This window comes from Rana temporaria, chromosome 7, assembly GCF_905171775.1.
Source record: "Rana temporaria chromosome 7, aRanTem1.1, whole genome shotgun sequence".
Classification (NCBI taxonomy): domain Eukaryota; kingdom Metazoa; phylum Chordata; class Amphibia; order Anura; family Ranidae; genus Rana; species Rana temporaria.
The window spans coordinates 65,884,736-66,028,914 of record NC_053495.1 but is presented as its reverse complement, the minus strand read 5'-3'; the positions used below and the strand labels follow the sequence as shown (position 1 = coordinate 66,028,914).

General features: G+C 43.8%; 1 protein-coding gene across 2 annotated transcripts; it reads right to left on the bottom strand.

Annotated features, from left to right (window-relative positions):
* Positions 1-32,751: 32,751 nt before the first annotated feature.
* CSNK1E (casein kinase 1 epsilon) lies at positions 32,752-132,526 on the bottom strand. 2 transcript variants are annotated; one of them, XM_040359526.1, is made up of 12 exons: positions 132,400-132,526; positions 90,490-90,573; positions 63,132-63,242; positions 59,132-59,280; positions 56,099-56,327; positions 50,141-50,311; positions 48,174-48,322; positions 40,140-40,148; positions 39,667-39,859; positions 39,162-39,301; positions 37,618-37,679; positions 32,752-34,063 (listed from the first exon to the last, which is right to left on the bottom strand). In XM_040359526.1, exons 2-11 carry the CDS (start codon positions 90,563-90,565, stop codon positions 37,647-37,649), a joined length of 1,260 nt encoding a protein of 419 aa, XP_040215460.1. In that variant the 5' UTR covers positions 90,566-90,573; positions 132,400-132,526; the 3' UTR covers positions 32,752-34,063; positions 37,618-37,646. The 2 variants fall into 2 exon arrangements, with proteins under 2 accessions (XP_040215460.1, XP_040215461.1); XM_040359527.1 differs by lacking the exon at positions 40,140-40,148 and having other exon boundaries at positions 132,400-132,522.
* Positions 132,527-144,179: the final 11,653 nt, after the last annotated feature.

Below are 144,179 nucleotides of genomic sequence, written 5' to 3'. Positions count from 1 at the left end.
TCCGCTGCGCATGCGCTGCTACAATCTGCGGTGCATTGCGAGGGGAATATCTTCTAAACCGTACAGGTTTAGGAGATATTCTTTATACCTACAGGTAAGCCTTATTATAGACTTTACTACCACTTTAATTTGCTTCTTCTTGTGCCACCCCTTTGTTGCCTTGGCGGTTTTGGGTCATTGTCATGCTGGAAGACCCATCCATGACCCATCTTCAATGTTCTGGCTGACAGAAGAAGGTTCTCATCTAAGATTTTACAATACATGGCCCCCATCCATTGGCCCCTCAATTCTCTGAATTATTAAGATGTTCATTAGCAAGCTGCAGACGGGCTTCTACACGTGTCTTCTTCAGGAGAGGGACCTTGCACTGCAAGTTTTTAATCCATGGGGGCGTATTGTGTTACCAATAGTTTGTTTGGTGACTGTGGTCCCAACAGCCTTGAGATCATTTACAAGCTCATTACTACTGATGTATTTTAAAAAAAATTGTGTATTCCCCATTTCTTTGATGTTACTTTCAATAAATTGAATCTTTTTTACTCCTACTATACTCTACTGTTTAACTTACTTATGTAGTACCGATATAGTCCACCGGCCCCTATTTACCTCCCTGGCTTTTTTGGGCCTCTGGGGTCCCAACAAACCCTACCTCTATTGAAACTTATGTCTAGGATGATGGTACTTTAATTTCATGTTATCTTTGTTACTGAGATGTCCTTATATAAATCACTTGTCCCTGACATCCTTTGACAGCTCTTCGTTCTTGTCCATGATAGTGAGGTTTGAATGGAAGAAAGAGATCCTGTGGACAGGTTTCTTTTATACACATAATGCGTTGTCGTTAGGAGCACCTTCTTAAATTGACAGGACTAATCTGTGTACCACACAAGCACATACCGTGTGTTTCTGTGGGAGCCAGAAATATTGTTGGTTGGTAGTGAATCAAATACTTATTTTACTCATTGAACTGCAACTCAATTTATAACATTTGTATCATGTGTTTTTTCTGGATTTTTGGTTGATATTCTGTCTCTGACTGTCATTTAAAATACACTTATGATAATTATAGACCCTTCATTTCTTTGTCAGTGAGCAAACTTACAAAAATGTATAATCAAACTTTATTACAATCAGCGCAGCCATCACAAATTTTGGGACCCCTTACACAGCTTTAGGCAGGGCCTCCTTGGAGCAGAGAACCGGGGGGGGGGGCCTCCTCTCTCCTGCCGCCAGATAAGCGGGGGTTGTGGTAACGAAAGTGTCACCTCTTCTCTCTTCTGCCGCGAGATGATAAGCAGGAGGGGGGGGGGGGGGCATGGTGCTGACAACAAACAAAACAAAGTCAAGTCAAGTCAAACGAAAAAAAAAAACAGCGAGTTGCTAAGGGGGGGTCAGACGGAAAAACCGACCGGGCCCCTGGGGACCATTGGGCCTCTTACAAGTGTAAAGCCTGCTGTACCCCCTGATGACGGCCCTGATTACAATGGACATGGGAGCCTGGACAGTCAGGGCTGGATCACACTGGTGCGATGCCAGACATTGCATGTGATTTGTACTGCACTGCTTTGCAGATCACATGCGATGTCTGAGCGATGTAAATTCAGCCATACAAACTATGGCTGAATTTGCATCGCATTCGGCCAAACTCATGCAGGAAACCTTTTTTTTGTCTGAGACAAAAGCGTGTCGTATGGGTGTTTACACCCATGCAATCCAATTCCTGTCCGAATTCACAGTTCGCACTGCGATCTGCGAACCGATCTTGGGGTGTCATTAACTTTGTATTGACACCTGCAGAGGTTTGCAGAGGGTTGTGTGAACCACCGACGCTTCACAGGGTTTTTCCGCATCACCAGTGTGAACCAAACCTCGATGTCCATGAACATACAAGCCCCTGGATCTTCCCTGTAGCACCTGAGGCAGGTGCACTGTGGGAACCAGCCTATTGCTATGCAGGTCTTTCCATAGACATTTTTTATGCACTGCCCCAAACTTAAAGACGTAAAAATGGAGCTAGCTGAATGAGCTTCTATCACTTCTGGAGACTCTTGCCTGGCTGCACGTTAAGTTTTCTGAATGACCGTGACACTCCAAGATGATAGGATTTTGCTGTAGTTTGCTCCTCTGAACTAGCCTGATTGAAAAACAAACAGCCACCTGGAGGTCTTTAACTAGGAAGAGGCTTGAAGGTAGGGATTTTAGACACTTGATATATCCAGCTTGTGTAGGTTAAGTACTGTCTCTGCTGGAAAGGATGGAAGTGCACCTTTGTAAGATGAAAACAAAAGTGGCCCCAACTTGTCTGGAAGGAATAAAATGTACGACTTTGTAGCTCCAGGTGCTTGCAGATCCGATACTCTGCCCCTTGTAGTTATTGCCTGAAGTTATCGAGGGACACTGCCTTTAGAGTGATGTCCCACAGAGGACTGCTTTCTGATGATGCAAACAGAGTCCTGGCAAGGTCTTAGAACTGACCTCCTGAAGCATTCCCCTTGCAGCTGACATGCCCATTTTCCTTGGTGAAAGGTGAAATGGTTGAAATTTAAACCCTCACAGAACTAGGCTGAGCCGCAAATCCAGATCCATGTGAAGAAATGATAGCAACTGGGCAAACTCTGGGTTGCGGGGATCTAATTCTGCTAAGCTGCGTAGAATATGAACCTGTTGCAGACAAGGGGGGAAATATCTTTTGTTGATGTCCTTTCTGGAACCTTGCCAGGATTAAACCACTTCCAGAGGACGGCCCAAGTCCTCCAAACCTTCCAATTTTAAGTCCATCCTAGGACAGGTGTTGTGGAGACATTGGTAGCTGGACACTGGACTAGGTTCCATAGCTAGGGTAAATCCAAGGCCTGTGGGCCAATCGGCATGCTTGCTATCACAGTGAGACCCTTGGATAATAGTCTCTCTAATAAATTCATAACAAAAGGCAGTAGAGGAAAGGCATCTGCTAGGGGTCTATTCCTTAAGTGAGTGAGAGCATCCACTTCCTCCACCAACAGGGGAGGGTAGCAGAAGAGGCACCTTGTGACAGAGTGTCTATTGACAAAGCCCCCATGCCAGAAGTGACCTCACGCTGGAAGTGACGTGTGGAACAACCGAAAGTGGCAGGTGGAACTCAAATCCACTCGCACTTCCTGGTTTGAGTGTGGCGTGTGTGTCACAACACCCGTGTGACGGCCACGCTGTGGAGTAAACATTGTGGAGTGATCATCGCCTCAGAAGACGTATTAACGAAACTAGTAAGGCGGAGCCTACATACTCACGTTGAAACCGGAACTACCGAGCTAACAGTGGAACATAGGTGGTGCGCACGCCGCTACCACTGCTGCTCGGATACTTACCAGTGTGGATCACTTCAACATTTGTTTACTACACCATGGGTGCCCTTGTAATTTTATTTTTTTAAGGATCTTCTAACATCCAGTCCCAGCTGCAGAGAAGCGGAAAAGATAATTTGGAGCAGGTAAAAAGGCAGGATGAGGTCGTAGTACAATTTTGTCTTTGTGACAAATTAAATAAGGCTCTTTGCAAGAAAGAGCTGCTAATTCACATACTCTTTTAGCCGAAGAGATAGCAATCAAAAGGGCCAATTTCCTGCTTAAAAGGATCAGCGGAATCTGGCGAATAGGTTCAAAAGGTTGCTTTTTTAATACTGACAATATCCAATTCAAATCCCATGGGAACAAGGGAGACTTCACTGGCCTATTTATCCGCATTACCCCTTGAATGAAAGCCCAAACTAGGGAATGAGATGCCAGCGGCCTTTGAAAAAAGACTGATAGTACCATTAAGGGTCAAATATCGGCTCTAAGGGCTAATTTCATATCCACTCCTAACTGGCAAAAGGCGAGAATCCTGCTTATGTCATACTTTTGAGGATTCCATTTCTTGGTTTCACACCAGGAAACATATGCCTTTCAGACTCTATAGTAGATAAGCCTGGAGGCTGGCTTTCTAGCATTAAGGAGTGTAGAAAGAACTGGACCTGAGATCCCTAGTTTCTTCAAAATGTGGGTCTCAGCAGCCAGACCGTCAAATTTAGTTTTTGTAAAGAAGGATGGAACACTGGACCCTGCGACAGCAGGTCATGACTTAGTAGAAGCTTCCAAGGTTTTCCTACCGCCATCTTTATGATTTCGGCGTACCAGGGCCTTCTGGGCCAATTTGGGGCCACTAGGATTACTGGAATTTCTTCCTTCTTGATCCTGCAAAGTAGCCTTTGTAAGAGAGCAATCGGCAGAAACACATAGATCAGTGAAAACTGATTCCACGGAATTATTAGAGCATCCGATCCGTAGGCCAGAAAATCGGATTCACCTCCTTCTGAGCCCCCTGGCTGCGGGTGCCTCTTTGGTGATTGATGTAAGCTACTGTAGTAGCATTGTCGGATTGAATTCGAACTGGTTGGCCCTGTAACCTGTGTGTCCAGGTTCTGAAGGCTAAGTATACTGCCCATATTTCCGGTATGTTGATGGGCAGGCTCCTTTCGGTTTTGGGTCAGGTTGCCTGGGCTGAAGCTTCTTCCAACACTGCTCCACAGCCCATTAGGCTGGCATCCGTAGACACCACCTTCCAGATGACTGGGAGAAAGTATCTTCCTTTCTGCAAGTTCTTATTTTTTAACCACCAACTGAAGCTTTGGCGCACCTGTGAAGACAGGCGCATGGGTAAATCCAGAGCTTGGATCTTCCTGTTCCAGGCAGCTAAAATACTGCCTTGAAGTAGTCTCGAATGAAACTGGGTGTAAGGGACAGCCTCGAAGGAGGCTACCATCTTCCCTAATAGCCTAATACAAAGGAGAATAGCCCAGGTTCTTTTCCTTGCTTTGAACTTGTGGATCAGGTCCTTTAGCGACTTGATCTTTGGCTCTGGTAGGAATACCTGGCTTTGGGCTTGTAGAGAGGATTTTTGTAAGTTCACAATCTATCCAAAATGCTCTAGGTATTTTATAGTAGTGAGCACAGCGTGTTCTAATCCTGCCTCTGACTGATCTATCACAAGTTGATCATCTAGATAGGCTGTTATCACTATGCCCTGTGTCCTCAGATTTGCCAAAAAGGGGGCTAGTACCTTTTTAAATACCCGGGGGGCGCGGTAGCCACACCAAAGGGCAGAGCCACAAACTGGAAGTGGCGATGTTCTACCGCAAACCTTAAGAACTTTTCGTGAGCGGGATGGATAGGTACATGTAAATATGCGTCATTGATGTCTATTGACGCCATGAATTCTCCGCCTTGTAGGCAGGTGACCACTGATCAAATAGTTTCCATTCGGAAATGGCGAATGTTAAGAAATTGATTTAGAGATCTTAGATCCAGGATGGGTTTGACGTCTCCGTTTGGTTTTGGGATCACAAAGAGGTTTGAATAAAAACCTGAACCTTGCTCCTTTAGGGGTACTTCTGAGATAACCCCTTGAGACAGCAAATGTTCCAATCCTTTGAAGGACGACACTCTTTTTAGTGGATCCTTGGAGAGCCTTGAGCTTCGGAACTGAGAAGATGGAATCTCTCGAAATTCCAGTTTGTACCCTAGGGATACTGTGGATACTACCCACTTGTCCTGGATTTCTGTCTGCCATGCCGCTGAAAACTGACGGAGCCGTCCCCCCACTCGGCCGAGCGGGGGCGCCTCTTCATAAAGAGGCTTTGGGGTTTTGCTTATTAGCTTTTGAACCCCACAGCTTCTTGTTCTTCTGGGCCAGGTCTTCTTTAGCCTTTGTGGCTGGCTAAAAATGCCGTCGCCACTGGCTGGAGGTAGATTAACCAGGAGCCTGGGAGAGAGAACGTTTAAAACAAGGTTGCTCGTTTTTCTTCTTCTCTGGTAATAGAGTGGTCTTTCCACTCGATATCTTTTGGATAAATTTTTCCAATTCTTCCCCAAAGAGGCGTTCGCCATGGAAGGAAAAACTGGCCAAAAGTTATTCGCATGGTGCTTCTGCTGACCAATGCTTTAGCCAAAGAATTCTGCGTGCATATGCACCAGCTGGAGTGTGAGACGAGATGCTTGCTGAATCGAATCTCCCATAGCATCTATTGTAAAACATAAGGCTTTAGGCAAATTCTCCCACAATTTGACTTGTTTTGGAGGCAGCTCCTTCAGCCCTTGTTTTACCTGGTCCTTGAGGACCTGACACATGCCTACTGCTGCTACAGCTGGTTGGGCAACTGAACCGGCCAGAAGGAAGGATGATTTTAGTAAAGATTTCAGCTGTGATCATGTGGAATAGACTCCCTGCAGAGGTGGTTCTGGCCAGCTCAGTAAAGTGCTTTAAAGGGGTGGTTCCCCCATAAACAAATTTCTAACAATACATTCGGAAGACTGCTTACACTGCGGGTAGGCTGGCTTTTTTTTTATTTTTTTCGTACATACCTCGATCATATCGCATATCGCCGTTTCATCTCTCGGCTTCCGGGTATGAGTCTTGCTGGACCTAGTTGATTGACGTTCCTCCGACCGGTGCATACTACGCGTCACGACTTTCCGACAGAAGCCGAACGTCATTGCGCACGCGCCGTATAGAGTCCGCTCTATACGGCGCCTGCGCAGCGACGTTCGGCTTCTTTCGGAAAGTCGTGACATCAAGTATGCGACGGTCGGAGGAACGTGAATCAACTAGGAATGCCCACCGCCACAAGACTCATACCCGGAAGTCGAGGGATGAAACGGCGATATCGAGGTATGTACGAAAAAAAAAAAAAAAAGCCAGCCTACCCGCAGTGTAAGCAGTCTTCCAAATGTATTGTTAGACATTTGTTTTAAGGGGGAACCACCGCTTTAAGAAAGGCCTGGATACTTTCCTAAATGTACATAATATAACTGGGTACTAACATTTATAGGTAAAGTTGATCCAGGGAATATCCGATTGCCTCATGGGGGATCAGGAAGGAATTTTTTCCCCTGCTGTAGCAAATTGGATTATGCTTTGCTAGGGTTTTTTGCCTCCCTCTGGATCAACTGTGGGTATAGAATTTGGTATATGTGATTGTATGATATTATTATTATTTTATTTCTTATGGTTGAACTTGATGGACTTGTGTCTTTTTTCAACCTGGCTATGTAACTTTTTCCTGAAGGATCTTTAAACACCTGTATGTTATCCACTGGAAAAAAACAGGTTCTTATTTATACAAGAAATGGCTGCATCTACAGAAGGCAGACTCCACTTCTTAGAAAACTCTTCCTCCATATGATAAAGAATGTCAAACTTCTTAGGAGGTGAGGAACGCTTATCTAGATGTAGACAGTCTGCGTAGATAAACCTTTTTAATAACGGATGAACCAGAAAAGAGCATGCACCCTGCAGGGATTTTAATGAACCCAAGGAGGAGACTGGTGATTCAGTTAACTCTGAAGAGGGCAACCTGAATGCAGTACGCACTGTTTCAGCATAATGCCGCATACAGACGGTCGTTTTTTGTGATGAAAAAAACCGACGTTTTAAAAAACGTCATTTAAAATGATAGTGTGTGGGCAAAACGTCGTTTTATGTCTTCAAAAAAACGACCAAACAAAATTTCGAACATGCTTGAATTTTTTGTGTCGTTTTTCAAAACGTTGTTTTTTACTTCACAGAAATTGACCGTGTGTAGCAAAAAACGACGTTTAAAACGACGTTTTTACAACCGCGCATGCCCAGAAGCTAGTTATGAAGCAAGCTTCAATGGAAAAAAGTGGTGAAACGTAACCTCGCTTTGCTAGAGCATTGTGAAAAAACGATGGTGTGTAGGCAACTTCGTCTTTGAAAATGATGTTTCAAAAACGTTGTTTTATTTCATGATTTAAAACGTCGTTTTTTTTTCATCACAAAAAACGACCGTCTGTACGCGGCATAACATTCTACCTGTGACCTTAGCATCTGGGAAGCAGAGACTGGTTCCTCTGATATCCTTGATCCATCCGACTTCTCATCTCTGTCCTCTGTAGGCATTACCTCATCCTTCTCCTCCTCAGATTTTTCTGAAAGGGGATCTAAAACCACCAAAGGAGATCGGCTTCGCCTTTTGCAAGGACCTTCAAATTTTTCCAGGGCTGCAGGGAAAGTGTCCTCAGTGACATATGCAGGCCCAGGTGCCACCAGAGAAATTATTACACCTGATAGTGGCAATGGCTCCTCCTGTATAGGTACGTTAAAATTTACAGGGGAGGAAGGTACCGAGCAGGCACGGCTAGAGCCCCCTGTCTCAGGCGGCGGTGCTTTCTTGTCTTTCTTAGTCCCCGAATTCCTTCTAAGGGAAGGCATATTACTAAGCAACAGGCCGAGGTACCACAATGCATATACTTCTGTGCTCAGTTTAGCAATCTACATAAAGTATGCAACTTAAGCACACAGTTTCATGCCATGGAGTAGGTGTCTCTCTTGGGAGTGCCCCACCACCTAGAGCTTACGTGCCCCCTGAATGCTGCTGTGTCCCAAAGGAAGAGCTGCCGGCCTTGAGATCCTGCTCCTCCGCTCCCCCGCCGTCGATAAAGCGCGCCCCGACCTAGGGCAAATGGCAGCTGTCCTGGGGCGAGGGGAAGCCTCCGCCTGCTTGATATTGACTGTGCTGTGGCGTACTTGCTCAGCGTCTGGAGGAGAGAATCGGTGGCCATTTTATGCAGAGCTCTGCAGCGAAGGAAGTGTGCTTGTCCTGTTGGATCTGACACTGTATAGAGCAGTGATGGCGAACCTTGGCCCCCCAGATGTTTAGGAACTACATTTCCCATGATGCTCGATTACACTGCAGAGTGCATGAGCATCATGGGAAATGTAGTTCCAAAACATCTGGGGTGCCAAGGTTCGCCATCACTGGTATAGAGCGTGGTGAGTAAAACTCAGCTCTTTACTCCCTCTAGTGGCGAAAAAAGAGAAGACACCTTACCCAAACTTGGAAAAAGGTCCTTAAGCTTGTTCTTAGGATTCCTTTTCCTCTTATCTTTATCCCCGCCGCAGGTTTTTTTGCTGAAAATTCAGACAGCACCAATCTTCACCCATCACGGCAGGTTTTGCGTGCCAACCTTCAGGGATATGGGTTCCTATTTAAAGGAGACCTCTCCCTTGGGCCTTGTAAAAGACTCTTACCAGGACTTTTAGCGTATGGAACGAAAGTGCTGGACCCTAGAGCCCAGTCCTCTGAAGAGAGACATTACAGGTGACGCCTCGTGCATGAGGCCCGGATCCCATTTAGTTTCAGCGTGGTTTATTTGGCGTCTTGGATGGATCCAAAAGCATAGCTCGTTTTAACCCCAGAGGGTCTTTTTGGCAGAGCTTACCTTAGCACATCCTACACGCGTCCAACCCCTTAGACACTGGCGAAAAAACGGAGGTACTTCCCTGATGGGAGGGGTTATATGGAGGGGAACTGTCTTCAATTGGTTGTGCCAGTGTCCAATCACCGCTGGTGAACATTAACCCGATTATGTAATGAATGGATCTGTGTCCCATGGTGTACGATAAAGAAAGTTGTGTTTTTTTTCCGGACTTCTCTCCACTAGTCCAAAAGCAGCAAAGTAGATTTCAAGATATTAAGAAGAGATTACAAAGATTACTCTTGCAATATTTAATGTTGTTTCATTCAAAGCACATTGGTTGCAAATGACTCTTATTAATAACTAATCTCACAAGGCACTTTTGAACTGTATATAGGAGGAAGGGGAAAGAGTTGTTATACTTGCCTTTGTCTCCTTCCCCCCCTTTTCTTTTGGGGGATGGCGAATTGTGCTGAGAAATGTTCACAAATATCGATAGGGCATAGATCACAAATAACCATTGTTTAAAAGCTAGGCTGGAGATGGGGGGAGATAAGAGTTTTTTTTTATTTTGTCTCTCCCCTCCTGTCCTCCTCATCTTTGGCCTTTATATTTATAGTACTATTTTGTGGATATGCAGACCCTCAAATTGTTAAACACCTCATCCCATAAAATGCAAAATAGAAGAAGGAGGGAAATGGGTACCTGAGGACCCTGGGATTATAAGACGGTGCTGATAAAGTGCAAAAGGACACAATTTTTAGAAAAGATTTTTAATTTGTTTATACATACAAAAAATAAATAAATATTTTAAAGAACAGAGACCAACTAAGGTTTTTCAACATAGACGAACTTCAATAATGTCGGACGACTTGTTGCAGTTATAGTTCGCTCAACATGTTTCGCTCGTTTGAGCTTCTTCAGGAGTGTTAGAACTAACTGCAATGTATCAGAAAAGGTAAGTGTAAAACAGATGGTCAACAAGACAGTTTAGTAAATACAAATATAGAGATAGATATGACACAGCATATTACTTGCTCTAGAAAAATGGAGTTAGTACTCACCGGTAACTCCTTTTCCGGTAGTCTTCCAGGACAGCCCTTGAGAGATGGAGTCTCCTCACATTGACACAGGAAACATATTACCAGCAGTTCAAAAGGCGGTCCCTCAGGTCCCTGGCCAGTCTTCCCCAAGAACCGAAGGATGGAACTGCAAAATATAACTACAACAGGTTAATACGTTTAATGCATTACCTATAAATATAAAAGGGTGGGATCGTGCTGTCCTGGAAGACTACCGGAAAAGGAGTTACCGGTGAGTACCAACTCCATTTTTCCCTAGTCGTCTTCCAGGACAGCCCTTGAGAGGATCCCCAAGTACTCACCAGATTTAGGGTGGGACCACAGCTTGGAGGACTTTCCTCCCAAAGGCTTGATCCTGGCTGGACAGTAGATCCAGTCTGTAGTGATTTGTAAAGGTGGAAAAACTTGACCAGGTTGCCGCCTTACAAATCTGCTCCGGAGTGGCACCAGCTTTCTCTGCCCAGGATGTTGCAAGTGCCCTCGTGGAGTGAGCTTTAATACCCCCTGGAGTATCTAATCCCACTATTCTATAACTGTCTAGAATAGCTAATCTAATCCACCTAGCTATCGTGGATTTTGAGGCTTTCTGACCTTTATGCTTACCAGAAAAAAGAACAAAAAGGGAATCTGTTAACCTGAAGGGGTTTGTTGATTCTAAGTATTCTAGAATGCATCTTCTTACATCAAGGAGATGAAATCGTCTCTCCCTGCTATTAGAAGCGTTTTGGTAAAAAGAAAGTAAAATAATATCTTGGGACCTGTGAAAATTTGATGTCATTTTTGGCAGGAACCCAGGGTCTGTTTTCAGAACAATTCTGTCTTCCAAAATTTGAAGGAAAGGTTCCCTTACTGAAAGTGCCTGAATTTCACTCACTCTACGTGCTGTGGTAATTGCTACCAGGAGCACTGTTTTCAAGGTTAGTAGTTTAATAGAGGTCTCCGAGATGGGCTCAAATGGAGCACCCAAAAAAGCTTTAAGAACGACTGCCAGGTCCCATGTTGGAGTTGTTTTTGTTTTAGCCGGTTTCTGCCTGGAAACGGCTTTGCAAAACCTAGAGATAAGCTGATCCTCCTGCAACCGTTTTTCAAGAAAAACGCTTAGAGCTGCAATTTGCACCTTAATAGTGCTGATGGACAACCCTTTGTCTATACCATCCTGCAAGAATTGTAGTATGTTTTTAATACTCTTCTCAGATTCACCCTGCTCTGACAACCAGGAATTAAATCTTTTCCAGGTTTTTCCATAAATTGCCCTGGTGACTGGTTTTCTACTTTGTAGCAGAGTTTTGATTACTTTTTCTGATAGGCCTTTTTGCCTCAGAATTTCTTCCTCAGTAACCACGCTGATAGCTTTAGCATGGCTATCTGAGGATGTAGGAGAGGTCCTTGTGACAGAAGGTCTTGTCTGTAAGAAAGTCTCAGCGGTGGTTGGTCTGTTAAATTTTGTATTGTCGTAAACCAAGGCCTCTTCGGCCAGAAAGGGGCCACCAAAATTAGAGATGCTTCCTCCACTAGAAATTTTGACAACACTCTTGGAATGAGATGTAATGGTGGAAACGCATAAACTAGATTGAAAGTCCACGGAACTTGTAGTGCATCTACCCCCCAAGGATGGTCTCCTGGGTACAGAGAGCAGAAATTTTGAACCTTGGTATTCATCTTGGTTGCGAATAGGTCTATGTCTGGGTACCCCCACTGACTCGTTATGAGTCTGAAGGCTTCCTTGTGAAGAGACCATTCCTGATTCGACACTAAATGTCGGCTCAAAAAATCTGCAGTATTGTTCTGTTCGCCCCTCAGATGAATTGCAGAGATGGACTTTAGATGAATTTCTGCCCATTCGAAAAGTTGTCTTGCGACTGTCATTGAGCGAGGGCTCCTGGTACCTCCCTGCTTGTTCACGTAGGCTACTGCCGTCACATTGTCCGAACGGACTTGGAGATGGTGACCTTGTAATTTGTCCTGAAAGGCAAGTAAAGCTTTCAAGATTGCCACTAGTTCTTTCCAATTGGAAGACTTCCTTTCTTCTGGTGTCCACTTGCCTTCCACCCAAAGAGCATTGAGGGGAGCTCCCCAGCCCCAGCTGCTTGCATCTGTGGTCAGAATGTACTTGATAGGAGGGACCCAGAGAACCCCCTTGTTTAGGTTCTCTTTGTCCTTCCACCACCAAAGTGAACGTTTCACCCTGTTGGGGACTGTCACCCAGTCCTCCAAATCCTTTGTCTTTATCTGTTCCAATAGAAAGATTTGTAGGTTTCTTTGGTGGAACCTGGCCCATTGTACAGCTGGGATGGCTGATGTCATAAGCTCTAAGGCTGACATGACCTCTCTTACTGTACAATTGTGATTTGTTTGAAGAAGGGACATCCGATGATGTATCTTGGAGATCTTTTCTTCTGGCAGGATGATTTTTTGTTCTACTGACAGGATCCTGTAACCCAGGTACAAAATATCCTGTGTTGGAGTCGTCTTGGATTTCTCCAGACTGATTATCCAACCTAGATTTCTCAGGCTTTGCTGTGTTAGCTCTATGTCTTGACAGAGTTGTCTCTCTGAGGTGGCTGTGAGTAGCAAGTCGTCCAGGTATGGTATAATTGATACCGCCTGAAGTCTCAGAGGGACTAGTGCTTCTCCCAGGACCTTTGAAAATATCCTTGGGGAGGACGACAGCCCGAAGGGCAGAGCTCTGCATTGAAAATGATAAATCTTTGATTCTATCTGAATCGCCATACGAAGAAATTTCTGACATTCCTTCTTTATTGGGATATGAAGGTAAGCGTCCCTTAGATCCAGGGTTGCCATGAATACTTCTTTCTGTAGAAGATTCTTTACCGAAAAAATAGACTCCATCCAAAACTTTTTGTAACGGATGGAGAGATTTAGGGGTCGCAGGTTCATGATTAGTCTGAACCTCCCTGAGGGTTTTTTGACTACAAAGATATGAGAGTAAAAACCCTCCCCCTGTTCGTGAATAGGGACTGGTGTCAATACCACACCATGTCTCCTATTAGTAAAGGTAAGGCCTTGGCCTTTTCTGAATGACTGGGTAGTTTTGTCACTAGGAATTTGGACGGTGGCTCGCTGTGGAATTCCAGAGCATAAACTCTCCTGATGATATTGAGGACAAACTCGTTTGAGGTTACTTTTTTCCACTGGGGAAGAAAGTTTCCTAGCCTCCCCCCCACCGGGACTTTGACGTCACTGTGGCTTGGGGTCTGGACCGGGGCGATTAAAAAGAATGCTCCCCCTCCCCCTGCCTTTTTGGCCTGCCCAATGTTTTTTGGGTTTGAAATCCTTCCCTGTTTTTTCAGGCTCCTTGGGGGAACAAAAAAACTTTTTCTGAAAGAAATTTTTCTTTTTAGGGGGAAAAGACTTTTTCTTGTCAGCAGTCCTTTCTAAGGCGGTATCCAATTCTGGACCAAAAATAAGATCTCCATTGAATGGAACACTGCATAACCTGGTTTTTGATGCTGTATCTCCAGCCCAAGTTTTTAACCATAAGGATCTTCTTGCTGACACAGAGAGAGCTGCAGATTTGGCTGAAAATGTAACCGCATCTATAGCTGCATCCGAAATAAAACCTGTTGCTTTAAAAAGCATAGGAAAGGTTTTAAGAAGGTCCTCCCTAGGGGTACCAGCTTTAAGATGTTCTTCTAATTGGGATAGCCAAAACTCCAGATTTTTGGCTACACAAGAAGTAGCCATTGCAGGTTTTAATCCTGCCATGGAGGCATCCCAGGCCCTTTTTAGGACAATGTCAGTCTTCCTGTCCATTGGGTCCTTCAAATGCCCCATATCCTCGAAGGCCAGATCTGACTGTTTGGATACTTTAGATAGTGGGGCATCCAGCTTAGGAACCTTGTTCCAGACTGCCTCTGGGTTCTCGTCAAAGGGGAACCTCCTTTTAAGGGAAGATGGAAAAATTTTTTTTATCTGGCTCCGCCCACTCTTTGTGGACCATGTCAGATAGGACCTCATGGATGGGAAACACCCTGGCTTTTTTCCTCCCTAAGGCAGCATACATAGTGTCATGTCTAGATAACAGATTCTTCTTCCTCAATATCTAGAGTACCATAAATGGCACCCAACAAATCATCTACCTCTTCAACAGATAGCTTGTATTTTGACACTCTTTTAGCTGCGACCTGCTCTTCCTCCTGATCTGAATCTGCATCGGAGGTTTCAGGTCTAGCTAACTCGGGGCTATGCTCCCTCTCCCTTCGGGGCTCCCCGGAACTAGGCATAGTGGGGCTTGGAGAAGGGGAAACAGTATTGTAACCACTGGTGGTAGCAGCTGTACTAACATTTGCAATTAAATCTCTAAGAGATTGAAAAGTAGATGCCATTTCTTCTTTAAATGACCCCAGAAACTTAACTACTGGAGAGTCTGCCTCAGACTTTAACAGTTTAGCTATGCATTGCTTACACAAGTACACATAGCCAGAGGACAACTTGCTACCACAGTTTGGACACTTTTTACGCCCAGACTTGTCTTCCCTTGTGGCATCTTTAACCTAAAAGAAAAGAAAGAGACCGTCTAAGGACTTACCCTCACTGAGGGATACACCTGTGCTACCACCACCAGAAAACAGTTCCCCCTGGGATGTGACCCCCCCATGGAGCAACACCCAGCCACCAACATGCCTAGTAATTCCCCCTGAGTACATGCTTGGCAGCCTACCTGGGGAATGCTGGTGCCTGCGTCCTCCGGAGTGAATAGGGAATGCGCCTCCATGGTCGGTCCCTTCTCCGATCCCGCCGCTCGTCCGATATAGCTGGAGGCAGGCCGGGATTGCAGGATCAGCCTGGGCTTTTTCTTCTCCCCCTGCGCCTCGTGGAGACCCGGAACAGGAAGTCTCGGCGCTCAGCTATGACGCGGTTCCACCGGAAGTGACGCAACGGCGTCTCCGGCCCCATTGAACGACGCGAATTTTCGAATCCTGTCGTTCAGGGGGAAACCGCGCCATTCTGCCACAGACCTGCATCGGCACCGGGAAGGGGAGAGAAAACGGGTCGGCTCCTGACAGCTGGACGGTACCCGTGCCCCACACCAAAAAAGGTGAGACTTCCCGGAGCACACACAGAAAGGACCCAGTCCCCTGTGTGCCCCATTTTCCCTACAGGAGAGCCCCTGAGAGAAGAAGTCAAAAATTTTTCCTTAAGACCCCATTCACACCTTCGCGTTTTGTCGCATGTAGCGCGACGCGAACAAACGCCAGAGGGACGAAAAGCAATGAAAGTCAATGGGGATGGTTCACATCTGAACGCTGATGCGCCTGACGCGCATCGCCTGTAGTCAAAAGAAGTTCTGGACCCTTTTCTGTCGCGCAATACGCGCGATATGCGCGTATTTGAGCGTTTTTGGTTTTCCATTGAAATCAATGTAAAACGCCAGATACGCGCGTATTGCGCGACAACAAGCGTTTGCTACAGGCGTTTTGTCAATAGAACTTGTCGCCCATGCAGAAGATTTAAAAAATCTACCAACATAGCAACAAGTGATGAAAAGATGATAGTTTTTCCTATTGGCTAAAAAAAAAACGTCTAAGTACAAAAACGTCGGACAACGCTGTATGCAAACGCGCATATTAGCATGAATACGCGCGAAAAAAACGCCTAAAAAAAACGCCGGAAAACGACGCTATTGCCTACGCCTAGGTGTGAATGCAGCCTAAGGTAACATGTTCCTCCGACGGAGGAAACAAAAAGACTGGCCAGGGACCTGAGGGACCGCCTTTTGAACTGCTGGTAATATGTTTCCTGTGTCGATGGGAGGAGACTCCATCTCTCAAGGGCTGTCCTGGAAGACGACTAGGGAAAATGTTATAAATGATTAAACAAGGAATAATGTAGACAATGTAACAATTCCAGATTCGAAGATATTATGGCCGAGGGATGGCGCAAACAACTTACCCCAACGTGTATATTTATAAAATCAATTTCATCTCTCATCAATTCATCAGCAAATCCTAATTAGAAATGAGCCTGGGAGAACACTTTCACAAGGCGATGTGACTGTCTGTCCCTAAACCATAATCAATAAAAAAGCCAAAAAATAAATAAATATTGGACAACAATAAATAGTTTAGAGAGTATATCAAACACATCTCTAAAATTCCAAATCTATATGGCCGGATCATATAACAAAAGAGAAAAAGTCATCCATTGTAACAATGGAACTTTAATGAAGAAAGGCAACCACTGAAAAACCTTTGCTGCATAGGAAGATATTGCTAGAGATAAAGAGGTCCAAAATTCATGATGGTTTGGAAATAATGCAATCTGGTAAGAAGAAAGACAGAGATAGGAATTAATGTTTCCCTTACTCTGACATTCAAAAAAATGTTTTTAAAAAAAGAAAAACAATCAATTCAGTGGGAGCAATCCACTCCTAAGAATGAGGGTACAAACATACCTTAATGAATTAACAAGGTCGATTGATCCAGGGTCAGCAGCGGTGTGCTGCTTGCTGCCTATTTGCACAAATAGTGCCCTGACACTGCGGCTTAACCAGCTGCGCTTTATATATCACACTGGAGCGCACGCCAGCCAATGCGTGCGCTCCAGCGGGGACACATGACCTCCCAGGTGATCCTAACATCGAACCTCCCATCTGAGCCGACCACCAATCGGATGTCAGACCTTTGGCGCATGCGCGTATTCCACGCCATACATCGAATGGCGCGCCGCCATATTGGATTTGGGAAATTATCCCTTACTTGTACCACACAATTCGGAGCTGTCAAAGAAAAAATAAGCAACTCAGCAATGTCGGCACCGGCTCGAACTAGGGCCCGGTGAAGGCGCAACTTTAGGGGGGTAAATAATAGGACCGCTGGCGTGGAGGGATCCAGCCCTACCCCTCCAAAGCAGGCGGCCCTGGGTGTCCCTATGGTTTAATGGGGACAGAGAATGATGTCTTTATAACGCATCAGCCTGTGAAAGAGGAGGCCCGTGACCAAATTATTATGAATGGGTTAAACACATTACATGATGCTGCGAGAGAAGAAGAAAACAACATAAATAAATTAAATTGTGATTGAGTTATTAAAGATACTACATTTATATAATTAATACGTCAGAACACGCTGAGGGTAGAAATTGCGCCACCTACTGCCAAATAAAGGGAATTGTTGGCTCCATATACGAATGACAATATTGATTGGTACATTGTGCATAACATTAATATTGAAGAGAACAATAGAACCCACAATTTGGAGGGGTAGGGCTGGATCCCTCCACGCCAGCGGTCCTATTATTTACCCCCCTAAAGTTGCGCCTTCACCGGGCCCTAGTTCGAGGCCGGTGCCGACATTGCTGAGTTGCTTATTTTTTCTTTGACAGCTCCGAATTGTGTGGTACAAGTAAGGGATCATTTCCCAAATCCAATATGGCGGCGCGCCATTCGATGTATGGCGTGGAATACGCGCATGCACAGAAGGTCTGACATCCGATTGGTGGTCGGCTCGGATGGGAGGTTCGATATTAGGATCACCTGGGAGGTCATGTGTCCCCGCTTGGAGCGCACACATTGGCTAGCGTGCGCACCAGTGTGATATATAAAGCGCGGCTGGTAAAGCCGCAGTGTCAGGGCACTATTTGTGCAAATAGGCAGCAGGCAGCACACCGCTGCTGACCCTGGATCAATCGACCTTGTTAATTCATTAAAGTATGTTTGTACCCTCATTCTTAGGAGTGGATTGCTCCCACTGAATTGATTGTTTTTCTTTTTTTGAATTTTTTTTTGAATGTCAGAGTAAGGGAAACATTAATTCCTATCTTTCTGTCTTTCTTCTTACCAGATTGCATTATTTCCAAACCATCATGAATTTTGGACCTCTTTATCTCTAGGAATATCTTCCTATGCAGCAAAGGTTTTTCAGTGGTTGCCTTTCTTCATTAAAGTTCCATTGTTACAATGGAGGACTTTTTCTCTTTTGTTATATGATCTGGCCATATAGATTAACCCTTGAAGGTATTATCTCATTTTGGAATTTTAGAGATGTGTTTGATATACTCTCTAAACTATTTATTGTTGTCCAATATTTTTTTTTTTTTTGGCTTTTTTATTGATTATGGTTTAGGGACAGACAGTCACATCGCCTTGTGAAAGTGTTCTCCCAGGCTCATTTCTAATTAGGATTTCTATATTTGCTGATGAATTGATGAGATGAAATTGATTTTATAATTATACACGTTGGGGTAAGTTGTTTGCGCCATCCCTCGGCCATAATATCTTCGAATCTGGAATTGTTACATTGTCTACATTATTCCTTGTTTAATCATTATAAAATTTTCTAGAGCAAGTAATATGCTGTGTCATATCTATCTCTATATTTGTATTTACTAAACTGTCTTGTTGACCATCTGTTTTACACTGACCTTTTCTGATACATTGCAGTTAGTTCTAACACTCCTGAAGAAGCTCAAACGAGCAAAACATGTTGAGCGAACTATAACTGCAACAAGTCGTCCGACGTTATTGAAGTTTGTCTATGTTGAAAAACTTCAGTTGGTCTCTGTTCTTTAAAATATTTATTTATTTTTTGTATGTATAAACAAATTAAAAATCTTTTCTATTTTTCAAAAAATTGTGTCCTTTTGCACTTTATCAGCACCGTCTTATAATCCCAGGGTCCTCAGGTACCCATTTCCCTCCTTCTTCTATTTTGCTTTATATTTATAGATTTTCTGCACAGATAGTTTTAAAAACATTTGCTTTTTTTCATACAGAGCCTAAGGAGCGAGTCCAGCTGAGTTAAGAATGGGCTCTCTCCATCTTGTCCCTGAGGAGACTGTACCCAATCCCCCCCCCTTTTCTCTTTTTGGTATTTTTTTCTATTTTTGGAGGTATTAACGGTTATGCTACTTGGGTCTAAATGCATTGAGGTCAGCTTGTAAATTGGAGACATCCTGTAAGGACATTATTCCACTGCATAGCTTGGTGTCATCTGCAAAGACAGAAATTTTACTTTTGATCCCAGACCACCCAATATAATTTATAAAGATATTAAAAAGTAAGGGTCCCAACGCTAAACCTTGGGGTACACCACTGATAACCTTAGACCATTCAGGGGCTCCTTGCTGAGATCTGGTGTGGAATTTCTGATCAGAAGTGGAATTTTTTGAATACAAGTGGAAGAGTTAAAAACCAGGATTTGCTTTTAGCTGCTTTTAACTGTTTCTGCTGCAAGTGTTCAATTGTTTGTCTTTTTTTCTCTGACACTTTTTAAACAGCTTTTTTTTTCTTTTTTTTCTTTCTGCTAATTAAGGGGAGTGTTTAATTGTTAACAGGTGAGTATATAAGTGTCTGTAAAAACTCCATAAGAGCTGGCTCCTTGCTGAGATCTGGTGTGGAATTTCTGATCAGAAGTGGAATTTTTTGAATACAAGTGGAAGAGTTAAAAACCAGGAGTTTAAAACAAGAGTTAAGACAGGAGTCTTCTAAAACTGTAAGTATCATCTTAATCTTCATACAAGTAATTATATTGTAACTGGGAAATGAGTGCTAGCAGGGTTGAAGGTTTTGCTCAGTGCACAGCGTGTCACATGTATGCAAAATTGGTGCAACAGCTCCAAGATGGATACCGCTGTGACAGATGTGAGCAGGTTGCCCTTCTGGAAGCTCGTATTAGAGATCTGGAGGAGCAAGTTGCAACACTGGGTAGAAATGACAACCTGAGCAAGTGGTCAGTAAGGTTGATGTGGAGGGTAGAGGGGCAAGTCAGGATTATCAGATAGGGAGATGGGTTAATGCAGTTAGAGGGAGTGGAAGGGGCGTGAAGAAAGGGAAGGCCAGTCCTGTATTTGTGCATCAAAACAAATTTGCCAAGTTGGGTGATGATGTGGAGGTGGCAAACACAGAGGTGGCAGCCCTAGATGTTACTGCTACCCCTAACAGGCGGGAGAGCAACCCATCTAGTAGAGGTGGGGAGGGGAGTGCAGGTAGGCCTAGACAGTTGGTGGTAATAGGGGATTCTATAATCAGAAGGACTGATAGAATAATTTGTCGCCAGGATCGCTTCAACCGAATGGTTTGCTGTCTCCCTGGTGCCAGGGTTCGGCATGTGGTGGACCGGGTGGATAAATTACTGGGAGGGGCTGGGCATGACCCAGCTGTCTTGGTCCACGTTGGAACCAATGACAGTATACATGGAAGGTGGAGGCTCCTTAAGAATCAATTTAAAGAACTAGGCTGCAAGATGAAGGGAAGGACCTCCAAGGTGATATTCTCTGAAATATTGCCTGTGCCATGCGCAACACAGGAAAGGCAGGGGGAGATTAGAGAGCTGAATGCATGGCTAAAGACCTGGTGTAGGAAGGAGGGATTTGGGTTTCTAGAGCACTGGGCTGACTTTTCATTGGGGTGCAACCTATATGCTAAAGACGGTTTGCACTTGAATGGAAGGGGGTCTGCTGTGCTGGGGGAGAGGTTTATGGGAATGCTGGAGGAGTATTTAAACTAGGATTGAGGGGGAGGGTGAATTAGAATTACATCGAGCAGACAGGTCAGTTAGTGGTCAGACATTAATGGAGAGTGGAATGGGGATAGATGGGGGAAGGGTTATGGCAGGTGACAAGAAAGTTCCCATGTTGCAAACAGCCATTGGAAATAATAGTGCCATTTGTACTACTATAAATTATATGAAAAACACCAGAGAAAAATGTAACAATACATTTAAGTGTTTGTTCACCAATGCCAGAAGTCTGCCAAGCAAAACAGGTGAGCTGGAAGCTCTGGTGCATGAGGAGAGCTATGATGTAATCGGTATTGCTGAAACTTGGCTTCAATCCTCACATGACTGGGCTATTAATATTCCTGGCTATGCTCTCTTTCGGAAAGACAGGGTAAATAGGAAAGGTGGAGGAGTCTGTCTCTATGTGAGAAGTGACCTCAAAGCAAGCGTGAAAGAGAACCTGGTTGATGGAGAGTGTGATGAGGCTGAAGCATTATGGGTGGAACTGCATACAGATGTGCGTAGTTCAAAATTAATCATTGGAGTTTGTTATAAACCACCCAATGTTAATAAGGAGGTGGAGACTCAGCTCCTTGCACAAATGGAAAGGGCTGCAAGGTCTGGGACGGTGATAATGGGGGATTTTAACTACCCAGAAATTGACTGGATTAATGGCACTTCTGGGACAGTTAAAGGACAAAAATGTAAAAACCTATTGCAGGACAATTTTATGGTGCAGTTTATTGAGGCCCCAACTAGGAATGATGCCCTGTTGGACCTGATAATCTCAAACCATGCAGAGCTTATTACTAATGTTCAGATAAAGGAACACCTGGGTAGCAGTGATCATAACATGATTTCATTTAATGTTAACTATAAGCAAGAAATACATACAGGAAATATTAAAACACTAAATTTTAAGAGAGCAAATTTTCCAAGGATGAGGGCTGCTCTCCAGGACTTGGACTGGGAGGGACTATTGGCACAGCTGGACACAGAACATAAATGGGAATTCTTCAAAAAGACTGTGTGGAACCTCACTGCAAAGTATGTTCCCATGGGCAATAAGTTTAAAAGGCTAAAAATAAAACCTATGTGGCTCACGGTCAAAGTTAAAAAAGCTATAAACAATAAGAAAGTAGCTTTTAAAAAATATAAAAATGAAGGAACACTAGTGTTGTTTAAATGTTACAAAGAATATAACAGGATATGCAAAAAGGAAATCAAGGATGCAAAAATTCAAAATGAACGACAGATTGCAAAAGATAGTAGGACAAACCCCAAAAAATTCTTTAAATATATTAATAGTAAAAAGGTGAAGTCTGAGCATGTAGGCCCCTTACAAAATAATCTAGAGTGGGTGACTGGGGACAAAGAGAAGGCAAATTTATTAAATGTTTTCTTCAGCTCTGTGTATACAATGGAGCATGGGGGAGCTCATGTCCAAAATGGGGGTGGGAGTGACACAGCCTCAAATCCACAATGGCTCAAAAGTGATATGGTCCAGAAATATTTAGACAGAATAAAGGTGGATAAAGCACCTGGACCTGATGGCATCCATCCACGGATCCTAGGTGAGTTGAGCTCTGTCATTTCAAAGCCACTGTATCTAATATTTAGGGACTCATTAAAGACAGGAATAGTACCACTGGATTGGCGCAGGGCCAATGTGGTGCCCATATTTAAAAAGGGAACAAAGTCTTTACCAAGTAACTATAGACCTGTTAGTTTAACTTCTATAGTTAGGAAGATACTGGAACGTTTAATAAAAGACCACATGGATGAGTTCTTGATGGAAAAAAACTATTTAAGCAGCAGACAGCATGGATTCATGAAAGACAGAAGTTGTCAGACAAACCTGATTTCCTTTTATGAAGAGGTAAGTAAAACCCTGGACAGAGGCGTGGCTGTGGACGTGATATATTTGGATTTTGCAAAAGCGTTCGATACAGTTCCGCACACACGGCTCATGTGTAAGGTAAGGTCTACAGGATTGGATATATCAGTTTGTAAATGGATAGAAAACTGGCTGAAAGACAGAATTCAGAGAGTCGTGGTTAATGATTCTTACTCTGAATGGTCCAAGGTTATCAGTGGTGTACCCCAAGGTTCAGTGCTGGGACCCTTACTTTTCAATATATTTATAAATGATATTGGGTCTGAGATCAAAAGTAACATTTCTGTCTTTGCAGATGACACCAAGCTATGCAGTGGAATAACGTCCTTGCAGGATGTCTCCAATTTACAAGCCGACCTCAATGCTCTGTCTAATTGGGCGACTAAGTGGCAGATGAGGTTTAATGTAGATAAATGTAAAGTTATGCACTTGGGGGCTAAGAATATGCATGCATCATACATACTAGGGGGAGTACAACTGGGGGGATCTGTAGTGGAGAAGGATCTGGGGGTTTTAGTTGATCATAAGCTCAATAATGGCATGCAATGCCAAGCTGCGGTTTCCAAAGCGAGCAAAGTCCTTTCTTGTATTGAGAGGTATGGACTCCAGAGACAGAGATAGAATTTTGCCCCTGTACAAATCATTAGTAAGACCTCATCTGGAATATGCAGTTCAGTTTTGGGCACCAGTTCTCAAAAAGGACATCGGAGAACTGGAGAAAGTGCAGAGAAGGGCAACCAAACTGATAAGAGGCATGGAGGAGCTCAGCTATGAGGAAAGATTAGAGGAACTGAATTTATTCACTCTTGAGAAGAGGAGAATAAGGGGGGATATGATCAACATGTACAAATATATAAGAGGTCCATACAGTGTACTTGGTGTTGAGTTATTCACTTTACGGTCAACACTGAGGACAAGGGGGCACTCTTTACGTCTAGAGGAAAAGAGATTTCACCTCCAAATAAGGAAAGGTTTTTTCACAGTAAGTAAAACAGACTCCCTCCAGAGGTGGTTCTGGCCAGCTCAGTAGATTGCTTTAAGAAAGGCCTGGATTCTTTCCTAAATGTACAGAATATAACTGAGTACTAAGATTTGTAGGTAAAGTTGATCCAGGGTAAATCCGATTGCCTCTCGGGGGATCAGGAAGGAATTTTTTCCCCTGCTGTAGCAAATTGGATCATGCTCTGCTGGGGTTTTTTGCCTTCCTCTGGATCAACTGTGGGTATGGAGTTGGGTGTATAGGATTTTACTGTGTTTTTTATTTTGTTTTTTTATTTTTTGTGGTTGAACTGTATGGACTTGTGTCTTTTTTCAACCTAACTATGTAAGAGTAAGAATCATTAACCACTACTCTCTGGAATTCTGTCTTTTAGCCAGTTTTCTATTCATTTACAAACTGATATTTCCAAGCCTGAAGACTTTACCTTACACACGAGCCATGTGTGCAGAACTGTATCGAATGCTTTTGCAAAAATCCAAGTATACCACGTCCACAGCCACGCCTCTGTCCAACGTTTTACTTACCTCCTCATAAAAAAAAAAAAATATCAGGATTGTCTGACAACTTCTGTCTTTCACGAATCCATGCTGTCTGTTGCTTAAATCGTTTCTTTCCAGCAAGAACTCATCGATGTGGTCTTTTATTAATCTCTCCAGTATCTTCCCCAACGGCGGATCCAGGGGGGGGGGGGCAACAGGGCAATTGCCCCCCCAAGACAATCATGTAACATTGGCTTAAAAAAAAAAAATTTAATTAATTATTTTTTTTTTAAACTGCTTTGCGGTGCCTGCAGCTGCCGCTGCCAAGTCTCTGACTCTCTCTCACCACCAGGGCCGGACTGGCCCAGCCCGGTAGGCTGCCTGTCCTGAGGATGCTTTGAGCTGTATCTGACTGCAGCGCTCCCCCTCTCTCCTGTGTGTATGACACCGGGCATCTCTTGCTGTGTGTGAGAGCTGGGTCTGTGTTCGGCTATGCTGCCTGTGCCAAACCTGCTTGTGTGATAGTAGATGGAACACTTATTGAATCAGTGTTTTGTCTATCACACAAGCCCGTCTAGGGGGGGGCCTTGCTAGAGCACACTGCCCTGCCAAACACAGATCTACAGCTCCTGTTTGTTCCATGACACACGTCGGGAGAGGAGATACCTGCTGTGTGTGATCAAGGCAATGCCATGGTGAGTGCCATGCACAGTGGGGCTTCATTCATATACAAACGTGGGGCTGCATTAATATACAAAAGTGGGGCTGCATTAATATACAAAAGTGGGGCTGCATTCATATACAAAAGTGCGGCTGCATTCATATACAAAAGTGGGGCCGCATTCATATACAAAAGTGGGGCTGCATTCTTATACAAAAGTGGCGATCGGTCCCCGGAGCTGAAGAACGGGGAGAGCCGTGTGTAAACACGGCTTCCCCGTTCTTCACTGTGGCGGCTGCATCGATCGTGTGATCCCTTTTATAGGGAGACACGATCGATGACGTCACACCTACAGCCACACCCCCCTACAGTTGTAAACACACACTAGGTGAAACAAAACTCCTTCAGCGCCCCCTATGGTTAACTCCCAAACTGCAACTGTCATTTTCACAATAAACAATGCAATTTAAATGCATTTTTTGCTGTGAAAATGACAATGGTCCCAAAAATGTGTCAAAAGTGTCCGCCATAATGTCGCAGTCACGAAAAAAATAAATCGCTGATCGCCGCCATAAGTAGTAAACATTTTTTTTTTTTTATAAAAATGCAATAAAACTATCCCCTATTTTGTAAACGCTATAAATTTTGCGCAAACCAACCTATAAATGCTTATTGCGATTGTTTTTACCAAAAATAGGTAGAATACGTATCGGCCTAAACTGAGGAAAACATTTTTTTTTATATATTTTTGGGGGATATTTATTATAGCAAAAAGTAAAAAATATTGCATTTTTGTTTATAAGGCAAAAAATAAAAACCGCAGAGGTGATCAAATACCACCAAAAGAAAGCTCTATTTGTGGGAAAAAAAGGACGCCAATTTTGTTTGGGAGCCACATCGCACGACTGCGCAATTGTCTGATAAAGCGACGCAGTGCCGAATTGTAAAAACCCCTTGGGTCATTTAGCAGCATTTTGGTCCGGTCCTTAAGTGGTTAAGGGAAAGTTGTCCCTCTCAGTCTATGACAGAGGCTATAATCATGGTTATATCTAAGGGAAAGACATGTTGTTATCTCCTGACTCTTACAGGCCAAAATTGTATAGTATTGCTCCCATTGGATCCGCTCCAGGACCCTCTCCCCCCTATAGTATCACAACTTAGGCTGAATACAGAGATTAAATATGTAGGGATGACTATCTCTGCCCAACCTAAGGAATATATTTCCCAAAATTTACAACCACCACTTCAGAAATGTAGATCTCAAAATGAAGTGTAAATTGACACTTACCGTAGCTGATTGTGCCAATCTCTTGAAAATCATATGCATGCCACAACTACTGTATTTACATAACTCGCCCTGTTGGATATCGCAGAAATATTTAGAGAGATATGGCACGATCTTTCGAAACTTGATATGGTGGAATAAGCCAGCTAGATTTAAATAATATTTACAATATCCTAATGCTTAAGGTGGGTTTTCAGTTCCAAATCCTTGGATTTACTTCCTGGCGGCTCAACTTCAACATCTTGGAAACTCTGGGCTCTAATAATACCTCTTCTTTGGATATACTTGGCACTTTATTTGAAAAACTGTAATCCATTATTTTTTGATTCTTCCATTTCACCCTTTAATCAATATACCTACCCCACATTTGATATACAAGGTCTGGCAGTCTATTAAAATAATATTGGGTATTCAGGGATAGACATAGACATAGATAGATATACTCTGAATTTTGCTGATGTCTACCATTAGGAAGGATTTTCTAGATACTGAATGGAGTGCTGAAAACTTAGCAGCTCTGTAGTGACTATGACTGGGATAAAAGTTTTTTTTTACCAATACTTAGCTCTTATAAAAAAAAAAAAAAAAAAAAGTGTGGCCCTGACCGTCCCTTACTACAAAGTCCCCGTTTTGGACAGTAGTCCAAGCAAATAATACCAAGGGACTTATTTCTAAAGTAAAGACGAAATTATTATCTGAAATGCTTCCTAAATGTGACAAAAATCGGAAATGGATATTGATGTGGATTTAGAAGAAATATGTGACCAAATAACGAGAAATGTTCATCTTGTCTCTATCTCCAAACACATAGAATGACCCAACTTTTTATCTTGTACAGAGCGTACCGTACCCCGGAACTGCTGCATAGAGTAGGTAGAAGCAGAGGTGTATCTAGTCAAAATAGCACCTAGAGCAAGCAGTGAAACTGCGTCCCTGTTAAAACTTCTTTACCCCCAATACCATCAGAGCCCCATTACCATTAGAGCCCTTTACCATCAGAGCCCTCCATTATCATCAGAGCCCTCCTTTACATTCAGAGCCCCCCATTACATTCAGAGCCCCCCCCATTATCGTCAGAGCCCTTCTTTACCATCAAAGCCCCCTTTACATTGAGCCCCCATTACCATCAGAGCCCCCATTACATTCAGAACACCCATTACCATCAGAGCCCCCCCATTACCATCAGAGCCCCCCATTATCATCAGAGCCCCCTTTACATTCAGAGCCCCCATCATCAGAGCCCCCATCATCAGAGCCCCCATCATCAGAGCCCCTTTACATTCAGAACCCCCATTACCATCAGAGCCCCCCATTATCCTCAAAACCCCCTTTACATTCAGAGCCCCATTACCATCAGAGCCCCCCTTTACATTCAGAGCCCCCCATTACCATCAGAGCCCCCCATTACCATCAGAGCCCTTCTTTACATTTAGATCCCTCACAGTGCTGGAACTGTGCATAGTGGGTAAGGAGGTCCTTCTTACAACTTGAGACGAGGAGAGCACTGCAGTGGAGAGCAGAACAGTCTGTGCTGGGACTCCGGGCCACCATACTGCTGTCATGTGCCAAGCATGGTACACGGACTGACAGGACCGACCGCGGACTGACGTCACTGGGGCGTTGGAGCCTGCATATCACATAGCCATAGGCAGTAAGGAGAAGACGGGATCCTCCTACCGAGGGGATGTTTTATCAAAACAGTGACCTCCACCACAGGATGATGGCTAATGAAAGTGACTGCTAGGGGAGGGGGAGGAAATTCATCCCAATCTCTGTCTGCAGACCTCAGAGCCCTAATGCTGCAAGCTGGCGGTGGCGCCCCGGGACGCCCCCTCATCCCAGTGCCAGCTAGTTATCTTGTCTCTATCTCCAAACACATAGAATGACCCAACTTTTTATCTTGTACAGAGCGTACCGTACCCCGGAACTGCTGCATAGAGTAGGTAGAAGCAGAGGTGTATCTAGTCAAAATAGCACCTAGAGCAAGCAGTGAAACTGCGTCCCTGTTAAAACTTCTTTACCCCCAATACCATCAGAGCCCCATTACCATTAGAGCCCTTTACCATCAGAGCCCTCCATTATCATCAGAGCCCTCCTTTACATTCAGAGCCCCCCATTACATTCAGAGCCCCCCCCATTATCGTCAGAGCCCTTCTTTACCATCAAAGCCCCCTTTACATTGAGCCCCCATTACCATCAGAGCCCCCATTACATTCAGAACCCCCCCTTTACATTCAGAACACCCATTACCATCAGAGCCCCCCATTACCATCAGAGCCCCCCATTATCATCAGAGCCCCCTTTACATTCAGAGCCCCCATCATCAGAGCCCCCATCATCAGAGCCCCTTTACATTCAGAACCCCCATTACCATCAGAGCCCCCCATTATCCTCAAAACCCCCTTTACATTCAGAGCCCCATTACCATCAGAGCCCCCCTTTACATTCAGAGCCCCCCATTACCATCAGAGCCCCCCATTACCATCAGAGCCCTTCTTTACATTTAGATCCCTCACAGTGCTGGAACTGTGCATAGTGGGTAAGGAGGTCCTTCTTACAACTTGAGACGAGGAGAGCACTGCAGTGGAGAGCAGAACAGTCTGTGCTGGGACTCCGGGCCACCATACTGCTGTCATGTGCCAAGCATGGTACACGGACTGACAGGACCGACCGCGGACTGACGTCACTGGGGCGTTGGAGCCTGCATATCACATAGCCATAGGCAGTAAGGAGAAGACGGGATCCTCCTACCGAGGGGATGTTTTATCAAAACAGTGACCTCCACCACAGGATGATGGCTAATGAAAGTGACTGCTAGGGGAGGGGGAGGAAATTCATCCCAATCTCTGTCTGCAGACCTCAGAGCCCTAATGCTGCAAGCTGGCGGTGGCGCCCCGGGACGCCCCCTCATCCCAGTGCCAGTTAGTCACCTGGACTCGGGTGGGAAGAAGTGCTGCCCAGCCACTCACAAGCGCCCCCTTCCTATGGCGCCCATGGCACTTTCCCTATCTGCCATACCTTAAATACGCCACTGGGTAGAAGGGAGAATTCTGAATGTCCAAGATGTGTGAAATCTTCTGGTTCTTTTATACACTTGTTTTGGAGATGCCCAAAATTGCATTGGTATTGGCAGGATGTGATAAATTATCTACATGACATCTCACTCACCTGCGGTGCCAATCACATGCAATGTCTAGGAGTTGCGAGTTCAGACATTCAGTTGTATGGTTAAACTCGCATTAGATTCACAGCAAAAAAGTGCAGGGACTTTTTTCCCCCGCACTCAAATCAGATCGCATGGGTGTTCTCACCTATGCGATTCCTGTGCGAGTTCACAGCTTGCATGGCGATCTGTGAACTGATCTAGGGTGTCATTAACAATGTAATGACACAGTGGTTCGCAGAAGGCAGCGTGAACCGCCTGCGGGAGAGGAGCAATGCAGGAACCAGCGCTGTTATCATGCTGGTTCCCGCATCACATTAGTGTTAATCTAGGCTTAGGCATGTCAAAACGTTGCTGTTCAACACTTCGGGGCATTTAGAGGAAGAAAAAAAAAAAAGTAAAATTCTCCTAAAAGTGGCATTTTTAACACCCAGTGTACATGAGAACACAAGATTGTGGACTTGCTGTTAATGCAGGGAATCAGGGTCCGCTTGAGAATTTGACTATTCAAAACTATTTTAGAAGTACAGGGCCCTCTAATTGGTTTATTTTTATATTTAGTGGAAATGAAAGTGTACTTAAAGCAGAGTTCCACCCAAAAATGGAAGTTCTGCTTATCCGGTTTCTCCCCCCCTCCGGTGTCACATTTGGCACCTTTCAGGGGGGAGCAGATACCTGTCAAATACAGGTATTTGCTCCCACTTCCTGCGATAGATCGCCGCAGAATCTACGCCATGTGCGGCTTCATTTCCTGATTCCCTTACTGAAGATGCCGGCGCATCCACCCGGGAGCCGAGGCACAGGTCAGCTTCAAGTGAGGACATCGCGGGTGCCCTGGCCAGGCAAGTGTCCTTATTTTAAAAGACAGCAGCTGCAGTATTTGGAGCTACTGACTTAATTGTTTTTTTTTTGGTGGAACTCCGCTTTAAGTTGCTCATGTCATCTTTGGTGGCTATAGTTCAAAGGGTTTTTGCTCCTCCCCAAAGACTCTTTAAAATTGCCAGTGACGAGTATAGATCTAAGTTCACACAATATTGGATTCAATCAACAGAACCACTATGAAGTTCTATTGTACTAAACAAAAGTTATAACACTATATGTGCTGAAGTAGCTGCAGCTTTGCAGCACCCTGGCAGCAGTAGACTATATGTCTAAACTAACAGACCACTATGTAGATGCAGGGGTGTATTTAGGTTTCATGCTGCCCTAGGCCTGACTAAATTTATGCACCCCCTAATTTAAATATGACCCACCACCTTTCCTGTCAAGACTACAGCCCTTTCTGTTTAAGACACACCCCATCGCCTGTAAACCTTACCCCTTCCTCTTTAGGCCCCACCTTTTGTCCTCTTGGAGCTACACCTATTCGTTTCTATACATTAGCACTCACTATCACACACACATCAGTTTCAAAATATCACAGCTTATTAGTGTATATGAATTATGTATTGATTCTAGCACGGATCACTTTGCCGTACATGAATTTTCACTGAATGTGGACGGTTTATTGAGTTTGCATTGAATTCAGCATGGAGCATTTTGCACATGCAAAAATCAATGCAAACTCATTTACCACTTAGAGACCACCCACGGCATACGGGTGGTCGATGTTTCGTGCACGAGATACTGTGGGCACTCGCACATGCCCGCTGCACAGCAGGGGAGCTAATCTGTAGTTCCAGCGGACACAATATCCGCCGGTCACCTGCGATCGCTCCACAGAGAGTAAACAAGGCAAATCCCTGTTCTGATGGTGCAGTACACAGAGATAGTCTGTTCCTAGTAATCAGGAACAGCGATCTTTGTGTTCTTACTGTTAGTCCATCCCCCACTCAGTTAGTAAGCACAATTAGCAACGATCACTGTATTGGTGTCACTGGTCCCCAGAATGTTTCACTTAGTGTCAGATTTGTCCACCACAATCTCACTAAAAATCGCAGATCGCCGCCATTACCAGTAAAAAGTCTCTAGATCTAACCCCATAGTTTGCAGTTGCTATAACTTAATTGGCGCAAACCAATTTATATACGCCAATTGGGATTTATTTTACCAAAAATATGTAGAAGCATACATATTGGCCTAAATTGAAGAAATTTGCTTTATTTTTGGATATGTTTTATTGCAAAAAGTAAAAAAAAAAAAAAAAAAAGTCGGTCTCTTTGGTTTTATAGCACAAAAAATAAAATGCAAAAGGTGATCAAATACCTCCAAAAGAAAGCTCTATTTGTGGGAAAAAAGGACATAAATTTGGGTACAGTGTCGCACAATTGTCAGTTAAAGTAAAGGAATGCCGTATCACAAAAAATGGCCTAGTCAAGGAGGAAGGGAGCAAATCTTCTGGGGCTAAAGTGGTTAAACAGTCCACATTCAGTGAAAATTCATGTACTGCAGTTTGCAGTACACAAACTTTTACTGAATGTGGACTGTTTAATTAGTTTATAGCACGGATCACTTTATTGCAAGAAGATCTGTATATTTATATATTTGATTGGTAGCTTGCCACACGCACATGATTACAAAAGTAATAGAAATTGATTTATTTTTACCTGCTGATGTTCTGGTTGTCTGGGGGGGGTTCCTGTTTTCGTTCTCCCTCTCTCTCTCCTCCTAGCTTCACAGACAGAAAACGCCCCCCCCCCCCCCCTGGGACGGGGAGAAGATGCAAAGAAAGGATGCTGCACGGAGGAGGGTAGGCGGAGCTCAGTCTGCCCAGTCACCGGTCGTTTTATGGGGGCGCTCCCCCACCCAGCAAAGTACGCTACACTAATGCCGGGTATGACATTAGGAAGTGCCACGCTATAGCAAGCTAGCGGCTGGGCGCTGTACCCGTGCGGGAGGTGGGTAGGCGGGAAGATCGCCGGTTTTATGGGGGCGGCTGTCATTTCGGGAGCGGCTCTCCCCGGCCAAGTATGCGCCCAATACATACAGCAAGGCAAGCCGGCTGCGAGAGGTGGCCACGGGAAGCAGCATTCAAGTCGGGAGGATGGGTGGGGAGGCTTTCGTGCGGGGGGCGGCTATTTTGCCGCCCCCTGCAAAGTGCCGCCCTAGGCCAAGATACAGCACTGTGTAGGTGAACAGTGAAGGGCTAGGTTCTTTTTAGTAATAAAAACTTTCCACATTTTCAGGAAGCAAGGATTGGTAGTCTCTAAATGGCCAAAATAAAATAACACACTGGGGTTGAGCTGCCTACCCAACACTAAACAGAAGACAAAAGGTAACTCATACCAAATATTTGCAGGAACCGGATTTGTGATATTTTAGCCGTCATGCGGATATGAAAAAAAGATATACAAGTACAACAAAATTCTTTAGATTTCTTTCCAATTTTTTTCCCCCATACAGGTAGTTTTAGATCAGTTTTTGATAAAAGCACCAATATTTATTTTCTAGCATATGTTCTTTCTAGATAATGGGTTGGCATACATCAAGACATATTAATCTGTGACTTCAGTACATGATTCACATCTAAAATTACTTTAGCAATAAAACAGACACTGTTTTAACCACTTTATCATTTTCTACTTTATTACCTCAAATTAACAAACACATTAAAGCTGAAAAAAGTCTATATTTACACAGAAGTACAAAACCCCCCCAAAAAAGTTGCGTATTTCCCCCCCAAATTAATTTTTTTGCATTTTTTATTTTAAATTATAAAGTAATAAAAGTTACCACAAATAAAAAAAGAGAAAGTAAATATATTGTAAATAAATTAAGAAACCAAACATTGTTAAATATGAAACAGTTTGGAGGGTAAGATCTAGTTCCATGGCACCATCTAGTGGTGCAGGATGGGCACTGTCCAGGACATGGAGGGAGACAGGAGCTTCAACATTCAGTATCCCACCAGCCAGGACTTTCCCAACTAACTGGTACAACCCTCATTAAAATATCTTGTGCACCTTCACAGTCTTCATCGAAAGTCAGTAAGCAGCCATCTCAGTCTTTAGTCACTGCAGAAGGGCAGAGAGTAAGTTGCAAAACTGTGTGCATTTTTTTTTTGTTTCAAATGAGTTAAACATCAAATCACTAGCAGCCACAGTGGGGGATACCCAACAATATACCTACCACTAAAATACATTATAACCTACAACTAAAACTGCTGCAACAGCTAGTGCTGTTTGGGCAAACTCTGCCTGTTCTGTTAAAAGAAAAAAAAAAAAAAAACTTTTCCTATATTGGTGCTCTGAAGCAGGCATGTACTAAAATCAAGATAGGCCTCCACTGTGGATCTGTGTGGAAAAAAATAAAACAAGATCCCAGCACTTCTCTAGCCCTGAAAGTTCAGTGACCTACAAATCAAAGTAAACTATGCATTGCTCCATTGTCAGTGCAGACAGGAGAGACAGGTGCAATGGGGCATCCAAGCCTGGGAAAGGCAGCAGAGCAGTGCTGGAGATGCCTCTCCTGGTAACGCGCTTATTCTGTCCATCTCTTATAGAATAGAAAAAATAAAGTACAGCTAAAATCTTACATTTTGGAAAGAATGTGAAGTTGGAGTTCTTTTTTTGGGGGGTGGGGGGGGGGGGGGATGTGGGGAGGTAAGCTAAAAAATAAAAAGGAAAAATATATACAGTATATATCTATATGTAGTGTTCAGTTTAGAGAAAGCAGGAAGAACATCCGCTGTCCTGGACTGCCAACATTTCTGAAAGGGAAGTGGAGCCGCGAGCCTTCTCCTGACGCATAAGTTCTTCTATATCTGCGCCAGAACCAGCATCTTCTGTGTGGCTCTCTTCAGTGGCAGAAAATAAAAGTTTAAAAAATGTAATTCTCATCTTTAAAAGAAAATGAAATACAGTGAAGACACTGGGGAGAGAAGAGAAAAAAAAACAAATAAAACAGTGTTAACGTGCAATAAAGGAATTTACCTTTAAGGCAGTACACAAACCCTTTTTTTGAATGGTCTTTGCTCAAATGTTTTTTCAGCCTAGCTATATAGTAATGGAAAAAATAAAACCCTGTAAATTCTTAGTTTTGCAGAAGTGCCCATTTGGTGAGTGTATGAGCTGATGCACAGATCTATGAGGTATAAGTGCAAAATAAAATGTTGGCAGAATGGAGAGTACACGATAAAAAGTAATATTTAGTGAACACCAAATAACACGTTTCATGACTAACCAACATTTACTCAGATTATAGGTGTAACAAACTTCGGAAGCTGTGTGTGTCATGAAATCAGTGGCTTGATTCCATGCAGTTTGTTTAATTATGGCTAGCCACAATTAAGAAGAAAAGAAAATGTACCTATAAGAAGGACTTAAAAATGTGAGCTCCCCTTACCAACTACGATATGCCTTAATTCATATAAAATGTCTAATGTAATACTGGTAAAGATTAGCAGTTTTTAGGCAGCTACAAGTCAGATCAGTGACTCTCAAGCTCCCAAGAAGACCCAAACTATGGAGTGCTCCAGAATGCATATTTCTACCAGCTCTCACAAGTGGGGGTTTGCCCACCTTTCCACACTTACCGGTCAGTGAAGCCACCACTCAATGATGTGCCAGTATTGAGGTGAAGAACTGTAAGCTTGCGCGCACATCTGCGTTTAGCATTTGTGGGTGTGATGATCATAGGAGCTGGTCCAAAATTTGCACACCAGAATTCCCCAGAACTCAGAGTCCTTGAAGCCCCAATAGTAATGCTCAAGTGCCTGCTGTATCAAACCGGTGATGCTTCGGAAACTTCCATGACATTTAGGTTGCTATATCTTTGCTAATATGTGCAAAGCAATATTGCGCTATGTTTATATAAAATAAATAAAATGACAGATGATCCGTGACAGACAGCAGCACTCACAAATTGTACACCTCATACCAAAAATACAAAATCAACATGTAGTGCTGTCGAACATAACTTTATTTGAATAAAGTGCATAAAGTCCATCTATTATATGAAAAAAAAAAAAATGGGGAAAAAAAAAAAAATGGGAAAAAAAAAAAAAAAGGGTGAAAAATAATAGTCCAACTAGACATCCATAGAGTGAACTGGAAAGTGTGTTTATCCAATATTCAAATCAGTGAAGACACCCGGTGCTCCCCACAGCATAAGGCAAATATATCTGCTAGCCAGATATTAGGACCTCCCAAGGCAGGGGTCAAGTCCTGGGGAAAAAGTGTGGGAACTCCCACCCAAGATCCACTGTACCTTAGTAATCCTTTATGTTACTGGCCGCTTCCTGTATATGGATTCATCGGGTAGTGTGCGTGTATTCCGTCACTTCCTCGATGCCGCAATGTCTCCTGGGAGCTTTTGTCATTGTTCCCAGGAGACATTGCGGCGGTCTGCCGCGAGTCATCGCGGGAATTAGAAAGACGCAAGCTCTTTCAAAATCCCGCGATAACTTGCGGCAGACCTCCGTAATGTCTCCTGGGAACAATGACAAAAGCTCCCATGAGACATTGCGGCATCGAGGAAGTGACGGAATACCCGCACACTACCCGATGAATCCATACACAGGAAGGGGCCAGTAACAAAAGGTTTATAAGGTTTGCCTGCCCCTGACAGTGACTCCACCTGGGCATCGCTGCTTAGTGAAGGATTGGCTCGGACGGCTCGGCTGCTCTAATCCTGCAATGGGAACTGCTGTGAAAAAAGTGCAGGAACTCCGTTCCCACACGTTCCCACAGGACTTGAGCCTTGTCCCAAGGTCTATATGGGGCATCAGTGAGCTGTCACCCCTCACTACGGGTATAACCGCATCAGCTGTCCAGCCTACTTGGTTGGATTCCACAGGTGTATCCCCCACAGCCATCAACAATCAAGGGAACGCCAAAGTCCGGTCACACAGTGTGCATATGGAAGATAAACTCATTGCGCAACATTCTGCAGGAGACTGAGCCAGTTTTCCCTTTTTATTTTTATACAATAGACAGACTTTATGCACTTTATTCAAATAAGGTTATGTTTGACAGCACTATGTTGATTTTGATCTTTAATAATAGCTTGATCCAAAATAGTTATTTCTGAAGCTTCTCATGAAGCCTATAGATTGTGAGTCCAATTCATGCTGACACTTACATCTGGAAGCCAACTTTTCAGGAATTATACCGCACTGGAACAATCTATACAGCACATAGAAAAACAACTTCAACATGCATTAAAGCGGTTGTAAACCCTGCTTTGTCATTTTTACCTACAGGTAAGCCTATAATGAGGCTTACCTACAGGTAAAATGAATTATCTAAAAGTGCAATCACATCACTGGCACATGCAGCTCTGAAGATCTGGCATACTTTGCCAGAACTTCAAAGCTTCGTGCCGGAACCAAGGGCTCCTGCATGCATGCGCGAGAGTGACATCATCGTGGCTCTGACCATGGAGGGCTTTGTTCCAAGGTGAGCATTTCATAATGTGCTAGTAGTGCTAGCATACTAGCACTTTATGCTATTGCCTTTTTTTTTTAACATCTGCAGTGTTCAACCGCTTTAAAAAACAAATGAAACTTAAGCTTTATATAATGAGTTATTTCACAGCTGCAGCCCCAATGGGAAACTCTTTCAGCAATAATATCCTTACCATCTATATACCCTGTATACCCAGCAAAGAGGAGGTGTCAGGGATCTGTTGCCCGACAATAGCACGCGCACTGATGCTGCTGCACAAATTAGGCAGCAGCTATCCTTGTCTGCACGCCGGCGCGCGCCAAATGCATTTGCGCATGCTCCAATGACGCGTGTGCACGCCAATACAGGTTTGGCGCCATTTCCCCTTTAAAAACCCACGAGCAGCACTGATGCAGTGCTGTCTGATCTGCAGCTGTATACCTGTATCCTGCATTCCCGTTTACCTGTTTACCCTATACCGACCCGGCTCTGCCCGACTACCCAAACCTCTCCAACCCTTGACCTTTGGCGTGTTTGACCTTGCTGACTCCGCTTCTGCATGTTGTTCTTAACCCGGTTTGCTTCACCAGTTCCTGTTGCCGCTGTACCAGTATCCCCAGCTTCTGGTTGCTGATCCGCTGCTCCTGCTCCAACCCACCTCGGTTCCAGCCATTCCTGGAGGATCACCATCCAGCGCCTGACTTCCACCATCACTCCGACCTCGCTGCGCTCCTGAGCTTGCTGTCCCCACATCAGTAACTCGCGAGCCAGGGCTGTAAGAGAGGCCTTCTCCTGCAACTAGGCTCTGATTACCAGGTACGTTTGTACATAACAGGAGGAAATCTAACACACATCTAGAAATGTTAAATGTAGCTTTTTTTGGAGTGATGCATTCTCCTCTACTATGCTTGTTTCAGCTTTGCTCATCAAGCAATCGGACTTTCCTTTTCCTAAACAAAACCCTAATCTGGGGTATATTGATGAAACGAATACCATTTAAACAATAAAAAAAACAAAAAAAAACAAAAAAAAACTCACCTAAGCAAATATTGGTCCAATGGCAGCCCTCATTTTCCAAGATGGTCAAATGGTACGCTGGCCTGAACAGAAGAGAACAAAAGGTCAAAAGGACTACAAGCACTAATCAAAATGTTTATTGTGGATTATCTAAATAGGTTAAAGATTAACATTTAGCCCTGGTTCCCACTAATGCGATTTTAGACATGCTTCAGAACCCATGGTATCACATGACAAGTGAAATAATGGTTCATATATAAAATGTGATTTGAAAAAGGATCCGGTGTGTGTTTAATGCAGTGCGATGCAATGCTCCATAGTCTTGAACGGAAACTGCGGGCAGATCATTTCTGTCCTAAAGTAACACGGATCCAGCAAGATTTTTAGTACGCCGAGTACGCTTTAGTTTGCTGAGAGAGACAGGACAGAAATTGCAGTTGTATCCAAATCGCATTAAAAAGGATCAGAATTATATCCGAACCACATCAACTCGCATTGCAGCTGTTCCTTGAAATTGCACTACTAAACAGCCTCAAACTCGCACTAGTGTGAACCTAGGCTTACATGTGTGGGAACATGTAGTTATCAAATGACTATCTCCTGACACAAGAATACATTAAACCTGGAGTGTGTGTAACTACAAAAGTAAGGGCTCACAGTCTATCACATATACAGTACATTTAAACCGAATAATTAAGGGTTAATAAAAAGGTCTCTATACCTAAAACTCTTTCACAGTTTTGGATAGAATGGGAACAGTTTATAAGCCCTGCAAGGTTTTACTGTTATCCAGGGCTCTGAAGCTCCAACAACCATAAAATATGACAGGGGTCTGGGGCTTGTAAGGTCTTTCCCTTGCAACCTCTGCAGCAGGACTGGGAATTTAGAAGCTCATTTTTAAATTGCCTTAGAAGAGCCATAGAAGTGTGGGCCAGTGGGCTGATCGAAAAAATGAAGGGATTCCTCATCCACACAATTGAGGTAGATGGAGGAATCCTCCCCACTGTTCTATGGTATTCTGACAGTGGGTCTCCAAGAAGAGTTGTTCAACAAGCCTGTTCATGTGGATGTTAATCTAATGATTGACTTCTGTCGGATTTAAAATTCGTCCAGTAACTGCTGAACCACTTGATTTTCGATACAATTATGGCCAGTATAACCTTGGTGCCAGAGGTCAGATACATAGTCAGATTGTCATGCAGAGATATAGTTGTATAGGGTGGGCAATAAGAACACACTTTGGCATATAACCATTTGAAAGTCTCAGAAGCTCCAGGTGGGTGTCAGTAGGCGAATCACCCACCGACATCTTGTATCTCTTGGGTTGTTACATGGTTTACATTTCTGAACCCATATTTCCATAAGTGCTCACTGGCTGTAGCCCTTATGATGGGTGGAGGCTGGTCCAAGTCCTCCAAGGCTGGCTCTAGACTGGTCTGAGCACCCAAGAAATTTGATGTACATTGAAACCCGCCCCCAAAAAAAAAACAAAAAAAAAACACAGTATATGTTTAACATCAAACGTAAAAAAGAAAATTTGTCTCACAATTACTGTATGGCCTCACCTGTGACGCTGAAATTCGTGAAACTTCTTGTCGCCCTGTGAGATCAGAGGAAGAGACATTTGCTGGAGCTCCTCGATGTAACCTCATGCTGACCTTGCGCTCTCTGTCAACCCGTGAGATTGCCCGAGGAGAAGTGTTACCTAGAACAATAATACAAAATCAGTTGCAGCAGTATCCCGTGACAAGCTCCCGCAGAATGCCCTTTACAGCATGTACACTGTACAATAATATATGTCAATAACAATTACAAAAGCTATTAGTAATCTGAAAATTCAATAGGAAGTGTACATTGTTTCAATACGCTATATGAAAAAAACTACAAATATGAGTCCATCTTGCAGGTCTTGAGACAAAAAAATGATGACTCCATGAACCTTCTGCAGATATAGAAATTCTCAGCTTTTTCACTGCATAAAAGCACCCGTAAATGTACAGCTCAAAGAAAAGGGGCATTAAAATAAGAAAAATAAATTAGAGGAAAAGCACTTTGCAAAGTCTTGCTTACCACTCTGCTGAATTCGGGAAGCTGGAGTAGAGGCTACTGGTTCTGCACCATTTCTGAGCCGGTTAGGAGCTGCACCAGTGGGAGGACCAGGGGGTAACACTCTAGTTGTAGAGCCTCTGAGCTGGCCCATCCGTTCTTCTCTATCATGTTCTCTTCTTTCCCTGTCCATATCTTCTGGATTCCGGGCTGCACCCTACATAGAACATAATTTAGAATTTTGTTCTTTAAAAAAATGAAAAGCATGAAAACAGGAAATCAGAATGCATTCTTAAAATGTAGGTTAAAATGATACTAGTCACAAGCATGGTGAATTCAAATGAAGTATGTGATGAGAACTAATGCATGGGCAGATGTCACCTTCAGAAAAAGTCACAATAAGTCATATGTTAAAATGATCAATAGATCCTGATGCATATGCTGTTCTATATACAGTTAGGTCCATATATATTTGGACACAGGCACAATTTTCATACCTTTTGGCTCTGTATGCCACCAGAATAAAACGAAAAAGAAACAATTAAAATTATTATTATAATACACGATTTATATAGCGCCAACAGTTTACGCAGCACTTTACAATGTATAGGGGGACAACACAATTTCAGTACAGTTCAATACAAAAAGGTACAGGAGGGCCCTGCTCGTAGAGCTTACATTCTAAAAGGGAGGGGGTGGTGGTACAAAAGGTAATAGCTGCAGAGAATGATTTGATGGGGGAGGCTCAAGGACAGTTGTTTGGTGGATGTGGTGTTTGGTGGGTGTGGGATAGGCTTCCCTGAATAAATGAGTTTTCAGGAATCTCCTAAAGGTGGACAGGGTAGGGGCTGACTGGACGTACTGGGTCAGGGAGTTCCAGAGGATGGGAGAGGCTCTGGAGAAGTCCTGAAGGTGAGCATAAGAGGAGGTAACAAGGGAGCTAGAAAGCAGGTGGTCCTGGGAGGAGCGGAGGGGACAATATCTGCAGATGAGGGCGATGTTGTGAATGGCCTTGTATGTTATGGTTAGCATTTTGAATTTTACACGGTGGGGTAGGGAAAGCCAGTGAAGGGATTGGCACAGAGGAGCATATCAAGTACAAATTTTAGGAACTGCAACCATTTTTATACACAGTCGCCCATTTTCAGGGGCTCAAATGTAATTGGACAAATTAATATAATCATTAAAAAAAAAAAAAAAATTATATTTTGTCGAGAATCCTTTAGCCGACAATGACTGCCTGAAGTCTGGAGCCTATGGACATTACCAAAGTCTGGGTTTCCTCCTTTCTGATGCTTTGCCAGGCTCTAACTGCAACTGTCTTCATGTGTTCTTTGTTTGTGGGTCTTTCTGACTTTAGTTTTGCATTCAGCAAGTGAAATGCATGCTTAATTGAATTGAGATCAGGTGACTGACTCGGCCATTGCAGAATATTCCACTTATTTTTCTTCAAAAGCTCCTAGGTTGCCTTTGCAGTGTGTTTAGGATCATTGTCCATCTGTACTGTGAAGCGCCGTCCAATCAACTTTGCTGCATTGTTAACTGTATCTGGACTAACAGTATCTCTCTAAACACTGCCGAATTCATCCGGCTGCTTCTGCCTTATCCTCAATAAACACCAATGACCCAGTGCTACTGAAAGCCATGCATGCCCATGCCATCACACTGCCTCCACCATGTTTTACAGAGGACGTTGTGTGCTTTGGATCATGAGCTATTCCAAGCCTTCTCCACACTTTTTTCTTCCAGTCATTGTGGTACAGATTAATCTCCGTTTCAGCTGTCCAAAGAATGCTTTTCCAGAACTGGTCTGGCTTTTTTTTTTAGCAAAGTCCAATCAGGCTTTTCTATTCTTCAGGCTTATGAATGGTTTGCACCTTTTGGTGAACCCTCCATTTGCTCGTATGAGGTCTTCTCTTGATTGTAGACTTTGACAAGCATACGCCTCCTCCTGGAGTGTGTCTTTCTTTACCGCAGAGAGGATCCTTGCGATCATGCACCACTGTCATCCGTGGACGTCCAGGCCTTTTTATGTTGCTGAGCACATCAGTGCATTTTTATTTCATCAGAATGTACCAAACTGTTGATTTTGGCCACTCCTAATGTTGCTGCTATTGCTCTTACTGATTTATTTCGTTTTTTGAAGCCTTACAATGGCCTGTTGCACTTGTATGAACAGCTCCTTTGAAAGCATGATGTAGGTTTACAGCAATAGATTCCAAATGATAGATTCCACACTTAGAATCAATTCCAGACATTTTACCTGCTTAATTGATAAAGACATAATAAAGGAGTAGCCCACACCTGGCCATTAAACAGCTTTTGATTCAATTGTCCAATTACTTTTGGTCCCTTGAAAAAGGGGAATGGCTATTAAGAGCTGCATTTCCTAAACCCTTCCTCCGATTTGGAATTACATAACCTCAAAATTAAACCTGAGAGCGTGCACTTTTAGCCCATATTCATTATATAACTATAGCTTTAATATGTTTTGGTAAATACCTGGATTTTTTTTTTTAAATTGTGCCGTGTCCAAATATACATGGACTGTATATAGAGTATCTCACAAAAGTGAGTACACCCCTCACATTTTTGTAAATATTTTACATCTTTTCATGTGACAACACACAGCCATTAAATGTCTAAACTTCTGGCAACAGAAGTGAGTACACTCCTAAGTGAAAATTGGACCCAAAGTGTCAATATTTTGTGTGTCCACCATTATTATCCAGCACTGCCTTAACCCTCTTGGGCATGGAGTTCACCAGAGCTTCACAGGTTACCACTGGAGTCCTCTTCCACTACTCCATGATGATATCACAGAGCTGGTGGATGTTAGAGACCTTGCGCTCCCCCACCTTCCGTTTGAGGATGCCCCACAGATGCTTAATTGGGTTTAGGTCTGTAGACATGCTTAGCCAGTGCATCACCTTTACCCTCAGCTTATTTAGCAAGGCAGTGGCTGTCTTGGGGGTGTGTTTGGGGTCGTTATGTTAAAATACTGCCCTGCGGCTAAGTCTCCAAAGGGAGAGGATCATATTCTGCTACAGTATGTCACAGTACATGTTGGCATTCATGGTTCTCTCAATGAAATGTAGCTCCCCAGTAGCACTCATGCAGCCCCAAACCATGACCCTCCCCACCACCATGCTTGACTGTAGGCAAGACATACTTCTCTTTGTACTCCTCACCTGGTTGCCGCCACACACGCTTGAAACCATCTGAACCAAATAAGTTTATGTTGGTCTCATCAGACCACAGGACATGTTTCCAGTATTCCATGTCCTTAGTCTGCTTGTCTTCAGCAAACTGTTTGCGGGCTTTGTGCAAGCTTTGTGCAAGCTTCCGTCTGGGATGACAGCCGTGCAGACAAATCTGATGCAGTGTGCGGTGTATGGTCTGAGCACTGACAGGCTGACCCCCCAACCCTTCAACCTCTGCAGCAATGCTGGCAGCACTCAAACGTCTATTTCCCAAAGACAACCTCTGGAGCATGTGCACACAACTCCTTTGGTCAACCATAGCAAGGCCTGTTCTGAGTGGAACCTGTCCTGTTAAACCACTGTATGGCCTAGGCCAGTGTTTCTCAACTCCAGTCCTCAAGGCGCACCAACAGGTCATGTTTTCAGGATTTCCCTCAGTTGAAACAGCTGTGGTAATTACGAAGGCAGTGAAACTGATCAAATCACTGATGCAAAATAATAGGAAGCCTGAAAACATGACCTGTTGGGGCGCCTTGAGGACTGGAGTTGAGAAACCCTGGCCTAGGCCACTGTGCTTCAGCTTAGTTTCAGGGTATTGGCAATCATCTTATAGCCTAGGCCATTTATGTAGAGCAACAATTCTTTTTTTTTCAGATCCTCAGAATTCTTTGCCTTAGGTGCCATGTTGAATTTCCAGTGACCAGTATGAGAGAGAGCGATAACACCAAATTTAACACACCTTCTCCCCTTCATCCCGAGACCTCGTAATACGAATGAGTCACATGACACCAGTGAGGAAAATTGGCTAATCGGCCCCAATTTGGGCATTTTCACTTAGGGGTGTACTCACTTTTGTTGCCAGCGGTTTAGACATTAATGGCTGTATGTTGATTTTGAGGGGACAGCGAATTTACAATGTTATACAAGCTGTACACTCACTACTTTACATTGTAGCAAAGTATTATTTCTTCAGTGTTGTCACATGAAAAGAGATAATAAAATATTTACAAAAATATGAGGGGTGTACTCACTTTGAGATACTGTATGTTTTATATGTACATTTTGAATTTTCCAGTAGACATCAATCCTATCGGATTGTGCTGCCAGTGGCATGAAGAAGTGGACAGAGCAAAGCAACTTTTCCAAACATCTTCAGCACCTTGTGCCTCTGGATCTACCGATCATTCTGACATATGGCTTTTATGGGAAGTTTTCTTGGCCAGGTGTGTTTATTTTAAGGTACAACTATAACGTATTTTTTTTGGTTGATTTGTTCCAGGTTGCTAAAGTAGGTGAATTAGCACTGCTAATTAAGCTTATAGTCACATTATGGGGACTTTGCAGAGTGAGATTCATGGGTATCCGGAATTACCATTGAACATTTACATTGCTAAACTTCTTACAATAAATGTTGGCTGACTGTGCAGGCAAGATCCTGTTCCTAAACGATCATAAAAAAAAAAAAATTATACAAAAATATTCAAGTTTAGATTGAGTAAACAGGCATTGAACAGAGAAGAAGGAAACATTTTTTGCAGAAGACAATAGCGATAGGCTTAAAGAAAAAAAAAAAATCATCGATGACAGACACTCATTTTGCCCTGACAGCGCTTAGCCAAGTTCAGTCGGGGGGGTTTGGGGTTGACTTACATGGCTCATTTATTCTTGTCTGCAAGAACCTTTAACACACCATTTTGTAGACCTGTTTCAATTTGTCTACTATTCTATCAGCCTACTGAGCAGTGAGATTAGTGCACATTTTTTAACCAAGGGGCTTTGAAAGCAAGCTAGTTCTGCCTTTGATTTACTCCTCCCTTAACTCAAGCGGGACTCCAACCTCCTTATCTTATGTCCTCAAATGGGAGCGGGCCATATCCCACATCCATTCGGCGGATTGGAGCAAAGCCTGGTCTAATGCTGCGAAATGCTCCTTTAACACGGCTACCCTAGAGGTAGCCTATAAGGTACTCCTCCGTTGGTACAGGGTTCCATCCCATATTGCCAAATCAAACCCATCCTACAGTAATCGATGCTTCAGGGGCTGTGGTCAACGTGGAGATGAACTTCATATCTGGTGGTCCTGCCCCCGCCTAGTGGGATTCAGGTCAAGGGTATTTGGTCTTCCATCTACTCGCTTCCATACAACCCCCCGCAAGGATGCCAAGTTGGCCTTACCCCACTGCCCGATCTCTTTTCCTATCATTAGAAATTGGCGAAGCGTGCAATAGCAAGGGCCTGGAAAAGGCCAGCTGTCTTGTTTACAGAGATAAAGGGCATCTTAACGACTATCATGATTAATGAGAAGATGTCTAGTGTTCTCCATGACTCCCACGCTAAATTCCTCAAGGTATGGGGCCGTGGTGGTCCTACGCTCTTCCCACTTTGCATCCGACCAGCCTAGGCCTTGCTAACTATTGGTTGTGAATGTCACCGGCGCAAAAGAAAATAAATAAATAAATAAATGTGAACCGTGATCTGCTGCAGTACTGTGTGCCCTTAGTGGGGGTCAATAGTGCATGAGGAAGAAAAGTGTTACTGCGCTGATCTAATTATCCAGAGGTATTAAATCTCTGGGAGTATGGACATAAGTGAAATATCAGGGCCACAATGTACCCAATCTTAAATGTGAATAACCTGGATACAAACAATATATAAAAAAATATGAGAAATATATGAGTCATACAAATGTGACACAGTGATTTCAAACTTGAATCGTATATCTAGATCAGTGTGTCAGCATACAATCCATATGCCACAGTGCTTCTATGAGAAAAATGGCTGTTGCTACTACTGACCAACCAAATAGTGAAAACAATACGAAAGATATTACAAAAAATATTGTGTATATATGTGTATAAAACTACAATATGCAGTATGCCAACTGCACCGTGAGTTGTCCAATAACCGATATTGGAACAAAATAAATATCAAAAAAGTGAAATAATTATCAAACAACCATACAAATGTGCAATGTGCTGACTGCACTTAAAAATAGTCCAAATGGCAGGCAATCTTGCGCTTATACAATAGGTTCCAGCAAACACAAGGTTCAATGTTGGTAGTACTGTGTAGAGGAAAGTGCCGCTATCTCTTCCACCCGACAAAGATGTGCCACCATCACCAATGGTTAAAATAAACACTCACCAGACCCCAGATATTATTAGGCTCCAAAGTGGTGTCTTTTCTTTGTCAGTCAGTGGGTGTTGCCTCCTTTTCCCTTTTACAAGGTGTCATCAATTCCTCAAAAACAAGGGGCTCATCATGGTGTAGTATATTAAAATATGTATTTATTTAAAAAAGGTAAAAAAATAACACTTACAATATAAAGTGCCTCTGACCGGCACTGAGTGTCTTTGGCAGTGTCAACCGTTAAAAGCCGCTGACCAGCATTTAAATGGCGTCCTAAGAGGTGTGCTTGCCCCGCTGTGCTCCGCATGTATTGCTACAAGGGGTCCGGGCGCGCTGGTGTGCTGCACCCTCTAGAGGCTTAGGCGTAGAGGCTGTTTGGACACGCACATAGAGGGTGCAGCACACCAGCGCGCCCGGACCCCTTGTAGCAATACATGCGGAGCACAGCGGGGCAAGCACACCTCTTAGGACGCCATTTAAATGCTGGTCAGCGGCTTTTAACGGTTGACACTGCCAAAGACACTCAGTGCCGGTCAGAGGCACTTTATATTGTAAGTGTTATTTTTTTACCTTTTTTAAATAAATACATATTTTAATATACTACACCATGATGAGCCCCTTGTTTGAGGAATTGATGACACCTTGTAAAAGGGAAAAGGAGGCAACACCCACTGACGGACAAAGAAAAGACACCACTTTGGAGCCTAATAATATCTGGGGTCTGGTGAGTGTTGATTTTAACCATTGGTGATGGTGGCACATCTTTGTCGGGTGGAAGAGATAGCGGCACTTTCCTCTACACAGTACTACCAACATTGAACCTTGTGTTTGCTGGAACCTATTGTATAAGCGCAAGATTGCCTGCCATTTGGACTATTTTTAAGTGCAGTCAGCACATTGCACATTTGTATGGTTGTTTGATAATTATTTCACTTTTTTGATATTTATTTTGTTCCAATATCGGTTATTGGACAACTCACGGTGCAGTTGGCATACTGCATATTGTAGTTTTATACACATATATACACAATATTTTTTGTAATATCTTTCGTATTGTTTTCACTATTTGGTTGGTCAGTAGTAGCAACAGCCATTTTTCTCATAGAAGCACTGTGGCATATGGATTGTATGCTGACACACTGATCTAGATATACGATTCAAGTTTGAAATCACTGTGTCACATTTGTATGACTCATATATTTCTCATATTTTTATATATTGTTTGTATCCAGGTTATTCACATTTAAGATTGGGTACATTGTGGCCCTGATATTTCACTTATGTCCATACTCCCAGAGATTTAATACCTCTGGATAATTAGATCAGCGCAGTAACACTTTTCTTCCTCTAGGCCTTGCTAACTGACTACCTCTACCCTCCCGACCTGGGGGAACCTTTTTCCTACCTATTCTTCCTGCTCTGCACCTCTTTTTCCTTCATCTTTCCTTCTTATCTCTTGTGTCCCTCCTTTTCAATCTGCCCCACTTCCCCCTTTTTTTTTCTCTTTTGTGTTCTCATTTTTTCCATATTTTTTTCCATATGACCCCGATCCCAGTTTTACTTTCCAAAATTTTTGTGGACTAGTCCACACCTTAACTCCTGAGCAATTAAGCTCAGTCACCCTATGTTGACCCCCGGACTTGCCCGGAGGGTTGTTGATGTTTGTCAATTCTTACTAGCAAATATGTTTCCAGTGTGCATTATTAAGCTGTACCATGTTATGATTACTGCTTATATCCCCTGCGTGGGATCATTACAGTTGTTCTCACTTCTCGTATATTTCAATAAAAAAATTGCACCAGAAAGAGGAGTGCTGCATATCGTAGCTTCTGGCTTTTTTGATTAGGACACTTACCTGTCCTGGGTTCCTGTGATGTCGGCACCCTAGCTGATTTTCGGATTGACTCTCAGGTGCTGCCGCCATTATTGATAAAGGGAAACGCAGTAAAGCCTTTCGGCTTCTCATCCGTTTCCTTACTGCGCATGCATGAAGCACACTGCACTTTCTAACTGGCCCGGCGGCGGAGGAAGGGGGCCTGTCAAAAATAGGTACAAGTTCCCCCTTAAAAAGGTGTCAATTGTGGCACCGGAGGGGGAGAAAGCAGATAATCAGAGGTTCCACTTTTGGGTGTAACCCCGCTTTAACTTTTAGAGAAATTACCCCCAAAACGAATCCTACAGATAAAATCCCATACTTACAAATTTCAGCATGTTCCAGTCAAAAACATAGTCATATGAGAAGCCTTGCCGATGGAAGAGGTTACGAAAGAGCTGTCTCAGGTAGGAATAGTCTGGTTTATCATCAAACCGTAGGGAGCGACAAAAATTCAGATATGTTGAAAACTCAGCTGGAAGAAAAAAAAGTTAAGATGGTGTGAAAAAAATCTTGGGGTCCATTTACACTTTTTCACTTATAAAAACACATGCATCTTTAAATGGGGGTGCCATTCTGAGCTCCTATGAAAGCTAGCTACCTGACCTAGAACAAACCTGCAGATTAGGAGTGCAGGCAGTGTACCGGGTCAATGACTCAAAGTAATGAACCCATTAAAGGCACACGAAAAGCCATAATTTTCAAAGGGAGAGGTCTGCCTGCCTCCATATTCTCTCACTCCATTTTCTTTTAAGTGCAGTTTCTATATAGTATTATAATATTAATATATATATATATATGTATTATAATATTAATATATTATATATATATATATATATATATATATATATATATATATATATATATATATATATATATATATATATATATATATATATTATAAAAAATAAAATCAACTGAAAGGCCTCATTAACACAGGACTCGCGTCTGGGTGCCTGTTACCTATTGACCAGAATATTCAATTTATTATGGCCTTTGGAACAAATGCCCGAGTGCTAAATCTCATTTATATTTTTATTTCGGCAAAATGCTCCTCTTCTGAATGCGCTGGCCCTGTTTTTTTTTCAGCCTCTAAATGCCTGTAGACACCTATGTGTCGTATGGAGGGGAGTTTAGATGCAGAAAAAAAAAAAAAAAAAAAAAACACACCACAAAAAAAACCCCATAAAACTCCTCTAAAATTTTGGGAGGCCTTAGATGTGCAAAACTGCACAAATATGAATAGGGTTATAAAATGTAGTACTGTATAGAATAGGGAACAGTAAGAACTGCTCTTGGAATTGTGATACTTTTGGTATTATAATTGTGGAAATCTCTCCCCATGTCCAAGAGGGAAAAAAAAAGTTAGAACCTCTGTTAAAACGCTACGCTGGTCTGAAACAGGGACAAATCCAGAGTTTAGTCTCGGGAGGGGCACTGCCAGAAAATAAGGTGTTGCTTACAGAACTGAAATGAATGTATAATACAGTGTACAGAGGTCAGTAAGAAGGTAGGGTAGTGTACAGAGGTCAGTAAGAAGGTAGGGTAGTGTACAGAGGTCAGTAAGAAGGTAGGGTAGTGTACAGAGGTCAGTAAGAAGGTAGGGTAGTGTACAGAGGTCAGTAAGAAGGTAGGGTAGTGTACAGAGGTCAGTAGTAGGTAGGGTACAGAGGTCAGCAGTAGGTAGGGAAGTGTACAGAGGTCAGTAAGAAGGTAGGGTAGTGTACAGAGGTCAGTAGGAGGTAGGGTAGTGTACAGAGGTCAGTAGTAGGTAGGGCAGTGTACAGAGGTCAGTAAGAAGGTAGGGTAGTGTACAGCGGTCAGTAAGAAGGTAGGGTAGTGTACAGCGGTCAGTAGTAGGTAGGGTAGTGTACAGAGGTCAGTAGTAGGTAGGGTAGTGTACAGAGGTCAGTAGTAGGTAGGGCAGTGTACAGAGGTCAGTAAGAAGGTAGGGTAGTGTACAGCGGTCAGTAAGAAGGTAGGGTAGTGTGGAGAGGTCAGTAGGATGTAGGGCAGTGTGCAGGGAACAGTAGGGCAGAGAACAGGGTTCAGTAGGATGAAGAGCAGTGTACAGAGGTCATTAGCATGTAGGACAGTGTACAGGGATCAGAAGAGCAAAAAGGAAAACTAAAGTGCTGCAGATTTAAAAGAAAAAAGGTAATTTTTAATAACATTCAATTACAATATGAATTGTGTTGCAATTGTACATGATCGTTATTATTTCCCCCCCCCCCCCCAAATAAGTGGAGTTACCTTTTAAGTTCGTCAACATATACAACTAGGAGGTACTTACAGGGGTATCCTTTGCAGAGGACCTCAATAGGCGTAGACATTTTCTTCTCACTAATTCGTTCATATTTCTGCCGCTTGGTTGCTGCCTTCAGTCCTTGCCAAGGCAGCGACCCCAGGTTAAAATACATAAGCACATAGCCCAAGCTCTCCAAGTCATCCCTACGACTTTGCTCTGCGTAGAAACAAAAAAAAAAAAAAAAATTGAAATAGTGGCCTTTTTCCAATTCAACATTTTACAAACCTCTTAAAAAGGTGTTTAAAAAAATAAAAAATTCCGCTTCTTTGAACCAGCCAAAATGTTAAGATTTTTTCCCCCCACTATTTTGCACAAAAAAAAAATGGCAACTGAAATGTAATTGGTTGCAACAGGAGGCAGACAATGATCTTTTCTTAAAAAAAAAAAAAAAATTAAAAATCAGCCCAGCAAGCCATGAGCACACACTGCAAATATCCAATACAACCTTCATGAAATAAATATATATACTTTTTTTTTTTTTTGTATATATATTAACCACTTAAATCGGTGGTTCACCCTAAAATACAACTTTGTACCATGCCATTCAGCATACTAGCGTGAGCTACAGTATGCCTTTATTTATTTTTTTGTGCTATACTCACAGTTTAATCGATTAGTTTTGTTTCAGACTCCCTGCGGGGAGTAGGCATTCCTATGAAGAGGGGAACATGATTGACAGCCGGCTATGGCGTGACAAGCTTCCCGAAAATAGCCGGAGTAGGACTCGGCTCTTCGCGGCGCTATATGGCGCCTGCGCACAGACTAGGAGCTGACTGACTGCGCAGGCGCCGTGAAGAGCCAAGTCCTATTTTGGCTATTTTCGAGAAGCGTGACGCGCCATAGCTGACCGGCAATCATGTTCCCCTCTTCATAGGAACGCCTACTCCCCGCGGGGAGTCTGAAACTTAACTAACGGATTAAACTGAGTACAGCTTAAAAAAAAAAAAAAAAAAAAAAAAAAAAACGGCATACTGTAGCTCACGCTAGTATGCTGGATGGCATGTTTTTTTAGGGTGAACCCCCGCTTTAAGCCCAGAGGCACTGCATCACTAAGTGACATTTGCGCGGTCGTGCGACGTGGCTCCCAAACAAAATTGTCATTTTTTTTTGCAAAATAGAGCTTTCTTTTGGTGGTATTTGAAAACTTCTGTGGTTTTTATTTTTTGCGCTATAAAACAAAAATAGAGCGATAATTTAGAAAAAAAATGCAATATTTTTTACTTTTTGCTATAATAAATATCCCCAAAAAAGATATAACATTTTTTAGGCCAAAACGTCTTCAACATTTTTATTTTTTTTTACCAAAAATTTCGCAATAAGCGTTTGATTGGTTTGCGTAAAAGTTATAGCGTCTACAAAATAGGGGATAGTTTTATAGCATTTTTTATTAATACATTTTTTTTTTTTACTAGTAATGGTGGCGATCAGCAATTTTTATCATGACTGCGACATTATGGCGGACACATTTGACACATTTTTGGGACCATAGTCATTTTTACAGCGATCAGTGCTATAAAAATTCACAGATTACTGTTAAAATGACACTGGCAGTGAAGGGGTTAACCACTAGGTAGCACTGTAGGGGTTAAGTGTTCCCTAAGGAGTGACTTACTGTAGGGGGCGTGGCTTGCTGTGACATGTCACTGATCATGTTCCCGTAGACAGGGAACACGATTGGTGACAGTGTCACTAGGCAGAATGGGGAGATGTTGTGTTTACACTAACATCTCCCCGTGAGACGATCGTGGGTATGCCCGCGGCGATAGAGTCCGCGGGACCCACAAGCGGGCTCACGGAGATTGCAGCGGGTGTGCGTGCTCGCAACAACCGCTTGATAAAGGGAACGTATATATACACACACACGTCCTTTTGCCTGCCCGTGCCATGCTGCAGACGCTTATCTGCGTGCGGCGGTCGGCAAGCGGAGATTATATATATATATATATATATATATATATATATATATATATATATATATATATATATATATATATATATATATATATATATATATATAAAAAGGAGTACACCCCTTTTGAAAAGTAGGATTTTAATATCTCAATGTTTGTTTAGCTCATTACATGAAAGGTTAACAATATAACTTAGATTACAAATAGCTTCAGTTTTACTTGCAAAAATTATTACATCTAGTATTTTGCACGATTTGTAAGGACAACACCAAGTCTTCTAGGCATGGAATGAACAAGTTGGCAACATATTGCAACTTCTATCTTTTTCTATTATCAAGAACGACCACTTTTAGAGTCTGGATGCTGGATGGAGAGGGATGCTCAAATGGTTTCTCTTCAGAATTCCCACATAGGTGTTTGATTGGCTTAAGATCAGAAGAAATAGTTGACCACAGAGTCACTTTCACCCTGTTGTTCTTCAGAAATGCAAAAGTGGCCTTAGATGTTTGTTTTGGATCATTGTCTTGTTGGAAAAGTGCACAACGACCAAGGGCATTGAGTGATGGTAGAATTTTCCCTTTCAATATAGGAGCAGTACACATCTGTGAATTCATGATGCCATCAACGCAGCTCCCCGACACCAGCAGCACTCATGCAGCCCCACAGAAGGGCACTGCCACCACCATGTTTCACTGTAGGCACCATAGATTTTTCTTTGTACTCCTCACCTTTGCAACATCATACAGTTTTGAAGCCATCAGTTCTTATTCAGCATGGGCCCCGGCAAATTCTAGGCATCCACAATTCCTTTGTGGATGACACCCATGCATGCCATTCCTTTGCAGTGTACGCCGTGTAACAGGAAACAATCACCCCAGTTTGGCCTTCTACTTTAGCCAACTGCAGTGAACTTGCATGCCGATTTTCTTCAACTCAAGATGCTCCTGTCGAGTTGTTACCTTCTGTGGACGGCCTGGACTTCTGTGAGATGGTTGGGCTGCAGTTTAATTTTTGTTACATTTTTATATCACTTTTGCTACAGTGTTCCAACTGATAAAGCTTTGCCGACCACCTTGTACAAAGCCTTCACCTTCCTTGTGTAAAGAAATTTTCTTTCTCAGGCCTTGTGACATTTCTCTTCCATGTGGTGCCATTGCTGACAGTATGAATGGGAAGTGGTTTTCTTTGTTAAAGGAGTTGTAAAGGAATTTTTTTTCTGAAATGACTGTTTACAGGGTATGGAGACATAATAGTTAACTGATTGCTTTTACAATTGATTAAAAATAGATAAAAATCAATCATATAATGTACCTCTAGTTTCATTTTTGCATCTAGTTTCGTTTTTGCATGTTATCCTGCCTCTGTGCTTGACAGTGCCATAGAGCAGCGATGGTTTGGAAAATGAAACTAGAATCTTCTAGTACTGTGGTCATCAGGAAACAGACAACCAGGAAGTGTCCAGAACAGAGAAGGATTACAGCAACATCAGAGCAAAAACGAACAATGAGGACATGAAACCAGGACTGCAGTAAGGTAAAGGAAGCTATTTAGCTAAAAAAAAAAAAAAAAAAAATCCTTTAGTGACCCTTTAAGCAACACCCTTTTATAGTCAGCTGTCTGCTGGACAACCGTTTATTGAATAATTAGACTCGCCTGTAGTTGAATTCTTGTTAATTAGGATTTTTTTTTCTAAAATTTAGCTTTTCTCCCAAGACTTTCATTGGGGTGTCTTCATTTTTGCAACATGGTCTTGAATTAATTTGTTAGGAAAAATACTTTGTGTGTGCAAATTAACAAATCTTGGTTGCAATCAATGGCCGTCATTTGTGGGAGTATTTTGTAGTATAGTGTATGGATGTCGATTCTTAAAAGGAAAGTAAAAGCTTTTCTGACAAATCTGTTGGGGTGTACTCTTTTATGCTGAGAATGGTGGAGGAAGCAGCTGACTCGATTTGCTGTGGAGGAACAAGTGGGGATAGGATCTCGTATTTTGTCTGTTATAGTGTGGTGCACTGCAAGCAACTAAATCATCCGAGTACTCTGGATGAATACCTTTTAATACATTTTTTTCACTTAAATTTATCTACGGCTATATGTACTCCAACTTGGAGCCTCTCAAACCTATAGCGTTAGGACCACAGTATACAGAGAAGCCTTGACAAGGCACTGTGGCTTTCGCATACAGTATATTTCCAAATGTATGCAACCAAGCCGCCGCTCACACTGGTGTGACTTGTCATGCGATTTGACAGGTCCAATTCACATAACAAGTCACACCCTATTGTCAGCAATCGAACTGCTCAAATCAGTGCAGCGCCATTTTGAAAGAGAAGTTCCTGTACAAAGTCTCACAATTTCAAAGTCGGATTCTGTGTGAACAAAGGCTAACTCTTCCATTTAGAACATGAACTGTTAGACAGGGCTAATTTGTTCGTTTTTTTTGAAGGCTAGCTGGTAAGATGGGAAAGTTTCAGTTTGTAATAAGACACAGAGAAAATTTAAAGCGGGGTTCCGGGCATAATTTATTTTTTTTGCAAGATAAAATTAATCACATTAAATAGTCCCTAAAACATAGTGATAGCTCCCCAATCATTCCAGAAATGATTGCAAACACTTGCCTTATATCCTCCAGCTCATGTTCTGGCCGTATCCATCATATGTGTGGGCATGTGAAGCCCAGTTCCTTTTTCTTCCTGGTTTTCAGGGAGAGGTGCATGCTGGGTGATTTTTAGGCACAGTAATGCCCAAAGACTCCTGGGAAACGAGTGTAATCATTTCCCAGGAGGCAAAGGGGTCTTAGGACAGGAAGTTGAACCACCAAGGACCAATAACTAGGCAGATTACAAAATCTGCTTAGCAACAGCCAGATAGGAGTAAAAAAAATGTATTTTTATTTTATTACATTAAAGGCTGTTAATAGAAAGTTCATTTTTAGGGTGGAACTCTGCTTTAAAGAGAAGGTACAAAATAGTTATATAGGTGTCAAAGTAGGGAAGGAAAAACAGAATTTGGTCAGATAAAGCAAGTAGAAGGGAACAGGGGGAAAAAGGGGAGTGCAGCAAAAGTGAAGGAGAGAGTATGGAGAGGCATAAATGTAGCCAATGGCCCCAAGTTAGCCATATAACCTAAAGATGCATCTTGTCATTGTTTACTACCAAGAATTAGAAGGCTTTCTAAGCATGAGATAAAATCATGCCAGTTTAACGGTTTTCCAGAAAGACTTTGACTTGCCCTTACTAAAAGCTTCATATTAAGAAAAAAAAATTGTGCATCACAAAGGCCATGTGGAAACATGTGGCTTTTCCCAATATACACATACTGGCATACATAAAGGAGATGAACAAGTACAGATAATTCTTGAAAGATATTTTGTTGGAAGGAAAAGCTTGTATAGTGCAGTCTTTGATCTTCTGTGTACGCTCCTCAACCTTGGTGTCTCTCTGGAAAGATGAAGTGCAACATCACACAAGATTTGTACCATTTAGAGCCGGTTCACACTGAGTCAACACGACTTGCCGAGCGACTCGGCAAGGTGATCTGCCCACGACTTCAGAGACGACTTGCAAAATGACTTCTGTATTGAAGTCAATGCAAGTTGCCCTGAAGTCACCCAAAGTAGTACAGGAAGTGACTCGAGTTGCTCCTATTAGAACTGTCCCATAGTACAGAGCAGAGGGCGACTTGTTAGGCGACAAAGTCGCCTGGCGAGTCTCCCCTGTGTGAACCGGCTCTTACCAAAATGTTTATAACCAGCTTAATGTTGCTGCTTACGAAAGGTTTGCGAGCAAAGTAAAGAATCCTTTCCATCTGTTCTTGGGTAAAAAGAGAATTGTGGCTGTTGACCACATAAGATACCAGATCCTGTTCTGGTAAAACTTGTGAACTTCATCAACAATAGAGTCCACCAGTCTAATGCATACATCATAGTGCATATATAAATAAAAACTATAGACAAAAAACAAGGTTTATAAAACACTTATTGAAAATATTTGTGTGAAAAGATGAACATCCTTTCTTTTACATTCTTACTTACCTATGCCCAGATGGGTATTTATAGATGCATATCTTGCAGTCCCAGTAAGGTTCTTATTCTCTCTGTAAGGGATGTGTTGATGTGTCCGAGCATCCCGATACTTCTTGGCTAGACCAAAATCTATAATATAGACTAGGTTTCCCTTCTTCCCAAGACCCATCAGAAAGTTGTCTGGCTTAACATCCCGATGAATGAAGTTCTTGGAATGGATGTACTCAATGCGGCTGATCTAGTACAGATATAAAAAGAATAGGTTACAGGAAAGAGTACAATACCAGAGAGCTTCTACCCCCAGATGATTATCTTATAATTACTCTAAGTGGCTGACCTATTTGGGGACCACTGCCAGCACCATATCGCCAATGATCTTTTTAGCTCTCTTTTAAGGGTGGCATTCTGACCATCACTGTAAGGCAGTGGTTCTCAATCCTTCTAATGCAGTGACCCCTTGATAAAATTTCCCAAGTTGTGGGAACCCCTAACCGTAAGAAAAAAAAAATGTAGCGGGGGTTGTCAGCACCCAAGGAAATACAAGTAATTTGCACCCCTAACCCCCGGTTAGCGCTCCCTGAGTCCCTTCCACTCGTACAGTCTTAAAACCCCTTATGGTACATTTTAGGATGTGCCACTCTCTCTTTATTCTCCTTTCTTTCCATTTTATCTCGCTCTATCCGAATTGTTTTCACCATCCATCTCTCTAGCCATCTTTCTTGTTCTCTTATTCTTTCTCTCCCTTTTTATTTGTTCATTCCCCTCTTTTCCTCTCCCTTCCATGTATTCTCTATATTTATGCCTCATCTCACTCCTTGGTTGGGGGGAGTTTGGATGAGTGGCAGTGCTGGTGGGGCGTAGGATCAGTGGCAGTGCTGGGGGAGTTCTGATCAGTCAACTTAGGTGCTCTTCATCAAGATCAGCTGCCCATCTGAGAACTGTAGTGGGGACTTTTAATGGCAACTCTAATCACAGGTTGTGTTACTCACTGTGTCTCTGACTTTGTGGCGTCTTGTAGCAGTGACACCTATGCTGAAATCAGGAGATAGGGTCTCCTCCAACCCCTCCCACTTCACATTCCTCACCAGTCAGGTGACCTCTAGTCTCTTCCCCCCCACCTATGCTGTGAACTGAATGGTTGGCTGTGAATCGGCTGAGTCGGCGGTTGGGGGCTTTAGAAACAGCCCAGCTGGGCAGCCACAAGCTCCAGGGACAGCCCTGCTGGGTGACCACGAAAAGGCTGGGGGAGTGATGCGGGATTCAGGAACAGCCCAGGATTTGGGGACCCCTGGCAAATAGTCATTCGACCCCCAGGTTAAGAACCACTGCTGTAAGGGCTGCATTCTTCCTACTGACCACCAATGCGAGGGGCATTTTTTCCCATTGTCTCCTGATGAATTGGTATTATTAAGGGTTCCTATAGACCTGAAATTTTGGTGTTTCCTTTGGGGTCACAAGGTTGAGAAAGGCTGGATTAGAGAGTCAGAGTAAAGTTAGAGCTTCTAATCTGCATACGTGTTTCGAGTCAGATCTTGAAAAAATATTACAGCTGGCCTAATACCAATGTACCCCTTTGAGAAACTTTACCTCCATCGAAGATGAGTAGCACATTCTCCTTTAATGACTGAGCAGTGGTGTTTTACAGTTTCATTGTTTTTGTTTTTTTTTGTTGCCAAAGGTACTGTTTAAGCAGATAACTTGGTAATAGGTACCGATTCAAGTGGTACTTTTTCGAGCTGAGGAATGCCCCAAGGCTCTGTTTTTATAAATCTATTACTTCTTTTGAAAAACCAATAAAGAGAATAAAAAATAAAAAAATATATATATTTTACAGCCAGTGACCTAGCATTTTTAGAATTAAAAGGAGAAGTCCAGCCTGAGCTTTTTAGGCTGGGCTTCTCCTAAGGGTCACAGGAGTGCAATTTGTTTTGACCCGTTTTCAGACAGCGGTCTGAAGTCCGCTCTTCACTGATGTCACTGCCATCAGTTGAGGCAGCGTGTCATCCTGACTTCCCAAGTCTGAATCCGCCAGCTGCCTTGATTGATGGTAGTCTCAGTAAGCCGTGACAGCTGCTCCCTGCCCCTCCACCGCTCAGCTTTCCAATGAATGTGGAGAAGCAGAGAGGAGAGACGTTGACAGAGTCAGCAGCTCTTCTCTCGGGGATCTGTGAAAACTGAGCCATCGGTGATGTTCGGTGGCTCAGTTCTCAGTGCAGAGACGCCGGGGGACAGATGCAGCATCAGTCTGATGCTCCATCCACATATTTATGAATCTTTAATAAAAAAACAAAACAAAAAACAAACATACTTCTCTTTTAAAGGTCTGCAATGATCACTCCAATACAGTACAGGATAGCATTAAAGGAGCACTTCAGTAATATTGCATTCTGATTGCAGAATGTGGTTATGCTGTAATGATAGTATTCAGATAAAATGTTTATTGTTATTCAAATGCTTCCTGTTTATATTTTCCTGTGAAAGATATAGGAAAAGCAATAACACTGCTAGGAAGGGAGCATGAAAAAATGCACAGACGAAAAAAAAAAAAAAAAAAAAAAAACATGACTGTTGTATTTGTCCCAACTCCTGACAGTTTTGCTGCAAGTTCTGCTGTAAGTATCTGTTGATAGAGCTGTCTCTAAGATATTACACATCTTCCAATTCCTTAGGATTTGACGGCTGCATTAGTTTTCATTTTTTAGACTAACAACATTTTCACAACATACAGAAAATACCTTTGAACTACCAATCCCCTCACTCCGCATGTAGAGGAAATGGAGAGAAAGGCATGTTTAAAGTCCAGCCTGGTTGACAACCATGGCTTCCTCCACAGGCACAGTGGAGTGAGCATGAAAGACAGTCTTTTATTCACAGGATCACTGTGTGAAAATAAAGGAAAAAGTATCTAAAAAAGGAAAACTAATGCCACCTCCGTATCTAGGCAACATATTACATTTTTGTTTTTGGGTTTCGACAAGCTTGATGTTCAGTTTCATAATATTTGTACTGTAATCAATGACATTATATTTCTGTTGTACTTACCATCTGATCTGCCAGGAGGAGCACGGTCTTCAGGCTAAATTTGCGGGAGCAGAAATTAAAAAGGTCTTCAAGGCTCGGGCCCAGTAACTCCATTACCATCACATTGTAATCGCCCTCTGCTCCACACCATTTGATTGAAGGAATCCCCACTGCCAGACAGAATGTGAACATAAACACATGAAAAAAGCTTATGATCCTATGCGGAAGCTCAGCTTCTTGTGCAGTCATGGGTAGCGGAGTTCCTAAATATCTATACAGTAATTATAAGTTAACAAAGCATATGCTATTACCAGGGCCAGGAGCACAACAGTTCATGAGAAAATATCCAAAAAGGGACAAGCACGAACATTTTTCCTAGTATGATAACAGAACAAATTATTTGTGTGCAATTAGTATAGTATTTGAAAAAAAAAAAAAAAAAGGAGAGAGTGACCAAGACCATTCATGTTCAGAAACGAAAAGAATACATTACAATAAAAACACATTATATCAATTCCAAAGTTGTATTTTGTCATATGAGAATTTTCGTTACTCTAGTAACCTATTGGTTTTCGATATGAAAAAAAAAACGACGATCATTCGTCTGATATTTTGATCGTGTGTGGTAGGCATTAGCAAAGAGATTAGTGACTGAAGAGAACAACTTCAGATGTACAGTGCCTTGCAAAAGTATTCACCCCCTGGGCATTTTTTGTGTTTTGTTGCCTCACAACCTGGAATTAACATGGATTGTTTGAGGATTTACATAATTTACAGAACATGCCCACAACGTTGAAGATTTTTTTATTTGGTATTGTGAAGCAAAACAAATAGGACAAAATAACAGACAAAGTCAATGTGCATAACTATTCACCCCCTTAAAGCGGGAGTTCACCCATTTCTAAAAAAAAAATTTTTCTTCCCCTAGATTCCTGCTCGTTCGGTCTAGGGGAATCGGCTATTTGTATTAAAATAGGTGCAGTACTTACCCGTTTTCGAGCTGCATCTTCTTCCGTCGCTTCCGGGTATGGTCTTCGGGAGCGGGCGTTCCTTCTTGATTGACAGTCTTCCGAGAGGCTTCCGACGGTCGCATCCATCGCGTCACTCGTAGCCGAAAGAAGCCGAACGTCGGTGCGGCTCTATACTGCGCCTGCGCACCGACGTTCGGCTTCTTTCGGAAAATCGTGACGCGATGGATGCGACCGTCGGAAGCCTCTCGGAAACCTGTCAATCAAGAAGGAACGCCCATTCCCGAAGCCCATACCCGGAAGCGACGGAGAGGATGCGTCTCGTAAACGGGTAAGTACTGCACCTATTTTTAAATAAATAGCCGATTCCCCTAGTAATAACGAGCAGGAATCTAAGGGGGAAAAGTGCCCTCTAAGGGTGAACCCCCACTTTAAGTCAATACTTTGTAGTCGCTTTGGATAAGTCTCTATGAGCTTGCCACATCTTACCACTGGGATTTTTTGCCTATTTCTCCTTGCAAAACTGCTCCAGCTCCTTCAAGTCGGATGGTTTGCGCTTGTGAACAGCGATCCAAGTCTGCCCACAGATTTTCTATTGGATAGAGGTCTAGGCTTTGACTAGGCCATTCCAACACATTTACGTTTCCCCTTAAAACACTCAAGTGTTGCTTTAGCAGTATGTTTGGGGTCATTGTCCTGCTGGAAGGCAAACCTCCATCCTAGCCTCAAATCACAGAGTGGAATAGGTTTTGCTCAAGAACATCACTGTATTTAGCGCCATCCATCTTTCCCAGCCTGCTGAAAAACAGCCCCACAGCATGATGCTGCCACCACCATGTTTCACGGTGGGGATGGTGTTCTTTGGCGATGTGATGGGTTTGCGCCAAACATATCAATTTCTTTGATGGCCAAAAAGTAAAATTTTAGTCTCATCAGGCCAGAGTACCTTCCTCCATACATTATGGGAGTCTCCCAGATGCCTTCTTGCAAACTCAAAACGTGCAATTTAGTTTTTTTGCTGAAAGTAATGGCTTTATTCTGGCCACTCTGCCATAAAGCTCAACACTATGGAGCGTACAGTTTATTGTCATCCTATGTACAAATACTCCAGTCCCTGCGGTTGAAATCTGCAGCTCCTCCAGGGATACCACAGGTCTCTCTGCGCCCTCTCTGATTAATGCCCTCCTTGCAGGGTCTGTGAGTTTTGGTATGCAGCTTTCTCTTGGCAGGTTTGCTGTTGTGCCATGTTCTTTCCATTTGGTTGTGATAGATTTGATGGTGCTCCTAGGGATCATCAAAATAATATTTTTTTATAACCTAACCCTGACTTGTACTTCTTAACAACATTGTCCCTTACTTGTTTGGAGAGTTCCTTGGTCTTCATGGCAGTGTTTGGTTAGTGGTGCCTCTTGCTTAGGTGTTGCAACCTCTGGGGTCTTTCAAAAAGGTGTGTATATGTAATGACAGATCATTGGACACTTGTATTGCACACAGGTGTCACTAATTATGTGGCTTCTGAAGGGAATTGGTTGCTCCAGAGCCTTTTATGGGCTTCATAACAAAGGGGGTGAATACATACGCACATGCCAATTATCAGTTTATTTCTGAAAAATAGTTTTATGTATATAATAAAATTTTACTTCACCAACTTAGACTATTGTGTTCTGATCCATCACATATAATTCAGATTAAAAAAACCATTGAACTAAAGGCTGCAATGTAACAAAGTAGGTAAAAAGGCAAGGGGGGGGGGTGAATATTTTTTAAAGGCACTGTATCCATATATAAAGAAGTGGGCTTTAAAAGCACATTTGACGGTTCAAGAGTTATAAAGCGCACCAAATGTTTGGTAGGAGATACTCCAGAGAAGGTGAGAGGTTTGCCAGACGTCCAGGATACAGAAGTGTGGGGAAGAGATCAGAATGTGCAGAGATAATAGACATTAGGAAATGTGTCAAGTGGCCAGAGTGTACAGAGCTTTGTACATATGAGCAGAAAATTGAAGTGAATTTTCTGATTAGCAATGAGAGGAGGGATGTGAGAGCAAGAAGCAGCATTGCAGGGGTGGACCAGAAGTATATGTTGTACCACAGCATTAGAAATTGAATGAAGTAGCAACAGTATGTATGTTGGCAGACCACATAGAATAGTGATATAATAGTGATACAATAGTCAAGCATTGTGATCGTACAGTAATAAGAGATTTGTTATGTATATGTTGGTTCTACGAGCGCATCGAGGCCTTCGGGTAATGACTGCGCTCCCAATAAGCATTTTAATAAATTATATATATATATATATATATATATATATATATATAGGCATGCACTAACATTTTATCTTGAATGAGAAAAAGATTAATGTGTGACAGTTTCAAAGTGTAGATGACTGAAGTGGTTAGTAAACCTAGTAGCCTGTATAAGCTTTAAACTCTGGTGACTTACACAATACTTTCCTTTATCACTTATCTTTTTTTATCTGATGGCTGACCCAAGGAGCGAAAATGAGGTAAAATCCGCATCTGTGGAGGTATGCATTTAGGTAAAGCTGTTGCTTTGTACTGTATAAACAAAGCACATGGACACCGACTAGCCAAGAGCATGCGTGAATATGGAGAAGAGTAGAGGTCTAAGAACAAAACCGTGAAGTATACCAACAAAGCGTATGGTTAGGAAGCAGTATGAAAATGGAAGACACTGAAAATTCATCCAAAAAGAATAAGAGGTGGTCAAAGAGAATGCCAAGACATTGGTAATAGTCTAAAGCCTTTTCTTCACTTCCAGGATCATCCTCTCATGGGTCAGTTAGGAAACTCCTCCTACAAGCTTTAACCAGTGAATGGCTGGACAGTGATAGAAGTCACAAGATTGCTATATACTGCTGCTGAGAAAAGATATTTAGCAGTTTATATTTACTAAAATAATTGCATTTCCATTTTCTGTGTAGTGTTGGAGACCAGATATTGTAAATGCAATGTCTTGGGTTCAGTAACAGTTTAAGCAAACCAATATTCCAATAAACCAATATTGCTGCCCAGTTCTGACAGGTCTTACCTCCACCCTGCATCATCTTGTAAAACTTGCTCTCAATGTGCAACTGAGGGTGCTTTGTCTTCACGCATTCCAGTTTGATGGCCACCTCCTCACCAGTCGCAATGTTTGCACCTGTGGAAACACAATACAAAACACATCCCTCATGAGCTTGTGTACATTAGATCATAAAACCTGTCTATTTAAACTTACCAAAAGGTCACAAATTCTTCCTTAAACATATAATTTTACATACATATCAGTTTTTTTAGGACTTTGTCAAGCCACCAATTAGTGACAGCAGTTACAATCACATGCCGAGCTAATTCATATAAAATATTTGCTATAATGCAGAAGAGATCTACTTATACAACATGCTTCCTATAGGATCTCAGCCTGAAAAAGAATAAATCCCTAGAAATTAGACAAAAGCAGGTTCCTCCATCTACACAAAGTAGATGGAGAATTCCCCATATGGCCAAACTTTCAAAGATCTAAGTTGGCGTGCATGTACTGTACATTTCAGGAGCACACAAATACTCTGACATATTTGCCAAGCAATGCAATTTTTTCACTCCAAAGTAAAAGGACGATATGAAATCCAAAGTGCAGATTGGCATTGCCAGTCATTGTACAAACACCCCTCTAAAGTGGCCTCTTCTCTGTTGGACTGTGTGACACATCATTGTCTGGGTATCCCCAGCTGATAACAACCAAGGCTCATCTTGGGGAAAAGTGGACAAGATAAAAAAAAAAAGGAATATCCGAATGGTAGAGAGACCCTTTTCCCCACATTTTGAATCTGCCGACAGAAAACAGCTGCAAACTGTTTGTTATGGAAAACAAGAAAGCCATTTTTTCCATACTTCATTGTGCAATTTTACCTTCTATTGTTCTTCCAAATCTTCCACCTGCATTCCAATTATTTCCTCTTCCTTGAGGTGCAGGTAGTTGGGGCCACCAGATTTAGTCACATGATCAGTCTTAGTGTGGTAATTAGGAATGAACGCAGGCTTGTTTGGATCCTAGTCCAAGTCCACCCAAGCATTCTTGCCTGGAAGCTGTCACCTGTACTAAGCCAATCATAAGCGGCTGAGGCATCCCCCCCAAAGGATGTGTATACATGCACCTTCAGGTCAGGGAATGTCTCAGATGCCAATGATTGGCCCAGTACAGTGGTGGAATCATTCAGGCAGGTTCAGACTAGGGTCTGCACATGACTGAGCTTCATCCTAGTGGTAATAAATAATAAAAAATAAATAAAAATAAAAAAAGACAAATCTGAAAAATTTTGAGAAGCTGGGAGTCTATGTTTCTGGTTAAAGAGCAATTTGCTGAACACCCTCAGTTCTCTTGTAGCTTGCAAGTTAAGACAATTATAGCTGGGTGCAGTTTGAAACACAGAAAATTATTGCCCACAGGAGCCATTTATACTTACACATAAACGCCCCCCCCCCCCCTCCCTTTACATCAGTCCAACGCAAGGCAAAGCATGTGTTCTTTAATCTGTGGGTTACTGTGCACTGGAAAGCAGGCCCATTTGTTTACTCAACATATATAGGCTGGGGTGCCTTTGAAACAAATGGAAATGCACTGCAACACTTATGCGGTCCATTGTTGAACCATGCATAACGGCCAGTGAAATGAGTAATGAATAGTTGAAGCCATCCTACAGTTCAGCTGATTTATATATTTTATCAATTGTATATAATATATATATATATATATATATATATATATATATATATATTTTTTTTTTACACTACTGTGCAAAGTGGAGCACAAAAAAAAGTGTAATACCTATGACCCCAAATTGGAAACCATTGTTAATTACCCAGAATACTCCAAAAGTAGTGTTAAACCCGCCGCAGAAAATTAATTTATCGTGTACACAAAATCACCTATTTGTTCTGCTTTTGACCTTTTTTTAACCTTCAAAAGTCTTTCTAGTTGGTGCGGCACTTCCCCCAAGCTTCAGTTGGGAAGCTTGCACACAATTACTCCCAGGTGCAACAGCTTCTGGGAATACGTTTCACAAGTACCTACGTGTGAATATTCTAATGCACATGTGCTGGTACAGTAAAACCTTGGTTTGCGAGCATAATTCATTCCAGAAACATGCTTGTAATCCAAAGCACTTGTATATCAAATCAATTTTTTTTACGGGGTATAGGAGAGAAGAGAGGCACCTCTAAGTGAGGAAATAAGTTGCTAAATGTTGTACCTTCATTAAATGTAACCATATTGCTACACTTAGAGGCTCCTCTCTTCTTTTTTATACTCCGTTGTGACATGACGCTACTCCTAAATCAAGACATCGCTTGTATATCAAGGCAAAAATGTATTAAAACATTTTGCTTGTCTTGCAAAACGCTCTCAAACCAAGTTACTCTCAAACCAAGGTTTTACTGTATTTTCACAGACATCCTGTTTTTTTTTTTAATCACTGTGATCTATTAAAAACTTAAAATATAAAATATAACTGGGTACTAACATTTATAGGTAAAGCTTATCAAGGAATATCCAATTGTCTCTTGGTGGATCAGGAAGAAATTTTTTTTCCCTGCTGTAGCAAATTGGATTATGCTTTGCTTGTTTTTTTCACCTTCCTCTGGATCAACTGTGGGTATAGGATTAGGTATATGGGATTGTATGATTTTTTTCCTCTCTTGTATTGGTTGAACTAGATGGACTTGGGTCTATTTTCAACCTGACTATGCAACTATGGGCTTAACAGAATAAAAATCTAAGATTATTTCATACACACTATACAGCACAGATTGATGGATCACCTTCCACAGCTATTGTCCTTTGGCAGCCACTACCATTGGCTGCATTCGATTAGATCTTCCGTCTGGCTCTCTCAATTTTTCAATGGAAGTTTTTGACTGAGAGGAGTGGTGACTGTGACAAGGCCACCTACGGGGTGAATTCTGTCCGTTTTTTGGGGGGAACAGGCTGAATTTCACATATTGCATGGCCAGCTTCAGTTTGGCTACATAATACATTTAATCAAATGGGTTTAATAACACAAACTGCTCAAAGATGTAAATGTAATTCTTTGCTATGTGTAGCTGCATAGTACCATTGCTCATAAACACTTATTTTATTGACAAATAGCAGCAGCCTTCTTCTAGCCAGCCATTTTCATTTTTAATGGACCCTTTAGGGAGAATTGGGGTAAGATATCTAAATGCACAGAACTTATTTTGCTTGAATGGCAGAAATTTAGGCCTAGGAAGGACTATTCATCTTTATTTCATTTTTTTACATCCAACTGTTTAAAAGAGTTTTGTCTTTCCTCTAAGACAGGCTATATAATGACACACTCACTGCAATTACAATTTCAATAACCAGGTACACAATTGTTCTATGAAAAGAATGTTAAGTAAGGGATTAGCCTCAAGTACCTATTTACCATCTACAGAAAAGGGCCTAATTACCAGAAGCTGAAAAGTCCAAAGCTCCAGTCTGTTGCAGACTATATTAACACCTAGAAAGAGCAAAACGTGGTTTCACTTCAACCAGCTATACTAGTTAAAGTGGTTGTAAACCCCTTGACCTACAGGTAAGCCTAGATTAAGGCTTATCTGTAGGTCCAAGAAATATCTATTAAAACCTACACGGTTAAGAAGATATTTCCAAGAAACACGGCACCTATGTCTACGGTGCAACGCGCAGGCGCACTGAGCGTGCCACTACCAATGGCATCAAGCCGTTAGTGGTGGCTCCCGCGCATGTGACGTCATCGCTGTTCCGGCCAGTCACAGCACCGGAGCAGCGATACCCAGAAGTCACTCCCGGTATCATGGCGGTGATGGAGGAGGTGTCCGAAGACCGCTGCAGGTTTTTTTTTTTTTTAAAGAGAGGGTTTACTTCCTCTTTAAAGTGATTGTAAAATCTTTGTTAAAAAAAAAAAAACACTGTTATACTTATCTGCTCTGTGCAATGGTAATGCACAGAACAGCCCAAACCTCCCTTCTCAGGTCCCCCGCCTAGACTCTTGGATCCTCGTCTTCTGTGAGCGCCCCCCATAGCAAGCTGCTCACTATGGAGGCATTTATGCAGGCCTGATGCCAGGCCATGCTGCCTGCGTCCAAAAAGGCTCGATTTGACAGAGCGGGGAGAGAGAGCCGCTACAGACAGGCACAGCGGTGGATTCAGTGAGGGTTTACCGTATGTAAGAGGGGAGAAGATACTGCTACTGGAATTTTTTTTACCCAAATGCAAGGGTAAAGGTAAAAAATGTTTAGACTTTATACCCACTTTAAATAATAGGCACACCTTAGGCAGCCCAAGAATGATGGGTGGGGAGACATCTGCTCATCTCTACAGTTCCAAGACCCACCTTTGTACGGTCAGCTGTGGATTTAAAGAACATTTACCCAAGAACAACAAGGAGAAGGTTCGGGACTTTGAACGAGGCACATTCAAGCCACCAGCACATTGAGTGCTTTAATGTGTAAGTATAAGGCAGGTTTATCTCCTTCCTCCATATCTTTTTTGTTTTCTTTCCCCTTATATTCTTTTTTATCCCAATTGGAGTCTTAAATACATTTTTCACTGGCCCTCATACACATATAATATTTTTTTCAGATTATATGCATTGCTCCTGATGAGGCGATAGTCGCCAAAACGCGTCGAGGCAACAGGCCACTCCAATTTTTAGGCCACCCTAGATGCACTACGTTATCATATATGAGATCTAGCAAACTTTTTTTAGATTTGATGTTAACTTATGTCTTTATATGGAGCCTGCTGGCCAAGATATTTGTATAACCTGTGTTCATTTTATTAAATTTGCTTCTTTAAACTGCTCCATTGTACCACTTATGTGCCTCATTCAAAGTCCCGAACCTTCTCCTTGTTGTTACTAAACTGATTAGGGATGGAGACACTTATCTAGGGTGTAATTTAAAGTCCCACACTTTTTTGCTCTTTAAACATTTACCTAATGTAGCAAATTTCAATTTTGGTTGCATCAGGCATTTTTTATGTGTCTAGGTCCTCCATAGTACCTATGACCTGAGAACTTTTAGGGAACAAACTAATCGGTCAAGGATGGATTTATCCAGCTGGCTGTGTTGCCCCAATACAACCTTATCCTTGATAAGTTTAGATGCTCATTTCATTTGTAAGTAACATTACAACTTTAAACTAACCAACTTTGAAAATAGAAATGTTCTCATTGAATTTGTTTATCAATTTTTTATGGACTTTATATCACTTGTCACGTGGTGTTATTGAGTTTATATGTTCTTGTTTATTTATTTAGTATTATATTAATTAGCGCTGCAATTTTCTTACACCTATTCAGGTTAAGTTTTTTCTGTTTGAAAATAGAAAGTTAACTTTCCTTACAGCCTCCCAACCCGTCAAATACAAAATGGCATAAAACTTTTTTTTTTCAAAAATATAGTATTTTTTTGCATAAACTTTTTCAAAGTAATCTTTAATAGGGGATATGGGGAGAGGGGGTTGGCTACGAGTAAAGTGAACCTTCCATTTTAATGAAAGGCCCACTTTAAGTAAATGGGTAGCATTAACTGCATCATCAACTCAATTACTGAAACGATTACACTCGATTAACAGCTTGGCCAGAGATAATTTTTTATGTTCTCCTAGAGACAACCTGCTTGCATTCATCCCTGGGCGCATACTCCCCTAAATGATAGTACCGCTCAGTGCATCGTCCAGCTGCAGCAGCTGTCAGCCACTTATCGTTTTACAGTCTGCTGACAGCGGGGTTGGACAGTGTACCTGTGCCTTTTTGCTACACAAACACTACAGTCTCATGCAACAGCGCTAAATGCCTAATGTGCATGAGGCTATAATTAAAAGCATTTTGGGCACCAGTCTGAGTCACTTGACTCCAACCATATAAATATAGAGACTGGTATAGGGGTGCATGCTTATGTGTACACATGATTGCATCATGATTTGGTATTTCATCTCATGCAGCATCTCACTGGACTCATTACTCTTTCCTTTGCTGCACCAGGCCTGACTTTGCCACTAAATAATACCTAGGATTTCTTCCAGTTGCCAGGACTATTGTTGGGCAAAACCAGCATTGCCTAAGAACATAGCCACTAATGTGACTGTATTGCCAGTCCGTTAAGCCAAGTCCTGCCAAGATGTGAAAAAGAAAAACTTGAATCAGTCTGCCTGACGCATTGCCGGCTGTCAACACTAGCCTCTGTATTCTCACACAGTGCTGGCTTTAATACATAAGCAGTGGCAGCCCGTCCATTAGGGGTGCCGCCCCCTATCTACATACATGATACCAGACTATGGATTCCAATGGGGGTGTGTGTTTTTTTGAAGCAGGTGATTAGAGCCAAAGGCTCCAATAGGCTTCAAAAAAGGGTGGGCTCAGGGCCTCCCTGCCAATCATTAAGCGGGTCGTGAGACCAGTTTCCTGATAGGCCAAAACTTCAGGCAATCCTATTGGATGCCTAGTAGGAGGAGAGGGGAGACACACAGCGAAAGTGCCGTGCTGGAGAGGACGACACCAAAGCCGTCACCTGGGGGTAGTGCCACTGCACAAGGGGGGTGTGGTTGTTTGCCTCTCCCCAAAAAAACAACAGCTGTCACTGCCAGTGATGACCCCTTAATTTCAGTGCCTACCTTCCTCATCAGCATTAACTATATCAGCATTTTGAGAAGAACCCTATGCAAGATTTCCACCCCTTCTAGGGCTGATATTTGTCAGTTTCAGGATCATGACGTGATGCCACCTAGTACAGAGAATGCCATGTATTCATTAATAAAATACAAGGCATTCTGCGAATGGTGGCAGCGCCAAGCAAGCGATTTCTCTGTAGTCAGTGTGCAAAAGGGAAGCCATTTAGCGGTTAACTATTCATCTTTCAGCAGTCTATGCAGTCATATGCAGGTTGTGTAGTGCTGGTTCCTAGTACTATGTGAGATTTGCCCAGGCATGCCTTCTAGCAGTATTTTTAAAAGATTAGTTCTTCTTAAAGTGGAATTAAACTTAAATAATAATAAAAAAAAAAAAAAAGCTGCGGACTGGTAGGATTTTTAGAACAGAAAAAACCCTATTGGTCTCTTCTGCTTCCCCCTGCCTGTCATTATTTGTGTACATTGAGCTGCGCCTGCACGTAAGTGATGTTATCACAGACTGGCCAATCAAGCAGCCGAAGAGTCAAACTGGGCAGAAGACCACCAGAAGAAGATTGAGGTGCCCATGACTGACAGGCATGCCGACACCACAGCACTAGAGAAGATCACTTGCCAGATAAGTCTTCTATAATGTGCCAATATGTTGTACATACAAGTATATTATAGCTAAAAGCTCCTGGGGGCCCATTTCTTTATTTCATTGGGAGAAGGTTTAATACCACATTAAAAGTATCAGGGAATAAATCTGTGTTGAATAACCCAGCGTCGAGAATAAAATGATTGCCCGATTAGTCCACAATATTTAAAAACTCAGTCAGCATTACCAGAACACAGATCTTGCCATGCAAGATGAAGTGGGGGATGCAGAATATTACACTCTTATTGATCATCATTTATATATAGTAGGCAGGCTAAAGTAACCAAATAGGCCATCATACTCATCACTAGACCTATGCTGCGTTCCAGTTTCCGGTGAAACTGCTTTGCATGTTTGATCAGAGATAATGCAAAAGATCTCAGGCCGCCCAGCAGATGGGGTTAGACACAGAAGGAGTCTGCAGCAGAAAAGGTGGGGGTTGGGAAAAAAAAATCATTTTAGCTCTCGCCCCTTCCCTATGAAACGCATTAGGAGGACACAGACCCAGTAATGTTCCCATCCTCTTCCGAGCCCCACCATGAGCTCTGTAGTCCATTAACCCATTATGAAATACACACAAGCTCCTCCAGGGGAAATCTGTGGGATATGAGCAGCTGGGGAGCCCCCAGCAAGCACCCCTTACATGGCAGCTGTCTTCCCTAGCTTGTCACTGTAAATGGTATTGCACATCCTGTTTTCCTTTAGCTGTGGCGCACATAAAGAACCCTGGGCTAATCAGCAGCTAAGCTGTGCTTCTGATCACAAGCTCATGGGAATACTAGGGATATCCTCCTCCTCCACAGTCAGAATACACACAAGTGAAATCAGTAACATATAACAGAGCCGAATTGGAAAGACCGCATTCTCCCCTACACTACTGCAAGGGCCATGTCATACTAGGAATTTTGTAGCAACTACAATTCATCACTGGAATTAGTGTGACCTTTAATTGACTGCAATTCATTTATTCTTAGCAGCAAGGACGAGAGCAGCTGTTACAAAGTTACTTATGTGACATGCCCTTAAAGCTCTATTGTGCAAACTAGGTATGGGCTTTGGGTTCAGACGGAAGTTGAATTCAATCTAAACCTTGCCTACTCGATCGCAGCAGAAGTGAAGCATTTATTAGCAGTATTACTACCACTACTAAATGCGACAACTTACCTTTGGAAGGCAGTGGCCACAGGCTTCTTAGCAACGAGTGGCGCATCGCTGGCCAGCCATTCACCTGTGGAGTCTCAGCAGGTGGCTGGATGTAAACAAAGAGGCAACGATGGTGGGCCAACATCAATGACCAAATATGGCCATTGCCATACTTGGCCTGATGTCAGGCACCAGCCACACCCCTTTATTTACAATTTTTACAATTCAGCCATCAGCCTGGGATCTGTCATTCAGTGCTTCAGTGCTTCATTGGGAGGTGGGGGGGTAGATGTGTTGGTGTGCTTTTTTCGGTGGCTATCATTTATCATGTTTGAGGAGGATCTGCATTGCTGGTTGACACGATTGATGATGGATTTACATTATGAGACACTGTTTTTAATAAAGGACTTGTGAATGTACCCCTTAATATTTCACATGGTAGGGGAACGAGATACCTAGCGCCCCCTTTTATTCTAACGTAGCTTCCAGATTCCGATAAGCCCCCCCACCATTACAGGGCCAGGGTTGTGGGAAAGTGGCCCTTGTTGTTCATCAACATAGGGACAAGGTGCTTTTCTCAGGGTGATCCCCCTTGCCTCCCATGTTGAGGGCATATGGCCTGCTATGGTTAAAGTGACACTAAAGGTTCGCATATATATTTTTTTAAAACAAACATGTCATACTTGCCTCCCCTGTGCAGTTCGTTTTGCACAGAGTGGCAAAGATCCATCTGTTCTGGGGTCCCACGGCGGCTCTTGCAGCTCCTCCCCGCATTGGATAAACCATTCCGATAAGCTCTCTCCCGAGGGGGTTGCCTTGTGGGCACGCTCCCGAGTCATACACTCGGCGTCCATTGACGCCGAGTGTATGACTCAGCCCCGCCTCTGGTGCTTGAGTCATTGGTTTTGATTGAAAGCTGCAGGAGCCAATGGCTGCGCTGCCATCTATCCAATCAAAGCCGGGACTCCATGGAGAGAAGGAGGGCTGGGACATGCCCATGGATATTTGGGGCTCAGGTACGTAAAACGGGGGGGGGGGCGGTAGGCCGGACACATCAAGGTGTTTTTCACCTTAATGCATAGGATGCATTAAGACAGTGGTCATCAACCCTGTCCCCAGGGCCCACTAACAGGCCAGGTTTGCAAGAGAACTGAAATGCATCGCAGGTGATATCATTTGCTTCTCAGTGATTGAAGTATTCTAGTCTGCATCTCCCCAAGGTAATACTTAAAACCTGGCCTGTTAGTGGGCCCTGATAACAGGGTTGATGACCACTGCATTAAGGTGATAAAACGTGAAGGTTTACAACCAGGGGCGTAACTAGAAATCACAGGGCCCCATAGCAAAATGTTGTATGGGGCCCCCCAGAGCCGCCCTAGTGTCAATGCAGCGTGACCTGTGCCCTATACAGCGTGACCTGTGCCCCATATAGCGTGACCTGTGCCCCATATAGCGTGACCTGTGCCCCATATAGCGTGACCTGTGCCCAATACAGCCTGGCCTGCCTGTGCACAATACAGTCTGAACTGCCTGTGCCCCATATAGCGTGACCTGTGCCCAATACAGCATTGCCTGTGCCCAATACAGCCTCACCTGTGCAGAGGAAGAGGCAAGCCGGCCGGATCAGCAGAGAGCGGGATTGCCCACTGTAATAGCTTTCATTTGAATTTCCCGTCTTCCCGGGGCTCATCGTCACATAGCCCCACCTCTTAGCCCAACGCCTTTGATGACGTCACATGTCCGACACTGGACCTGCGTTCTGTCGATCAAAGATGCCGGACCAAGAGGTGGAGCTATGTGACATGAGCCCCGGGAACACTGGAAGTTCTAATGAAAGCTATTACAGCGTGCAATTCCGCTCTCTGCTGATACGGACAGCCAGGGGCGGACTGGCAACTCATGGGGCCCCCGGGCAATAGGAGATTATGGGGCCCCCAGGCTTAGAGATGGCCACCATCTTTTTTTTTATATGCAACATGAATGTGGGCAAACCCATGCGGAGAGGCACCAAGCTCCGTGACATGCTGAGTGGCTTAGAGTTGGTGACCCACTAAATTCACCAGAAGCCTCTCATGGGCAAACAATTGCAGCCTCACTGTGCCCCATTAAATGCAGCCACTGTGCCCCATCAAATGCAGCCACAGTGCCCCATCAAATGCAGCCAACAGTGCCCCATCAAATGCAGACAACAGTGCCCCATCAAATGCAGACAACAGTGCCCCATCAAATGCAGCCAACTGTGCCCCATCAAATGCAGCCAACTGTGCCCCATCAAATGCAGCCAACTGTGCCCCATCAAATGCAGCCAACTGTGCCCCATCAAATGCAGCCAACTGTGCCCCATCAAATGCCGCCAACTGTGTCCCATCAAATGCCGCCAACTGTGTCCCATCAAATGCCGCCAACTGTGTCCCATCAAATGCCGCCAACTGTGCCCCATCAAATGCCGCCAACTGTGCCCCATCAAATGCCGCCAACTGTGCCCCATCAAATGCCGCCAACTGTGCCCCATCAAATGCAGCCATTGTGACCCTCAGCCCCCCACATGGGGCACAGTTGGCTGCATTTGATGGGGCACAGATGCAGCCACCGTGCCATTAAATGCAGCCACTGTGACCCTCAGCACCCCCCACCCCTGTTGTCTGACCAACACTTGCCCCATCTTGGTGGCAGGTCAGGCAGTGGGTGACGGCGGTGAGATGTGGGACGGGCAGCGGCGAGCTGCTTACTCCCTGCACCTCTTCTTTTCTCCTGCTAGGCGTCCAATAGGAGCGCCTGTCCTTTCAGCCAATCACATGATGGGTATCAGACCCGCACTTCCTGATTGGCAGAGAGCCGGTTCATTGTTAGAAAAGCAAACATCAATTTGCTTTTCTAAACCCACCTGGATGGGCTCTGAGTGCTCTGCGCTCCAAGCCCACCCTAATGTGAAGCCTATTAGAGCCTAGGGCTCTAATCAGATGCTTCAAACCCCCCCCCCCACCGCAATTTAGGCACCCAGCGTCCTAAAAGGGGATGGACACCTGAATTGGGGGTGGCCATGGATAGATTCATGCAATGCATGAATCTATACATTCTACATAGAGGGGGTGGTGCCCTTAATGGATGGACCGTATATATATATATATATATATATATATATATATATATATATATATATATATATATAGTGAGAAGTGCCATGCTTCTGGGAGAAGGATGTGCTGAACTTCTCCAATCTCTGCTACATCTCCCTACTCATCACCTGCCCACCAGTACACAGGCACAGCCTCCTCTCCTGTATTACCACATGTGAGCTGCTGGGGCACTACAAGTACCAGCATGGCAGAAGGGGCAGGAGCAGTGTGTTCTATCAGGATGATTTTTGGAAAAAAAGTGCTGGTGTGTGTATATATAGATATATATTTATCGATATATACACACACCAGCACTTTTTTTCCACAAATCATCCTGATAGAACACACTGCTCCTGCCCCTTCTGCCATGCTGGTACTTGTAGTGCCCCAGCAGCTCACATGTGGTAATACAGGAGAGGAGGCTGTGCCTGTGCAGGGCCAGATTAAGAACATCATGGGCCTGGTGCTGAGGATTTTGGTGGGGCCTTTTAGGCTGCATTCACACCTCAGCGACAAGTAACGCCGCGTACGCGGCGTATTTTGCCGCGAATAGTGTAACTTTTTTTTTACAAATCTTTCCTATTGCTTTGTATGGCCGAACGCCAATGCTGCCTGAAAAAAAGGGTCCGGGACTTTTTTTCATGCCGCAGGTGTACGAGCGGCCGGCGTCAGGTGTTTTGTCGCGGAGGTGTGAATGGGATGTAATAAATAATAAATAAATGCGTGGGAATGACATGAACGCAGCCCAGCCAAGGCAAGTGACCAAAGGCACAGAACCCAGAAGGAAGACCGGGTGAAGATGGAAGTGCCCGGGCCCGCCTGATTCATCGCAGCACTGGAGGGCTCAGTCTGAAAATTGAAGTGTACACTAATGTGCTAATATGCTGTGCATACTTGTACGTTGTGGCATAACCTACCCCAGGGCCTCTAAAAAGTAGTAATGTCAGGAAAGTTTACTACCGCTTTATTATCACAGGATCCCAGGAGCCTCTCATGGGGCCCCCTACTGACCCGGTGGACGGTGGCCCTTGGGCAGTGCCTAAGTGCACAGTTGCCAACATTTAAAAAATATTTTCAGGGCCACTTTTTTATATAAGTGCTATATTTAGAGTACCTGAGATCCCCGATGTTCCTCTATACATCATAGTAGTAATCACAAAATTAAATGAGTACTAATAATGGGGCAGAACAAATATGAGAACTGATATTTCCTTTAGTTGAACTAACAAAAGTGTGTCCATTCTAGAGCTGGTAACATTGAGGATATTCAGTATAATTTTAAAGAACTGTTTTGTAGGTAAGCGACATAGGGGAGGAGTATGGACGGTATATAAGTGGGAAGTATGTGCAGGTGAGGGAGAGGAATGTGGAGGGTCTAACAGTGGGCACTATGTAGAGGAGAGAAGTACAAAGGGTACGGAAAAAAGCACTATGTACAGGAGAGGAGTGTGAAGGGTATGACAATGGGCAGTATGTACAGGAAGAGTGAGGGGGTATGACAGAGGGTAGTACGTACCAGAGAGAAGTGTGGAGGGTATGATGGGGCAGTATGTACAGGAGAGGAGTGTGGAGGGTATGACAGTGGGCAGTATGTACAGGAGAGGAATGTAGACGGTATGATAGTGGGCTCTATGTATAGGAGAGGAGTGTGGAGGGTATGACAGTGAACACTATGTATAGGAGAGGAGTGTGGAGGGTATGACAGTGAGCAGTATGTAAAGGAGAGGAGTGTGGAGGGTGCGACAGTGGGCACTAAGTACAGGAGAGAAGTGTATGACAGCAGGCACTATGTACAGGAGAGGAGTGTGAAGGGTATGACAGTGGGCACTATGTACAGGAGAGGAGTGTGTAGGGTATGCCAGTGGGTACTATGTACAGGAGAGGAGTGTGTAGGGTATGCCAGTGGGTACTATGTATAGGAGAGAAGTGTGGAGAGTATGACAGTGGGCACTATGTACAGGAGAGGAGTGTGGAGAGTATGACAGTGAGCACTATGTACAGGAGTGGAAGAATGTTTAGGGACTGAGTAGTGGTTAAGCGGGTCATACATGGATTGAAATTACGCCAATTATGCAGAGACCAGCCATAGTCAATCTATGTATGGGCTAGCTGGTTTTACACAAGTCAATCTATTAATCAACTTGAGTACAACCAGCCTGTTTTTTTTTTCTTAAAACAATCAGTGCTGCCAGCTAAAGTTAGCAACACTGATCATTGTACGCACTGGCAGAACACAATGACACTGCAGGAGTGATTCCCCCATCCACAGGTCAGCAGGTGAGAGGGTGTGTGGGGACAGGCTGGGGAGAGATACTAGTCAGTGGCTGGGTAGGCACTGGTAGTATCAGAGCCAGATACACACAGGTTACATACGCCACGATTGTTAGAGCGAGAACAATAATTCTAGTACTAGACCTCCTCTGTAACTCTAAACATGTAACCTAAAAAAAATGTAAAGCATCGCTTAGGATACCAAAAAAAATTGTGCTAACTTAAAGCGGATGTGCCACGGGAAAAATATATTAAAAGCCAGCAGCTACAAATACTGCAGCTGCTGACTTTTAATATAAGGACACTTACCTGTCCTGGAGTCCAGCGGTGATCGCAGCAGATGACGAGCCGATCGCTCGTCACCCTGCTGCTCCCCCCTCCATCCTCGGTGAGGGAACCAGGAAGTGACGCGCTCCGGCTTCACTGCCCAGTTCCCTACGGCGCATGCGCGAGTCGCGCTGCGCCCGCCGATTGGCTCCCGCTGTGTGCTGGGAGCCGAGTGTTCCCAGCATACAACGGGGGGACAGACGGGAAGGAAGGAAAAAACCCGTCCTTTGCCCGTATCGTAGGGCCGGAAGTGGGTGCAGATACCTGTCTGTAGACAGGTATCTGCACCCCACTCCCCCCTGAAAGGTGTCAAATGTGACACCGGAGGGGGGGAGGGTTCCGATCAGCGGGACTCCACTTTATAGTGGAGATCCGCTTTAACTAACTAACTGTTTTTTTAATGAATGAAACATTTTTTTCCAAAAAAACATGTTTGAAAAATTGCTGCGCAAATACCGTGCTAGAGCTGCACAATTAATCGTTAAAAAAATCGTGATCTCGATTCAACCCCCCTGACGATCTTCAATGCAGAGTTTGCTGATTCTTTCATATAACAAGTGGAGAGACTTTCAGCTGTCAAAAAAAAATATCTGGGCAGTCTGCCAAGTTTTTAACAGGAAACATTGTAACTGACACTTCCTTCTTAGATCAAAGGGATACACTTCTGTGTGTAAAGAACAAATCTGGGCAGTCTGCGAAGTTTGTAAACAAAATGAAACATTGTAACTAACATTGTAACTAAATTTAACCACTTAAAGTCCAACACTTGTTTCTTAAGTTAGAAAGCAATATTATTTGCTAGAAAATTACTTGGAACCGCCAAACATTATATATATTTTAGCAGAGACTCTAGGGAATACAATGGCTATTGCTGCAATATGTTATGTCACACTGCATTTTCCCACTTCAATGAATAATAAAAACCATAAAAACAAAACAGTGAAGTTAGCCCATTTTTTTTTTTTTTTTTTTGTTTTAATGTGAAAGATGATGTTACGCCACAACAATCGTGAGAGAATCGTGATCTATCTTCTAAGCAAAAAAATTGCAATTCTCATTTTAGCCAGAATCGTGCAGCTCTGTACCCTGCAACATAAAAAGTGCAAAGACCACCAAAGAGTAATTTTCTAGCAAAAAACAAATGATGATTTTTACATGTAGTAGAGAAGTGTCAGAATTGGCCTGGGTGGCAAGGGGTTAATTACTAGTGTTGAGCAGAATATGCCATATTCGATTTCGCGATATATCTCGAATATATATTCGAATATTCGAGATATATTCGCTAAATTCGAATATTCGTGATATTTTATCGAAAGTAAATGATTGCGATTTTTCGCTATTGCGAATGCGAAAATAATTGCGATTTTTTGATAACTGCGGTAGGAGCACTCTGATTGGCTCAGAATATTCGTGATATTTTATCGAAATATCGCAACATGCGAATGCGATATTTATTGCGCAATTTCGAGAAATGCTGGAGGAGCGCTCTGATTGGCTCAGAATATTCGTGATATTTTATCGAAATATCGCAACATGCGAATGCGATATTTATTGCGCAATTTCGAGAAATGCTGTAGGAGCACTCTGATTGGCTCAGAATATTCGTGATATTTTACAATACAAAATAATTGCGAATATTCGGCAAATGCGGAAGGAGCACTCTGATTGGCTCAGAATATTCTTGATATTTTACAATACAAAATAATTGCGAATATTCGGCAAATGCAGAAGGAGCACTCCGATTGGCTCAGAATATTCTTGATATTTTACAATACAAAATAATTGCGAATATTCGGCAAATGCAGAAGGAGCACTCTGATTGGCTCAGAATATTCTTGATATTTTACAATACAAAATAATTGCGAATATTCGGCAAATGCGGAAGGAGCACTCTGATTGGCTCAGAATATTCTTGATATTTTACAATAGAAAATAAAAAGTGTTTTGCATTGGTGGTGATTCTTTACTCTATCCATCTGTCACAGCCGTTTGTCAATCAAACACCTTGAAGATTGAACACGTTCATGCAGCATGCTTTGGACTTTTTTTCACTTCACATATCAAAGACATTTTTATGAAAGATTATTTTTCTATTATTGGGACTATATTTCTTTATATATTTGTTTCACTGTGTATTTCACAAGTTATTTGCGCTTGCTTATTTTATAATTTGCCCACATGTCTTGTCACTAGACATATTTTTTATTCTTGTAGAGCGACTCCATTTTCTGTCTTGTATTAATTTATGTTGTATAACATTTTTGAGTTGCTGCTGTATTCTCCCCTTTTTTAAGGTATGCGCAATTTTTTCCTTCTTACAAAAAATAATAATATCAAACATACAAATATTCATAACATACACAAAGCCCCCCCCTTTTGCATCAGAGACAATCAGAGTTCTCCTACCACAGTTATCGAAAATTCGCAATCATTTTCGCATTCGCAATAGCGAAAAATCGCAATTTTTTTTTTTTCAATTTGGCAACATAAAAGGATCGCCTCAGCTTAGCTACTCGGCCCAGGGTCTCTAATCATACCAGCAATGCTTTTAGACGTCGATAGGATGTGATCTGTTTTAAAAATCAAATTGAAAAAATGCGAATATTCGGAATTGCGAATATCCACTGTGAAATTCGAAATATAGCGCGATTTCTCGAATATGCTATATTCGAGTCGAATATTCGCAATGCGAATATTCGTGAGCAACACTATTAATTACCATGAGTAATATACAAATAATTATTATAAGCCCTGTGATCCTATCAGTCTGCTGTAGTGTGTCAGCTTGTATTTATATTGGCCGCTCTGAATGTAGCTTCTGACAGGCTGTGCAAGCAGGCCCGTATCTCCGGAACCATAAATGATAGCCGTCCCATATTTTAACCAGTTGTGGGGTAGCTCTTCCCATGCCTACCCCCAAATGTGGGGTTTATGTGACCTCTGGTCATCGAGCTACAACCCCCCAAATTCGATCTTAAAAAAAAAAAAAAAATGTTTTGTTTTTTTTTTGGGCAAATGGGCCTATCTTGAGAAAGGGGCCTGGAGCTGCAGCTCCATCAGCCCCATTGTTAATCCGGCCCTGTGCCTGTGTACTGGTGGGCAGGTGATGAGTAGGGAGATGTAGCAGAGATTGGAGAAGTTCAGCACATCCTTCTCCCAGAAACATGGCACTTCTCACACACAGAAAAACGATCTATCAGCAAGTGGAGCCCTGCTGCTACACAGCCTCCCCCCTCCCCCTCCCCCTCCTCACCAGGATAGGTAAGCACTGAGTGATACAATTCTTCCAGCTTACCTTTTTCAGGCAGCAATCCACCCCACACTGCAGGCTGTCCCCTCCTCCCTCTCATCTCTCCAGCAGTCGGCATCTCCTGCTCGTATGTCAAAAAAGCCGCGCTGGAGAAGGGGGAGTGTACACTGTGCTCCCATTGGCTGAGAAGGCAGTGAAGAGGCGGGGCAGCTACAATCTCGAGATTTGTACATCAAAATGATGTCGGTAGTGGCCAATTCAGTGATAGATGTCATAAAAACACTGATACCAACAAACTGTCCTTGCTTTTTCCAAGGCTGGCAACCCTGATGGGGCCCCCTAGTGGCCATGGGGCCCTCAGCTCGCCTCTTCTTCTCCTCTCTCTTCCCTTCACCGGGCCCCCCTGATCCTCACTCGGCTGCGGGCCCCATAGCGCCCGCATGGGTTGCTATGGCGGTAGTTCCGCCACTGTTTACAACCCATTTAAGGAAGGGGGGACCACCACAAAAGGTCTTCCCAAAACACATACCATATGCTTAAGGGTGTGGTATGTATGTTGGATGGGGGTGTCCTCGTGCCACTGCTAAATGCATCGCTCTCAACTGTCCCTCATTCATCCTCATTTGTCCTTCATTTTGGTCTGATCTATGTTGCCGTTTCCTTTAGTTTACCTAGTGATCCAGCCAGTAAGGGCTCATTCACATGGGGCAGTTTATTGCAGCTCCCTGTTTTTCAGGCATGGGGATGCATAGGTGTTGCATGCATCCTCATGTCGCCGTCCAATTCATTTCTATTGGGACACCTGGCTGCAAGGGCATAGCGCCGCTGTGTCCTAAAATGACATGCGTTGCATGTCCCAATAAAAATTTAGGTGACGCCAGCACATCCAACACCAACCAACCCCCCCCCCCCCAACCTGATCGGCACCCACCACCCCGCTGTTTGCTGGTCAGTCCGGCACTTACCCCATCGGTGGAGGTGGGTGTAAGGCAGCCATGGCAGCTTCCAGCTCCTCCCCTCCTCCGCCTAGGCTTCCTCAATAGGATCGCCTGTCCTTTCAGCCAATCGGGTGACCAGTGTCAAAACCGGCTTCCTGATTGGCCGGAAGGAGGATCAGTGTTACACACCTAGGTGAGATCGGAGCGCAGTTTTAAAAAAACAAAAAACAAACACAGGCTCCCCGCAGTTCCCCTGCATGACAAGGCAAAAATGCCTAGTCTCCCCATCTGCCTGGTTCACACAAGTGCATTGTGGTGGTATGCACTGAAGGAAAAAAAATGCATGCAGTCCTTTTTAGCACAGCACATCGCAAGGCAATCTACTGCCTCGCACTGTGCATCCAGAAATCTAATTTTATGAGATGTTCGTTTTGACATCTCAGAAAAGTTGGTTAAAAACAAACAAAAACAAACAAACAGTCCAATGCGCCGAGGTCAGGGCATCATCACTGTGCCGATCTCAGCCAGGCTGCACACCAACTGCGGCTTTGAACAGGGTAAACATACCCCAAGAAGGAAACTGTTACTGGCTTGATCACCAGGTGGATGAAAGCGTCCGGGAAAAGAGCGATACTTACCTAATTGGACGTGGGGGAGTGGGGCTTTCTGGAGGATGACAGATCAGGCGAGTATAAACTTTCTGGGTAATGTCATTGCTCCTGGCTTTTCCAGCCATTGTAGGGTGCTCTCTCCATTCCCGTGCAACCCCCGCTGGCTGACAAAGGGGACCATGTGACCAGACTGCAGCGAGCCGAAAATAGGCAAACATACATTTTTTTTTTTTTTTTTAACAAAAGTTAGTATAGATGTTAGGAGGGGAAGGGAACATTTTAAGACTAATTAGTTGACACAAGGAATGAGCCTATACACAGGCAGATCTCTTAATACGGTAATAATGGCCTGAGCCGCAGAGTCCTGGCATGATTTTTGTTCTTGGTTACAGATCTCTTCATTGTCTGCAGAAAAGAGATCTAGAAATCAGACGCTTTCCAGCATGCTGGGAACACTATTAGGAGATAATAAAATAGATGTAAGCCTTAATAGGAGGACATTTAGTTTGCTACAGTACAGTATCAAATTACTCTTTTTTTTTTTAAATACGATTTACCTTTTTCAGGCATGCAGCTTGGGCATGGTCACTCCATCAAAAGTGCATATGACAGGGCGACAAAGCAGAAGAGCAAGTGGGAGTCATGTTCAAAGCATTGTCACCCTATAACATGAAATGTCTAAACAAGAATGTTAATGGTAGGTCACCAGCTATTTTAATGAACACAGTAGACTTAAAAAGAATGAAAATTACAGTGATGATGCTCTGACCTCGGCGCATTGGACCGTTTCTTTTTTTTTTGTTGTTTTTAACCAACTTTACTGAGATGTCAAAACGAACATCTCATAAAATGTTGATTTCTGGATGCACGGTGCGAGGCAGTAGACTGCCTTGTGATGTGCTGCGCTAAAAAGGACTGCATGCAGTCTTTTTTTTGTTCAGTGCATACCACCACAATGAACTTGTGTGAACCAGGCAGATAGGGAGACAAGGCATTCTTGCCTTGTCATGCAGGGGAACTGCGGGGAGCCTGTGTTTTTTTTTTGTAAGCATTAATTTAGAGCCAGAGGCTCTAATAGGCTTCAATAAACTATAATTTTGCATAACTATATAAACCTAACACGTTTATGGGATTTTGGCGATACAGTTGGGTAGAGCGAATTAGGAAATATTTTACCCAAGTAGAACATCTCCATTCCGTTTATTTAGCTGTATAGGTCAAATTTGCTTTACGAAAACAAAAAAAAAAACTTTTAAGTTTTGTATATGTTATTATTTGTGTACATATTTAATTAGAATTTTGTTGCATTTCTTATCTGTGAAAAAAACAAGAAAAGGACAAGGATAATTGAAAAGTTTCCGTAATCCTCAGGAGAAAGTTAATACCCACTGCACCCTAAAATAAATCCAGAGACAGGGTTTATATCTGCTTTAAAAAAGTTAACTGCTATATGGCCATTTATAGCATGTAAAGGTCTCACCTAGGACAAGGACACAAAAAAAAGGAGCACAGATTACAAGTAAAGCAGTGAATCCCCAGCCATACAGAGAACACAAGAAGGCCAATGTAAATATTCAAAGACCTCGGACCTCGGATATAAATAGATATATGTTAGGAAGTGATCAGGGCCATCAGATGCCAAGCAGAAAGCCTACCATAAACCCTTCATCCACCCACTTAAGTGACTTGGTAACCAGGCACGGGCCACAAAGAGCGGAGCGGGCAGATGACAGGCCCATGTCCACTCTGCATATGCAGAGCAGACAGGAGCACAGCCCACTCTACTCTATTGGCCCTTCAATCCAATCTTCCCAAAATGGAAGGGGACCAATTCCCTGCCCCCTTTTGTTTTTTTGTGTATCGAATTAGATGTAGGTGTGTGTAAACGGCCACAAGTCTGTTTACATCTGTGGCTCAATAGAGGCAAACGAAGGGTGCAATTGGGTCACACTCATCAAGTCAAAAGGGGCATAAGGCTGCTTTCATAGGCCGCACCATTGCTTTACATGCTTTCATAGGCCGCATTCACACTGTAACGCGGCGTATTTTGCCGCGACAAATTGTGGCGTATTTAACCCGAGATTTGCCGCCACAAAACGGGTCTTTTTTTTTTTTTTTTCGACAACACATTGTTGTCTATGGCCGAACGCCAATGCCGCCTAAAAAAAAAGGGTCCGGGACTTTTTTTCAGGCGTACGTCGTTCGGCTTGAGATGTGAACCATCTCCATAGACACCAATGTGAAATCTCCCCTCCAGCGACACGAGCGTCTGGCGTGAAAACGCCTAGATGTGAATGGAGCCATACTGATGTGCTCTGGCATAGCCAAAACCAGGGTGTAGCGCAGTGCACCTGCAGATTATCTGTGAGTTAGCTACACTTTGCCATAGACTTCTATTATACCCTACAGGTGTGGTGCACTTTCTGAAAGCGCACCAAACCACAGGTAATAACATAATTCTATGGCTCAGTGCAGGTAACCTGCAGGTGTTCTGCGCTGCACCTGCGAATCAGTTTGAAAGCAGCCCAGGAACCACTGCAGAACAGATAAGACCATATATACACTGTGATTTTAGTATTAAACTGACCTTTAATAACAGTTTTCCATTCAAGTATCGCCAGCTGTTGCTGTCCCAGGCAGAGTGCATTTGGGCATCACGCCACCTGTGACAGGAGTTGGCACTATACAGGAAGCATCGGCTTATGCCAACCCGCTATTCCAGAGAAGAAGGTCGCGGGCCACATCAGAGGGCTCCGCGGGCCACTGGAAGGGCAACCCTAAACTAAAGCTTGTGGCTCAAGATTTCAGCATGCGTCTTTATTGGTTCTCTTTTTGAAGAGGGATCATATTTTTAGCACATGTTGGCTATTAATAAAGTGATGCAACACTTATTTGCCAAGTTCTGCCAGGAACTTCATTTGCCTCTGCAAAATATCTGGATGCAATCTAAGCCTGCTTAAGAAAGCTTGCAGTGTATACATTGTCTAGGTAGCCACTAGGGCACATAGTCCCCCACATGTGTACTGAAGGGAGGCTCATTATGAATATTTGAGCCAAAGTGTCCTCCAGATGTGAACTGAAAGGAGGCTCATTCGGGATATTCGGCTAATCTTATCCCACAGCCTGTCAACACAATAGGGCAGGCCCACAGGCAAACGCTCAAGCTGTTGGAGGACAGAAGGGTCCACCAGGATAGAATTTTATTTTTTTGTATCCTTCACAAGAAGTTGAGGCATGTGTTTAGTCTATAAATCAAGGCTCAGGTGCTATTTAAAGGTTGCCTAACCCCAAAACAAAAAATGCAATATTCTACAACTTACAGTCCTTAGATGTGTTGGCTTTATTTTCCCTCAAGATAAAAATATTTTCAGCAAATACAGAGATGACCTGTTGATCCTGCCTAAAATGCAGTGTCCTTGTCACTTCCTACAAGCTGCACAGAAAAATATCTATATTCTTTAATCTAATAATTAATTGCCTTGCTCTCCATGTAAGGAAGATAGGGATACATACATGTTTGTAGGCCATTTTAGGAGAGCAGCCTAGGTTGACAGCCATGGTTCCGTCCATTGATACAGCGAAGGAGTAACAGGGAAAAATACAATTTTTTATTTCTCATGCATGTACTTAACATGTTATAATATATTAATAACGTTCCCATATCACTTTTTTTGTTCCAACAAAATGCACCCATAAAATCCAAGGCAGACAAACATTTAAAAGCTTAAAGTAGGCCATTAGGGCTCCAACAAGAATGCAAGAAAAGGGGCAGACTGGGTGGGTCACAGAGTTCACATCTTCAGTTCCATTGAACTATTTGTACTGAGCTTTTCAGAATACACACTTATGTAGGCCTGGATGAGCTAAGCACCTGATTATGTCAGGTCTGAGCCGTCTTTACGTTTCTTGTCCCCGTTGAAGAGCCAATACTTTAAGTCCAATGTCTGTACAGAGTATAATCCCATGGAACTCCCATAGCCACCATAAATATCCTGAGGAGGGGGTAGCACGGGGGCAGAGCCTTCAGACACAGGAGACCTCCAGGACCCAGGAATGGAAGGCAGTCAGATGTTCTACCCAAGGGCAACCAAAATAGAAACACTAACTCTGGATTGTCTGAGCCAGGAAAGCATCCAAGCATAGAAAATGGGTCAGTATGTTACAGATTCCACCCAACACCATCCTCCTACAGTCTGAACAGTCTCTTTAAAATACCTATTACATGAATTCAATGCTCTCTGTCAGACTTTTTTTTAGCTCCCAAAGCCTTTCCTACAGATCATACAAAAACAATACACACAATAAGGGCTTGCTTACCCCAGCTGCCCTATGCAAGAACAAGGCAATCTACCATATGTACTATGGCTGCAGTGGTGCGTGCTGAAAAAAAAAAAAGAAGGACTTTCTTGTGCAATGTATTCATTCTCCAATGCATTGTAACAATGCATTGTTACAATGTTGCCACAGCTGATACGATATACTTAAAGTGTTTGTTTTTGTAGGAAACAAAGATCCTGTTCTCCTAAAAGCATGAACAGCACAGTGCTTGTGCTGAACCATTTGGCCCCCCTGTATAACCTAAAAAACCTAGCCGATTCTGCCCTACCCCTTGACCTCGGTTTATCATGGCTGCTGAGCACCGACACCGTGGTCAGTTTTAAATGCCTCCGTTATCCGCCACTGTCTTCACTTCACTCCCCTCCCCGTCAGCTCAAGACACTGCCTGCCCCTCCACTCCTGCCGCTAAATAATAATATATATATAATATATATATATATATATATAATATCATCCCACTGTGTCCCAGTGCCTGTGCTGTATAAAAACTATGCAGATTTCTACCTCATCTCAGAGCATCTCCAGATGCTCATGACTGCTCGAGACTCTCTCCTCTCCCCTCTGATGTCAGCAGAAGGTTTCAGCCCCTCCCACTATAGCTGTCAGCCGGGGAGAAGAGAGAGAGCTGAGGAGTCACGTGAGCGCCAGGAGACGCTCTGAGATAGGATAGAAATCAGCACTGTTTTTATACAGCACAGGCACTGGGGCACATCATTATATAACAGATAGGATGATATAAATATAATATAGTGGCTTAACAACCATTTTAAAGTGTTACTAAACCCACAACAGCAAGATCACTGTATATGCAGTAAAGCATGCTTGTTATACACTGTGGAACCTAAAAGGGCTAATCCTCTGCATTGTGTAAAAAGGCTGTTTGATCCCGTCTTCTCTGATCCTTCCCTTTTTCCACATTCCCCAATCAATCTTCTGATAGAACAGAGCCTTGGACTCTGCACATGCTCAATTTTGGGTGTATTGTTGAAGTTCTCTTATTTTCTTGGGAGAGTGCACGTGATCGGCACAGGGTCAATAAAGCACTGTCCAAACAGAGGGTCAGAGGTCCTTGCAACCCCATAGGACATTCAGAGGAGAATATAAACTCCTCCTACAAGCTGTAACCATTGCTCGGCTGGACACTGATAGAAGTCACAAGAATGCTAGATACTGATGAGAAAATGTATTTAGCAGTTTATGTTTACAAAAATTATTATTTCCATGTTCTGTGTACTGTTGGCGACCAGATAGTGAATGCAGGGTCCTGGGCCTAGTAACACATTTAAAAAAGAAAAAAAATACACAGCAAGCAGTGTAAGGATTTATTCGGCTATCTTCGGGCAGCGTCGCACTGCCCGAAGATAGCCGAAATAGGACTTGCCTCTTCACGGCGCCTGCGCAGTCAGCTCCGATGTCTGTGCGCAGGCGCCGTATAGCGCCGTGGAAAGGCAAGTCCTATTTCGGCTATCTTCGGGCAGCGCGACGAGCCATAGCCGGCCGTCAATCATCTTCCCTGTGCATAGGAACGCCCATTCCCCGCGGGGAGTCTGAAACTTCACTACGGCAGTAAACAGTAAGTACGGCGCCAAAAAATAAAAGAAAGGCATACTGTAGCTCGCGCTAGTATGCTTGATGGCATGCTAGAAACTTGTTTTTAGGGTGAAACACCGCTTTAAGATAAAAAAAAAAAAAACACAAACACACACACACACACACACACACACACCTGTGTACAGCAGGCCCCCCACCAATACTTACCTGAGGCCCATCTCTGTCCAACGATGTGCACGAGTGCCTTAGTCGCCTGGGACTCTCCCTCCATTGGCTCACACTGCTGTCAAAGTCAGCCAGCCAATCAGGAGAGAGAGGGGGTGGGGCCGAACCACAGCTCCATGTCTTAATTGGACACATGGAGCTGCGGCTTGGATATCCCCACAACAAGCTGCTTGCTGTGAGGGCACTTTACAGGAGGGAGGGGCCAGAAGTACCGAGGAGAGACACAAGAAGAGGAGAATCTGGGCTGCTCTGTGCAAAACCACCACACAGAGCAGGTAAATAAACAACTTATTTTTTCCCTTTAAAAATAACGAGACTTTACAAATCACTTTAAGCTGCTTTAGGCCTCTTGTACATGAGACCCATCTAGGTGATATGTGCAGTGCATCCCTTGCTATGTCATAGTGTGCACAGGAGGGACAGCTGCAGTGCCCAGCCTCACTGCCTGCAGGCAAAGTATATGGCAGCCTGCGACTGGACAGGGCTTAAAACCAATAAGTGGTACCCATGTTTGGGGCCCTATATGTTCAGGAACAAAAGCTTGAATGCATTCATCCATGAATACATTGAGGCTCTGTTCACACCTAGGCATTATGTTTTCAGGCAGAAAGTCGCACGATTTTTGTCGCCATTTTGTACAGGTCAAAAGGTCACCAATGTAAAAAGCAGAAGTCACCTGTAATCTGCCAAAAAAAGAAGCTCCTGTACTTCGAGCTTCAGGCGTTTTGCTTCAGATGACAAAACGCTCATATGTGAACAGGGGCTATTGAAATGAATGGGATTTGTCTTGTTAGGCGTTTTTAGAGCCGAGGCTTACAGCAGAAAAATGCCCAAAAACACCTAGGTGTGAACAGAACCTAAAATGCTGTGAAGGATGCACTGTACCTATATGGCCCTCTGTGCATGGGGTCCAAAACATAGGTACGGGCTCTTATATCTAGACTGTTATTGTGAAATTCTCTATAATCTTTAGGGAGAGATCTCCAAAAAGAAGTGGAATCTTAAAGCGGTATTAAAACCAAAAGCAAACATTCATTATATTGCAGCTTACCATTTCTTAGCTGTGATGGCTGCATTCATTTTCTTTTTTAGACTCTTTCTCCTATTTTCATTTGGTTTGCAAGTGCTATTTTTTTTTTCAAAAGAACAAGCTTTCCAGCAGAATGTATCAGTTACACAGATGAAACAAACCATTTACTACAGACAGGGGTGCTTACAATAATCAGCTTTTATGTATGTAAAACCTTTACAGGGGTATTCTTATGGAAGCTACTTCATCAATGGCACTATATATTATTCCATTGTATCATTTAATCATTGTTGAGATAGGTCTCCAACTGTCTGTAACCTGAATGTATTTTATATTACAACCACCTGCATCTTCATTACTCGTGATACAGACATCTAGTAAAGATTTTTTTTATATATATTTCCATGTCTTTGAATTTAATATACTTTACACAATATGTCGCTTAAAAGCCCCCGGGGGGAATTTCTCCATTTTTGTCTCTACAACATTTTGGGGTGTGCGGCCCTTGGACTCTCAATATATGCGTTTTTTCTTGTCTGTAAAACCTTTACATACCTCCCCCCCAGACTGACAATGTTGCTGTCTAACGGCCCCTGTGCTCCTTCATCCAGAGTGTTGGGTATTACTGGCCAGCTCACCAAATAAACACAGAGGGAAAAGACCAAAAAAAGAAAACCAATCCAGCCACCACCTCCGATTGGTAAACTACAATATATTACATTTTTGGTTTGGGGTTTACTACCGCTTTAACCATATCACATACAGGAGAAACCTGTGTTTTAACATAAATAAGAGGGAGGAGATGATGGACAGCCGCACTCCAATTAAGTGTTAAAATGGTGCCTTTTATTCCAGTAAAACGAAAACTACAACAGCAAAAAAAAAAAATGCAAGCAGTGGGGTAACAGAGCTCTGTTACCCCACTGCTTGCGTTTTTTTTTTTTTTTCTGTTGTAGTTTTCGTTTTACTGGAATAAAAGGCACCATTTTAACACTTAATTGGAGTGTGGCTGTCCATCATCTCCTCCCTCTTATTTATGCTTTGTGCATTGCCTGCACCCATCGGGTTTTGAACCATACTCACCGCTGAAGTGCATTTGTCTGGAGCGGCGGTTTTCTTTTTCTGTGTTTTAACATACCATGCAGCAGATACTGCCATGAATTATCTTTTACTTCTAAAGACATTTACTAAAGGCAGATTTTTTTGTGAGGATGCTCAGAAGTTACAATGCGGAATGCTCCAGGTCAGATATGCCAGTCTTGTCACATTCATTATAATCTTAGAGAAAATTCCAGCTTACCTAAATAGATGTCTCCAAAGGAGCCACTTCCAATCTTCCTTCCCAACCTGTACTTATTTCCCACTCTGAGCTCCATCTCTTAACCTACACAGGAATAAAATGGAAAAATAAGGTTATTGTTTTGCCTGTAAATGCCAAACTTCCGAAGCAGAAATGTATACTGTAAAAGGGCTTTATGGAACAAAAAGAAAACAAAGAAAAAAAAAAAAGGTAAAAAAGGAAGCAATGTTCATAAAAACACCTGTACGATAAACAAACAGTTATAGAAAAAAAAAAAACAGACACACACACTGAAATTAGACACTTGTTCTCTGGCTGACAAGCAACACAGCGCAGCTTAACATGCGTCCAAGAATGCAGTCAGCATCCAGCACGCCAAAGCAGGGGAACATTCCGTCCGGGAATCTCAGAGGAAAGAAAAAAAAACTTTGCCCATCTGACAGTTCACGCATGTCCTCAAGTTGAACAGGGGAGGGGAGGTATTTGCAGATATCTGCAACCATGTAAAAACTAGCACGCTTCACTATGTACATTTTTGAAAAGATCCCATTTTGACTGGTACGATTAGTTCATAATTTTTTTTAAAGCTGGCGTTTTTTTAATCCACACCAGGGATGGTACTTACACTCAATGAGAAAAGTGTCCCTTGTGTTGAAGGCCATTTTATAGTTGAAAACATCAGTCCTTTGCCTGACCCCTCCATTACCCCAGCAATGGTAATTTTTCCAGGGGGTGTGGGGCTTAATACAGCCGCTAGATCTGTCATAGGCAGTTGTCAAGAATGCCGACTATGCCTGTCCTTTCCACCCCTCCTCTATTCTTGGATTCTGTACTATAGCTTCCATCAACACAAAGGGCTCTATGAATGCAAGAGGCACCTGTCCTCCATTCAGAAGTACTTTTTATTGCTTGAAGCCATAGTACAGCTTCTATGAATGAAGGGGAAGAAAGGGCAGGCATAGTTGGCATCAGGGCTCAAGTCCTGCGGGAACAGAGTTCCTGCACTTTTTTCACAGCAGGAACGCAGTTCCCTTTGCAAGACTAGAGCAGCCGAGCCAATCCTTCACTAAGCGGCGATGCCCAGCTGGAGTCACTGTCAGGGGCAGGCGAACCTTAGTCATCCTTTATGTTACTGGCCGCTTCCTGTATATGGATTCATCAGGTAGTGTGCGGGTATTCCGTCACTTCCTCGATGCCGCAATGTCTCCTGGGAGCTTTTGTCATTGTTCCCAGGAGACATTGCGGAGGTCTGCCGCGAGTTATCGCAGGATTTCGTTTAGCAATTATGCATACGAGCGTATCATTTTTTTTTTATTTTGGTGGGGGAGTGGATGGGGGAGTTCCCACACTTTTTCCCCCAGGACTTGACCCCTGGTTGTAATGCTTGAAAATGCCTAAGGACCAGATATGGAGTAGATCGTTACGGATACTGCAGTGATCTTTCGCCGGAAGTGGAAGAAAATACCTGTATTAGACAGGGCGGCGGAAGTTAGATTTTTGGGGGGAACTCCGCTTTAAAACTTGTGGAAATCCTCAACACGTTTTCAGATTATGCGTTTGTAAATATAGAAAATATACAATTATCAGCCATAACTTTATGGCCACTGACAGGTTAAGTGAAGAACACTTGATTTATCTTGTTACACTGGTATCTGAAAGTCGGTAGAATGTATTAGACAGTAGTATAAAAATAAAAAATAAAGAGTTTGCTGCAAAGATGCCACCAGGATAAAAGCATGAGAAGGTAGCAAGCTGGTGCAGACAGTGTGATGCGTTGGGGAATATTCTGCTGGGAAACCTTTGGTCCTGTCTTGTGGATGTTAAGACACGCACACACCCCCACCTACCTAAAAACATTGTTGTTGACCAAGTACACCCCTTAATGGAAATTGTATGCCGGATGGCAGTGGCCCCCATCAGCAAGATATTGCACCCCTACCACACTGCAAAAATGGTTCAGGAATAATTTGAGAAACACGAGTTTGGAGGTATTGACTTTGCCTCCGAATATTCCAGATCTTAATCCAAAATCGAGCATCAGGGGGATTTGCAGGAAAAAAAAACAGTCCAATCCATGGAGGCCTCACTTTGCAACTTACAAGACTTGAAAGGATCAGCTACTGACGGCTTGGTACCAGATACCACAGCATACCTTCAGAGGTCTAGTGGCATCCATGCTTCGATGGGTCAGGGCAGTTTCAGTGGCAAAAGGGAGACCTACTCAACATTAGTTGAATGGTCATATTGTTATGGTTGATCAGTGCATATGTATTCATAGCCAAAATATTTTTATGTGGTTTTAGATTGAGCAAAAAAGGGTCAGGTACGCCATCGCATTTTTATTTATGCCCTTGATATTTGCAGTGGTGCCCATTATTACCAGTTAACAATGTGGGGACACTGTTCTAATTACAAAGGGCCCACCGCTGAAATGTTATGTTGTACATTGAGGCATTATTTGAATGGGCTGCCAAATACACAACGGATCCAAAATCATTATTGGCGACAATGTTTTTCTATATTATACAGTGCACTGCAATACAGGTGTGTTGGGGTGCCATGCAAAAGAATTGACACTATAGAGCAAGTAATGTACAGGACCACAACCAAATGGCTTAAACAAACCCTAATGCCGCGTACACACGACCGTTTTTTTATGACGTGAAAAATTTTATATTTTTTTTATGTCATTAAAAACGATTGTGTGTGGGCTCCAGGGCATTGTTCACGACGTGAAAAATTGCCATTAAAAATTTAGAACATACTCTATTTTTTTGCGTTGTTTTTCATGTTGTTGTTTTTCACGTCGTGAAAAAAGAGATTTTTAATACAGCTTACCTGTAAAATCTTTTTCTTGGAGTACATCACGGGACACAGAGCGGCATATTCATTACTATATGGGTTATATGGAGTACCTTCAGGTGATGGACACTGGCAATCTCAAAAACAGGAAGTGCCCCTCCCTATATAACCCCCTCCCATAGGAGGAGTACCTCAGTTTTGTAGCAAGCAGTATGCCTCCCAAAATGGTCCCCAAAAGAGGGGTGGGAGCTCTGTGTCCCGTGATGTACTCCAAGAAAAAGATTTTACAGGTAAGCTGTATTAAAAATCTCTTTTTCTTTATCGTACATCACGGGACACAGAGCGGCATATTCATTACTATATGGGATGTCCCAAAGCAATGCTTACAATGAGGGGAGGGAGAACATCTTCCTAAGACAAAAGGATTTAATTTAGAGATATACTCAAATCATAATAAATCCAACTTAGTTGAGAAAAAATAAATTTTTTAAATTTAACTCAAAAGGGAGCCCCCCGGAATCCGAGGGTCTCAAACTGCAGCCTGCAGCACTGCCTGCCCAAAGGCTGTATCAGTATTCCTTCTTACGTCCAACTGGTAGAATTTTGTAAACGTGTGGACAGAAGACCAGGTTGCCGCCTTGCAAACTTGAGCCATAGAGATCTGGTGGTGTGCTGCCCAGGAGGCGCCCATGGCCCTAGTAGAATGAGCCTTTAATGATAACGGAGGAGGCAACCCTTTCAAGCCGTAGGCCTGAGTGATTAACTGTTTAATCCACCTCGAGATGGTGGATTTTGCAGCTGCCTGCCCCTTCTTGGGCCCATCCGGTAAAATGAACAACACATCTGTTTTCCGGATCTTCTCTGTAGCTTTAAGATAGGCCTTCATGGCCCTGACAATATCCAAGGTATGCAGCAACCCTTCCTTTCTGGAAGTAGGTTTAGGAAAGAAGGATGGTAATACCAAATCCTGGTTTAGATGAAAACTGGATATAACCTTTGGTAGGAAGGAAGGATGAGGGCGGAGAACGACCCTGTCCTTATGCAAAATAAGATATGGTTCCTTACAGGATAAGGCTGCCAGTTCCGATACTCTTCTGGCGGAAACTATGGCGACCAAAAATACTAACTTCCTTGTCAGTAAAACCAAAGGAATTTCAGCCAACGGCTCAAAAGGTTGTTTCTGTAAACTTGACAGAACAAGATTTAAATCCCACGGACAAAGCGGGGATTTAACTGGAGGATTAATACGCAAGACCCCTTGAAGGAAGGTCTTAACTAGCGAGTGGGTGGCCAGCGGCCGCTGAAACCACACTGACAAAGCTGAAATCTGTCCTTTGATTGTGCTTAATGCCAGTCCTTTATCCACTCCTAGCTGGAGAAAACTTAATACTCTATCGATGGTAAACTTGCGAGAAAGCCATCGCTTGGACTCACACCAGCCTACATAGGCCTTCCAGACCCTGTAATAAATCACCCTAGAGACCGGTTTCCTGGCTCTGATTAGGGTAGAGATTACTTTCTGAGACAGACCTCTACCCCTGAGAATCAGGGATTCAGCTTCCAGGCCGTCAAATTTAGATGCCGTAAGGCAGGGTGGAGGATCGGACCTTGCGATAGCAGGTATGGCCGTAGAGGAAGAGTCCAAGGGTCTCCCACTACCATCTTTAGGATTAGTGAATACCATGCCCTTCTGGGCCATGCTGGAGCTACCAGGATGACTGGTATGTGCTCCACCCTGATCCTGCGCAGCAGGCGGGGTAGTAACTGGAGCGGGGGAAATACATAAAGTAGTTTGAACTGATGCCAAGGGCAAACCAGCGCATCGGTTCCGCAGGCCATCGGATCCCTTGAGCGGGATATGAACCTGTCTAGCTTCTTGTTGAGTCTTGATGCCATGACGTCCACGTCCGGCACTCCCCATCTCTGGCAGAGTGTCTGAAAGACCTGTGGATGTAGAGACCATTCCCCCGGCAACAGAGTCTGGCGACTTAAAAAGTCCGCCTGAAGGTTGTCCACTCCTGGAATAAATATTGCCGATATGCAGGGCACATGAGCTTCTGCCCATAGGAGAATCAAGCTCACCTCTCTCTGAGCGGCTTGACTCTTGGTTTCCCCTTGGTGATTTATGTATGCCACTGCCGTGGCATTGTCCGATTGAATTCTCACCGGGAACCCCTGCAACTTGGACGTCCAAGCCCTGAGGGCTAGTCGAGCAGCTCTGAGCTCCAAGATGTTGATGGGCAACTGCTTCTCTGGCTTTGCCCAAGTGCCTTGGCGAGTGCAACCATCCAAAATTGCTCCCCAGCCTGTTAGGCTGGCGTCTGTGGTTACTATCTTCCAAGCCACTGGGCTGAAAGACTTCCCCTTCAGTAGATTCTGAGGGTCTAACCACCAACACAGACTTTGTCGGACTCTTGATGAGAGCGGCAAAGGGATATCTAAGGCCTGTGGCCTCCTGCTCCAGGCTGACAGGATGGCTGCCTGCAGGATGCGAGTGTGGCTCTGGGCGTACGGTACCGCCTCGAATGCGGCCACCATCTTGCCTAGTAACCGCATACATAGGCGAACAGTTGGTTCCTTCTTGCTTAGAACCAGTAGAATTAATTCCTTGATGGCTTTGACTTTTATCAGAGGCAGAAACACCCTCTGTTGTTCTGTGTCTAATCTCATGCCGAGATATTCCAACTGCCTTGTGGGCTGGAATGCTGATTTTTCTCGATTTAGGACCCAGCCGAACCTCTCGAGGTACTGAACTGTGAGGGCCACTGCTCGTTCCAAGCCAGGAGACGAGTGATCTATGACTAGGAGGTCGTCCAGGTATGCTAGGATCGTGACCCCTTGAATCCTTAGATTGGCTAGGATTGGAGCTAGGACCTTTTTGAACACCCGGGGGGCCGTAGCCAACCCGAAGGGAAGTGCCATGAATTGGAAATGACGTAGAGCCACCGAGAAGCGTAGAAATCTTTGATGTGGCTGGTAAACTGGAACATGAAGGTAAGCATCCTTTATGTCTATGGATGCCATAAAATCGTCCTTCTGAAGTGCGGCAACTGCTGACCGCACGGATTCCATCCGAAATGAGCGGACCTTTAGGTATGCATTTACCATTTTTAAGTCCAAAATTGGCCTGACATCGCCGTTGGGCTTTGGGATAATGAATAGGTTGGAGTAGAAACCTAGCCCCTGTTCTTGGACTGGTACCTCTACTATTACCTCCTGAGAGAGTAGATGATTCAATGCCGCTATTAATGCGGCTCCCTTCTTCGGATCGTTTGGTACTCTTGACTCCTGAAAATGAGGAGGAGGAAACTTTAGGAAGTCTAGTTTGTAGCCTGTAGCCACGGAGGACCGTACCCATTTGTCGGGAATGCTGGCCTCCCAAACCTCTGTAAAGAGACGCAGTCTTCCCCCCACCTTCGAGGGTGGGGGCGCCCCTTCATAAGGCCGGCTTGGGGGCTGGCTTTGCTGGCTTGCGAAACCACTGCTTCTTGCCTGCGCCGGCCTGTCCCTGCGATTTGTTAAAATTTGATCTTGCAGGAGGCCGTCGATACTGTTTGGTATTGGAGGGCCCCTGCCCAGGGGAGTACTGTCGTTTAAACGCAGGCCCCCGAAACTTCTTCTTGGTGGGCAAAAGAGTACTTTTTCCGCTTGAAATGGTCTGGATGTATTTGTCCAGGTCTTCTCCGAAGAGTCGTCCTCCATGGAAGGGGAACCCTACCAGGAGCTTCTTGCATGGTTGCTCTGCCTCCCAGCTCTTTAACCATAAGAGTCTTCTCATATGGATAAGGGATAACGATAAACGTGACGCTTGCTGGATCGAATCCTTAATCGCATCTACCGTAAAGCGTATGGCCCTAGGGACGTCCGAAAATTCTTCTGCCTGTTGGGCAGGAATAAGTTTAAGCATCTGCTTAGCTTGATCCGATAATGCTTGCGCAACCCCAATTGCAGCCACAGCTGGCTGCACTACTGCCCTTGCAGTAGTGAAGGAGGTTTAAAGTAGCGTTTCCAAGCGTTTATCAACCGGATCCTTGAACACCTGTATGTTTTCTACAGGGCATGTTAAAGATTTGTTAACACATGAGATGGCTGCGTCTACAGCCGGGGCTGCCCATCTCTTGGAAAATTTCTCTTCCATAGGATATAAGGCAGAGAATCTCTTTGGTGGTACAAAGATTCTATCTGGCTTGGCCCAATCTTGGAACATAACTTCCTCTAGTAGAGGATGGATCGGAAAAACCGCATTGGTTTGAGGCGCTCTTAGTGAGCCCAAAGCTGAGACCGTTGATACTTGGAGATCTGGTACTGGCAAGTTGAACGTCCTATGGACCAAGTCTGTTAAAACTTGAACCCACCAGCTCTCCCCTTGGGAGGCTGCGCCAGACTCCTCCGTACCCGGATCCTCGATCCCTGAACCTACTTGGTCCTTGTCCAAGAGGTCTTCCCATTCCCCTGCGGAAGGGACCTCCTCATCTGAGGGTTCACGCTCGGGCGACGGAGATCTATTCCGTTTTCTGCCCCGCATAGCCTTGGCTATCATTTTTTCCATTCTTTTTTCCATCTCCTTTAGAGAGGTGGACAGTACCTCGTCCGTGACCACCCTAGGGTTGGACTGACCCGTGCCAGCTCCAGCCCCAGATCCCGATGGTCTCACCAAGGCTCCTTCTGGGGAAAGTAGCGGTAAGACTTTGTCCGAGACCCCGGACCCTCTGGGGGAATCCCCACCTTTTGTACCCTCCGAACCAGATGCCATGGTACAATACCGAGGTACGCCCGCTACTTAATGGTGTTTGGGAAAATAAATAGTTGTTGCCCAAAAAACCCTTTCTGGGGAAAAAAATGCTTTTCCTTATTAATCTTGGTTTGTTTTTTGTTTTGTTTTTAAACCAAAGAAAGAAAAACCATTCTGTCCCCCTTTAGTAGTATTTGCCAAAAAAACTGCTGAAAAGAAAAAGAAACCCTATCTTTAGGGTGAAAAACAGTCCTTTTTGAAGACTGTAATACTCTTCTTTGGCCACTGTGTGTCCTCGGCGCCCCACTCTGCCGCTCTGGTCCTTCCTCTCTCAGTTCCAACACATCACTGAGCTGGGAACTCTTTTGGAAGGGCCGCCCCTTCCTTTTACCTACGGGCCCGCCCTTCCCCTTCAGAAAAACGGCGCGAAATTGCGCCCATATCACGGGGACGCGCGCGCGCCCGCCGGCGGGGGGGGGGGGGGGGGGGAGGCCACACACGAGGAGGTCAGAGGCTGATCCTGCCGTCCAGGCCAGGATCCACAGAGCGGCATTATTTTTCTGCAGCAACCGCCTGGACCTCTCTGAGCAGGCTTGCAGGTAAGAGCATTCACTCCCTACATAAGAAACCTCAATAGATTCCCAGGGGCTTCTCTCAAAGAGAATTGTCACTATACACACAGGCCCTTTTCAATGCTACTAGCACCAGTTGCAATACTACCAGGGAGGTCACAATTATGGGGAATATACACATATAGAGTCATCCTATCTTAAGATATGTGACTCACCTTGCCAGATGCAGCGCATAAACCATAGGCATGTCCCGCTGTGACCTTCCCCCAGACAAAACCTGCTGCGAACCAAGTTCCGCAAGTTTCCCCTTCACTTACCTGCTCCATGCCGCAGGACTTTGCACAGCAAGAGGTCCAATCTTCCCCCATCTCCGTGGGGCGTCTAGACCTTCAGGCCCTGGGTTCCTATGAAGGATCCACTGTCCTGGGCCCATATAGCACCCTGGCAACAGAAACATTAGGCCCCCAAAGGTTTCTAAGTTCTGGGCCCAGAGTCCAGCTCTCTGTGACAGAAAGCATTATGGGCTATACCCCAATGGTTTGGGGTCCGGTTGCTGACCACTTTAGCACTGAGGCCTTTGGACAGAACCGGTTAGCCCACCTTAATCCCAAGGATGTGGAGGCAAGCTAAACCATGACCAACACCTAAGACACTGGCGTAAAAACTGAGGTACTCCTCCTATGGGAGGGGGTTATATAGGGAGGGGCACTTCCTGTTTTTGAGATTGCCAGTGTCCATCACCTGAAGGTACTCCATATAACCCATATAGTAATGAATATGCCGCTCTGTGTCCCGTGATGTACGATAAAGAAAACGGTCGTGTGTAGGCTTTAACGACGTGAAAAAAACGTGCATGCTCAGAAGCAAGTTATGAGACGGGAGCGATCGTTCTGGTAAAACTAGCATTCATAATGGAGATAGCACATTCGTCACGCTGTAACAGACTGAACAGCCACGAAGACTGAACAGCCACGAAGACTGAACAGCCACGAAGACTGAACAGCCACGAAGACTGAACAGCCACGAAGACTGAACAGCCACGAAGACTGAACAGCCACGAAGACTGAACAGCCACGAAGACTGAACAGCCACGAAGACTGAACAGCCACGAAGACTGAAAAATCGTCTCTCACCAAACTTTTACCAACACGAAATCAGCCAAATCAGCCCCAAGGGTGGCGCCATCCAAATGGAACTTCCCCTTTATAGTGCCTTTGTACCTGTTGTACCTCACCGCGCTTTGCTAGGAGCATTTTTTTTTCACGATCGTGTGTAGGCAAGATAGGCTTGACAAGAATCGGGTTGAAAAAATACTTCTTTTCTAGACCATCAAAAAAGGGTCGTGTGTATGCGGCATAAGAGGGCAATTTAGTGACTGCTCCAAATTCCTGTGGCTTCTACTGTACTTAAAATGGAACTACACTGCATCTAAAACCCCAAAAACCAAAACCGCTATGCATTTTTAAATATTCAAAGCAAACTCTTCCATCCAACCATGTCTCCATGCTTTATTATGCTGATAAATCACTACCGCCCTAGCATTTCTGGCCATGGCAATCATGAGTAAGGGCAAATGATTCATGGAGCATTTTCTTCCTAGAATCCATCTGCCTTTAGCTCAGGGATGCAGGCAGAAGGGTGTGCTTAGCGGAGAAAACCCCTGGAATATATGATATAATTTGCCTAGGGAAAAAAACAAACAGTAGAAATGTAAAAAGAAAAGATGTCAAAACAAGCAATTATGATATACCTTCCTCTTTACGAATGCCAGCAGCAGAAGGATTAAAAATAGCCAATGTTGACAGAGTGAATTTCCACTTTAAGTGCAAAGAAATTTCCCCAACAGGAAAATTTTGACTAGCTACACACACCCTAAGTATTCAACTCTGCAGGGGTATAATACACACACACACACACACACACACACACACATCTGCTGCTCTCCTATGAAACAACAACATAGAATGTTTCCTAGAAACACGCAAACATTCTGCAGCTCAAAAAACTAATAAACATCCAACACTTCACCGACTAGTTATCCAAGAAGCTAATAAACTGCTATTCAAAGAATATATTTTAAAATTGCACTGAACGTTTGGATGCAGTCAGTGTTTTCAGTTTTCACACTGTCTGAAGTCAAGTTTCTAATGCCCTGTACACACGATCAGTTTTTCCCGACAGGAAAACCGTGTTTTTTTTCCCAGCAGCAAAATGGCTCAAAATTGGCACACACACGGCCACTCAAATCTTGGCTGAAATGCCGAACGTCAAGAACGCGGTGACGTACAACACACCGAGATTAATGAAGTTCAATAGGCAGTTTGGCTCTTCTGCTTGATTCTGAGCATGCGTGTCGTAATTGCATACAGACGAACGCGATAGGAATTTTTTCCTGTCACGAAAATTTAGATCCTGCTCGCAATCTTTTCTTGGCAGGAAAACCGACAGAAAAAGTGAGATGGAGCATACACACGGTCGGTTTTCCTGCCAAAAACCTCACATCGCACTTTTTCTGTCAGGAAAACTGATTGTGTGTACGAGGCATCAGAAGAGCTGTTTTGTGGTGACCTTTACTAAAGGCAACATGGAGGTTTTGAAATAGTGGGCCAAACACATAAGGGGAGAGTTGTGGTTCCAGACCACAAATCATCCTTGCCATTGCCAAATTATGGTTATGACATTTTATTAAAGTAGTCTTAGGCCTCATGCACAATGGGCCTTTAGCCCTGGCACATGAGACTCCAGTGTTTAGGTGGAAGGCACAGGTGCACCATCCAGCCCCTCTGCCAACATCTTATAAACCTCTATGCGAGCCTGACAGACTGAAGGGGCTGGACGGTGGACTGAGTGTTACGATTGTTTAGGGTAGTATGTGCCCAGAGATGAATACCAGGAATGCAAACAGTCTGCTTTCACAGCTTTTGTCCCTGGGCACATACTGCCCAAAACATTGACAGCACTTTTCCAGATGCAGCAGCTTTGTTTTACAGGCTTCTGTTAGCAGGGCTGGAAGGTGAGCCTGTGTCTTCTGCCTGCACCTAAACTCCAGAGACTTCTGCATCAAGGCCAAGCACCCAGTGTGCACCAGGCCTTCAAATTTCACACTACATATTAATTGGTAGAAGACAACATGTCAGCAAAACCAATTCACGCCATTACTTTGACCCCTAAGGCACACGAGAAGCAAGTGCAAACTCAAGTTTTCAAAAGGCAAAAAACTGTTTAAAACGCCAGTTTTTGTCGCAAATTTCGCGGTGTTTAGCTGCGTTTTACCGCGTTTGCGGCTATCAGCGTTCATAACAAAGACATTGTAGACCCTCCCAAAGCTTTGAAATGCAAAAACGTTTGCGTCTGAACCCAAAATTTTGCGTCTGAAAAAACGAGTCTAAACCCAACTGCTTTAAAATGCAAAAAAACATGAATGTGTGCATGGACACATAGGATAACATTAAATGTGTTCAGGGGCAGTTGAAAAAAATGCCCAAATGCCTCTGAACTCGAGTTTACCAGCGTCTCGTGTGCATGGGGCCTTATTATATATTGTTGAGAAACGTATTTTCAACCAGCCCATTTCAGAAATTAGCCAGAAATAGGAGGATCAGCAAGCCCATGTATTGGGCACGCACACACACACACACACACACATTTTGCTTTTGACAGGTTTCATGTAATGCCGCGTACACACGATCATTTTTCGGCATGAAAAAAAACAATGTTTTCCCAACTTCATCATTAAAACGACGTTGCCCACACACCATCGTTTTTTAAAAATGCTCTAGCAAAGCGCGGTGACGTACAACACGTACAACGGCACTATAAAGGGGAAGTTCCATGCAGATGACGCCACCCTTGGGGCTGCTTTAGCTGATTCCGTGTTAGTAAAAGACGATTTGCGCTTTTCTGTCTGTTACAGCGTGATGAATGTGCCTACTCCATTATGAACGGTAGTTTTACCAGAAGGAGCGCTCCCGTCTCATAACTTGCTTCTGAGTATGCGCGGGTTTTTAACGTCGTTTTAGCCCACACACTATCATTTTTTACAACCCGAAAAACGACATCGTTAAGTCGTTAAAAAATGGAGCATTTTCGGGAACCCGAAAAATGATGTGATGCCCACACACGATCATTTTAAATGACTTTTTTAAAACAATGATTTTTTTTAATGCCGAAAAATGATCGTGTGTACGCAGCATAAGGCCTGTTTCAGCTAGCATTTGGCATGCTTCAATGACATCAGTTTGACATCTGTCCAAGACACTCCTGAGAACGTTCAGAATTCATTGATGGGTGCAAAAGAGGATTGACGCCGACTTCCTTTTAAAGGCCTATAGACTTGTATGGGAATGCAAAACTTGCTAAAAGTGAACGAAAGCTAATAAACACTGACCATGGTGAACTGCCAATGCTATTCAGCCAACGCAACCATACTAAAAAGTGAGACAGATACTTTGAATAACTGCTGTATGCCAAGCAATCATTTGTACTGATAAAATGCCCTGAAAACAATTGCTTTCAGTAATGATTTTCCAGCAAATTGATAAATAACCTTGCCCAATATAATCCATGGTATAGGTCGTAGTAGTTTTTGTACTTTAAATGCTGTCTCACCGTTTGTGTTCACTAACAATTATTTGAACATTTGTCACCTCATCTCAAAGACAGCCCAACATACATTATATTGTCAATTTTTTTTGGGACACCTTACACGCACATGAACTTTAATGGCATCCCAGTCTTAGTCTGTAGGGTTCAATGTTGAATGGGCACAATCATTGCAGTTCTAACAGCTTCAACTCTTCTGGGAAGGCTGTCTAGAAATGTTTAGAAGTGTGTCTATGAGAATGTTTGACCATTCTTCCAGAAGCACATATGTGAGGTCAGGTCAGGCACTGATGGACGACAAGGCCTGGCTCGCAATCTCCACTCCAATTCATCCCAAAGGTGTTCTATCGGGTTGAGGTCAGGATTTCTATGAATGAAGGAGAAGGGGCAGAAAGGGCAGGTATAGTCGGCATGCGTGAAAATGCCTATGACAGGACCAGCGACTGTGTTGACTCCCGCAGCATCATTAGTGTTCTATCGGGTTGGAGGTCAGGACTCTGCAGAGATTCCTACCAGCAGTTTTGGCCATAAACACACCCAGCCAAGTAGTTCCTGTACATGCCTATGGAGACAGGAACAGGTAGCACAACCACTGAGTTGGCTTATAGTGTATGTATTAACTCAAAAAGCAAACCATGGCAATCTACAACATTTTCATGTTTGAGGAACCTCTCACGCCGACATCAGGTGGCTGCAGGCATGAGATCATCTGCGATGTCCCGGCGCTGCCAGTGTAGCGGTCCATACACAATAAAATACAGCCCCCGAATATTCATTAAAATTTCTCATGAAACATTCCTCATCCGTTTACGAATGAGCGATTGTCACTGTGAGCATCAAGAAAGATAATCACCCTGGGGTTGTGGATTGCTGTGTACAGACCGGCAGCAAGGGGCATCACGACCGCCATGTGCAACCATGGTATTGGATGTTGGTTCACCATTTTATTTTTTGTGAAAAAAGGTGGACTTACCTGTTAAGCCCTGGGCCAACTGTGCACCCAGAGCTGCTGGCCAATAAGCCTGGAACACCTGTATTCATTTTAACCACTTAAGGACCACCTCCTGCACATAGACGTCGGCAGAATGGCACGGCTGGGCACATCAATGTATATATACGTCCTGTACTTGTACCCAGCCGTGGGTCACAGGGCGCGCGCCCGCGGCACGCTCCCACGACCCGGTCCGAAGCTCCGGTCCCGATCGCCGCTCGAGTGCGGCGATCGGTCCCCGGAGCTGAAGAACGGGGAGATCCGTGTGTAAACACAGCTTCCCCGTGCTTCACTGTGGCGGCTTATCGATCGTGTCATCCCCTTTATAGGGGAGACACGATCGATGAAGTCACACCTACAGCCACACCCCCCTACAGTAGCAAACACACACAAAGTGAACCCTAACTCCTACAGCGCCCCCTGTGGTTAACTCCCGAACTGCAACTGTCATTTTCACAATAAAGAATGCATTTTAAATGCATTTTTTACTGTGAAAATGACAATGGTTCCAAAAATGCGTCAAAATTGTCCGAAGTGTCCGCAATAATGTCGCAGTCACGAAAAAAAAAATCGCTGATCGCCGCCATTAGTAGTAAAAAAAATAAAAATGCAATAAAACTATCCCCTATTTTGTAAACGCTATAAATTTTGCGCATACCAACCGATAAACGATTATTGCGATTTTTTTTTACCAAAAATAGGTAGAAGAATACGTATCGGCCTAAACTGAGGGAAAAAAATAATTTATATATGTTTTTGGGGGATATTTATTATAGCAAAAAGTATTGCATTTTTTTCAAAAATGTCGCTCCATTTTTGTTTATAGCGCAAAAACTAAAAACCGCAGATGTGATCAAATACCACCAAAAGAAAGCTCTATTTGTGGGGAAAAAAGGACACCAATTTTATTTGGGAGCCACGTCGCACGACCACGCAATTGTCTGTTAAAGCGATGCAGTCCCGAACTGTAAAAACACCTTGGGTCTTTAGGCCTCATATTGGTCCGGGGCTTAAGTGGTTAAAATAAAGGACTATAACATTAGGTTGTAAAACTAATGCTCTTTTTTCTAATACATTTATGCATTATTTGCATATTAAAGAAAAATTACAGAAGCAATTTCCAGTGACCATATTTAGCCTTGGGCCATTTTCTTAGCCTGATCACTTTCTAAGCGCAAGGTTTGACAAAAACAGTGAACTATTCTGAAGTAAAAGAGTGTCTTTATACAACTGTTAGACTTCTTAGCACTGACAAAATATGTAAACAGCCTTGTACCAAGGCCCTTGCATCTCCAAGAATTAAGTGAAGTACTTTTACAGCAGTTCTTGTAAACAGAGCTGTACAAACAAGCCCTTCTCCCTTCAACTTGAGTATACTGATAAAATCTCCTTGGGAGGAGTTCTAAACCACCAATGAGCAATTCTCCCTAGTAAACAGAAAGCCCCCCCACATGTGCTTGCAACTGTAAAATATATAAAAAAAAAAGATGTTTTGAAATTGCTTTTTTTGGATGCACCAAAATGCAAACATTTTTAAAGGATCTGCACACATCAAAGTACTGCATTGCAGCATATTGAAATATGAGGAGATTCTTCAAAAATGCATCATGTCTAAAATACATGTTACCCTATGTATTTAAAGTAACCACAACCAAAAAAAAAAAAAAAGTCCACGATAAATAAAGCCTTTATTGGCTCATCTTTCATGTAGCCTATGACAGGAAAAGCCACACTTACATGGGCCACAGGAAAGGTAAGAACACAAATCCCTTTGCAACCCTAAAGGAAGCATTTAGTTGCCATCCATACACTCTCCCACCTCCCTAATCTTCGGAAGGGGACAGAAGAGGCGGGAGGTGGGCATCTCATGTTCTCAGACATTTCTGGGCATTTCTCAAGCTAGTCAAATGCACATGTATAATCGAACATATTCGCCAGCACACCAAGGATCGTCCAAAAAAGTTTTATTACAAAAAAAAAATCACATAACAAGGTGCAACGTTTCGGGGTCACATGCCTGACTAAGGGGTCCTACGTGACCCAGAATTGCTGCACCTTTGTTATGCGATTTTTTGTAATAAAACCTTTTGACATAATTTGGACGATCCTTGGTGTGCTGGCAAATATGTTAGAATATTTTGATGTCTCCAGGACCCAGCTGGTAATCGTTGCAGCACCCACCATTTTGTATGAGCCATTTTACCAGGAACGTGTGCGATTGGAATATTGATCAATATGTACATGTATGTCTTTAGTTCGGTTTGCCATATTTGGCAGCCTTGAGACATGGTGGAAGATTGGGGCTGCAAGGATTACAGGAGACGACAGATTTTTTGGGGCTTTTCTTGTAAGTGAGCATGTTACTTTGTTTTATATGAACAAAATACATGTTCACCTTAAAGAATATCAAAACCAAACAGAAGGATGACCTAAAGTTTTTGTAGATGCGACCTAAAAGAGACCCTGTCTCCGGATTGAAGAAAAAACCTCCTATAAGATATCAGCATAAATCATAAAATTTTATGCATGTTATTTACCTGTAAAAGCTTTGTGCAGACACTCAAAAGCAAAGGGACTGCTGCTGGTGCCGCCATCTTGAATGTGATGTCATCAGCCCCAGCAGATGACTCAGAGCCATCACTCCTCACTGCTTTCCCACCAGCTACATATGTAGTCTAGGGTAAGGTGACCAGATTTTTAAAATGAAATCCGGGGACATGTTTTTTAGTAATGGGGCAATCAGCGACTCTCTGCCCATCGCGGCCACTCAAGTCTCACTCTCTGGTCCCGGCCACTGGGTGGAGAGTAGGGTTGTCCCGATACCACTTTTTTAGGACCGAGTACAAGTACCGATACTTTTTTTCCATGTACTCGCCGATACCGAATACCGATACTTTTTTTTTTAAATGCAGCCATGTCTCACTCCCAAAATGCAGCCATGTCTCACTCCCAAAATGCAGCCATGTCTCACTCCCAAAATGCAGCCATGTCTCCCCTTGTGTCTCCCCCCCAAATGCACCGTTGTCTCTCTCAATATCGGGTTTGTGTGGGTCTCCCCCGCAGTCTAGTTGTTCGGCGCTCAGGGAACATAACAGCTTTCATTTGAATAGCTGTATGTTCCCCACCGCGCGTGTTTTCATAGCCCCTCCCCCTTGTCCGGGCACTTTGATAGACATATCACCCGTCTAATCCTGGGACGGGTGATCTATCAAAGTGCCCGGACAAGGGGGAGGGGCTATGACGATGCGCGGCGGGGAACATACAGCTATTCAAATGAAAGCTGTTATGTTCCCTGAGCGCCGAACTAGACGGCGCTGGCGGCAGCAGCTATCCTACAGTGGTATGTTATACATACCCGAGGACTGCTCTGCTCTCCGCCTCCCTCTCCGCCCCCTCAGTCTCCTCTCCGACCGCTCCCCGCCCTTATACTGTTCAGTACGTCTTATACTGGTTGCATGGAATAGATCAAGTGTAAAAGCTATAGGGTTCCTTTCAGATATTTAAAAAAAAAAAAAAAAGGGGGGATCACCAGCTACGAGACAGATTTTTATGTAGAGAACAAACATAAAAATCTGCTCTCCCTTCCTGAATATGGATATCACCATTGAAATCTATCAGATGCTACTGGTCTAGAAAGAATGGAAGACATACAACCAGCCTACAAGCAAAACCAAGGATATATTTCGAGTACTGTACAACAGTGACCTGATCAAAGAGATACAGGCTGTTTAATGCAAATTATCCAGCCATGCATGCTAAATAAAATCTTAACATCAAAGCCACATATTATAGAATATGGTAGTGAACCTTGGAGGAATAATTATGCAGTGTACTGGTAGCACCATCTCTTGGGTAAGAAAATCACAACTAGAATCATTAAAGAGGAACAGCAGCCTGCTCACATAATTTGTAATTAAACATCTTTTCCATTCTGAAGCTTCCCTCCAACCATATTTGCATATTCATTTCATATATAAATGTGATTCTGTACTTGCCAAATATGCTGCAGAAATCTCCAGCCACAAAGTCTGGCTGCAGCCATTTTAACTGTGGACAGCTGAAGCTGCTGCCTGTTCACTTCCTTATTTTACACAGAGGCACGCCTGCAGCTCTTATTGTTTTTTTATGGCTCTCCCTCCACCGGTGTAGTGTCACAGTTTGCTGCCTATCCTAGAATGCTCCGGAAGTCACGTGGCGGTCAACTGCGCATGCGCGATGCGTTCCAATGGATTCACGACAGTGCACACCAGCGAACCCGGCATTCAGGGCGACGTGGATTTACAGGAAAGTGGCCAGTCGGACTCATGTCCTCGCTTCTCTCGGATGGCTCGCTCCGCTCGCTCGGCCTCCTGGCTCTTTTTTTAACATCCTCCAATCCACGGGGATGTTAAGGAAAGAGCCTGGATGCCGACCGAGGTTTCACTGGTGTGCACTGTCGTGAATCCATTGAAACGCATCGCATTTGCGTTTGGAACGCATCGCGCATGCGCAGTTGACCGCCACGTGACTTCCGGAGCATTCTAGGATAGGCAGCAAACTGACAATACACCGACACTTTTTCATGAGAGAGCTCTCTGCATGATGTCATAAGCCTAGGCTAATGACCAGACAAGAAACAGGAAGTGGACTGTATAAGGTATTTACTGGCAGAAAAAAAATGTTTTACTATCCAAAGTTAAAACAACAAGGGCAGAAGATTTATTCGATGGAAAGTTGACGTTGTATAGCTGTAGCGCCAACATTATTTCTTACAATACAGCACATCTGCTTTGCAAAACACAAGCACAGAAATTGAGCAACAGGAAGCACCTCTGCTCTTACAGGGCTAACCCTTACTACAATCAAAGCAAGCAGATTTCCATTTACTTACTTGCTTTTGTGCTAAGCAGATATTGATAACCCTTTACAGTAAAGTAGGAAGCTGTAACCAGCTGTCATATGACTCCAAGATTTATCCAAAATGTATTCAAGCTTGCCAATAACAATAGTGTACCTACATCAAAATGAATCCACATCATCCTGGCCATGTTGCTCTCTTGCATTTAGAAATATCCAGAGCACCACAAAAATTCACCCAAACTCTGTGTTGATAAAAATAAAAAAAAAGTGGCTCTATGTTCTCACGGCATCTGGTTACATGACTAACATAAAAAGTATCTAAAGCCAAAATTGGAGAGAGTGGCGAGTTAGAACACCCCCCCCCCTCTTTTTGAGCTGTTTGAGTCCCGTCCCCCCGCAGAGAGATTTCTAATAGGAACAGAAGGGAATCCACCAATGGAGACACCTTTTGCAGTGACAACTTAAAGCGGGAGTTCACCCAATGATGATTTCTTTTTCTCTTTTCCCCTTAGATTGATGCTCGTTTTGTCTAGGGGAATCGGCTAGTTGTTTTAAAATATGAGCCGTACTTACCGTTTTCGACATGCATCTTCTCCGTCGCTTCCGGGTATGGGTCTTCGGGAGCGGGCGTTCCTTCTTGATTGACAGTCTTCCGACGGTCGCATCCATCGCGTCACTAGTAGCCGAAAGAAGCCGAACGTCGGTGCGGCTCTATACTGCGCACCGACGTTCGGCTTCTTTCGGAAAATCGTGACACGATGGATGCGACCGTCGGAAGCCTCTCGGAAGACTGTCAATCAAAATAGGAACGCCCAGTCCCGCAGCCCATACCCGGAAGCGGCGGATACCGTAAACGGTAAGTACAGCTCATATTTTAAAACAACTAGCCGATTCCCCTAGACAAAACGAGCATCCATCTAAGGGGAAAAAGTGTTATGTACGAGTGAACCCCCGCTTTAAAGTGAAAGGTGAAGCGAGATCCCCCTATAAGGACACACAAGGAAACCTAATTGGTTTTAATGACTCCCTACTCCAGTCATGGCGAACCTTGGCACACCAGATGTTTTGGAGCTACGTTTCCCATAATGCTCAACTACACTACTGAGTACATGAGCATCATGGGAAATGTAGTTCCAAAACATCTGAGGTGCCAAGGTTCACCATCACTGCCCTACTTTAGATATACTTTTTACTGACTCTGCAAGCAGCCTATATAAAGTAAATGGACACGCATCAGCTGTACGGGCTCTAGACACAAAGGCTCAGACTACAGAGCACAGAGGGGGGCCAGGCAGCCCTGAAAGTGTTTGTTGCAGAAGATTTTTTAGCACACGTATTCAAAACAATTAAAAATTGGCAGTGTAGGTGGCAGGGCAGGCTAGTATTTAATTTTTCTCTGCAGGGAGGCATTTTACATTTTCTATTTTTTTTTTTAATTATTAGTTGTAACACTTTAAAGCCAAACACCAGAAAAATTGCTAAATGCACAGACACATACTGTACATTGGAGCCATTTTACTCAAAGGATTTATATTTCTGTTATAACCCAAGGCTTGCAGCTCTACCCACACCGCACATTACACTTTTTCCTGCTGCAATTAACATTTACTGGTCACATCCCTTCCTAAGTCTATGAATTGAAAATTAAAGTGAAGGAGAAGAGGGATAACCTAATCTGTCATTTTCCTCTCTCCTCCTATCAGCATTCTCCTCCTCGGCACATGAGCACAGCTGAGTGGCTCTTTATGCTGCTTCCCCCACTCAGAATTTGGGTTCTCCAGTACAGGGCCAATACCAAGTAAAAATCAGGTACCTACATTGTTCAGTGAAAATAAAAAATACAATTGATGTACAAGCTGCATTCCCACCTGAGCGTTTTCAGCTCATAAAATGCCAAAAAAAAACACCTGAACACCCAACAAGCCAATTCCCATTCATTTCAATGGCACCTGTTCACATCTGAGCATTTTGTCACCTAAAGCAAAACGCCTTAAAGCGGATCTCCACTCTAAAGTGGAGTCCCGCTGATCGGCACCCTCCCCCCTCCGGTGTCACATTTGACACCTTTCAGGGGGGAGGGGGGTGCAGATACCTGTCTACAGACAGGTATCTGCACCCACTTCCGGCCCTACGATGCGGGCAAAAGACGGGTTTTTCCCTTGCTTCCGGTCCGTCCCCCATTGTATGCTGGGAACACTCGGCTCCCAGCACACAGCGGGAGCCAATCGGCGGACGCAGAGCGACTCGCGCATGCACCGTAGGGAACCGGGCAGTGAAGCCGGAGCGCTTCACTTCCTGGTTCCCTCACCGTGGATGGAGGGGGGAGCAGCAGGGTGACGAGCGATCGGCTCATCATCTGCTGCGATCGGCGCTGGACTCCAGGACAGGTAAGTGTCCTTATATTAAAAGTCAGCAGCTGCAGTATTTGTAGCTGCTGGCTTTTAATATATTTTTTTAGTGGCACATCCGCTTTAAGCTCAAAAAAAGAACATGAACTTCTTTGGGGCAGATTACAGGCGTTTTTCTGCTTTTTACATTGGTGACCAGAACAAAAAAAAAAAAAAAAAAATCGCATCAAAAACGCATGACTTTGAAATGCTCAGGTGTGAATGCAGCCTTAACGAATATAGAGTTATGGTGTGGGAGTGTTTTAGGCATGCGTCAGCTTCAAAAACAGAAAAGGCCATAGATTTATGTGGTATATAGGTTGTCACATAGCCTAGCATAACCCACTAATAAATGGTTTCTCATTTCTGAACAGTGACTCGCTAGCTAAAGCAAATTCCATTGATTGACTTTTAGATATGACAACCCCCACTCTGAAATATTTACAGCTGCTAGCGTAGAAAGCAGAGGGACACCGACTCCTTGTTCCAAGGCAAGTATTTCATAATGAGCCAATATGCGGTGCATACTAGCTCATTATGCCTTTTCCCTTACAGGTGTAAAAAAAAAAAAAAAAGTCAGCGGGTTTACTACCGCTTTAAACTTATCCTGCAGCTGTATGTCCCCTTTCACATTTCATTAATTATTAAGTGGCATTTATAGATATAGAACATCTCCTGGATTGTGTGCTGCACATCTGGATGGTAGCTTCTAAGGACTCTAATGCCGCATACACACGGTCGTTTTTTGTGATGAAAAAAAACTTCATTTTTTAGCAGGAAAAAAAACCACGTTTTTCAAACTTCATTTTAAAAAACGACATAGCACACACACCATCGTTTTTTCAAAGAGCTCTAGCAAAGCGCGGTTACGTTCAGCACATACGGCGGCACTCTGTTCCATTCAAGCTCGCGTCATAACTTCTGAGCATGCGCAGGTTTAAAAACATTGTTTTAAACGTAGTTTTAGTTACACACGGACATTTTTTATGACACAAAAAAACGACGTTTTGAAAACGACATAAAAAATTGAAGCATGCTCGAATTTTTTTTTGGGCATTTTTCAGAAGACATAAAACAACGTTTTCCCCACACACGGTCATTTTAAAAACGTTTTTTTTTTTTTATCACAAAAAACGACCGTGTGTACGCGGCATTAGGCCTCATGCACACAGGGCATTTTGTCTGCCGCTTTTAGGAGCATCAGTTTAAAAAACCCTCTCAATGTTATTCTATGTGTCCATGAGCTGCAAGTGGCATAGGCGTTTCAAACTGCAAAAAAACAAAACAAAAACCCGAGGGCCAGCACATTCTGGAGCACAGCTGTGAAAACGTCCGACGCAGCTAAATGCGTGGCAACGCTGTATACAGTGTTAAGCTGCGTCAAGTGTTTTTAAGCTGTATTAATTGGATTTGGGACAATTGCATTTGGAAAATAGAAGAGGGCAGAGAAAAGCTGCTTAACGGCAACGCGACTAAAAACGCATTAACACCAATGCAAAATGCTTAGAAAAGAACGCTTTTAACAACTGCCGTTTCCTGGCGTTGGTACTGGCTTTTAGCAGCTCATTTTTTTTTATTTTTTTTTAATGACCTGTGTGCATGAGGCTTTATACAAGAGATTTTGGCACTTGAGGGGGCGAGCACGTCACTGACCACCGCAGTAAAGCCTCCCTTCACGGTGGTCAGTAAAATCAGACAAGCAGGAAGTGAACAGAACAGAGAAGAAATAGAGCAACTTCTAAACAAAAACGAACAATGAGGAAGTGAAAAGTCTAATGTCTGCAGGTAAATGATGCTTATTATGAAAAAATAAAATTATAATTTCCTTTACAATCCCTTTAAGTTGGAAATAGGGCAAAGCCATAGCTTTATTGAACTTTCCAAATGTACAAAACAATGCCAGTCAGTGTTATACTGTGTGCACCCATAAAACATAGCATAGTCTAAGAGGCCTGTCCTTACCATCATTGCCAGACAGAAATCAGACTGACCTCAATTTAATTTGCAGTAACCTCTAGGAACCAATCAGTGAGCAGTACTGTGCAGTAACCTTTAGCAACCAATTAGTGAGTGGTATAGATGTACAGTAATCTTTAGAAGTCCCCCCAGGTATAGACTAATAAATCGGGACAATCTTTTACGTTGGAGCCTATAGAACAGACCAGGGCATAATGCACACACCAGTGTATTAAAGTGGAGGTTCACCCGAAAAGTACATTTTTAACATTAGATTGAGGCTCATTTTGTCAAGGGGAATCGGGTATTTTTTTTAAAATCGAAGCAGTACTTACCGTTTTGGAGAGCGATCTTCTCCGCCGCTTCCGGGTATGGGCTGCGGGACTGGGCGTTCCTATTTGATTGACAGGCTTCCGACGGTTGCATACATCGCGTCACGATTTTCCGAAAGTAGCCGAACGACGGTGCGCAGGTGCCGTATAGAGCCGCACCGGCATTCAGCTTCTTTCGGGCTACTCGTGACGCGATGTATGCGACCATCGGAAGCCTGTCAATCAAATAGGAACGCCCAGTCCCGAAGACCATACCCGGAAGCGGCGGAAAAGATCGCTCTCCAAAACGGTAAGTACTGCTTCGATTTTAAAAAAAATACCCGATTCCCCTTGACAAAATGAGCATTAATCTAATGTTAAAAAAAAAAAAAAAATTTTGGGTGAACTCCCGCTTTAAGGGTAAAACAGCGATCAGGAAACATTTCTCATCAAGTCAATTTGCTATATCCTTGGTTGATCCAATTGTGTCGGCTGGTGCACCAAAAAATGGATTAAAATTATTACAAGGTCTGTGAAAAAAAAAAAAAAAAAAAAAAAAAAAAAAAAAAAGATGGATCTAAAATGTACATAATGTCAAAAGGAACACAGCAAGTCCCTGGTGCTTAATCAGAACTGGGGACATACATATCTAATCTACTATTTAGTAGCCAAGTTCAGACCTTTGGTAGCCAGACTGGCAAACACTCACAGCAGATACATACGTTTATGTATACAAAACCAGTAAAGTACAGGGCAGCCAAGTTGGGATCTTGTGACCTCATGAAATCAAAGATATTTAGGCCTCATTCTCATAGGCACTATCAGTTTAGCCACATTAAAAGCGTATCAGTTTGTATCCGTTGCTTCATCCGTCTTCGGTTCTGTTAACATCCATTAATTTACCCGTTTACATCCATTTTTTTTTTGCATCCATTTTGATCAGTTTACAGCAGTTTCTGTGGCTTTGATACCCAGAAAGAATTGCTCTTCCCATGCTGCATTGCAGTTTTCAGTGAGTAACTTGTCCTTCCTTTGTCCTTGTCTTTGCGATCTGCGTTGCGCGATGGATTCCACCAATTTTTGGGACAGTGGGACATTGTCATATTTGCCTGTGTGTGGAGAAAGGAGGAGAGCAAGAAAAACCGGATTGTGACTAGGAGCTGCTCCTGGGAGACATATCTGGCCATGTTTCTCCTTGGTGATGAACTTTCTATTGTCCTATTGTTCACAGATAAAAAAATATTTCTTCAAAACAGATCTGAACCGATTGGACGTTGACGGACATTGTCAGTTAAGATCCGTTTTCATGGATCTCGGATTTCACGGATAAAATCGGAAGCGGAGGTTAACGGATGTTCATCCGTTTGCCCACAGTAATGCATTGTCTGTTGACGGATGGATAGACGGTCCGTTCATGTGAAAGGGGCCTTACACCTTTTGAAGGCAGGCCCCAACTCATCAACCTCCTGCAATGTGAAAAAATATACTGTATAGTTTCTGTAGATTTTATTACAGAATCCAATACAATATTCTCGGAATGACAAAAAAAACACAATGGATCCATGTTAGCCTTTTACCAACAATGATTATGACAACAAGAAGGCAGATCAAGGTAGATAGTCTTGTTGTTCTTGACTAGCCAGACAGGAAAACTGACTGTTGAGTGCATAATAAACACATACATTACCGTGAGCACTTAAAAATAAAGTTTATAGCAATATATATTTTATTATACACACACACACACACACAGATTTAAAAAAAGGTCAAGTTCACCTTCCCCCCCTCTAAAATCCAGCTCCTACGCACCAATATTTTACCTTGGTTGCAGAAAAATAAAAGCTCTCTTTGATTTTGAAAACAAGGCCTTACCTTAAGCGTGATTTACAGCTATGCATTTTTAGTACAAGAAGAGCAGAATTGGAGGAGTTTAGAAGTACAAAAAGAAAAACCGTAGACATAAAAAAATACAGAAGGTATACATGTTATTACATAAACATAATTAAAGCGGAGCTCCACCCTAAAGTGGAACTCCCGCAGATCAGAACCCTCCCCCCCTCCGGTGTCACATTTGACACCTTTCAGGGGGGAGGGGGGTGCAGATACCTGTCTAAAGACAGGTATTTGCACCCACTTCCGGCCACACAGTCTCGGGTAAACTGTGGGCATGATGTCACCTCCTGTCCCCTCACCCAGTACACAGCGGGAGCCAATCGGCAGGCGTAGCACGACTCGCGCATGCGCCGCAGGGAACCAGGCAATAAAGCCGGACCGCTTTAACCACTTGCTTACTGGGCACTCAAACCCCCCTCCTGCCCAGACAAATTTTCAGCGCTGATGCACTTTGAATGAGAATTCCGTGGTCATACAACACTGTACCCAAATTACATTTTTGTAAAAAAAAAAAAAAAAAAATCACACAAATGGAGCTTTCTTTCGTTGATATTTAATCGCCACTGGAGTTATTTTTTGCTAAACAAAAAAAGATGGTACATTTAGAAAAATTATATGTTATAAAAATTTGCAAAATACTTTTTCTCCTCCATTGATAGGAGCTGATGGGCACAGATAAGGTGGCACTGATGGCTACTGATAAGATGGCACAGATTGGCGACATTGTGGGCACTGATGAGCTGGCAGAAGCTCTCCCTGATTGGGACCGATGTCCCCCTGTCAGCCGCCGGTGATCTGCTTTTCTTTTCTCCTCATGCTATCAGCATGAGGAGAAAAAAATAGCCAATTACTGGCTCCGTTTACATCACATGATCAGCTGTCATTGGCTGACAGCTGACCACACGGTAAGTGGTTGGGATCAACCCCTTACTCCGATCTGTGATCCAGCGAGTCTCAGACTCGCTGATCACAGAGCGAGCCGCAAGCGCCCTGCAGAGTGCGTGCAGGCCGCTCAAGCACAGGATGTCCATTGACGGCCTCCCGGCAAAGTAGGTCTGCGCTGTAGCCGTCATTCGGCTATAGTGCGAATCTGAAGCGGTTAAAAGAGAAATAATTCTGAAAAAAAGCCCTGTGGTCACGATACAAAGAATGGTTGCCTCTACATGTTTCACCACAATCACAGCTTCTTCTGGCGCTTTTGTAGGACCATTATATAATACCACCTTTCAATATGATCACGGTTCCAAAGAATACCCAAGACCCACCAGGAGGTCCAATGAGGTGCGTCTGTGTCACAAATTAAGGGGAGAACAATAACCCTGCTATTACACCTGTTAAATTATATATGTAAAAAAATGCAAATTTGTGAATCAGGCCTTAGCCCTTGCTATATTTCCTGGAAAGCTTCAGAGACTCCCCGAGTATAACAGTGTAAATTTTCTGTCCCCTCAAAATTACTCAACACACAGTCATTAATGTCTAATCCGCTGTCAACAAAAGTGAGTACACCCCTAAATGAAAATGTCCAAATTGGGCCCAATTAGCCATTTTCCATCCCCAGAGTCATGCGACTCATTTGTGTTACAAGGTCTCAGGCGTGTTAAAATTTTGTGTTATCACTCTCATGCCGTGTACACACAGAAAAGTTTGATGTGAGCTTTTGGTTGGAAATTCCGACCGTGTGTAGGCTCCATCTGACTTTCTGTCGGAATCTCCGACAGCAAAAACTTGAGAGCTGGTTCTCAATTTTTCCGACGGGATGCATGCAATTCCGATGCGCAAAAAAACACACATGCTCGGAATTCGACGCATACTAGGAATCGTTGAACTTCATTTTTCTCGGCTCGTTGTACGTCACTGTGTCCTTGACAGTCGGAATTTTGTGTGAACGTGTGTATGCAACACAAGCTTGAGCCAACATTCCATTGGAAAAAAAATCCACGGTTTTCTTGACGGAATTTCCGATCGTGTGTACGTGGCATCACTCTCTCATACTGGTCACTGGAAGTTCAACATGGCACCTCATGGCAAAGAGCTCTGAGGGTCTGAAAAAAAAACAAAAAAAAAACAGACCTCACCGTGGTTGACCAAAAAAGTTGAGTGCACGCGCTCAGCCTCATAGCCAGGGGTTGTCTTTCGTAAATATATCAGTGCTGCCAGCATTAAAGGGGTGGGGTGGTCAGCCTGTCAGCCCTCGGACAATACGCTGCACACTGCATCAAAATGGTCTGCATGACCGTCCTCCCAAAAGGAAGCCTTTACTAAAGATGATGCACAAAAAAGCCCGCAAACAGTGTCATGGCCTAGGGCTGCATGAGTGCTGCCGGCACTGGGGGAGCTACAGTTCATTAAAGCGGGGGTTCACCCTAAAAAAAAAAAAATTCTAGCATGCCATCAAGCATACTAGCGCGATCTACAGTACGCCTTTATTTTATTTTTTGGCGCCGTACTTACAGTTTACTGCCGTAGTGAAGTTTCAGACTCCCCGCAGGGAATGGGCGTTCCTATGCAGAGGGAAGATGATTGACGGCCGGCTATGGCGCGTCACGCTTCCCGAAGATAGCCAAAATAGGACTTGCCTCTTCACGGCGTCTGCGCAGTCAGCTCCGATGTCTGTGCGCAGGCGCCATATAGCACCGTGAAGAGGCAAGTCCTATTTCGGCTATCTTCGGGAAGCGTGACGCGCCATAGCCGGCCGTCAATCATCTTCCCTCTGCATAGGAACGCCCATTCCCCACGGGGAGTCTGAAACTTCACTACGGCAGTAAACTAAGTACGGCGCCAAAAAATAAAAGAAAGGCATACTGTAGCTCGCGCTAGTATGCTTGATGGCATGCTAGAAATTTGTTTTTAGGGTGAAACACCGCTTTAAGAGAACCATGAATGCCAACATGTACTGTGACATACTGAAGCAGAGCATGATCCCCTCCCTTCAGAGACTGGGCCACAGGGCAGTATTCCAACCCCAAACACACCTGCTAGACAACCACTGCCTTGCTAAAGAAGCCAAGGGTAAAGGTGATGGACTGGCCAAGCATGTCTCCAGACCTAAACCCTGTTGAGCACCTGTGGGGAATCCTCAAAACGGAAGGTGGAGGAGCGGAAGGTCTCTAAGATCCACCAGCTCCGTGATGTTGTCATGGAGGAGTGGAAGAGGACTCCAGTGGCAACCTGTGAAGCTCTGGTGAACTCCATGCCCAAGAGGGTTAAGGCAGTGCTGGAAAATAATGGTGGCCACAAAAAAAAAAAAATTTAAACTTTCGGCCCAATTTGGACATTTTGGTTTAGGGGTGTACTCACTTTTGTTGCCAGCGGTTTAGACATTAATGGCTGTGTGTTGAGTTATTTTGAGGGGACAGCAAATCAACACCATTATACAAGCTGTACACTCACTACTTTACATTGTAGCAAAGTGTAATTTCTTCATTGGTGTCACATGAAAAAGGTATAAAATATTTACAAAAATGTGGAGAGGTGTACTCACTTGAGATACTGTAAATATTTCAAAAGGCAAGAGATCATTTTACATTTTGGTATCCAATTACATAATGTCACACCAATTATATTTAAAATTAGCTTGTTAAAGGATACATGGAACATAACATTAATCCAAGAACAACATTTTACATATTGCAGTTTACAGGTCTGTGGATGTAGTGGTTTAATTTGATTTTTTTCCAGGCTTTTCCCTTTTATATTCACCGGGTAAGAAACATTTTTGTCCCCGAGCGGCTAAGCTTTCAGCCCACTATGTCTATAAGGGCGCCATGGTTACCACCAATTCTAGACTTCAAACATGTCTACCTTTGTTCATCTCCATTACATAGGTGGATTAGTAGTTTACATAAGACAGATAAGATTGTTTTGTATTGTCTAGCTCACAGGAAGCGACAAGGATACTGCATTTCTGGCTAGATCAACCGGTATTTATTTTTCTGCAATTGCTGAAAGTTCACATAGCTTGAAAAAAAAAAAAAAAACACTAAACCCAGCCACCAAATCTATGAACTTGTAAATTGCAATTTACATTTTGTTTTTAAAGTTGTTGTAAAAGTTTTTTTTTTTTTTATTATCTTAATGCATTTTATACAATAAGATAAAAAGCCTTCTGTACAGAAGCCCCCCCAATACTTACCAGAGCCCCCCCTTGATCCGGCAGTGTTGCAAGAGAGATTTGTCTCCCTCCTCATTGGCTGAGATAGTAGCGAAGTGCCATTGGCTTCCGCTGCTGTCAAAGTCAGTGAGCCAATGAGGAGCGAGGGGGGGGGGGGCGAGGCACGGCCACGGGTCCATGTCCGAATGGACACACACTGCTGCGGCTCGGGTTCGCCATAGCAGGCAGGAGGGAGGGGTTAGGAGCCCCTAAGAGGGACCCTAGAAGAGCTAGATCTGGGCAAAATTACTACACAGAGCAGGTAAGCACACCACAAAAAAACTAAAATTGAATTTATACTCTATGTCCTGTGTCATTTCCTGTTCGAGAGCTGCAACATGAAGATGTGAGAGTGGGACCACATTCACACTAATGTGATTTGTCATACAATTTCAAAAATCACATGACAAGTTACACTCTATATTCAGCAATGGAATGGTTCAAATTGTTGTGACTCAAGTCGCAACAACTTTGAAAAAAGGTTCCTACACTACGTTTCTGTGATTTCACTGCGATTTGCATTGACTGTTAAAGTCGCAAGCTGCATTAAAAAAAAAAAAAAATCCGAGATCCAAATTGCACTGATTTACGTCTTTAAAATCTCGCTGCAGTAGCATGATTTCAAAGCTGCACTGGTGTGTGAACCAGAGCTTATAGTTTGCCTCTTAGATACACTATTAATCAGCAGTTTTCGAACTTTGAAATAAATATGAAACCACAGATAAAATTGCTGAACACACATCTGGCATTTTTTCAATGGAAATCAAATATTCCAGACTGTCCACAAATATGTGGCACTTTGTTTTACCCTTCTGTCCAGTTTATCTAAAACCAGCCCAATGGGGTTTAAGTCTGAAAATGGCTCTGCATGATTTGAAGACTACAGTCTATTTTCTTCTAATATAGTGCCGGCAGGCTGGAGGTATGTTTTGAGTCACTGCTTTGCTGTAGGATGAACCTGTTTAACTAGGCATAGACCGAGAAGTATTGAATGGCAACTACTATAAAATGTTGACGTTTCTTTGGTTCTGGACCTCAGTAATTAAATGCTGGATCCAGCAAAAGGGACTCAGATCAGCGTGCTTCCTCCTTTACCTTTGACAGTTGGTGTCATACTGAGGAACCATCCTTTATTCTTGAAGGTAAAACCAAAGTCCTGTGCTGTGTATCAAAACTTAAAATTCATAGGTCCATAAACATCATCCTTCATTGTTGACGGTCCCCCTGGTGGGATGTTTTCCCATTTTTCTCTTTCCTCTATTGCAGTAGTTCTCAACCACCTAGTGCCGTGACCCCTCGATAAAATTTCACAAGTTGTGGGGACCCCTAACAGTAAAATTATTTTCATAGCGTGGCTTTTCAGCACCCAAGGCAAGACAAGTAATTTGCGCCCCTAACCCACAGATATTTAGCGCTCCCTGAGTCCTTTTAATGGCAACTATAATCACAGGTAGTGTCACTCACTGTGCGTCCAGCTTCACTGTGTTTCCGACTTCGTGGTGTCTCGTAGCAGTGACACTTATGCCGAAAACAGGAGATAGTGTCTCCTCCAGCCCCTCCCACCTCACATTCCTCACCAGTCAGCTGACCTCTAGTCTTTGCCCCCCAGCCATGCCGTGAACTGCATGGGCGCCTGCGAAGAGGCTGAGTGGGCAGCTGCGGGTTCCAGGAACAGCCCAGCTGGGTGGCCACAAGCTCCAGGGATAGCAAAAAGGCTGGGAGAGTGATGCAGGCTTCAGGAACAGACCAGGATTCGTGACCCCTGGCAAATCCTCATTCGACCCCCAGGTTGAGAACCACTGCTCTATTGCCTTTATGTTCTTCCGTTCTCTCTCCTCTTGAGGTACCCCGACCCTGCTGACAGTATAAGATGCCGGTTCCATTTTTCTCTTTCCCATTTCTTCCTACCACAAACCAACCAGGAACATTTCCTGAAAGTTAGCTGGGTTGTTTGTCTTGCAGTATCCTTACTGTGTTTCCCGAACACCTTTTGTCATTATGCTATGTGGCATGACGGATTGATTTGTTATATTGTGGTAGTGTACCTTCCCCCTTTTATGTACTTCTTTATGTCTACATGTATTGTTTTGCCTTAAAACTTAAAGAGCAATTCCAGTGAAAATCTAACCAAGCTAAAATCTTCTCCCATATCCCCATTCTATCTATTTTAGCTTAAACGGGTTGTAAAGGTTTGTTTTTTATTTTCTAAATAGGTTCCTTTAAGCTGGTGCATTGTTGGTTCACTTACCTTTTCCTTCGATTTCCCTTCTAAATGTTTTTTTTTCTTTGTCTGAATTTCTCACTTCCTGTTCCTCTTCAGTAAGCTGTTCTGGCTGACTAGCCACCGCTCGGATGATGGTGGCAAGTTTACTGAGGAGAAACAGGAAGTGAGAAATTCAGACAAAGAAAAAAAGAAACATTTAGAAGGGAAATCAAAGGAAAAAGGTAAGTGAACCAACAATGCACTAGCTTAAAAGGAACATATTTAGAAAATAAAAAACAAACCTGGAATTATGCTTTAATACATTTTATTAAAAAAAAAACATTTTTATATAAAAACAACAACAACAACAACAACACACCACACATCCTGCAATGGTCCACTGGCAATGCTCTATTTAGGTATTTTAGCATTGGTTTTCTTACTCGCCCCCTGAAACGCCCAGCGCAAAATCTTCTCTTCATAGTTGCAAGTGAGACTGCTTTCTATGACTACTCTTCAGCTGCTGTCCTGTGAGATGCCCATCATGCAAGTTGCTGACTCTCAGAAATTTGTCTGTCAGTTTCCTGTTCCCATGTGTTGTTACATTGTGAAGTAAAATTCTTATTGACACTCTAGCTTTCTGTTTTTGGCAACCTAAGTTTAAAGAGGACCGTGACCCTAAAGAGCATGTTGTGCTGTCCTGCCTACTTTATCCCTCAATTACAAATTTAATTTTTGTTTAAAGTGGTAATAAATAGGTCAAAAGGATTGCCGGAGGACAGACAAAGGACTGGACGAGCCAATATCACTGGCAGGGGACCCCAGAACAGGAGGTTCTGTGCTGCTCTGTGCAAAACCATTGCACAGGGCATGCAAGTATAACAGGTTTACTATTTTGTAACAAATCACATTAGGTACTCTTTTTTTGTTGCAAGGCAGCACATTTCTTGCCTAGGCGAGAATTTCCCTCTGCCCCCCGTACGTGTGCAGATGTGCTCGAATCCTGAGGAACGTCAAACAGCCCATTTGTGTTTTCCCAGGTTACCCCGGCCATCACATATTAGGTTTCTCACTGATGCGCAAAGACTGCTACTAGGGAGGTCTGAAACCTTCCCTCTCTGCGCATGCATGGAAATTCACATTGCGCAGATGGGTTCTGGCAGGACCCAATTGCCAGGCAGAGCCCATGGGCACATCTGTGCATGCCCTAGAATGGTGGTGCTTGAGGGGGAAGTGGAGCCACTCCCTTAGGCAGACTGAAGTTCCACTTTAATTTTCTTATTTTTTTTACTGTTGACAGTTTTACCATTCATCTTCACAGGACAATAAATGTACGGTATACACAATTTGCTTGTCCCATCTTGTCTGCCCTGTGGCCATGAAAAGTAACAATAAAAAGGAGGATCTGAGGTCATACAGCTTATACAAAAAAAAAAAAAACCTGCGATGAACTGGCAGCAGTGTTAAAAGGTGCAACCTATATTCACTGTGGGGTATTTACTAAGAATAGTGAAAACAGAGTTTGGGGCAGCTGTGCATGGCAACCAATAAGCTTCTAGTTTTCATTTTCAAAGCTTAAAGGGGTTGTAAAGGTATTTTTTCCCCCCATAAATGGCTTCCTTTACCTTAGTGCAGTCCTCCTTCACTTACCTCATCCTTCGATTTTGCTTTTAAATGTCCTTATTTCTTCTGAGAAATCCTCAGTTCCTGTTCTTGTGTCTAACTACACACAGTAATGCCAGGCTTTCTCCCTGGTGTAGAGAAAGCCTCTTAAGGGGGCGAGCAGGCAAGTGAGGACACTCTCTACTTTGCAGATAGAGAGAGGAGCTGTGCGTTAGTGGGCGTCCTGACCCTCCTGCTCGTCCCCTCAAAAGGCGTTCCCCACACCAGGGAGAAAACCTTGCATTACTGTGTGTAGTTACAGACAGAAGAACAGGAAGTGAGGATTTCTCAGAAGAAATAAGGACATTTAAAAGCAAAAATCGAAGGATGAGGTAAGTGAAGGAGGACTGCACTAAGGTAAAGGAAGCTTTTTAGGGGTAAAAATGTTTTACCTTTACAACCCCTTTAACTGAATAGGTAGAAGCTGTTACATTTTGTATCACTTTTGCTAAAGTATTCCGACTGATAAATAAAGCTTTGCCGATCTTCTTGTAGTCTTCACCTTGCTTGTGTAAAAAAAAAAAAAAAAAAAAAAGGCATTTTCTTTCTCAGGCCTTGTGCCATTTCTCTTCCATGTGGTGCCATTGCTAACAGCATGAAATGGGAAAGGGTTTTCTTTGTTAAAAGTGATTGTAAAGGCAGAAGTTTTTTTTAATCTTAATGCATTCTATAAAAAGGGACATTTTATTTAAGCTTACACAGGGGATACAAACAATAATACAAGAGGCAGACTATCATCCCCCTTAAAATGTTCCTATTAGGGATGCACCTATATATAGGTTGCTGAAAAAAAACACACAACAAAAGAAGGTGCTGATAATGTCCAAAGGTCAATTCATATTGAAATTAAATTCACAATAGCAATTATAAAGTCAAATATATATACACACACACACACACACACACACAACTGTCCATTTCGGTTTTCAGCCAAGTGCATCCTCAATTTTCGGTTTCAGTCCAGAATTTTCATTTCCGTTCACTAGTTCCTATCCTCAACCAGGGATCCTATGTGTCTTTTTACAAATATGGGCCTGGATAGATGTAGATGGGTGGCCTCAGTATAAATATTTACCAATAGTAGCTTTGCATACGGTACCAATATATCTTACCCATGCTTTGAAAGCATGTTACATGAACTTTTAACAATTAAAGCAAATAACACAACTCAATTTTTTTTCCATGTAACTGACATTTTACTTTCATCTACCATAAATGTTCATGAAAAGCGTCTGACAAAAAGTTGTGACAGTTGATATATGGCTCTAAATCCACAACAGTCACAATGCAGGAAAAGGGATACCTGCAAAGATTTTACAAATATAACATTTTGAAGTATCATGAAAATTTGTCAAAATATAATTTCACGAAACCTTTTATTGTTGGAAGTTACTTCTATACTGCATTGTTAAAGAGGAAGGAAACCCTGATGGGTGTTACATCTTCTTTGTTTACCTGCAAAGGTAAAGCATAATGGACTACTATGCATCGCATAGTAGCCCATTATGTGACACTTACCTGCAGGAGAAGCCTGCGATGTCCCAGTCTTCCTCGCTGGTAGCGAGCATCCATTCTTCACCTCTATTTATTCTGGGGCCGCAAACTCCGGCTCTGACTGGCCGGAGTCACGCGACGTCACTCCCGCACATGGGCGCGGGAGCTGCCTTTAACGGCATGACCCGAGATAGAAATTGCACAGCGTGCCCTAATTCCGGCGCATGCGCAGACGAAATCGCCCTACGGCTATATGCAAATATCTCCTAGACCGTGCAGGTCTTGGAGATATTTCACGCACCTACAGGTAAGCCTTAATCTAGGCTTACCTGTAGGTTAAAGTGGTTGTAAAGGGTTTACAGCCACTTTAAAAATTCTATATTTCAGTGATGCAAATCGGAGCTCTGGTAGTATGTGTAAACAGTCAAAATCTCCCTGTATTTAATGTGTGTGTTAAAGTGGTTGTAAACCCTTACAGATCACTTTAACCTACAGATAAGCCTAGATTAAGGCTTACCTGTAGGAGCAACAAATATCTCCTAAACCTACACGGTTTAGGAGATATTTGCAGAAAAGGCTTCACCGATGTCAACAGCGCAGGCGCACTGAGCGTGCCGATAGTGACGGCACGATCGCCTTCACTGTCGGCTCCCGCACCAGAGATACCCGGAAGTCACTCGGGTATCATGGTGGAGGAGGAGAGGAACGAGAGTCGCTTCGATCTCAGGTAAGTAATTCATAATGAGCTAGTATGCTGTGCACCGACTAGGCGCCGTATAGAGCCGACTCGCAGTTTGACTACTTTCAGAAACTTGTGACGCGCCTTATCCACCGAGGGGAAGTTTTTCTCAAGACGTCAATCATCTGGGCGAAGTCCCACATGACACTGCACCTCTGCATAAGAACGCCTACTCCCGCGGGAGTGAGTACCCGGAACCCGGGTGGAAAATAGCAACAACACGGTATGCACAGCAAAAAAAAAAAAAAAAAACAGCATACTGTAAATGTTGGAAGTATGCAGAATGTAATGTTATATACATGTTAAACAAAATAAATTTGTTTATTTTGTTTTTGACCCATTGTGGGCTGAATCTCCCCCCCCCCCCCCCCCCCAAAGAAAAGCTGATGAAAGCAGGTTGGTAAAAGGTGAGATCAGTTAACAAATGCGACAGCTTCTGTACACGTAGCTGTTGTTTTGGTAACTAATTGTTCATATCTTACACCAAAGAACCCTTGACCCCAGAAAGTGTCCACAAGAACTGTTGCCCTCAACAACCAGCTTGTACATTTTTTTTTTTTTTTCAGATAAAAACAGAAAAGGGGGAACCTGGCTGGTTTCTTTCCTTGGACACATTCGTTCACAAGGGCAAGAGGCCACCAGACTACTTTTTATCTAGGATGATAATACATAGGGCAGGAACCAAAAGACGTATGTTTCCAAAATAAATAGAAAAGGCTATACAAATTAGGACACCAGTTGCCTGAAGGGCAAAAGCTAGCTGGCACCAGGGATATGTCTAGAATGGCTTAGGATATACTCCAGTTAAACAGCACTGCCATTCCAGCATGGGATATACATACACCGTGCTTTGTATGCTTATATGTATCCTATAATATAGACTGATCAGTCGAGCCTCATAAGTGATCATAGGGCAAGTTCCTTGCTTTGATACAGTGACAATATGTTCTACAACATTAGTAGCAGGGCTGCATTTCGATCCCTGTAACCTGTATAGACACAATCTTTAGTGCTGGTTCACACTACCGCGACTTGGGATCCGACTTGTGTCGCCCCGTCACGTGACATGAGAAATTGAAGTGAATGGGAGCGGTCTTAATGTGCACTACTGAAGTCGCTCCGACTTCAGAAATGGTTCCTGTACCAATTCAAGGCAAATTGTACACATAGATTGCAATGGAAGTTGCCTCCCAAGTCAGATCACCGTCTTAACTGAAGCAACTTTACAGGAAAAGAAAAAACCTATCACTTCCCTGGCAGTATTCCAGAGTCTGGCTCGGGGTAAGATTTCAATACCAAAAGCGGTATCCCCGAGCCAGATTCGGGATCGCCTCTCAGCATCCACAGGCACAAGTTACTTACCTTGTCCCTGGATCCTGTGATGCATCCCCACTGTGTGAGCGAGCGGCGTCCTCCTCGCTCGATTTACAGTGCCCGTGTGCCGCCGATCTCTTTTCCCAGCGACGTTACGACGCACAGGGGGCGGAGAACGGTGCCAAATTCAAAAAAGTAAATAAACACATTACATACAGTATACTGTAATCTTACAGATTACAGTACTGAATGTAAAAAATACACACCCCCTTTGTCCCTAGTGGTCTGCCCAGCGTTCTGCCTGTTTTTTTATATAATTAAAACTGTTATTTCTCCCTGCAAACTATAGATTGTCCATAGCAACCAAACGTGTCCCTTTATGTCAAAAGTGGTTTTAGAGCAGCTAGAAAACAGCGATAATAAATTATAATCACTTGCAGAATTGAGCGATATCGATTTGTGGGGAAATTCGTCATAAAAAAATAAAAGTAATGACAGCAACAATTCTGCAACTGAGCAAATTTCAGTGATTTTGATTACATTATTGAATAATTTTTATTATAATTACATTATTATTTGTTATCATTATTTATTATATTATAATTTAAGATTTTGTTTTTCAAACTTTATCATACCCGAGATGTCTACTAGACTCTTGTTTGGACAGATTTAAGCGAGTTATTCCTAAGATTTGCAGGCCTACAATGTAAAACGCCAAATTTTCATGCCAAATAATGGTACTGCTTTCAGCACCTAAAACCAGAATCGTACCGCCAGGGAGGTTAAAGGGGTTGTAAAGGTTCGTTTTTTATTTTCTAAATAGGTTCCTTTAAGCTAGTGCATTGTTGGTTCACTTATGTTTTCCTTCGATTTCCCTTCTAAATGTTTTTTTTTCCCTTTGTCTGAATTTCTCACTTCCTGTTTCTCCTCAGTAAGCTTTCCACCATCATCCGAGCGGTGGAAAGTCAGTCAGAACAGCTTATTGAGGAGGAACAGGAAGTGAGAAATTCAGACAAAAGGAAAAAAAAACATTTAGAAGGGAAATCGAAGGAAAAGGTAAGTGAACCAACAATGCACTAGCTTAAAGAAACCTATTTAGAAAATAAAAAAGCAAACCTTTACAACCCCTTTAAGTCTCGTAAGTTACCTTGCCCCTGTGTGAACCAGCTATAAGCGTCCAATGCTAGGATCACATATTGTATACAATAGCATATGGTTTTCTTAGCGCTTATCTGCTTATGAATATTTTGATTAACGATAACGAAATCTCCATATGCCCCCCCTTTTTTTTATGCCAAGATCTCACTTCCTGTTAGCTACATATGTTCTCCATGGTCAATAATTAGGAATGTAACCACACTCACTTGCGAGATGGAATATGAACTAAGATTTTTAGTGTGTAATTGTTCCAAATGGAAGTGAAGGGGGGAAAAGGGGAGGTTGTGGAGCTCAGGAAGTATGTTACAAGGAGGCAGAAAAACATAGAAAGAAGCAATTTCTTAAAAAAAGTGATTACAGGGCCATTAAAAGTAGTAGATGTGTATGGATTTTTTTTTTATCGCCAAATACAAAGATATTTAGTGTCACTTTACTTTATTGGTTTGTGTTATCCCAAAGTGTGTCAATACAATTTTATGAAAAAATTTATAAAAAACAACAACAATAATAATAATACTACTACACACACATTGAAGTATGCATAGACGAAATACAGATGCAAATACTTCGAGGCATCAAGTGTGTGTAATGCCCTGTACACACAATCAGAATTTCCGTTGGAACAAACTCCGAAGGAATTTTCTGACGGAATTCCGTTCAAGCTGTCTTACATACACACTGCCACACCAAATTCCGACCGTCCAAAAAGCGGTGACGTACAACACTACGACGAGACGGGAACAATTAAGTTCAATGCTTCCGAGCATGCATCGACTTGATTCTGAGCATGCGTGTTTTTTTCTCCGTCGGAGTTCCATACGGACGAACAGAATTTCTGATATAATTATCTGATAAAATGTTCTCCAAGTCCTTCTGAATTTCCGATGGAAAAACTCCGATGGGGCACACACACGGTCAGAATTTCCGATGAAAAATTCCATCTGACTTTTTCAGTCGAAAATTTTGATCATGTGTACAAGGCATAAGTGCATAAGCAATCCATAGATATAGTGATTGGGGTTGGGACACAACCCCAATCATATTGGACTAACAGCCCACATAGCGCACCTGTGAAGAAGCATTTGATTGGCAGTAGGGAGAAACCATATTCAGGAAACCACCCTGTGGCCCCAAATCATTTTTCTCTAGTGCAGCGCAAGAGAAAAAGTAGCAAAGCCTAATTCTATTTTTCAAAACTACACTGGTAGCAGACAAGAGCAAAAAAAAAAAAAAAAGCTTGATCTGGGCAACAATATTTTGTCTTATGAAGCAGGAAAAACAATCGAGTCTTCCTTTATCTGCCCGTATCCTGCTATACCTTGCCACCTGAAACCAACACCCATGTGCAGGATGCCCCAACACAGATCAAAGAGCTGACCTTGGGGGCCCCTACAAAACCTTGCATGAAACTAGTCCTAGTTCCGCTTGCTGTACTGGATACATCCTCGCCATCATAGGATTCAAGTCTAAAATGATGTCAAACAGATATACAGTAGGGGCCAGATCCACAGACGAAGTACACCGGCGTATCTACGGATATGCCGGTGTACTTTCAAATTTCCCTTGTCGTATCGTTGTTTTGAATCCTCAAAACAAGATACGACGGCTTCTGGGTTAGATCCGACAGGTGTACGTCTTCGTACGCCTTCGGATCCAAGACTTCAGCATCCGCTGGGTGGCGTTTTCCGTGTCGGGTATGCAAATTAGCGATTTACGACGATCCACGAACGTACGCACGGCCGTCGCATTTTCTAACGTCGTCTGTAGTCGGCTTTTTCCGGCGTATAGTTAAAGCTGGTATTTTTCGGCGTATAGCTAGACTTGCCATGTTAAGTATGGCTGTCGTTCCCGCGTCAAAATTTTTTTTTAATTTTTTGCGCAAGTCTTCCGTGAATAGGGATAGACGTAACTCAAATCCAAGTTAAAAAAGGTCCCAGGGACGTCATTTAGCGCAATGCACGTCGGGAAATTTCGGGACAACGCATGTGCAGTTCATTCGGCGCGGGGACGCGCTTCATTTAAATGAAACCCGCCCCCAACCCGCCCAATTTGAAATCCGCCGCCAGAAATACACTACGCCACCGTAACTTACGGCGCGAACTCGCTGAGGATTCGAATATATGCCAGGTAAGGTACGGCGGCGTAGTGGATCTCTGATACGCTGCGCCGATCTACATGTATGTGGATCTGGCCCTATATATTTTACACACACACACACACACACACACACACACACACACATATATATATATATATATATATATATATATATATATATATATATATATTTTATAACCAGAGATAGGTAATCAATATTCATACAACTCTTATACTGAACATCATTCCCATTACATAAATATCTCCCCAAAATGAACACTCGCCTGGGATTTCAAGTTTAGATAGAATTCAGCAGCCTATGCTTAGTGTACAGTATGACAGACCCTACGTTTGGTCACCAGGACAATCCCCCCCCCCCCTTTTTTTTTTATTATTCTGTTGTATTCAGTTGCACTCATTCTTCCCAACCAAACAAGGATGGACACAAACCTGAATCCAACAAGCTTGGGGGAGGGGGGCAAAACACCTCTAGTAAATCAGCCTGGGAATCAATTTTCTCCTCCTGTCACTATGTGATGAAGCCACGACATTCGGTAACATGGATCTGCACTTCATACATATATATCGGAAGCCATGACATCTGCTCTATACTGCCAGCAACACACAACACAGGCTTTTAATGGCTGCTCTGGGTTAGGTTTAAAGTAGCAGAAGAATAGTTACCAGGCTGGTCTCTTTAATAAAGATCATGTCCACAAGCAGAAACCTCATAGAGGGTTGACACTTGCCAGGGCTATAAAATGTTGGGTGGGGGGAGGGGTGTCGCTAATAAACAAATGAATGTCCCCTGGCCACTGTGTGTACACAAACATGACACTGTTCCTGTAGACGTAAAACAAATCACAACTGTTTGAAAAAATGTCAGAAATGTAACAAAACAATAAAAAATAAAAAAAACAAAAAAATAAATAAAAAATAAAATGAATACAACGATACATACTATACACTGGCTCTTACAAACGTCGCACACAGCACACAAAATTGGTCCTATAGGTGAAGTATGACGAATGTGGAGTCATTTTAATGGCACAAATTATTCATGCTTGAACCGACAGCAGATGCAGCGTACACAGCAGTGTGAATAACACTGGAGATTATGTAATGTTCCGCCAGCCCCATAAGTCAGCGCACACAATTTTTACCCTCTTACAATAAAATACGCCCCACTTCAGATCTGGAGACTTTCAGGAACATAGTAAATATCTCTTTTCTGGCCAGCAGAGAACAAAGGGGGTGGGCTCTGCATTTTTTTTTTTTTTCCCAGGCCTTCACCCCACCCTACGAATACAGAACAGACTGAAGGATGTATTACATTGAAAATATTGGGGGGGGGGGGGGGGGGGGGGGCTCATAACAGAACCCCGATAGGCCTTTAAATGCACTGCAGACACAGGAACCGTAAATCTCCTAATAGCAGAATTCTCAGCACTAGATTATTTCACCCCAAATCTCAGTGCCCTTGCTGGGGTGCCTTTAGCGAATAATATTATACATCATCCATATATATATATATATATATATATATATATATATATATATATATAAATAAATATATATATATAAATGGCACTATAAAAATAAACATGAACACAACATCTAGAGAAAATCCAGCAGATCCTGATAATAGATACACTGTTTCCCCACCCCCACTTCCTCCAAGCCAGGAATTACAGAAATACAAAAAATAAAAATCTATCTTTTTGCATCACATTAAATATGGTTGTTATTGATCAGTGTTGTTAGTAAACAGATACATTTTCTCCATTGTCTGCTTTTAGACCAGTGCTTTGCTTAGAAAACAAGCAGAGAGGGAGGGGGGAGGTGATCTTTCCCCCTTCATTTCAACCTCTTAAATTCAGGGGAGCCCCCCAATATTGGTATGGGTGTGTAGCCAAGAGCCCCCTGTGTCTGCTCCTGGGGGTGTCATGGGTGGGGGATGTTGTGGGGGGCAGGATGACAAGAGATTGCCGGGAGCTGGGCTTACCTGCTGTGTCTAGCTTGCTCTGCTTCTCTCCTTCCCCCTTCAGTCTGTGAGCTGTCTCTACTCCCTTCTACACTCATTGAATCCGACTGCCAAACCCCAGTGTGATGTCATCCTTGTGAAACTTAAAGAGACAACACCCCTTTTGTGGAGCAGATGACAGTCCTTCTCACACTGATAGCAAGCAGGATCCTGTCTGAGCACAGATCTCAGTGTCCAGAGCTGACTGTAAAACTACAGCCAGACAGGAAAGATTTCCACTCTAAAAATAAAGAAACGCTTAATGAGAAGCACGGCAAAGCAGAGGATCAGCGCACCACAATCCCAGCACCCTGCTACATTTTACTGCACACATTTTTTGGATTGCAGTCGCTGTCATTTTTATATTTTAGGCGCTATTCAGATGTGCTCGTCGCACAAATGCACGTTTTTTCTTTTTTTTTTGTACAACATGCATTCAAGTGAACTGGCTTCCCCATGTGTGATAAACACACCAAAAGAAGCTCCTACACTTATTTGTGTGTTGGGCTTTGCGTGTTTGTTGCATGTTACGTGGGCACTTAACAATTGATGGAATCACAAGGACACGCAGTTTTTGTGTGTTTTTCACATTTCAGGAACGCACATCTGTACTCGGTCCCAGAATGCACACATGTGAATGGGACCGCAGTGCAGTATGTAAAAATGCTGCTAGCATTCTAATTTTTTTTGGGGGGGGGGGCAGCAAACAGTACCAACATCTTCCCTTACCCCACCCCCGTTTCTCGGTCGGTCGGCAGGTGGGTCTAGTGCACTTACCCCATCTATGCAGCACTTCACCAGCAGCGACAGATTTCCCTTCCTCTGCTCTCCATGGGCATCTGCGGCAAATTAGGAGACTTCTCTTTTTGCCCAATCGGAAAAGAGGTCCCAGACCTGCTTCTGATTGGCAGGATTGAGGATCAGTGTTACAACAGCGAATATTAATTCACTTTTGTAACACCTGGTTGAGCTCATGGCGCAATGCTCTGTGCTCCCTATTTTAAAGCCTATTAGAGCCTATGGCTCTAATTAGGTGCTTCAAAAATAAAATCCCTGTCGCTGAAATTCAGGCGCCCAGCATTCTGAAAGGGGCCGGACACATGAATAGGGGGTGGCCGCATTGGCCATGGATAGATTCACTCTATGCATGAATCTATCCATTATTCAAATAGGGGATGCCATGGATAGAGGGGGCGGCACTCAGGTGCCCCCAGGTTGAAGGAAAGAAAATTGCTTGATTCCCTACTGCAACGATATTGTGTTCTGCCGGAAGGGAGCGCAAGGAGCCTTCCCCACTGGCAGAATTCAATGATCACTGCTGGCAGCTATAGTGATTAGGTGAAAAAAAAATCAGGTAGGCTGGCTGTACTGAAGTCAATCAATGGATCAACTTCAGTACAACCAATCTACCTACAGACAGACAGTGGCATCTCCATATTTCACATGGGGGGACAGGGACAAAAGTAGGGGGGTCAACTATAAAATGCAATAACGTGGCGGCAGCCCCAGCAAGATGCGGGGCACATATACCGGTACAAACAAAAAGGTGTTTTAATTGGTGGGGCACATTACAATGTTGGGGGGGTCATGGCCCCCTCTGGCCCCACACTGGTGACGCCAGTGCAGACAGATGGAAAATCGTGACAAATTTTGTTCCATCTTTTGCTGGCTTAAAGTGTCTGAAAACTGTTTTTTTTAGGATCTGCAAGATAAAGGTATAATGTGCTAGTATGCATCACATACTAACACATTATGTGAAACTGTCATGGGAGAGTCTGCCCACTAGATGGCGATAGCAGCACATCGGCGCGCACGCAATCGCGGTAACGGCTTATCAGCGCGCGCAATCGCTGCACTTTGACACGCATGGGAGCACGCACGAGTGGCAGCAGCATGCGGGCACGTGCTGACGCCATCTTGGCACCAAATTTGACTATTTAAGGGAGCTGACTCTGGGGCCTCTTGCTGTTCAGTCTACAGCGTGTTCTGAGACAAACCTGATACCCATTATCCGTTACCTGCTTGTTCCTGAGACCCGGCTTGCTCTCAACTACCCCTAATCTCTGCCTGCCCTGACCTTGGCTTGTCTGACCAACCCGGCTTGGACCACGACTCCGCTTCTGCTCTGACCCTGCACCTGATCCGCCCACCAGTGTATGACCCGGCCTGCCTGAACCTGCTACTGTCTGTACTACGATACACCTCCCTCAGTTTCTGATCCTGGCTTCCTGCACCTAGCTCCAGTCACCTGCTGTCCAGTCATCCTCAGCACCGCTGACCAGTGGCGTCACTAGGGTTGGTGTCACCTGGTGCGGTAAAATATGGTGTCACCCCCCCCCCCCCCCCCAATAACATTTTTCAAATATTTTTTACCCTACTGTTTGCTCTCTGTTCTCCTTTCTTCCCCTTTTCTCTCTCTCCCTATCCATCTTTCTTGTGCGTTCTATCCCTTCTTCTTTCTCTCCATTTTTCTTTGTCCCCTCCCCCCACCTCTCTTTCTCCAGAACCGGAATTCACATCTCAGGAGCCTATAGGCCAGGGGCGTACCTAGAGCATTTGGCACCCCGGGCGGATCCAATATCTGGCACCCCCCCACACGTTAAAATGTAAAAACACCACACTGTGCCCCCTGCATACCTCTGCATCCTTCAATATCTTTTTGTTACTACTGTGTACCCCTCTCCACAACTGCACCTCTGGACCACTTTACATTGCACAGCACCCTGCATCACTGGACCCCTTTACATTAAACAGCCCCCTGCATCTCTGGACCTCTTTACATTACACAGCCCCCTGCACCTCTGGACCTCTTTACATTACACAGCCCCCTGCATCACTGGACCCCTTTACATTACACAGCCCCCTGCATCACTGGACCCCTTTACATTACACAGCCCCCTGCATCACTGGACCCCTTTAAAATTACACAGTACCCTGCATCACTGGACCCCTTTAAAATTACACAGCACCCTGTATCACTGGACCCCTTTACATCTCACAGCCCCCTTCACCTCTGGACCCTTTTACATTACACAGCACCCTGCACCTCTGGGCCCCTTTACATTACACAGCACCCTGCACCTCTGGACCTCTTTACATTACACAGCCCTCTGCACCACTGGACCCCTTTACATCACATAGCCCCCTGCATCACTGGACCCCTTTACATTACACAGCACCCTGCACCTCTGGACCTCTTTACATTACACAGCACCCTGCACCTCTGGACCCCTTTACATTACACAGCACCCTGCACCTCTGGACCTCTTTACATTACACAGCCCCCTGCATCACTGGACCCCTTTAAATTTACACAGTACCCTGCATCACTGCACCCCTTTACATTACACAGCACCCTGCATCACTGGACCCCTTTACATCTTATAGCCCCCTGCACCTCTGGACCCTTTTACACTACACAGCCCCCTGCACCACTGGACCCTTGTACATCACATAGCCCCCTGCACCACTGGACCCCATTACATTACACAGTACCCTGCATCACTGGACCCCTTTACATCTCAAAGCCCCCTTCACCTCTGGACCCTTTTACATTACACAGCACCCTGCACCTCTGGGCCCCTTTACATTACACAGCACCCTGCACCTCTTTACATTACACAGCCTCTGCACCACTGGACCCCTTTACATCACATAGCCCCCTGCACCTCTGGACCCCTTTACATTACACAGCACCCTGCACCTCTGGACCCCTTTACATTACACAGCACCCTGCATCACTGGACCCCTTTACATTACACAGCACCCTGCATCACTGGACCCCTTTACATCTCATAGCACCCTGCATCTCTGGACCATTTTACATTACACAGCACCCTGCATCACTGCACTCCTTTTACATTACACAGCCGCCTGCACCTCTGCACCCCTTTACATCACATAGCCCCCTGCACCTCTGGACCCTTTTACACTACACAGCCCTCTGCACCCCTTTACATTACACAGCACCCTGCACCTCTGGACCCTTTTACATTACACAGCCACCTGCACCTCTGGACCCCTTTACATTACACAGCACCCTGCATCACTGCACCCCTTTTACATTACACAGCCGCCTGCACCTCTGCACCCCTTTACATCACATAGCCCCCTGCACCTCTGGACCCTTTTACACTACACAGCCCTCTGCACCCCTTTACATTACACAGCACCCTGCACCTCTGCATCCCTTTACATTACACAGCACCCTGCACCTCTGGACCCCTTTACATTACACAGCACCCTGCATCACTGGACCCCTTTACATTACACAGCACCCTGCATCACTGGCCCCCTTTACATCTCATAGCCCCCTGCACCTCTGGACCCTTTTAAATTACACAGCACCCTGCATCACTGCACCCCTTTTACATTACACAGCCACCTGCACCTCTGGACCCCTGCATGTTACACAGACACCCCCTCAGTGCAGACACCCCCCCCTTTGTGCAACCCCCCCTCAGTGCAAATCCCCCCTCAGTGCAAACCCCCTCGGTGAAACCCCCCCAGTGCAAACCCCCCCCTTAGTACAACCCCCCAGTGCAAACCCCCCTTAGTGAAAACCCCCTCAGTGCAAACACCCCCTTAGTACAACCCCCCCCTCAGTGCAAACACCCCCCCTTCAGTGAAATCCCCCCAGGTGCAAACACCCCCCCCCCTTCCCATTCAGTACCTCAGATCATCGCAGGCAGCGCCACGGAACATGGACAGTAGGTCCCCTCGGCCCCTCCCCCTCTGTACACACAGAGAGGAGGGGGCTGTGCCTGTGTGCCGACTGCTGACCACCGCTAACAGCCCATGGCTGTGAGAGGAGGGGATGGATGGTGCTGCGGTGTCACCCCGCAACCCCCCCTCCTTTTGTACCGCGGCGCTCGGCGCTCCGATTCCACGGTGCTCATCGCTGCAGTCGCGGGGGGGGGGCGCCCGACCCGCACATGTCAGCTAAAAAAAAAAATTTTTTTTTTTTTTTTTTTAAATCGGGATGGTGTCACCCCTCTAGTGGGTGTCACCCGGTGTGGCCCGCACCCCCCGCACCCCCCTAGCAACGCCTCTGCCGCTGACTTCTTTCCGGAGTGCACAGGATCCCAGCTCAGCCCAGCAACAGCGTTCCCGCCAGGCACTTGTGCGACTCTGCACTCTCGGGTTCCCTGTTCACTCTACCAGGGCCTCCGGAGTCAGAGGAGCAAGAGTAGCCGTTCCCTGCATGTCAGGCTCCGCTACCAGGTACGTGACAGAAACTCACCTGGAAACAAAGCCCTCCAGCGAATCGCTGGAGGCAGCATCCATCTTCTTCCATTCTTCCTTCTGGGTGCACGGGCTCTGTGACTGGCCTGGAGCCGCTGACGTCACTCCTGTGCATGTGCAGTAGACATGGGCGCCGTTAATAAATTTGTTTTGTTTCGTTCCGTTTCATATTAGCCCCTAATTCGTATTTCGTAATTCGTGTCCGAAATGAAATTTGGATTCGTACGAAATACGAATTTTCGTTAGATTCGTAAAATTTTCATAAATTTTGATAAATTCAGCAAGTCAGTGCTGCTGACTTGCTGAATTTGCTTTTTAAATTCATCATAACGAATGTTTGTAATTTTACGAAAATTCGTATTCAATCCAAATTGAATTTCGGACACGAATTTACAAAATACTAACTAAAGGGCTACAAACAAACACGGCAGGAACTCAGCACAGAACAGGGATGGTGGGAGCTCCTCATAATGAGCACAGCAAGGGTACAGCCCCTGGAGGAAGTCGGCACAGTACAGGGATGGTGGGAGACCCTCATAATGAGAACAGCACAGGGATGCTGGGAGTCCCTCATAATGAGCACAGCAAGGGGTACAGCCCCAGGAGGAAGTCAGCACAGCACAGGGGTGGTGGGAGCCCCTCATAATGAGCACAGCAAGGGCACAGCCCCAGGAGGAAGTCAGCACAGGGATGGTGGGAGCCCCATATAATGAGCATAATGAGTCGACAACTGCCATTGGATTGAATACAAATTTCTGTCAAATGTTCGTTAACGTTTCGTAACAATTACGAACATTCATTATGATGAATAAGCAAACCCAGGAAGTCAGCACAGCACAGGGATAGTGGGAGCCCCTCATAATAAAGTTAACGAACATTCAACAAAAAATTTGTATTCAATCCAATGGCAGTCGTCAACTCATTATGCTCATTATGAGGGGCTCCCTGTGAATATGTCAGTGTAAATCTCCCTGCTTGGTTAAATTGTGGGTTAGAGGTAAAATGGATTCATGTGTTACAAGCTATTGACATGTTAATGACCCGTCTGCAGCTAGCTCCTTATTTCAAAGGGATGTTAATCCTGTTACTGTGATTAGAGGTGACTCATGTTATGTATTCTGATTGCTTCATTATGCGGTGCCAGGCTGCCCAGCTAATGTGTTCTGTACACCTTGTAATTAACTTCCCTGATGTCATTATTTAAAGAAAATGTGTCTCAGGTCGGCTTCGAATTGTCTGGCTATATTCTGTATGAGAAACTCCAGAGTGTGTGAAAAGGGGGTGGAGCTCCCATTGTTCCTTGATTAAGGATTTAGCTTGTAAAACTGTATTTATAACCAGCAGCAAGCTGCCAATAAATCAGTCTTGGTTCCAGCATTCAGTCTTGACTCATGTGTGGATGATCCTGTGATGTTCTTGTATGGAGAGGAGGGAATGCTTGACGGGGATATCATACCGATACCGTCACAATTGGTTGGAAGCAGCGGGATCTTCCCTTCTACTCTCCCTTACACCAGGACTCCAAGCAGACACTGGGAACAGTGAATGGAAGGCTGCTACACCCTGCTTAAAAGAACTACTGGAAGTTCGTGGAAGGATTGCTAGCAACAAAACCAAGCGGGTCATCATAGCAGAATTAATGGAGCTAGACCAGGAGAACGTGATTGCAGCAACGCCAGCAGTACAAGAGATGGAGACACCAGTGATTCAGGAAGAGGAATCACCAGCCAACAAGCTAATGAGAGAGAAGCTAGCGTGGTTCGGCCCGAACCCAACGCCGGATGTGGTGCTGAAAGTGATGGACCTGTTAGCGAAGGAGGATAAACACATAAGAGACGCAGAACTACAGAAGGATAAACAAATAAGAGACGCAGAGCTACAGAAGGCTAAACAAATAAGAGACGCAGAGCTACAGAAGGATAAACAAATAAGAGATGCAGAGCTACAGTTAAAACTGGCAGCAGTCCAACAAGCAGCCGCACATTCTCCAAACAGTGAGTACAGCACAGCAGACGCAAGGAAGATTCCGTTTAGCGCTTTTAAAGCTTTTGATGAAAAGGACTGTGAGATTGATAACTACCTGGCGGATTTTGAGCGACAATGTAACCTGCACCGAATAGCTAGAAGAGAGTGGGTTGCAATATTGTCAGGCAAACTGTCAGGCAAAGCTTCTGATGCTTTCCGGACCGTGCCAGATCAGGATATCCATAGCTACGCCAGGGTTAAAGAAGTGCTCCTGGCTCGTTATGCAGTAACCCCAGAGTCCCACCGACAGAAGTTCAGGGACTCACGCAAAACCACGAAAGACTCTTACGCGGAATGGGCATGCCAGTTGTCCCTGTCGGCCTCTAACTGGGTTAACAGCAGCCAGGCCACCACCGCAGAGGACATTTTGCAACTAATGCTCCTGGAGCAATTTTACAATCACATCCAGACGGACGTCAAAGATTGGGTGAGAGATCGCAGGCCCATGACTCTACCAGAGGCCGCGAAGTTGGCGGATGAATATGCGGATACTCGCAAGACAAACCAGGTCACACCACGGGTACAACCTCCACGACCAACGGCGCCCTCACACCCACCAGCCGCTAGATACCAACCGCCTAACAGACCGATGACATCTAGCCCTCGCTACCCACGCCAGGAGGACAACGAACAACGCTGCTTCTGGTGCAAACAGTTGGGTCACTTCAAGCAGAATTGCCCCATGAATGACAACACCAGGTCAAATTGGTCTCAACCTGGGTACCGCCCACCAGCAGCAGCCCATTGTGTAGACTCGGCTTGGGATCCCCAGGAGCTGGGTCAGGAAGAACCATTGGGCACCTGTCAGGGAAGGTTCCCCCTGCTGGTGTTACTGCCTGGTATTTGGCGTGCAGTACTGTGGCCCACCACCAGGTGTCCCCCGACAGTCTTGGACTGTCGGGGGAGTTCTTCCCTGGTGGTGCTATGTTATCCTTGGGCTGCAGTACTGGCGTCCACCAGCGGGGCGTTCTTGGCAGTATGGAGCATACAGCCCTTCCTGCGTTCAGGTGTGACCTGAATGCAATCAGCACGCCTCTCTAAATACCCGGCGTGTGTAATCACTCCTCGCCCTGGTATCGTCATACCTCCTGGACCTGAGCCTGTTATCTGACCCTGCTATCTGGACTCTGTTTCTGTTCCTTATCCTGAGCTTATCCTGGACCCGTTCTTCCCTTTGCCTGTTTACATTGGTTCCTGTTCCCTCTTGGATTCCTGCCCCGCAGCCTGTCCATCCATCCGCTCCCTGATCCGCTGTGTTCCCATCCTCACCCATCTACTGACCTCCCATGTGTATGACCTCGGCTTGGCTCGTTTATGAATACGGTATTCCCCTTTATTTGTACATACTGTTTGTTGTTTTATTGTGCACTGGTGGTTCACACATTTGTAAATAAACCCCTTTTATTTCACTACTCACCTTGTTTGGTTCCTCTGTGCGGTCACACAGTCTGATCTACCAGCATTCCTGACAGCACCCCTTACGAAGACCTCATGGTACAATCTGTTATTACGGACAACAGGGAACACCATTGTCAGCTGGTCATGGGCGACAGCCATGAGCCGGAGGGGCCCTGGAGGGAGCTGGGCAGAAAGAGGCACCGCCAGCTACCCTCCAAGAAGAAGAGGTCCTGGAAGTCATATAACCAGCGGACCTGGGCGGAGAAAAAGCGACTGGAGGAGATGGAATCGCAGCGGGCGCCCCAGATGCGGGCCGAGATGTTCGCCAAGGGCCCACCGGTGGCCCCTTACACTACCACCCAGTTCCTGATGATGAAGGACCACGTGGAAAGCCTGCAGGACATGAGCAAGCAGGAGCTGATCCGTGAATACATGGAGCTGGAGGAGTGCATAAGCCGCATGGAGGAGGAGAACAACCACCTGAGGTCACAGCAGGCTGACCCCCCCAGGCTCCATGAACTGGAGATGGAGCTGGAGAAGCTCCAAGAGGAGAACCGGTGGCTGCGGAGGGAGCAGGGGGTGGCTGACCTTATGGGGCTCTGATTCCCCTCCCCCCCCCGGACTCTGAGCACCAGTGCTACAGCATTTCAACAAATATAACTTTTCCTTTTTATGAATCTCCTGTGATTGTCACTTCAGAGCCATAACCTGCCCCTCCCATAGCGGGACACCTAGACGGCGGCGCACAGACCCATTCGCCGTCTTCACACTGACTTCTGGTGACTCTGCAGATCGCACAAAGACTTGGGGACTGACCGGCGTGTGATCTGACGACCCGGTGGCATACCTGAGTCGGAAGCAGTTACCAATGGAGGTCAGTCACGCCAAACGGAGTTAACCTCGCACTAAAAGCTCTGAACCCGTCAACCCTACTGGACCAGGGAAGGTCCAACCGGGTTTGCCGGAGCAGGGAGAAAAAGGGGGGCCATTGTGAAGGATATGTCAGTGTAAATCTCCCTGCTTGGTTAAATTGTGGGTTAGAGGTAAAATGGATTCATGTGTTACAAGCTATTGACATGTTAATGACCCGTCTGCAGCTAGCTCCTTATTTCAAAGGGATGTTAATCCTGTTACTGTGATTAGAGGTGACTCATGTTATGTATTCTGATTGCTTCATTATGCGGTGCCAGGCTGCCCAGCTAATGTGTTCTGTACACCTTGTAATTAACTTCCCTGATGTCATTATTTAAAGAAAATGTGTCTCAGGTCGGCTTTGAATTGTCTGGCTATATTCTGTATGAGAAACTCCAGAGTGTGTGAAAAGGGGGTGGAGCTCCCATTGTTCCTTGATTAAGGATTTAGCTTGTAAAACTGTATTTATAACCAGCAGCAAGCTGCCAATAAATCAGTCTTGGTTCCAGCATTCAGTTTTGACTCATGTGTGGATGATCCTGTGATGTTCTTGTATGGAGAGGAGGGAATGCTTGACGGGGATATCATACCGATACCGTCACACTCCCTCCATCCCTGTGCTGTGCTGATTTCCTCCTGGGGCTGTGCCCCTGCTGTGCTCATTATGAGGGGCTTCCACCATCTCTGTGCTGTGCTCATTATGAGCGGCTCCCACCATCCCTGTGCTGTGCTGACTTCCTGGGTTTTTAACTTCATCATAACGAATAATAGTAATTATTTTGCCAAAAATAAAATGATTTTAACGAACATTCTTATTTTGTCTGATTCTGAATCTCCCATCGACTACCAGTACCAGGCAGTCTTCCACTCCCATATTAAAAAAGGTAATTTTCCCAACCCTCACTCAGCAGCAGAAGAAAACCTCTGATTGGTCAACAAAACACCAGTCACGTTTCAACACCGTTGTAAGAAATTCGGATCGGAAATTCGTCAACAAAATGTTGTATTTTGTAAAATTCGGAAGCATAGCAATTCGTATTTTGGATGCTTCCGAAAGTACGAATTCTCGGAAATTTGTACAAATTCGAAACGAACCGCACATGTCTAATGCGCAGGGGAGCCGTCATTCACGGCACACACATATCTGTCTCTCCCCCCCTTAAAAACGGGGATCTGTCTGTTTACATTGTTAGATCCCCGTTCTGGCTCTCTGTGGAGCGATCGGGGGTGGCTGGATGACATAGCGGCCCCCGGCGAAGCACAAGCTCATGGGCTCTGGCGTCGTGTGCGCCCTCTATCACTCTTAAAGTGGCCGACTTACACCTACGGCGATTCACCCAGGAGAGCGAACCTGCCGCTGTATAATGACGGCGGCTGGTCTTAAAGCAGTTAAAGTGATATTGAAGGCAGATTTTTTTTATTTATTTATAACAAACATGTTCTACTTACCTGCTCTGTGCAATGGTTTTGCACAGAGCAGACACAATTCTCCTCTTCTCGGGGGCCCCCCGCGGTCTCTCCTGGTCCCTCTTTCCTGCCAAGTGCCCCCATAGCAAGCAGCCTGAGCTGCTGTCCACTCAAACACAGAGCACTGCTCTGCCCCGCTCCCCCTCTCTCCTCATTGGCTGTGATTGACAGTAGCATGAGCCAATGGCTTCCGCTGCTGTCTCAGACAATGAGAAGGAAGAGACCCAGAAGAACCGCTGCTCCTGTGTACATCGTCGGATCTAGATGGGTCACAGGTAAGTATTGGGGGGCTGCTGCACACAGAAGATTTTTATCTTCATGGTTAGAATGCATGAAGATAAAACCCCCTGAGCCTTTACAACCACTTTAAATGCCTGCATGTGCATTGCCACAGTAGCTAACAGTAGCTAACATTCAGCTGTGTTTAGGGGTAAACAAAAAAACTGACGCAGCAAAAGCAGCATTTTTCACATCCATGTGCATAAGGCCTAATTGTGCCTGTTCTCACTTGTATATTAAGAAAGGTGCATGAGTTTTTTTTTAGTGTATTCAGGCACTTTATTTTTTTATCTCATAGACTTTTTTTCAATGGTATACATGTATAGGCATGTCCTCAGATGCAGATTGTGGGATTTTGTGTTACGGGTCTGAACGCAGTGCATTGTTACACACCTGTTTGAATGTATCCATTGAAAACAATTCAGCTGAATTCAGAT

Excerpts from the sequence above, each read along its gene's own strand:
- CSNK1E (XM_040359526.1), bottom strand. The coding sequence starts at position 90,565 with ATGGAGCTCAGAGTGGGAAATAAGTACAGGTTGGGAAGGAAGATTGGA. Across the intron at positions 63,243-90,489 it reads CTTTGGAGACATCTATTTAG|GTGCAAACATTGCGACTGGT; the intron begins GTAAGCTGGAAT and ends GTGTTTCCACAG. Across the intron at positions 50,312-56,098 it reads AAATACCCATCTGGGCATAG|AGCAAAGTCGTAGGGATGAC; the intron begins GTAAGTAAGAAT and ends GTTTCTACGCAG.